The sequence below is a fragment of the Sceloporus occidentalis genome, unplaced genomic scaffold, assembly GCF_023333645.1.
Source record: "Sceloporus occidentalis isolate IW3139 unplaced genomic scaffold, rSceOcc1.0.p SCAF_36, whole genome shotgun sequence".
NCBI classification, from domain to species: domain Eukaryota; kingdom Metazoa; phylum Chordata; class Lepidosauria; order Squamata; family Phrynosomatidae; genus Sceloporus; species Sceloporus occidentalis.
The window spans coordinates 7,223,545-7,339,895 of NW_028317016.1; the positions used below are offsets into that span (position 1 = coordinate 7,223,545).

The 116,351-nt window shown below is 38.6% G+C and overlaps 1 protein-coding gene and 1 pseudogene across 1 annotated transcript; both read right to left on the reverse strand.

Annotated features, from left to right (window-relative positions):
• Positions 1-50,404: 50,404 nt before the first annotated feature.
• LOC149297899 (PRELI domain-containing protein 2-like) lies at positions 50,405-94,227 on the reverse strand. The gene is made up of 6 exons (XM_089488081.1): positions 94,153-94,227; positions 81,120-81,177; positions 80,175-80,248; positions 67,738-67,898; positions 58,828-58,933; positions 50,405-50,503 (listed from the first exon to the last, which is right to left on the reverse strand). The coding sequence occupies exons 1-6, from the start codon at positions 94,225-94,227 to the stop codon at positions 50,405-50,407; spliced, it is 573 nt and encodes a 190-aa protein (XP_089344207.1).
• A 3,676-nt stretch (positions 94,228-97,903) lies between these two features.
• LOC149297900 (glutaredoxin domain-containing cysteine-rich protein 2 pseudogene) lies at positions 97,904-104,022 on the reverse strand (annotated as a pseudogene).
• Between the last annotated feature and the right edge of the window lie 12,329 nt (positions 104,023-116,351).

A 116,351-nucleotide genomic window follows, 5' to 3' on the forward strand; every position in this document is an offset into this window, starting at 1 on the left:
TTGGCATGAAGTTCTTATTGTGGAATGCTGTGTTAGCTTTAGGATGGACATTATATTACCCATGTCTCCCATGGTTCACTGGAGTCGTAGACCCTTAGAAATAGCTTTGTAGCAATTTCTGATTGCTGACTGATAGATGCCAATTCCTTTGTTTCTCATCTTGAATTTCTTTAGATCCCAGCATCTTGTGTTGCTTTTAAAGACCCTTTAGCCTACTTCACATTGCAAGATAGGTTCTGTTTAATTAATGATTCGATTTAACGGGGCTGGAAGTAATCATACCTGGGTGAGTCTAGTGCAATTGAACCCAATTACCAATTACATTTGGTTAATAGGTTGATTTAATAACTAAGAGGGAAATTTGTTTTTCACCTAGACCAGTTAGAGTTGCATAGCTTTTTCATCACTGAAAAAATACCATTCAGTTACTGCGTTACTGACCGTGTTTACTCGGGTTATCTTTGTCTAATAATAAAATCAATTTAATAAGTGTGACAGATATGCAAAAATACTTATTATTTTATATATTACAATAAGTAAAATGTTATTTGTGATATAAAGTTTTGCATCCAAACACGATATAGATAAATTAGCTGTGAATATAAAGAGCTTCTGACAGCCCATGTAGAAGAGTTTAAAGTGACTCAAAAAATAGTGTGGAATAATATAGTGATATTCTAGTTAGTCACGTGACCTGCATCCCTCAAAGCATCGGCCTGGTCTTGTCTTATGTAAGTTAAGTTGAGTAATGACTACATCGTAAGTGCAATGTTTTTCTGTAGACATGTTAATTGGACTTGAACTTTAGTATGCATATGCGGCAACAATAAATTTATTTGATCCAAGGTTATAAGCAATATGTAACTCGGCATTCCATAATGGAAGCCACAATTAACATGAAGTTCATGAAAATGTACATTTGTATTAATATAAACACAGGCTGATGTTTTTCTGTAATTAGCACACAAAAATATAATAGCAGCTTAAATGTGAAGTTATAGCTGTGTGGGTCAAAAGAAATATATTCTAAAGGTTAAGGTCATGCAGACTGTGCCAGCGTTTGGCAACTTTTACAGCTGGTGGTGTCTTGTCCGTATATAGAATAACTTTAAAAGAAGAGAGGCCAGAAAAACGCAGCTAGATCTGAGGAAGTGCGCTGGATAGCCTGCCCAGGGAGTTTTCCAGGTATGAATAATTGTTCATGCAATACAAATACAAAATACCCCTGATAAAAAGTTATGGGATTCATCCCTAGTAAAATATTAATATTTCCCAGTACTGTATGATATATAATACAATAACAGCATATATCTTTCTTTCAAGGCTCATAATACAACTAATACTCACCTTATCTAAAATATAATCTTTTTTTTATTCGATAATGTAGCAGTGTATTTTTCTTCTCAGGATTATTTTTTTGTAAACTACTAGCATTAGAACACTTGCTCTTAGAAAATTATCTTTATCTTATGGGATCTGTGAGGATACGCTACACTAGGATGAATCCTTTCACTATGAAATTGGACTGGAATGGAAAGCCGGACACATGTTCCGTAGGTTCTCAAAATATCCAGAGACAGAAGGATTAACTGTCTCTCTTTTCTTGAAAATATATTTTTTAAGGATTTGTGTAATAATATGCATGTCTAGTTTAGTCAATTATTGACAGTATTATATAATATAAGGGTCCTGTTGTCTACCCTTAATTCTGTCTGTTTCACTTACTTTCCTGAATGAGTTGCAATTTTGGTTGACACAAAATGTGTTAAATTGCAATAGCGCAGTATATTTCTTTTTATTTCTTCTGTTTGAGCTGTTCCAGCACAACAGAGCTACTTTCTCCCCAACGCATATGAATCCATTGTGTGAGCTTCCCAGTCCCAATATCCTATTTAGTGATCTGATTCTACGAATGGTAAACTAGCGAATTTAGCTTAGGGACTATGAGGTATATATATATATATATATATATATATATATATATATATATATATATATATCTGCTTGCAAAAAAGAAAATGTAATGCATTTTTACAGAGACGTTGAGCTCTCATAGAGACCATATTATGCATGAAGAATGCATTGCTTCTGCCATCTGGAGGGTGTTTAGAAAACTCCACAAGATGAGTTAACCTAGAAGTGTCAGGCTCCATTAAATGCAAAGATCTTCCTGCTAGTCAGTGCTTATCATCCGAACATAAAACGCTGTCATGGATACTTCTTACTGGCAGCATCAATTCTTAGATATTGTATATTAAAACAACTTCACTACTTGATGCATTATGTACATAAGCCAACATCATTGAGCCAAACATAAAAGTTTTCATCCAGAGTAAAAAAACAAATAATTCTATGATAAATAAAAGCTTAGTGTCATTGTGACAGCTGGTGATAAATAATAGTTTTGTTTGTTTAGAATCAGAAGTGTATAAACTGAACCTTTGAATGGTCTACTTGCTCCATAATTTTCAATATCTGATTAGAAAATATTTTTGCTGCAGGCGTCAGTCTTTATTACCTCTTTGATGGGAACAGCTTTATGCATAACACAAATCATTTCAATGACTAATTGCAATACCACGAGGTGCAAATCATACGTAGGTCTGATAAAAGTAAAGGACTATTTCACTTTGAGGGTTCTGTATCTTTCTCAAAGGTGGCAAAACTAAAATGTCTAATTGTTTTTATGTTCTAAATTCTTACAGAGGAAGTTATGCTAACCTTAAACCGGAGAAACTTGATAAACACTTGTCATATCCATTTGGACCTTCCAAAAAATATTTTGCAGTATTTTGAGCTTTTGAATCATAGTCATATTCTCATGAACCAGTTTCTGGGATTTCCTTAGGGTAGGCTACACGGGGCACTCCCTCTTCTGGATGGGGCTAGTCACAGGTACCCTTTAGTGTATGGAGAATTGGCCTGGCCAAACACTGCTCCACAGCCCAGGAAAAGGAGAAAGTGACCTGGAGACTCAAGCAGAATAGCAGGGCTTCACACACTTTGACTCTGGGTGAAAGCTGGAGGGTTTGCAGGCATTAACAAGACACAATAATGATATGTCCCTTTTTTTTCATGGTCAGTGGTACTCAACAAATGGTTAACAGTTTCACAATCTGGACATGCATAGCTGGCAACCCTCAGAGTATAACTGCAAGTCTTAGTGTTTATTTACTATTTTGCGGGGCCCAGACTGAACACCCCCAGTATTGTGGGGTTCTGCATCCTCCCCTCCAGACCCATCCGTATAGGCCAAAATATACAATTTCCTGCACTTTGGAGATCTGTGACATTATCAATTTCGTGCTGGTTTTAATTGTGTAAAATTGTGTCAGGAATTACTTGATATCCAGAAACCATGTGGCTGCAGCCTCTGTTTCCTCTCTGACTGCTAGGGAGACTGCACCTGTTGCTTCCTCCTCTAAATAACGTTTGTGACATAATCCGTCTGCGCTATTACCCTGCACACTCCATAACTCATGCCCTTTCATGGTTTACTCCTGAGATTTGATCCAGTTGTGTTCTGTCTAGTTCTCAAGGTTTTGCTTGCCTTGACCTTGTTTGGTCTCTGGTATTCTGACCCGGCTGGCCCTGATCATACTGTTCTTTGGTTCCATTCCTGGTCGGAGTGGTGGAACAAATTGCAAGGCGTGAAAGCAGTATACTCTGTTGCACGTCAATGCACCCAGGTGGTCATGCTTGGGACAATTTTTAGATATGATCGAGATGATCACAAGATGTATAACAGGGTGTTATATTAACACTATGCAAGCAGGATATGTAAAAGTCAATGGACAATGATTCCAACACTGTGTTTAGTGTTTGCCTGCAGATGTTTCTGCACTTGAGCTGCAGAAGAACAAACAGGAAAGAATCTCCTTGTACCTGTGTTTTGAAAAAATCCCTTTAGAGCTGGCAGGTTTTGTAGTTCTTTGTGTCTGATCTTGTTACCCATAGAAAGGTGTATATGAGGAATATGTCTTAGATCTCATAATATAAGAATAATAGATACTGCTTACCGAAATGTAAGAAATTAGAAACATTTCTCTGACTTTGCACAAGAAAAACAGGATTTGCATTATGCTCTAGTTTAAAAGTGGAAATTAAACTGCTTGTCCTGGGAGAAGGAAATTATCTTTGCAGATAATTCAAACCCTTTACTTTGTGTCCCTCTGTAACCCTTGAGTGTAGTGCTTATTTGTATAACCGTAACAAGATCATATCCCAATAAGTGATGACCGCAGAGGGTGGATGCAGGAAACCAAGCAGCTAAAGTATCTGAGATATAGGAAAATATGTGTAAAAAGGACCAGCTCACACGAGCAGAAAATACTCCTGATGAAGCCTGTTATGGCGAAACGCGTTGAGTGACTTTTTTTGGACTTATCTTATCATTTTTCATTTTTTATTTGTACCAGTGCCTTTTTATTATTTTATTGTTTTTATTGATGTTATTTATTTTAGTTGTCTATTTTTTAAGCTGCATCTGTTATAGATCCAGCTCATTGCTACCTTGGAATAAATATATTTTTTACCACACATCTCATGTGGACAGTGGCTGTTTGATGCACCACACGCCCACCAATATTTATCATCGGATTCACCAAACAGAGGAGGATACGCATGTGACCAAAACGTCACCAACTACTACGGGCACCTTGACACTGGTGTTAGTGTAAGTATTACTCCACTCGCCTCTAGCGATATATACAATATACACTATTGGTTCCTCTCTTGTTTCTTTCTCGGATATATACCCCATACGTGGACCCTGAGAGTACACCTGTTTGACGCATTGAACCACATAAACAACGTGAGTGTAAAATCTGCAACACGCAGGGCACATCGTATTTTTGTACACCTGCACTATTTATTTTTGTTTTTCTTTTGTATTTTTTCATTTTATTTATACGGAACGGAATACACGAGCGCCCCCTATCGAACCTTTTGCTGATATAGGAAAATATATAAGGCTTATAACAGCTAGTAGAGAGACAGCAGTGTTTATAAGGCATGTGTGTCGTGGACTGATCTGTCAAAAGACACAGCAGCAGGTGACCAGCGAGTGAGGGCCCCATTCCACCAACGATCCTGTAGAAATTGCTCATTTTGACCTGTTAGTCCTGTCCAAGAAATCTTTACATAGCAAAATCTTGTTACATTTAGGGCAATAAAGGAATATTACCTATATGTAAGAATTGTATTAGGAGCAAAATACACAAATATATATTAGCTTTTAGCATTAAACACATATCTCTTTCCTATAAGCTATATAACTCATAAAACATTTAATTCCACTTCTTATCTAGGAGAAAAACAAAAAATACATTATTTTTATGGGTTCATTATTTTTTTTTATTTGTATGGGTACTGAAGAAATGATTTACCAGCATTGAATAATTCATTTGCTGATGGAGTGTACTGTATGTAGGATTCATCACTGATTACTTTGTAGATGTGGAAGACTGCAGATCACATTAAGAGGATAAAAAAACCTAACAAAACAGGGTGGCTAAAGTCTATATAAATTGTAGCTCCCTCCCATTTTATTATTATGCTTGTAAAAAATGGCATGGTACAATAAGTCATAGGAAAAAAGGATGGTTTCAGGCTAGAGGAAAGAAAAAAATGGATAAAGTGCTTGATATTTGAATAAAGAAAACTCGTTTACAAATAACCCATGAATCTTGAGGTAGTAACACCGACTTTCAGAGTAAATCATAGCCACGTAATGTTTCATTATCAAGAACAGATATACATTTCATAATATTAAAGGGACATTCCAGTCGTCATATGCATTTTAATGGACATGATAGTTGAATCTTCCCTTAAATGATTGTTTTCTCATCCATGTAAGTGCATGGAGTCATTCTAAAGAATCCTTGCCGTGCATATGCATTGTTCATATGCTGATCACATCTCCAAAGCGCTCATACACACCCTATGCTCATTACCATTTACAAATAGTGAAAAAGCATTTCTCATTGGTGCAGCTTCGTGGGACAATATACTGTCTTTTTAAGTATATTAGATGGAATACATGTATTTACAGCTTGGATAATTTAATGATTGATTTGGCTTAACCCCTTGATGACAATGGATGTGTCAGGCACATCATGGGGTTAAGCGGATGTAGAAAGAAATCTAAGATCACTTTCTTCTCCCAAGCGGTGTTGTTGTAATGCCTCAATGTCAACAAAAAACTGTGGCAGGAAGTAGGATTAGTGCTTGTAAAAAGTTAAAATACCAACATTTAAAATACCTTTGGGTGTCTAGTTTTCAAACATATATCTCAAACATTTCATGGAATTGGCCGGCTTTAAAGATGTCCCAAATAGGACATGGGGGCAGTATGAACAGTTTTGAGAAAAATGGTGGGAACTAGCATTATGCTACTTGTTGCCATATAACTTGCAAAAAACATAAAAACATTGGGCATTTCTAAACTCAGGACAAATATTAGAATCTATTTAGCAGATGAGGGAAGATTTTTTAAGGTGGGATTGTCCCTCTCAGAGTTTTCAGGTGTTTTAATCAACCAACTAACACAGCTTTAACCAATGTGTTATGTAATTTTCTATACAAAAAAACCACAAAAGAAAATGGTCTGCTTATGGCCCTTGAAGATTAGAGTCCAAAAGCCCAAAGCGAAAAACAATCCATTACCTTCCTTAACTGTGTTACTTTATTTGCCACCCTCCATGCTTTGTTTCTTGTATTATCCAAGCCCAATTATTTTGTAAGACTGAAATTAACTCAGTGTCTTTGCAACTACTAGCATTATGTTATGAGCACAATCCATTGATCTTTTTTAATTATACAGTTGGAAAGGTATCGTGATTGTGATAGAATTAAAGGGTGTCCTTGAAAACATAGATTAAAACAAAAAAGGGTCATTTGTAGAATCTTCTTTACAAAATGTTTATTACAGTCATTTGCATTCCCTCCTGCTGTTTTAAAGCACAAACTTCTAGGTATGTTCTTATAAAGCAGAAACATAATCACTTTATATATTTCAATGCAATTATAGCAACCAGTAAACTTTTCAAAAATTATACTACTTATACATTGTGCAGGCCATACAATTTTTCTTTAGCAGTTCCTCTAAAGAAACATTACACGTTACACATACCAAGGGACTCGCCACATTTGCCCTAGATTGCCCCATGATGTAATAGAAACTAGCAATGTTTCCAGCAAACAAAAAGGGAGTACAGGCATACCCCACATTAACGTACACAATGGGGTCCAAAGCATACATGTAAAATGAAAATGTACTCAAAGTAAAGCACTACCTTGTTTCACTGCATTGCAATAATCAGGTCGTTTAGTGTCTTGTGGCAGAAATGTTCAGCAAACACAAAAGTCACACAAAAATGAACAGGTGTCATCAGGCCCGGACTGGGACAAAAATAGGCCCGGGCATTTAAGACTGAGCAGCCCGTTTTTATTTATTTATTTATTTTTTGTTAAACCAAATTCTGACAAATTTAATATACCATTTCTTGTTGTCTATTAGTTATATTTCAGCATGCTTTTGTCACTGTAATCAATTAGCATTACATAAATATATAATAAATGAATCATAACGTCATGCAATTTATAAAGCGCTATATCTTTAATGAAAGATTCAAAACAGTAACTAATCTTTGACCCTTTAGTTGGTAATAGTGGCAGTGTGGCACTCCTTGGGCCTTGGCTGGTCAGATCACCCTCATGACGAGTGAGTCTGTCAGTCACAGACTCACAGCACAGCACAGCAGGGAAGAAACTCAGACCTCAGACCACCACAACTGAATTGTGGCGCTCAGCCAATCCTCTAGGCGGAGAAATGTGCCTAAAAAAAGTCATCATACACGGGACCCCTGAAGCCACAATTTAGTGCCACTAATCTGCCACCCAGACACACACAAGGACAGGCTCTGCCACCCAGACACACACAACAGGACGGGCTCTGCCACACCGACACCCAAACACACACACCAGGACAGGCTCTGCCACACCGACATTTCCTTGGGCCCTGCTCCACGCTCCCTAGCATGCTTCCATACCAAAAAAAAAATTGCCACGCTGACTGCAGATAAGAGGAAGACTGTGATAGTCAGTGCAGTCTTCCCCCCCTTCTCACCCTGACCATGACTTTGAGAGGTCCTCTCCCCTGAAATCATTCCAGGTCCCTTTGTCTCTCATTCACTAAGCCATACCTCTTCTTTCCTTCCTCCCTGTGAACTACAGATCAAACACATATAAACAGCACTTGCATGTATAGATCACATACAAACCCTATATTTGCAGGTATGCATAAATGATGTATGGAAACATCTATCCCCTCTCCCCCTTTCTCACTATCTAACCCCTCTCCCCTTCTTACTGCCTCCCCCCTCTGCCCCTTCTCATTATCTACCACCTCTGCCCCTTCTCACTGCCCCCCCTCTGCTCCTTCTCACTGCACCCCGTCCCCCTCTCCCTACTTACCTTGTTGCCGGAGTCCTGCGGTGGGGACGCGAGGCGTCCATCTTCCCACTCTGCCGCGGTGCACGCTTCACAACTGAGAGCCGGAATATGACATCATATTCCGGCGCTCAACATGAAACGCAGGCACCGCGACGATGGCCAGTCCAGGCCTGGGTGTCATGCTGTTATGTATCTGGTCACGGGAAGTGAATTAGCTGCTACACCTTCTGTAAGAAGCCTATTCACTTACACCCCACCTTTTGTTTCGCAATCTGTACTTTTTGTCTACAATACAATGGCCCTCCCCTCAAACCTCTCCAAAAACTAGGAAAATATCTATATATTTTGCCTGGTAAAATATTTCCAAATAAATAAAACACATTTAAAATAATTTGGTGCTGAAGGAAACCCACTGCTCCCTTGTTACATACATGTTCCTATAGCTGGATAAAATAAATGGATATCAATTTTTATCTTCTGAATCTTGCTGTTTTGCATTCTGCAGCATGTGGCATTCGTTTTAATTATATAAATCCGCGTTACTTACGGTTCTGTCCCCAGATTCATACTGACTTTGCCGCTAGCCATTGTGAGTTTTTTCTTTTTCGTTATACTGCCTCATTTGACAAGATGATTTCTCTGTTCACTTGCTTGCTTTCATCCACAAAGCTCTGTAAAGTTGTGACTGACATGCTAAATTTATCAGAAAATGTGGCATTGTTCCTTAAGAACTCTTGTGACCCAACAACAATGATGCCTTTCAACATGGCTCAAAATTAGAATTTGCATAAAAAAGAAAAGATGCAAAGTTGAATGTAAAACACTTGTGTGTGTGTGTGTATATATATTTATTGTATGTGAAATGAATCAAAATGGACAGTTATGTAGAGACCAGAAGATTCTCATGCTAAGAACCCACTGATTTTTTATGATCATGTGTTGTTAATGTTCCACCCAACAGTGCAATCGAACCCATTTTTTCAACTCATGCTAGTACTCACCAAGTCATAATTTGTCAGCACAAAACTATTTAGTGCAAAAGGTATCCAGTACTACAGGAAAAGCTATCTGTGATCATTCCTGGGCCATATGTTTTAAAAATGTAGTGGTAACTTGAAGCCAGCTGAGTTCACACAAGGTTATCAGAAGCTAGTCAAGCAGAATCAAAAATTCAAGAGCGAAGTCGGGAACCAGCCAGAGGGCAAAACCAAATAAGCAGGGTGAACTGGGACATCAATCTCAGGATAGATTCAGTAACAAGTCCAAAGGCAGGGTCAGAGCACCAAGCTTGATGAGCACCTGCTAATAAACCACAAAAAAAAATCAGAATGACACAGAGCGTGCAGTCAACAAAATATTTGGGCACCTAGGGAGTGCACTTGGAGAGGTTTTATACTAAAGCCAAGCATGCACCACCATGGTAGACCACCACTACCAATCACTTAAGCTTGAAATAATGATGATATCAACCACATCTGTTATCTTCTTCGGGTACAGGCCTGACATGCTGGAAACATATACATATTCTATGTTTGTTTAGAGGTCAACAGAACCTGGTCTGTTCAGGAAGAATTTTCATATTTATAATAATAATTACTCCTTATGTAGGTATTAGTACACCTTCTCTAAGGTCTTAGTGTTAGTCCAACAAACGCCCAGAGCAGAAGCTGTTAATCTCATCTCACTAGAGAGTTTGAATGACCAGTTTGGTCCATCTCGGTGGGGAAACTCATGGTAGATCAAACAAGCTCCTGTGGATTTGTTAAGTCCTAACCATATATTTAGCATAAACTGAATTTGTTGTTTAGAATATGAATTCCAATGATACGTTATTTGGAACTGTTCACAGAGATTGTTTATCTATAAAATCAAAGGTTCATGTCTGATGTATTGCACTCATTATTGGTCTTATGCAAGAAAAAGAGTACAACTTTAGGTAAATAACGTTTTTGTTGACACATATGGGGTACAGCAACACAAGGCAGTACAATAAAGATCACTCAGACAATGAGATACATATAAATGTGAAAACTGAGAATGAGCCACTTAAACATGCGTCAGACAATGCAGAGTAAATCACGTTGGCACCCACGCAGGGGCTGCTGCAGTGGCTCGTGTAACAATCAAAGAGAGAAAATAAACAGTGGATTACAGGTGAGTGTAAATGTCTCCAGTATCACAGAGCATAACCTATGGTGCATGGTCAAGTAATCTCACATCATAACTCAGAACATGCTTAAGCATGAGGGGGACAATAAGGGGAAGACAAATGAAAACAGTCAAATCAGACAGAACAGAACAATGGATACACATGAGGGGTTACGGTGGTTCAGGCCACCGAAACACATCGTCCCCAGTGGTATCCGCTACCCGCCCGGGCCACACAACAAACAAACAAAAAAAAAAAGGGGGAGGAGGTGGAGAGAATAATAAAGAAGGAAGGGGAAAGAGAGTGGGGGACAAGGATATTAAGAGGGGAGAGACCAGAGAGTAAGGACGGGATCCGCCAAACCGCATCACCTCAAGAGCGCAGCTAGAACCGGGGATGACAGGAATGAAAACCAGCTTGCCCAGACCCTAGTAAATGCTTCCATCCTGTCAGTGGACAGGTGGACTAATTCCTCCATCTCTTTAATCTCCTCAACCTGAGTAACCCATTGACGAAGGGACGGGGCTTCAGTGCGTTTCCAGTATCGGGGGATCAGGGAACGGGCAGCATTAAGAAGGTGTCTAGAAACAGAACGTTTCATGGAAGTCAGGGATTCACCCGTGTGGGAGATGAGCCAGAGACCAGGGGAATATGGCACCTCATGACCTGACACCTCCTCCACACCACGCAGCACGCCTCTCCAAAAGGATCTGATCCTCTCGCAATCCCACCAAATATGCAAAAATGTACCAATCTCCTCCCCGCACCTCCAGCATGACGGATCACTCCCCGGGCTAATCTTAGCAATGTAGACCGGAGTCCTGTACCACATAGTGAGAATCTTATATGCCGTCTCCTGGTATTTTGAGGCTACAGAACCTTTGTGAGTTAAAACACAAACCTTCTCCCACTGGTTGTCAGTGAGGACGTCCCCTAGGGCTTCCTCCCAAGCACCCATAAATGGGGGGGGGCAGTAGGGGTATCCGTGTTCAAAAGCTGGTATGTGATTGAGACCCCACCCCGAGGTATCTTATCCAATTGAAGGATCCGCTCAAAAGCCGTGAGGTTCCTCGTGAGGTTATGTTTACCAGGAAGTGTGTGGATGTAGTGCGTGATTTGTGAAAAGCGATATCTATGGAGTATACCAGGGCCGGGAGGCGGGAAGACCCTCTCAGCAGACATGGGAGCACCATTGTCCCAGAAGTCAGAAATGCAGGCCTTAGGGTTCAAGGCCATCGAGGAAAGATACCCGTACTCCAGCCCCGGAACAAACGGATTAGTGCAGAGTGGGGTCAACAGGGCTCCCGGGCGAAGCCACATGCAGGAGGAGAGGGGGAAGTGTGCGGTAGATTGCTCCAGAGTGATCCATAATTTCGATGGCGGTTGGAATTTCCACTCGAGAAGGCGCTGTAAGTGGGAGGCACGGTAATAAGCAAGAAAGTCGGGCAATGCCAGGCCTCTCATGTCTTTGGAGCGGGTAAGAACGGTGTACCGCAACCTAGGACTGTGACCCCTCCAAACGTAACGGAGCGTTAGGAAACGGAGTTCACCAAAGAATGACCTTGGAATGGAAATGGGAAGGGTCTGAAAAAGGTACAGAACCCTCGGGAGTATGTTCATTTTGATGACATTGGTTCTGCCATGCCACGACACATGGGGTAGTGACCAGCGTTGTAGATCCCTCTTTAGCTGCGCCAGTAATCTGGGGAAGTTCTCATCATATATCGTCGTGAGGTCCAGCTGTGGTCCTTTGAAATACTGTGATATCCCTCAAGTGCAAGCCATGCTAAGAAAGGGATTCTGACTGTAAATGTTGTGGTCGTAAAAGTAGTGCCACTGACACTGCCAAAAGCTTCAAGAAGCTAATCTATTGATGTCTAAGTGTCTATGCTGAACGCTTTCATAAATGTCTTTTCATTAGCTGCTTTACCATAAGTAGTTAAGCAGGCACACGGCATCAGTACACGAAAGACACATGATCTATCAAATGAACTCCAATTTCCAAATGAGAGCCATACCATAGCAATACACAGATTAAGACCTAGAATAATTTAAAATACCACTGTCTTACAGTAATCATGTATTCACATTACAATGGCTCTTGTATTATCACAGAACCCATATATACCCGTAATGTTTAATAGGGATTAAACTGTCATCATAACAGATAACTAGTACCTATAGCTAAATAGTTTTTTGACTGAGACACAATTGTTCTACTCTACAACTTTTTGAGAGACAAGCAGTGTTACTTAAAGAACGACTTGAGGAAAGAAGGCTATTCCAAAAACATAATAGATAGAGCTTATGCTAAAGTCAAATCATTAAATAGAGTAACCAGTTTGATCAACCTTTGATCAACGTTTAATCAAAGTTTGATCAAAGTCACATTTGTTACCTCTTACAATGTGGAATTTAACCAAATAGTACAAAAATTTTTTTTCAAAAATAATATAGATATAACTGTTTTATGAATGGATAGTAGATTTTAAAAAAGGTACCTGATTTGTTTCCAAAAGAGCTAATGCTATAAGACAGAAAATATCTTCTAGTATGCTTAAGATTAAGCCTACATCTAACAAAATATGCCTGAATAGCCTCATTGATATGTTCCCCTGTGGTTAGTGACTTAGCAAATGTTGTAAATATGTGGTTAAATCTAAAGAGTTTTCTTCTACTGTCACAAGCAATATCTATAACATTACACAATTTATTGTTCTACTTCAAATGTGATATATCCTTTTTTCTGTAAGAAATGTAATATATAATACATAGCTCGTACCACAAAACCACTTAAAGAATGTATACGTAAACATTAGATATTCAGAATCTTTTTAATAAAAGGTTTAGCGATCAAACATGTTTATGACTCAAAAATAAATTTTCTCCTGTTCCTAGGCATTCTTCTGTCAGTTCCAATGGCAATTCAAACTTTTTTCCTTTTAATGTATTGATCAAAATAACTTACCTCAACGAGGAGGAGTAAGACCTTGTGTTAAATGGAAACCTACCGGATCTTTATTTAGAAAAAGAGATGTCCTGATAATCTTAATTATGAATATGATGTCACACACATTTCCTAAAATTATTTATTTCATTTATAATGTTTGTAACATGGAATTTTGTTATGATATAATGATGCGTTATGTAAAGGTTACTTATTATGCCCTACTATGGATTAATTATGTATACCTCTTTAATAAGAACAAATGTCATTTCTTTTTTGGGGTTTTTATTTTAATCACGTCTGAACCATCAATTCTCCTCTGTCCATAAGACGGGGCCAATGTATATTTATTTATATATTTAAGTATTTTTAATATTTTACACAATTTCACACACATTTTATTATCACATTATTTCATATTTATTTGTTTAGTTTTATAACTTGTATGCATGATTTGAATCATATTCACTTTAATATTGTGTGCACCGTTGTCACATGCTATTTATGTTCACTTACTGCCATGTATAATACATTTCATGTTTATATATTATATTTAGGCAGATTTATATACTACATGTATATATAATCATATACAATACACACATAATATATATATATATATAGATACATATATAGATATATCTATATAGATATATATATAGATATATATCTATATAGATATATCTATATAGATATAGATATATATATATATCTATATAGATATAAATATATATCAGTATATAAGTATATATCATATACATAATACATATACATATACCACAGAGCAGAATTTCACAATATACATACTATTAATAATTTGTTTTCATTTTGGGATAATACTCGTATACATTATTCACACATATAACACACATTCTGATTACTCATTTTATTTATTATACTGTTTCCCTTGTGCCCAGTTAGCTACTAGTCTTATGAATTTTACATTTGTTCTTTCTATTAGTACCTTGAAAGGTGATTTTTTAACTGTTTTGATTAGTAGACCATACACTAATAACTCCACTATTTTGGGAGGAGCAATGACTTATGATTATAATTTTACTCTTTAGAGAATGTCTTACAATGTGATGATTAGCTTATGATTAACCCCTTCGCGACCTTTGCCGGTTCAGGACCGTCATGACATGAAGGTCGCTAAATGACCTTTGACGGTCCTGAACCGTCATAAAATAAAATAAGCTTAGAAAGTGATCAACGATCACTTTCTTTGCTTAAACGGCGTTACTGTAATGCCTCGATGTCGTAATGCCTACATGTCTGGCCCCTCCCCGAGGCGTCAACAGCCGCCATACATTGTATGGCGGCGGACGCCCGTTTTAAAAGCGTTTAGGAGGCGATCGACGATCGCCTCCTAAACTTAAATGGTGTCGCTGGAATGCCTCAATCAGGAGGCATCCAGCGACACCAAACACTTACCTCTGGGTGGGCTGTGACCGCTCCGGAGAGCGGTCACAGCCGCCGCTGCCGGTGATCTTCGCCATCAAGCAAGATGGCGGCGGTCCGGGAAAATAAACAATAAAGATGATAGAGTTAGCTAGACGGTCTCCAGACCCTCTAGAGAACTCTGGCTCCACTTGCAGGTTGAATACAGGTACTGCATTCAACCATGCAAGTCAATGGAGCCCAGCTTTCTAATCACTATGTGATTAGTAAAATATTAAAAAAAAAATAAAAAATGGAAAAAAAATAAAAAAAATGTGCTAACATTTAAAAATAATTATGCAGTGATGTCACTAGATGAACCATCCAGTACATTGCAAAATGTGTAAAAAAAATATAAAAAAGTATTAAAAAGATAAAATAAAATAAAAAAATAAAGTTTATTATTTTGAGCAAGTGCTAAAATTTCTCAAAAATCTCAACAAAGAGTTAAAATAAAAGCACTTCAAATACCCAAGGGGTGTCTAATATATAAAAAAATGGCTGATGGGGTAAATTGGAGTGGCCAAGCTCAAAGATAGGGCATAGGTCCAGACTGACCAAAACGGAGAAAAAAAGCGCACTTCCCAAATGTGGCATTTTAAATCTCAAACAACCCGACAAACCCATGCATGTCGGGTATCACTGCACTCAGGAGATGTTCCTGAACACATATTGGGGGGTTGTTTGACAGTGGCATATACCAGAACCTGTATATCTATAACTAAAGTACAATTTGTGTGGAAAAAAAATAAAAAAAAAATACTATTACAAAGTTTGACAAAGTGTAGTTCTATAATTGGTGCATGGAAAGGGTTAAAATAACAGCATTTGGAATACCCTGGGGTGTCTAGTTTTCAAAAATATATGGTTTAAATGGGTTAAATTGAGTTAACCCGCTTCAAAGATATTCCAAAGAGGAGATGGAGGCAGACTGACCAGATTTGTTAAAAAAGATTTGGAAATCATAAAACGCTGCTTGTACTTATTGCCCTATAACTTATAAAAAACAGCAAAAAAACATAAAAACATTGGGTATCTCTAAACTCAGGACAAGTAGTAGAATCTATTTAGCTAGTTTTTTTACTTGCTTTTTTAGGTGAGTAAAAGATTTTTCAAATAAAAGTCATAAAATGTGTTTTTTTTCAATTTTTCACCATGTTTTTTTTATTTTTTTTATAGTAAATAAGATGATACGATCAAAATAATGGTATCTGAAGAAAGCCCATCTTGTCCTGAAAAAAACAATATATAACTTATGTGGGTTCACTAAATGGGTGAGGAGAAAATTACAGCTGAACACAAGCACCACAAAAGTGTCAAAACAGCTGCGGTCCCACAGGGTACAAAACGAAAAATGAGCCTGGTCCTTAAGGGGTTAAGAACGTAAATTCGGAACACGTCCAGCTTTTTATTTGTTCTGCTGTGGTGTGTTTTGCTCCATGTGAATACTATTAAACACTTACAAGCCTTTGATTGACCTTCAGGACGCCATAGTTTTGTTTCCTTATTGTCTTGGTAAGTGGTGCAAACGTGATATTCCTGCAGGAAATTGGCAGACCTAGTGTCAGTCACCCCCAGTTGTCGAGACTGCCGGGATCTCTCCAATGTTGATTTCTTTTGAATGTAGTAACTGTAATGACCATGTTACCATCATTTCTTTATTGACAGAGTTGCCATTGACTAGTTTATTGTGTATATTTGTCATTTCAGTCAACTATTGCACACTTCAGTGATGTATTACTTTTGAGAAACATAGTGTATGAAAGAACAGACTGTCTTTTATATTCATATAAAAAAAATATTTGTCTATCTATGTAGGTGTCTACAGTCGTGTGAAAAAAAGTACATCCTCTTTGAATTCTATAGTTTTACATATCAGGACATAATAACAATAATATGTTCCTTAGCAGGTCTAAAAAGTAGGCAAATGCAACCTCAGATGAACAACAACACATGACATATTACACCATGTCATGTTTATCCACAGCTCAAAACATTACATTAGCTAAAGCACCCTCCAATTCACAATTGATATTTCTTCATTTGCATATTATCATCTCAGTTTTTCTTTTTTAAATTAAAATCTTATGCATGCAACATTTGAAATCATTTGGAAAGGTATTTATTCCCTGGATAACACAAAGAATAAAAGAGTAGTGACAAGGTGGAAAGCATAAATAGAAATCACTAGGCTTGATTTAGAGAACAAACCGATGCTGTCATGTATTGGCCCTAGGGAGTAGGAGCATGGTGCCGAAAGGATGAAACAAATATTTCCTTTGACAGAACACTCGCTGGACCCAAACGTGAAGAGACAATTTAATAGTATTAAAAATACATGGCCTTGGGACAGGGGAGTAAATGTACTACTGCTCAAATCAATGCATGTCATGTTATTGGCTTTATTTAATTAATAAATGTAACTATTTAATTGGGACATGCTTAGCTATATAATATATATATTTATTATATATATATATACACACTGTATATATACACAATCATACTTATAGCTTTCCATTATATGTTCATTACTGTTTTGCATATATACTGTATGGGGTTGTAATTAAACATAAGTATGTGTCTATATATATATATATATATATATATATATATATATATATATATATAATTACTAATTGTTTGGAATAAATGAAAAAATACTTCCCAAAAGGAACAAATAGCATATAAAGGTTATTACATTTACAAGGGCTTCATTTTTTCAGTAACATTTTTGTTTTTCACTTTTCGCCCTCATACTATTTGATACAGATACATTCATGCAAATTACAAGAGGGTTTTTAACAATTATGACTGACAGACTGACAATGGAAAGCTTTTAAGCAATATTAAAAATAAAGTTTTAAAAATAACCCTTAAAATGTAAAACTGACACCTACACAGGGCAGTGGTGGAAGGATTGAAGAGTTATGGGAGGGTGGCTTTTCTGAACTATAATGAGATATGCTGCACAGTTTTTAAGAAATAATTCCCCTGCTTGTCAACCCCTTTCCTCAGAATCTAACTACTAATAAAGGGTAGTATTTTGATGCCCTTTTTTACATTCATATTCTGGTTTAGTGAGTAATCAACGTTATTCAACAATATTAAGGCAACACTTGGAGTTTTGCAATCTAAGCATTTTAAAACTAGGTGCATATTCATGACAAGATGTTCAGGTCAAGACACAAGCCAGATCATATGGGGTTAGTGAGATGAGATTAACATTTTTTAAAATCATTAATATTTATAACAATAATAAAGAAGTTGTCTTTTTTTTTTTTCAGTAAAAAATAATTATTCTTAAGTTTGTGGACTGTGTAGCCTTTCTGTCCAAGGGTTACAAATATTCATATTAAGCTGGGTTTTGTCATGTTCCCATCGAATTTCAGTTTGTTGTTTCCAACGTCTTGATATTACTATTTTCATGGCAGAGGGAGAATATACACTATTAACCCTTGCTTTCATCTAGATGTTTCCTCAAGATCAAGACGTAATAAAGCCCTCTCTGGGCTTTAGGGTATTCTCGGTAATAAATCAAGAAAATCTCTTAGTACTTTGCTCATAATTTGTTTAATTTAAGATTTTAGATAGATAGACAGAACGACATAATTCTAGCTATAAACTGCATTCCAAGTCCTCCAACCCAGATATAGTTGTTTCTATTTTATGCCAATCTTCCTTTTTCTACATATATGTATTCTACATATATGTATTAGGATATTTGCTTGCCAGTAGATAGACATATTAGGGGCTCCAAGCCTTTCCTTTTTTATTTTCCAAGTATAAAGTTTCCCTTCTGATTCTACGTTGTTTTTACCCAACCACACAAACTCCAGAAGTGAGGTAATCCACTCTTTATGAATGGCTTTCGGAATCATCAGGAACCGATTTAGGTGAGATATATGCTATTAGTTGTACCCATCTATGAGATTGTCAGGCCCTTCCATTTGTCCAGTTTAGATTGAGTTTCTTCTAATAAACCTAGGTATTTGACTTCCATCAATTTTGTCATGTCTGGTGGTAACACTCCTAACTATCCTATTAGGGGACTATTGAAATGCAAGAGTGTTTTCCAGTTATTTTTGTTGGTCTCTAAAGGAGGCTAACACATGGTTTGGGATTTTCCTGGATTGAGATTAGAATTAGACATGTCTCCAAATATTTCTATCTATTCTAATTAGGCAATAAAATTCTTTAGGATGAGGTAATATGAGGAAGATATTATCTGCATATATGGGTAATTTATATTAATTATTCCCTATCTGCAGCTCTTTTATCGCTTTGTTGTTTCGGATTCTGGCAGCAAGGGTTCTAAGGTCTGAATGTACAGTTATGGTGCCAAAGGCAATCTCAGCCTCACACCATTCTTAATATGGAACCACTGGGAGTCTATATTTTGTCCCACTACTTTAGCCATTAGATTAGTATAGAGGGCCATTGCTGGAAAGTTTCTTCCAATAAAACCTAGCTGACCTTATCAAATGCGTTCTCTGGATCTAAGAAGTTGCCTAATGTTTTGGTATAAAAATATAGTGAAGCACCTGTCAAATATATATTGTTATGTAGTGATTAGGACTAAATGTATATCTAAAACTCCGATTGCATATTAAAATGTTGTAATTAATGTTATATCCTTAAATAAGATTATAACATTTCCAAAATACATGATACATGATATTCTGCAGTGTCCTCTGCTTATCATGTGATTTTACTTGCACCATATGTTACATTTTATGAATTAACTAATGCTATTTTGAAACTGTTGAGAAAGATCTCACTTTTTATTTTTTCATTGAACATATGGAGAATGGACTGTACTTTTAAGAATTTTTTAGAGGTATTTTTAAAATCATGCTTTCATTTTAGACATTTTAGGAAAGGATAAGGCATAATATGACATCTATGCAATGATTATATGTTAATATTTTGGAACCTTCTATTGATATTTTTTTCTTTCTTTTGATCTTGAGATTTAGTGTTAGTCATATTATTTAACATCATATTTACTTGTCAGATCTCTTTGTTAAGGCAACATATACGATAGACAAGCTTATGGCTTCCAGTAAAGAAGTAGATGTGCCATAATGAAACTTATTTAGCTTTTCCCATATTTAACAGTCCCTGGTTATTCATGTAAATATCCAATTCCAAATAAACTCACTCATTTAACTTACTTTTTACTGGGTAATTTAGAAACATAATTTGATGGCAGATTCATTATTTGACCTATCCATTTTCCTGTTGCACAGACTCTTGGGGAAAAGGTTGGGTCAGGCTGAAAGCAAAGCTGATGCTTAAGGCCTTTTTCTGGGCAACTAGTCTGGCCCAAGAGCTGAGCCGTTGGCATCAGAAGTTATATATATGTATTTATATTATATATGTTGTCAGAAGCCATGGAACAGAAGAAACTAAAATTGAAAAAATAAAATCCAAGTGAAAGGTTCAAAAGATCAAAGTAGCTGGAAACAAACAAAATATAGGTCACTAAAATAGCAGTTTAAAACGATTGTAGCCTCTATGAACATGAAATTGATAACAAGGAACAGCTAAAATGCAAAATCCTTGGACAGTGTAAGTTAAAGACCAAGCATTAGGATACAGGTTCACAAGGCAAAGCTTAATATAGAATAATATAGATATAAAAACTTTTTCTTAGGCCCAGCATCCTGGCTACAGGGCATCCTTGCCTCTCCATAGCTGAGAGCTAGGGTTACTATATTTAGTTTGACAGTGCCTTCATCTAGTAATACTCCAGGGTATTAGAGTATAGTGTACTAGGACAGATATATCACACAGAACACAAAAATCAGACACTATAAAAGAAAGCTTGTTGAGTATAACTTGTATGTATTAGGTTAAGTAAATAAACATTGCACCCATTCAAACTGCCTTCCTCTTTAAATGATCAGAAACCTACCTTGTGTTTTTTCCAGCTCCCCGCGGTAATGGTGGTATACATAAATATCAGCGCTTTTGATGGTTGTAGCACTACTCTTAAGTTAATAGTGGTCTTACTGGTGATTTTAGCTATACTAGATATGCTATACCTGTCTTTGTACACAGGGCCGGCCTGTAGATAACACTTCCACAGAATATGTTCCAAAGACTGTATCTAGTGTAGATTGGTAGCTTTATCTCTTACAAAGTGACTTTATTGCTCTATATAATGCAAGCCTCCTCTTCTTCTCACTAGAATCGAAGAGCAATCCACCTAGGACCACATGGTAATCTCACTGCAGCAGTTATGTTTTGCATCACATCTCTGTTTTTGTTAGATTGGAAAGATTGTGCGAAAAATTCCCCCGGGGCCCCCAACTTCACCAAGAAACATGTCCCACAGTGCCACCTTTGCCCCAAGGAGCTTATCAGTGCCATCCTAAGCTCTAAACAGCTGGTCTGTGCCATCATTTCCCCCAAACATCTAGTCTGTGCCTTCATTGTCCCCCTTCCAATGTACACTCTGGCACACATATGTAAACACACTTACACAAATTACACATTCTCACACACACACTTACTCATGCTAACACACACATACACATTAATTCTAATGCACACACATGCCATCTCACACCACTTACACATACATGCACATCTATGCTCACACACACACGTATACATGCACATCTATGCTCACACACACGTATACATACACACCTAGCTGACACACCTATACATAGACATCCATGATCATACACACCTATACATAGACATCCATGATCATACACACCTATACATAGACATCCATGATCATATACACTTATTTAAATACATTCAGGCACACATAGACTTATGCACGCACCGTCATGCTAACATACATACAAACATATATACCCCTCCCAAACCTGCTTACCTCTTACCACTACTGCATCTTTCTGTCCTGCTGCTTATACACTGTGCAGGCAGCCTCGGTTTCACTGCGGGGTCAATTGGCGTAACATAATGTGACCCCAATACGTTCCTGTATTTTAGAATCACCATTTTAAAGTAACACCAGTAATGTAGCGTAGCACATAAACACCTTGTATTTATTATCCCAATTAACCTTAAAGAGATAGACATTGTAGTAATGGCTCAATTTTTGTACTAAAGTTGTTGATAACTCTTCTACACAGCACAGAAAATCTATTTATATGTTTGCATTGTCGAAGCAATTAGCTTTTCTAAGTGTAATGCCCGTGTTACCAGTTAATTTGATTACTTGAGTAAATGTCAATCAAAGTGATCTCACTCATTACAAAATGTTCATTCATGATTCACTGGGAAGGTAAATTAAGATATGTCACAAGACACCAAGCATTACATTTAGGTATTTTGGCCTTTACTGGGCATAGCTGGACATTTTAATAGCGTGATTGATTAGCTATAAAAGATTATACCAATAATGTTCCACATCAGGTTTAACGTCCTATTTCTCTACGGTGCTCAAAATTAAAAATTATATCTTGTTTGTAATTAAAAATGATATCTTGTTTGTTTAATCAGGGTGATAACACTGGTGTTTTGCGTATCATATCATGATATGAGTAGTTACTGAAAAGAATGGCCAGGGGACTGAAAAGCCTTTTGTCTTAAGTGGTACTGATGAATAATTGTAAAGAAATCTAGAATACATTGTCATTAATGTAGTTTCCCTCATTCCATGATACTTATTCTACTAGTTCTAAAGGCCCAAAACTGTAGAGATTATGCCAAGCCTGTAATAAGTATCATTTTTGTAAATGGCCACAATGACCAAATACTATAGTGTACAATTTGGTTTATGGTACGCAAAAATGGGACCTGCCACATATAATGGTCATGTTGTTATCATACAATTAAGCACATGGACACAACTATAACATTTCTCAAGCCTGACTATTTTCATTGTTAAAGTTTCAGAGTCATGTATCAAATAGGGTAGCCTGGACTAACTATTTAAAAGTACGCTATGTGTTATGAGACTCAGCAGTGTTTTTTCAAAGAATAAGACATATTGTTTTGCTAGATTAACTTTTTTATTATTTTATTCCATTGTCCAATATAGCAATTTGTTTGTCAGGGTTCTAAGTGCTGTCAGTTCTTTAAACCCATGTATTATGTCGTTTAAAAAAGCCTGATGGGAATGCTGGTTTGCACGCATTTTGCTGCGAGCCATACGATAAACTTTTGTCATCTGTTAATGCCAACATTTACCTTGTCAGTAAAACAATATATGTCCTACTGGGCTGTGTCAATAAAACTGGAAATGTAATACAAATAGAACATGAGGTCAACTTAGAGGTGCTTTGGAAAGAAATTTATTATAAATAAAAATCCTTGAAGTTCTAAAATACAGTTTAAATACTTTATTAGCGTTCTCAAACTTTAGATAAATTGAAAGTTTTCTTACCAGTTTTAAACTCCCATTGCCCTTTTCTAATTTGTAATTTAGAATTATTTACATCATTAAAACAACCATAAAAGGAAAATTGGAGAAGCCAAAGCCAGGTAATCAATTTTTCCAAATGTATTTTAGATCTGTGGTTAAATCAGTACTCAAATGATCTAAAGGAACAGTAAATGGAACATTCTCTATTTTGTTCAGGATCAGTTCTCAAGTGGGAGTTAGGTTGGTTTTAACTAATAAGTTTATCAGTCTGTATTTGCTGTGTCACAAAATTTGGCTTCAATCTGTTGCAGCTGACTTATTTTCTTTAGATAATGTGCCTAGTTATACCTAAATAGTATAACACAGTCCAGTGATTTACATTGCCACTCTTACAATTCTTCTAAAGTATATATATATGGAGTAGTCCAAAAGATTTGTAACTATGTTACTTTGGTTTTCTTAGATTCTGTATAAATATTCTACTCCATTGACTTAAATCATCCCTGTTGTTAGGCTGCTGATTATAAGTGTTGTGCACAAACAAATAAATGCAGAATATATTGTTGAATAACTTGTTTATTAATGTGATATGACCCTCTATACAATGCAACACATTAAATGTTTTCCTTAGGGCTTTATCCGCAATGTACACTTAAAGACAAAAAAACCCCAAAAATAGAAGATTATTATTAGTTATGCTGCAGACCCACTGGTATCTATGAGAACTGATAATGGGTTAACCAATTAAAGATTTATCTCCTAAAATGTTAATTACAATCCCAAATTAGCGATTTAGAAAATTATGTGGAAACTGAAACGTGTCAAAAATTAAAAAAAAGGTTTTAGATAACTCAGGTTTAATTATTTCATGAATGGCTTCAGAGATCTTTACAGATGAAATTATATTGCTGCTAAAAATGTCAAAATCTGAATAGTTTTATGAATGTTAACTAAAAAGTAACAACTTGTGGCACATGAACTGGTGGTTTTTACCTGCCTTATGTTAGAAAAATATTTTTCTGCTGTATTTAGCAAAAACAAGAAAAAGACATAAGCAGGTGTTTTGTAATTGAATGGACTGTTAAGTTCAAGACTGTGCTGGTTAACCTTAAAAGTTTGGAAGTAAAAAAAACATCAAATGTAATTAAAATATATTATGTCGTTTTTGTTGTTTTTATTGTTTGGTTACCATTTAACTAGCTAGTTGATCATGTTATTGGATTTAAAGTGTCTTCTTCTTAATGAAAGATCAAATGAAAGGTTTAACCACAGTATCCTTCTTAACAAGATGTCCTTTATCAGAACTTGGATAGCTAAATGCCATCTTATTAAAGTAAATGCATTTAACATACCAGCAATCTTAACTCTTGTAGGGAAGGATCAATGGCCTCTCTAGAAAATAAATCTTAGCAAAGAAGATGACATCACTTTGTTCTGAGTACATATTAAAATTTGATGTACCATATTTCAAGTATGTGATTTTTATGCCTTTTAGAACTACACTAGATAACTTTTTGCGTGCTAGACACATGCTGTAGACAAAGTCTCAAATGCTAACATGCCCTTTAGCCAACCAGAGATGGGTGTACACTAATATCAGTGAATATCCAAGCAGAGAGGTCATCTCCAGTGAAATTTACTTCATGAATGACAACAAAGGGGCTGTGTATCTGCAAGAGGCAAGAATAATAAAGACATTAGTAAGAGTAAGTAATGCCTTTCTGCACCTCTCTTTCTCTATTATTCTCTAGCTGCGTTATTCTGACCTCTTGATGCACTACCACTAAAAGGTAAAGCTACAGGGAAAGCCTCTCCCCTGGTCCTCCAATCAGAAGAGGGGTGTTTGTCCGGAGGCTCTGCCCCTTTTGCAGAAGTGCACTAGGAGGCCTGGTTCACAGAGAAGCTGGCAAAGAAAAGGAAAGACATTGGAAGAAGCAGAGCCACGAGAAAGAAGATAGGGGTACAGAAGCAGTCATTGACATTGAGCAAGAGTGTGAGAGCATGAATGTGAGAGTGAGAGTGCATGAGAGAGTGAATGGAAAAAGCCCTCATAATCTGAACTGAGAGGGCAGGAAATTAAATTTGTCATCCACCAACGAATGATCAAAAAGGAAATGATGGGAGTCTGCAGGTGACCTTAGGTTCTATTAAGATTTTAGATGTTTTTTGAGTAGTATTTAGAATTGCACAGTTATACCTCATGCCATTTACAAATGAAGCCAACTGATGTTTTGACTGACCTCATATTATTAGCAGTTTTATACAGTCTCCTATTAATCATCTTAGAGTCTTCTTAACAAGAGGCTAATCATCACTCTGTATGATTTTCTTTTCTGATGCTTTGTCTCACGTTTGCCTTGTTAGGAAGCACAAAATGTTTTAGGTGGGGGTTATAGGGTTAATGGCCATTTAACATGTTTGATAGGGAATAATCACTCCCCTTCAGGTTCCTTTAGATGTGTATGATATAATTATGTCTTTCGAAGCATATGTGGCTAAGTGTTCTGTTTGTCTCAGCATGCTAAGGATGTAGACTAGATGTTCTGTGGTGTTTTCTTAAGTGAAAATATTTAAAAATAGTAATATTGTAATCTGTTATTCACTAAGTTTACTGACTGTAAACAAATTAAACTTCAAGGAAGAGTATTTAGTAAACAAATAAAGACTTTATAGCCCAGAGAATGAAGAAATAAGAAAAAACAAAGACTGCTTGTCAGCGTTACTCCCTACCAACCTGGACTATGTGATAATCATAACATTGCCATCTCTACCAGCAGCCACTAGTGGCCTCCCTTTCCTCTCAGCAGCACCCCTTTCTAAATTCTTAAGACAGCTGAGCCACGTTACCGGAGTTTAGCCCTGCCCTTGTTCTTCGCAAGGGTTAACCGCTTTCAGTGGTAGACGATACAAAGAGGAAAGGATCAGGAAACGGCTCTGTATCCTTGATGTAGTAGCACCGTAGCATGCCAAGACATAGCCAAATACCGTGCTGTAATTGTCCTAAAAAGGACAATGAGTGATATAGCGAGCCCCTGAAGCATTAGACGAGACTAATGTCCAGGCGAATAACAGTTTAGTGGGAAACAAACAGCCTTATATACACCACTCTAACAATGAAAGGGACATAATCACATTAACATATCAATGCAGACAGCCTGGCACCATACTCAGGACACCAAGTTCAGCAATGTCTGTATAACCCCAAACCGTTGTTTTTGGGGTGATCCGGAGGGTACCGATGGATAGCTCAGGGTCCCTAGAATATTCTGTCAAAAAATCGACATGATCTGCTGAGAAAACAAAGTTGATTCGTTAGAGGAAGGAAAAATGGACAAGCGTGAGGATCTGAGGAACTTTGACACGGGCCAAATTGTGATGGCTAGACAACTGGGTCAGATTATCTCCAAAACTGCAGCTCTTGTGGGGTGTTCCCAGTCTGTGGTGATCAGTACCTATCAAAAGTGGTCCAAGCATAGGATACCTAGGGGCGGTCCGCACCGGGTGCCACTCATCAGGGGGGTGTCAACTTGCCGGCACTGGGCACCCCGCCAGAGACGGACAGTAATAGCCGCCGCTGGAGGAGCAGGTTCGGTTGGGGAGATCAAGGATCTCCCTTTAACCGGCTTAAAATCACGCAAGGGAGCCAGAGGTCTGTTAAAGACCTCCGATACCGCTACCCTTGCTATGCGCGTGGCAACTGCTGCTGTGCGCCGGGGTTGGTTGTCAGATCCCGGCGCACAACACTGAAGCCGCGCCCACCGCCGTCCGTGCCCTCTGAACCGGAAGGAGACAGAAGAAGAAGAGCAAAGAGGAGGAAAAGGAGCTGACTGCTGTAAGGAGAAAAGTGACAGGAAAGGTAGGAAAGCATTCAGTGAGAGTGATAGTGAGAGTGGATTGGTATGTGTGGATTGGTAAATGTGGATTGGTAAGTGTGGATTGGTAAGTGTGGATTGGTAAGTGTGTGAGAGTGATGGGTGTTATGCTGTACCATTTCCAATGTCTTTTTCATTATACAATTATGCTCTAAGGTACATCATGACTCCCATCACTCTATACTGTTCTATACTGCGGCAGAGCTGGGAGACAGAGACCTCACACTCCCACTGCAGGACTCCTGAAAGGTAAGTGAACGTCAAAGTGTGTGGGGGGGTGCCACATACAGGATCCGCTCCAGGTGCCAAATACTCTAGGTACGCCCCTGGGTCCAAGGAAGGAAAAGAGATAAACTAGCAACAGGGTCATGGGCGCCCAAGGTTTATTGACGCATGGGGGGCCAAGGCTGGCCCGTGTGGTCAAATCCAACAGACAAGCTACTATAACTCAAATTGCTGGTTCTCATAGAAAGGTGTCAGAACACACAATGCAACAAAGTTTGTGGCGTATGGGACCGCATAGCTGCAGGCCATGTACACCCTTTCATGGACACGGTATTCCCTGATGGCATTGGTCTCTTTCAACAGGATAAAATGACCTGTCACAAAGCAAAAATGGTTCAGGAATTGTTTGAGGAACATGACAATGAGTTCAAGATGTTGACTCCAAATTCCCCAGATCCCAATCCAATCGAGCAACTGTGGGATGTGCTGGACAAACATGTCTGATACATGGAGGCCCCATCTCACAAGTTACAGGACTTAAAGGATCTGCTTCTAATGTCTTGGTGCCAGATACCATAGCACACCTTCAGAGGTCTGGTAGAGTCCAGGGAAGGGCTGTTTTGATTAGAGAAGTCGACCTACACAATGTTATGCCTGTTCGGTGTATATTTATTTGTCACGAAGGCAAAAGCATAGCAAGGAGCAGGGTCCTTACAGTTTTTACTTCAAACACCTTAGTGAATACCTCAAAATGAAATTTATCATACAATGGCTATTTATGTAAACTCTAATGCACTGAAGGAGCAGGCCCATAGGCATGTGTTTAACCCCTTAATGACAATTGCCGGTCCTGGCACGGCACGGAAAAGCATGTGCTTTACGACAATTGACGTGCCAGGACCGGCACGTCTTTAAACGGGTGCAGAAAGCGATCTACTATCGCTTTCTGCACCCAAAAAGCGTTGCTGAATGCCTCGACCTCGAGGCATTCAGCAACGCCGCGATCGGCACGAAGGGGCCATCTCTGGCCCCTCCACGGGGCGTCAACATCCGCCATACTTTGTATGGCGGCGGACGCCCGTTTTAAAAGCGTTTAGGAGGCGATCGACGATCGCCTCCTAAACTTAAATGGTGTCGCTGGAATGCCTCGATCAGGAGGCATCCAGCGACACCAAACACTAACCTTTTGATGGGCTGTGACCGCTCCGGAGAGCGGTCACAGCCGCAGCTGCCGGCAATCTTCGCCATCAAGGAAGATGGCCGCCGTCCTGTAACAGGAACCACAAATTTTAAAAGTTCGCTAGATGGTCCAGACCATCTAGAGAACTTTGGCTCCACTTGCAGGTTGAATACAGGTACTGCATTCACCATGCAAGTCAATGGAGCCCAGCTTTCTAATCACAGTGTGATTAGTAAAAATAAATTAAAAAATAAAATAAAATTAATAATAATTAGAAAAAAATAGTAAAAAACAGTAAAATTTAAAAATCATTTCCCACTGATGTCACTATCAGGGGAACCTCCAAGTTGAAAAAAAATGTTAAATTTTTTTAAAAAATATATTTTTGTGAGCAAGTCCTAAAATTAGCATATTAGCTTAAAACAATTCTCGCATGGAAAGAGTTAAAATACTGGCATATTAAATGCCCGTGGGGTGTCTACTTTTAAAAAAATGTATGATTTGATGGGGTAAATTGAATGGGCCAGGTTCAACAACGTCCCAATTAACACGGGGGGAAGGATGGCCACACATCTAATTTCCAATTAGAAAAATGCACACGTACCAAATGTGGCCTTTTAGTTCCCCCAAAAAATGACACACCCATGCATGTGGGGTATCACTGCACTCAGGAGATGTTGCTGAACACATTATGGGGTGTCGTGTGACAGCGGCATATACCAGGAGCTGTAAATTCATACATAAAGTAGGTGTGTGTGGGAAAAATACACACACAAAAATATTACTGCAAACTTTGAAAAAATGCTGGTGGTAAAATATGTGCATGCAAAGAGTTAAAATACCAGCATTTAAAATACCCTGTGGTGTCTAGTTTTGAAAAATATATGGTTTTGTTGGGCACACTGAAATGGCCTGGCTCAAAGATGTACCAAATAGGGCATGGGCAGTGGATCCCAAATGCCAAAGTTCAACATTGAAAAAAGCGCATGCCCCAAATGTGGCCCTTTTGCCCCAAAACAGCCAGGCAAAATCATTCATGTGAGGTATCGCTGTACTCAGGAGATGTTGCTGAACACATATTGGGGTGTTTTGTGATAGTGACATATACGAGAACATTTTAATTCATACCTGAATTAAAATGTGTGTGGAAAACCAAATGCAAAAAAATGACTACCACAAAGTTTGACAAAGACTGGTGGTAGATATGGTGCATGGAAAGAGTTAAAATACTAGCATTTGAAATACCCTGGGGTGTCTAGTTTTCAAAAATATATGGGTTTATTGGGCACACTGAAATGGCCCGGCTCAAAGATGTACCAAATAGGGCATGGGCAGTGGATCCCCAAATGCCAAAGTTCAACATTGAAAAATGCGCATGCCCCAAATGTGGCCCTTTTGCCCCCAAACAGCCAGGCAAAATCATTCATGTGGGGTATCGCTGCGCTCAGGAGATGTTGCTGAACACATATTGGGGTGTTTTGTGATAGTGACATAAAATAGAACATTTTAATTCATACCTGAAGTAAAATGTGTATGACAAAACAAATGCAAAAAAATGACTACCATAAAGTTTGACAAAGACTGGTGGTAGATATGGTGCATGGAAAGAGTTAAAATACTAGCATTTGGAATACCCTGGGCTGTCTAGTTTTCAAAAATATATGACTTGATGGGGTAAATTGCATTGGCCGGGTTCAAAGATACCCGAAATGGCACATGGGGGGAAGAATTACCAGATTTGGAAAAAATGGCTTTGAAATAGCAAAACGCTACCTGTACTTATTGCCCCATAATGGGTAGAAAAAAGCAAAAAAACATAAAAACATTGGGTATTTCTAAACTCAGGACAAATAGTAGAATCTATTTAGCAGGTTTTTTCATTACCTTTTATAGATGAGTAAAAGATTTTTCAACTAAAAGTTAGAAACAGTCATTTTTTTCTAAATTTTTCACCATATTTTATAATTTTTTTAATAGTAAATAATATGATACAATCAAAAAAATGTCATCTAAAGAAAGCCCTTCTTGTCCTGAAAAAAACAATATCTAATGTGTGTGGGTTCAGTAAACGGGAAAGAAGAAAATTACAGCTAAACACAAGCAGCGCAGAAATGTTAAAAAGGCCATTGTCACAAAGGGTACAAAAAGTAAAATCAGCCTTTGTCTCGAAGGGGTTAAACCTGCAAGCCGAGAAGGCAAAACAGAGAAATGGGGCTTATAAAAATGCCCTATCCCAAAAATTCTTTCAAGATACTACTTTTGTTGTTCATTTTGGCTTTGTGATTGGCAACTCCAGATGTAAAAATATATTACGTTGAAGGTCAGTCTTCCAGTGCACAGCATTTAGCTTGGGGATTGTGAGAGTTAAAACAGCAAGCCAGGCAACAATGCAGGTCCATAGGCATGTGTTTTAACCTGCAAGCCGAGAAGGCAAAACAGAGAAACACTGCAAAAACTAAATTAAAAGAGCATGGAATTCAAAGAATTGACCATTAACACAAAGAAGCTATATTTCATTTATGGACATGGGTCTTATAAAAATGCCCTGTCCCAATATTTTTCAAACACAGTTGACTTAGAAGCACGTAACCAACATCAATTTAATAGTTTATAAAAGAATCAGTAATTTCAGATGTAATTAACTTTTAATGGGCACAAGATAGAACTGCACATAATGATTTATATTCCCACTATAGAACAAATGCCAAGGTAAGGCCAAGACATTTGTTACAATGGAATAAGATCATTTTTCAACATACTACAGGAGCCGAAAAAGGACTTAATCTGTTCCATATTATGTAGTGCCAATGAAGGAATATCCATTTAGAAATAAAGATCAAGCCATTTCTTTATCTTCATAAATATGTTATTATAATGAAGTAGGCATCACAAGTGAAAAATTCAAAGCCATATAAATAGAATATGAGCTTTATATTACCTCAAGAGAAGATGGACGACTCAGGAAAGTGGCCATTTTATATGTGTCAAGACATCTAAAATGCAGATTACAAATGAAGCTAGATCATTTTAGCACATGGAATGCTTTCAACACGAGCTAAATTAGAGCTCTCTATACATTTAACTACATAATTGAAATATATTAAGTCTATAGGGAATATAATTTGCTATAATTATCTTATTAAACAGAATAGTTTAAATGAGCTGAAGTCCTGTTTTTTCCAAAGACATAATAACTAAAAGAAATCTTTTCACACAAGTGCTTTAAACCATTAATACGATCTTGCAATTTAAAGCAGCAAATCAGTGTTTTTAACCCTTTCTTTTATGTCTTGTAGCAGTAGCGTACCTAGCGGGGGGCGGGGGGGGGCGGTCCGCACCGGGTGCCGCTCATCAGGGGGGTGCCAACTTGCCGGCACCAGGCACCCCTCCAGAGACGGACAGTAATGTCCGCCACCGGAGGAGAAGGCTCGCAAGGGAGCGGTATCGGAGGTCTTTAACAGACCTCCGGCTCCCTTGAGTCACTCAAGGGAGCCGAAGGTCTGTTAAAGACCTCCGATACCGCTCCCTCGCGATCCACGCGGCAACTGCTGCTGTGCGCCAGGGTTTGTTGTCAGATCCCGGCGCACAACACTGAAGCCGCGCCCACCGCCGTCCGTGCCCTCTGAACCGAAAGAAGACAGAAGAAGAGGAGCGAAGAAGACAGAAGAAGAGGAGCGATGAGGAAGAAAAGGAGCTAACTGCTGTAAGAAGAAAAGAGGAAAGGTAGGAAATCATTCAGTGAGAGTGACAGTGAGAGTGGATTGGTATGTGTGGAATCTGTGGATTGGTATGTGTGGAATCTGTGGATTGGTATGTGTGGAATCTGTGGATTGGTAAGTGTGGATAGGTATGTGTGGAATCTGTGGATTGGTATGTGTGGAATCTGTGGATTGGTATGTGTGGATTGGTATGCGTAGAATCTGTGGATTGGTATGTGTGGATTGGAATGCGTGGAATCTGTGGATTGGTATGTACGGATTGGTATGTGTGGATTGGTATGTGTGGAATCTGTGGATTGGTATGTGTGGAATCTGTGGATTGGTAAGTGTGGATTGGTATGTGTGGAATCTGTGGATTGGTATGTGTGGAATCTGTGGATTGGTATGTGTGGATTGGTATGCGTAGAATCTGTGGATTGGTAAGTGTGGATTGGTATGTGTGGAATCTGTGGATTGGTATGTGTGGAATCTGGATTGGTATGTGTGGATTGGTAAATGTGGAATCTGTGGATTGGTATATGTGGATTGGTAAATGTGGATTGGTATGTGTGGAATCTGTGGATTGGTAAGTGTGGATTGGTAAATGTGGATTGGTAAGTGTGGATTGGTATGTGTGGAATCTGTGGATTGGTATGTGTGGAATCTGTGGATTGGTATGTGTGGAATCTGTGGATTGGTAAATGTGTGAGAGTGATGGGTGTTATGCTGTACCATTTCCAATGTCTTTTTCATTATATAATTATGCTCTGAAGTACATCATAACTCCCATCACTCTATACTGTTCCATACAGTGGCAGAGCTGGGAGACAGAGGCCTTGCACCCACACCGCAGGACTCCTGAAAGGTAAGTGAACTTCAAAGGGGGAGAGGGTAGATAGTTAGGAGGGGGTAGATAGGGAGAAGGGAGTGAGACGGGGGGATAGGGGGTAGATAGGGAGAAGGGAGTGAGAAGGGGTAGATAGGGCAGAAGGGGGTGAGAATGGGTAGATAGGGAGAAAGGAGGGTAGCAAGAATATTGAAATAAAGAGTCAGAATGAGAGAGCGAAAATGAATGGATTAATGTGTGGATGAATTGTTTGAATGAGTGAGAGAATTAATGAATTTGTGAGAATGCATCAATGAATATGTGTAAATAATTTGTGTGAAAGAATAAATGATTGTGTGAATGAAAGTGAATTAGTGAGTGACTGTAAAAGTGTTTGTGTTAATCATAGGTGTATAGTTGATTTGTCAAAAAGGCAAAGATGGTATAAGCAGGGTGTTTATGAGACAAAAATGGCACAGGCAGGGTGTTTATGGGACAAAGATGGCACAGGTAGCGTGTTCATGGGACAAAGATGGCGTACACTCGGCTGTTTGGGAACAATGCTGACTCATGCTGGGCTGTTTGGGGGCAAGGATGGCACGTCCTATGTGTGTGTAATTTGGGTGCTGGTCAGGTTCTATGTGGGCAATGTGGACGCTGGTTTTTTGGGAGAGTTATTAAAGAAAGCACTATTATATGTTCAGTAAATGTTATTTAAACGTATTTATTTTACTTATAAGTTATTAATTTATTTTTTCAGATTTCTTGTTGTTTACAGTTGACATACAGTTTACAAATTGGTGCAATAAATATTCTTAACATAATTTTGTAGATGTCTTTACATTTGGTGTGGGGGGGTGCCACTTACAGGATCCGCCCCAGGTGCCAAATACTCTAGGTACGCCCCTGCCTTGTAGTAGTAGATGCTCTTACCACTCCACTATGTATGTATGTAAGGGATATAAATGCATTGTGAGTGAAATGCCCCAGAACACAAACCCTAAGGAGACATCATGTTTTCTTGAACTGGAAATAGCTCTTATTTCAAATACAAAATAAACATGTTCCTCAAATGAATTCCTTTAGGCATAAAAAACAGGGTATTTACTTCATTTGTTTATATACCACTCACCTGACAGCAGTCATACATGCACATACTCAAACATTGTATAGGCAATATGTTTGCCGTTTGGCTTGATCTTGTTTTGAAGTGATCAGTAATTTCCCTGTGTTTTATTCACTAAGCCATGAACTTTGTTGTATATCTTTAGTACGTGTCAACAGGTATTTATGAAGACAAAACAAAGCAAGAATGCAGTGCATACTGAGCGAATACCTATCCAAGGGGGATTCCGTCACCCTATATTGGGATAAATGTCTTTACCCGCCACTATGTGACATAGCCCTATGTTTAGTGTGTCCTAATTTTTCATGGCTATATTGCTTATTAAGTAGCTGAATAAGCGGGACTGCACTGAATTTCAACTCAGTTGAGACTCTCAAGCAATATAAAACCTGCTCTGGATACTATTAACCCCTTAACGACAATTGACGTGCTAGGCACGTCACAGAAAAACATTCTGTTGATGACAATTGACGTGTCTGGCACATCATGAGGTTAAACAGATTAAGAAAGCAAACAAAGATAACTTTATTCTACCAAATGGTGTTGCTGTAATGTTTTTCATTCAGCAACACCAAAAAGCAGGGGACTGTCTGATCCTTCCCAGGAGCGTCCACTTGGGCCATATTAAATATGGTGCTGGCCGTCTACTTTAAAAGAGGTTAGGAAGCAATCAACAAAACCACCCCTCCCAGAAAGCAGTCATGAATGCCATAACAAGAAATTTTGCCTCTCGGGAAGAATATACGAGGGATGTTCCAAAAGTTTCTGCATTTTTTTTGTATAAAATATATATATAAAAGTGCGGAAACTTTTCGAACGTCCCTCGTACATGGATAGAACTAGTTATCCAGACTTTTTTCCCCTTTTGGAACTTGCCTGAGGTTTCTAATTTCTTCTGGACCAGCTGCAGGGTTGAACTTGATGGACTTGTGTCTTTTTTTAAAAAATTTTTACCTAAATTACTATGTAGATAAAAAATAATATATTCATACTGAAACTTTCTAATAAACATTGTGTTAAAGTGAAATAACATAGTTTGTAGAACACTTTGCATCAAAATTGGTCAATTTTGAACCCAATAAATCTCCTTCACTTTATTGTCTTCAGTGAATAGTCACATTATTATTTTCCAAAGTGATCGAAACTGCATGATGGATATATTATTTAGTCAATTCTAATCTAAGGATTCAGTTAGTAAACCTTTTGGTAATATAATAATAAATATTTAAAAAAAACTGTGCATTGTGGGTGAATCTGATAAAAGGATACCTTCAGAGCAAATTTAAGGGCCTCTATAGAAACCATGTTTAATATTCTGAAAGAGCCTTTATTGGTAAAAATATTTGTTTACTAAAAAAAGAAATTTTTTCTGTTCAACATATTTGAGTTTGAAATGATTTTGTAATATTTAAATTCCTGTTTTAAATATTTAACACGAATATGAGGACAATGTCCATCAATGAAAGAAGACTAAAAAATTTAAAGGTGCGAAAAATCACATCATTGAAAATATACGTTACCTCTTTATATACAACGCTTTCTACAAATTCAAGTTTCTAAAGAAGGATTTTTATGAGCGTGACAAAACCTGGATTTTTGCACAAACTGTTTGGATTTGGTGCTCAAGATGAAATGTCACTTCTTCAGAGGAAGTCATTAAAGGCATTGAAAGTTGCAAGGAAGAATTGAAAGAAAATAAAATTCTTTCAAGATACTACTTTTATTGTTCATTTTGGCTTTGTGATTGGCAACTCCAGATGTAAAAATATATTACGTTGAAGGTCAGTCTTCCAGTGCACAGTATATAGCTTGAGGATAGTGAGAGCAAAATTTTAAAAAGTGCATTAAAACAGCAAGCCAGGCAACAATGCTGTACAAATGGTCTTCAAAGGTAAGGTTGGGATACTGACGGGAGAGTGCTGTACTTTATTGATGTACATTTAGCTGGTATTTGGTTATAATAAAAATAACTTTGGGACAATTTAATGACCACGGATTTGTCACTAGAACTTTCTTGTTACATACTGCCTGTAGAGCTTTACAAAAAACATTAATTAACCCACTTCCAAAAATGTATAGAAAGTGGCACTGGAAATCGAGAAAGTAATATTTGTGCCGACCAAGAATTACACAGATTGCTTGCATAGGTACTTTGATGCATACGTGACTTCCCATTTTTTTCATTATGAAAAGCACATAAGACACAAGATAGGACAGACAAAATGAGACATGGCTCAAGTTAGACAGTTATCATCCCTGATGATTCCAGGCATTCTGGTTGCATTCTAGTTCTACTACCAGTCTTTGTCAAACTTTGTGGTAGTAATTCATTTTGGGTTTTTTCACACAAGTTGTATAATTTACAGCTCATGGTATATGTCACTTCAAAACAACACCCCAATATAAAAACATCTCCTGAGTACAATACCACCCATGCATTCAGGTTCATCTGTCAGGTTATTGGGGGGCTAAAAGGCCACATTTGGGACATGTGCAATTCAGTTTCTTTGAATTTTGACATCTGGTCCTTCTGCCTCCATGTCCTACTAGGGATATCCGTGAAGACGGCCAATTCAATTTACCCCAGTCAAACCATACATTTTTGAAAAGTAGACATCCCAGGATATTTCAAATGGTTGTATTTTAACCATTTTTTTTAAACACATTGTAATTCAGGTATGAACTCATAGCTCCTGGTATATGTCACAGACAAACACCATGTTTTCATCAATATCTCCTGAGCACAGCGATACCACTCATGTGTCTGTTGGGTTGTTTCGGGCTAAATGGTCACACTTTGGAGGTGTGCATTTTTGAGTTTACAAATGTACCATCTGGCCATCCTGCCCCCCATGTCCCATTTGGACATATTTGAACCCCGCCAATTCTTCCAGGATTTTGAGGAAGATAAAGCGCTAATTTTAGCCCTTGTTCATTAAAAAGAAACTTTTTTTCACATTTTGTTGAAACTGGATGGTTCTCTCCATGATGACATCACTGGAGATTTTTTTTTACATTACACATTGTGGTTAGACAACTGGGCTCCACGTACTTGCATGGTTAAATGCAGTACCTGTATTCAAACTGCCCACAGTTCTCAAGAGGGTCTAGTTAATGGATGCCCCTAGTTTATGAGAGGCAAAACCTCTTGCAATGGAACCTGTGACTGTTCTGCAGTGTATACAGCAAAACTGATTAAGCAAATTACCTTTGATTGTAATGCAGATTTTCTTCTGTACAGTAGTGCCTTGGCTAGTGGTACTACTACATCCACAAGTCCATACTGCTATTAGAACCACACAGACAAATATAGTCAAAGACAAGAAAGGATGTCTCCATTACTTTGACAGTTCATGTTAGTTGATATTGTTTTAAATATTGAAATCATCATTTATTATCACATACTTATTTTCCATGGACTGACATTAAGATCCTCGTTCTCTGAATTTACAGTTTTTTAAGCAACTATTTTATCCTGCAAATAACTGGTGACATCATGCATTCAAAGCATTTTTTCTCCATATAAATATAAAGTAGCAGTCTTATAAGTAAAAACACATAGTGGTTAGTTTAAACTAATAATCTAAGTAATGCTCTACTAGCAACAATAACCATTTCTTGTATATATATTTGATAAGTAAAGAGTTAACACAGCCTGGGTAATTAAATTGAATAAAATACATTTTAATAGCTTTGAGCTAAAATTGCTTTTATTTTATTATTTTTTTTTTGTTTTAAATAATGCATTAAAAACATCAGGAAACAAATGCCTTTGTAATACTATTCAACTGAATCTCTATTGTGAAATTTCTGACCTTTTATTTCATGTTCTCCTCCTCTTCAACTACAGCTCTTTTGTCAACAGCTTCCCCATGGAACATCTCCGAATTTGTCAGGTTCCCTGCTTTCCCTTGTTCTAGCTTTTGTTAAAGCCCACAGGGCTTTCTTTAGACTCTGACAAGGGCTGTTTTGATTCCCATGTCATTGTGCATGGGGAAAAAATGTTAAATATATCGTCACAAAAGCGACATAATCCAGTTTGGATGTATGTGGTGAATAACAGCCATGAAGTTATAATTATTGCCATTACATGAATTGTAAAGGAGAAAAACACAAAATACATGTAAATTTCAATCATATCTTTGTTTTTTATATTTCATAGACAATCCTATGCGGTTGGCATAATAGATAGCCCTCTCTTTTGTCATTTTGGGAATTAAAAAACACCATAGAAACTGAATTATTCTCTAATAAGATACATTTCCCACAATATTGCTACAAAGCTGTATATGAGTTATGCTAAATAGTAGAATCAACAGAAAAAATTTGGACATTTTGTAGCTGAGAGATTGTCTAAAATTCTTTGTAGATTTATAAATTACTTGATAATACCAAGAGCAAGGGCCATATACAATCTTGGAAAAACTCTTAGTTTGCTTTTTGTGAGCGTCAAGATATAGCGTAGTGACCCCATGAACTTAGAGAGAATTTGAAGAAGAAAGGCTATGAAAATTATTTTCATGAAAAAAGAGCATTTCAGAGAAGATCTTTAGCAGATAAGCACAGCTATGGATAAGCAAAAAGGCAAAAGGTTGGAAGACATACCAATTCTAGTGTGAATCTTTTCAGGTTTCCTGGATAGACAGCCATGGGTAGTAATATGAATCACTATGAAAATTCTATTTAACATCAAAGTTATTTTGAAAATTCTTGTAATCTCTAGGATTTTGCTGTTGTGCTAACTATTAATTTTAATAGGTAGGCCAGCCAGATGAGCTAAGCTAGGGTTTAAAACGACCCTGTTTGCCCGCAGGTTATAGAAATGCCTTTGAACATACATGATATATATATATATATATATATATATATATATATATATATATATATATATACCCACATTCTAGTAATTAATAAAAACAAATTTAATGTAATAAAACATGTTTATTTTGCCCAAATATATAAATCGTATTTTGGCTTTTTGGTGGTATTTATTAGAAACACAAATATATATTCAATTTTAATAATTAAGAATGTTTTCCCCAGTTTTTTGTTTTGATAGTTTGCTCCCTCTCATAGTTCATTAAAAAGCATCACAGCTTTCAGCACAAACACTTTTCGTGACTCGAGGTAATATAAATTGAAGACGAAATAAATGTGTGCACTGAAAGTGGAATGATTGTAGGAATATGGGAGTCTGAATTGCAATAAGTTACTAGGACTTTCACAATGCAGAAGGAGTCAATTCAGAGTGACAGAAAACCATCTAACAATCTGCAGTTACTGATACTGAGACAATTGCATGGATAGGTCAAATAAGAGAAGCTGACAGAAAGTCGTACTTAAGAGTGATAGAACATTGCATATGGTATATCTAAAAGAAAAAAGAAAAAAAAACAATGTAATTTTGAAAGAAGATGTATACTACTTTTACAGCAGACCAGAAACTAGGACTGTAACATTGAAAATGAATACTGAAACCAAAATAACCACTCATAAAAAGTTTTCTAACGCTCTGTGATTTTGGATTATTTCATTTGACTATTATTTTGCAGAAGTACAGCAAATCAAATATCGGACATTTTGACATATTTTTATTGGATATACTTGCAGATTAGACTCTTTTGATGATAGCAGAAATTGGGTAAGTTTCCACTGTCTGCATAAGCAATAGTAAGGTCTCTGTCATCAATGTGTGATACATACTTGCTATTCTTCCCACATTTACTTGGCAAATATGGCATGAGCAATACTGCCTGAATGGTGAGCAGTAAGTTCTGAAATGGTTACATATAAGCATGCTGCAGGCAGAAATGGAATAGGGTACCAACATAGGACTCACTTCTATTAAGAGTTATCAAAGAATTTTTAAATGGAGCATTAGATCTGCGTATCCACAACAATAACTCTCTTTCTACCCCACTGTCATTCTCTGTGACCTTAGAGGAACTGGTATGACATCATAACCACATATCATGTCTCAATACACTGAAGTGAGAGGGAGCGCTTAGAGAGATCTGTTCCTTCTCTCTATTGGGTTGGTTCTCTGATAAATCTTGTTACATTTCTGTGGCAACACCTCCCAGGCCCTAGTATTTGAAATCTAAAATTAAATTAGGGTTTAAACAGATATTTAAGAAACAACAATGAAAAACGCCAGCTCAAACTCCAGAATGAGGAGATGAAACAATGTCCATGTAAAAGCAAACATTTTTTATTCATTCCATTGACTAGACACTGACATAGAGCACTACAGGAAACCCCTGGCCTGGACGCGACACAAGCTTGACACGTTTCACACCAAAAGTGCTTATTAAAATAGAACTCTTTCAAATGTGAATTTTAATGAGAATCATTGTGTTGGATTTCCTACTACACATTATCATATAACTTGCATTTATTGTAAGAAGTGCATTAAATATATGTCAGACCTGCTCCTTACATTCTAAATTTACTAATCCAAGAAACATCTGGCTCAGCAGGTTAATGTGTGAGTAGTTATTGATGGCACTTGACCCTCAGAAAAATTCAGTTTGGACAGACATTGGCCGGTTCTTAGGTCCGACCAACACTTCAGAAAGTTATTCAAGGGATACTAACAGTTACGTAACATAATATCAGTGTTTCATTGGTACACTTTTTTCAGAGCCTAAAACTATAAAATCATTGCTACCAGTAAAAACAAAAGAGACTGTTAAACTTGTAGAGTAATTAAACCAACCAAATCATTTTTAAGTACATCTACAAAGGGAATACACAATTAACTATTTTGCTTCACTTATGGTGTGGTATACTTAATTACATATAAATGCCAAAAACAGTATGCGGGCAAGAGTATTAGGCCCCTGAGGAGATGTTTAGTAGAACATACAGGTTCCATCAGGAACCAAGAAGATATCCCAGGGGCAAGGCATGTGAGAGAGTTTCATGGGAATTATTTCACTTTATTAACATTTACTGTTATTAAAGTAGTGACTGTCAGTCCTTGAGAAGGAAACTGGCGGGTGAGACTCCTGCAATGTGACTTATATTGGGTATATACTCTTAAAGTTTTACCACCCCTGCTATACCATTTTTTTTGTTCTAATGAAGAATGGATTTTCTTTAAAAGATTACTCTGTGGCTTGTTTTGAAAAAGTATATGGACACCCAGCCTAATTAAGATGTTTCAGCCACATCCAACAGGTGTATAAATTCAATCACAAAGGCAGCCAATCATAGACAAATATTGGCAATAGAATGGATCATACTGAAGAGCTCAGTGACTATGGCATAGGATTCCAACTGTGCCACAAGTCATAAAATGTCTGTCCTGCTACATCTGCCCTGGCTCACTGGAAGTGCTATTAAATCAAAATAATTAAATTGATTGACAGGCAAAAAAAGTGTTACAAGGGCATAACGTTATTGTGTATGTCACGTACCTGGCAGGGAGATCCTCCGGGTCCCCTGATCGGCAACCGCAGCCACTGCGAAGAAGGGGGGGACCCCCCGCTTCTGACCAGCAGCCGCAGCCGCCGCGAAGAAGGGGGAGACCCCCGCCTCTGCACGGCAGCCACAGCCGCCGCGAAGAAGAGGGAGAGCCCCTGCCTCTGCACGGCAGCAGCCGCCGCGAGGGCGAGGGAGACCTCCCGCCTCCACGCTGGGATCACGGCAGCCGCAGCCATAACACAGGTTAATCTCCAGGGTCCTGACTCAATCCTCTTCACGCCACCTAGTGGCGCCACCGGAAACTGCATCACCTTATACTGGGAGGCTACGAATACGCCACACACAAGATGGCCGCACAGGAAGTGACTTAACGGGACTTTGAATATTTGGTGGGAGATTCCTATTTAGTGCCAAACTCCTGTGCCTCTGAAACCTACAGCCATTACCTTCTGATGGTCGTGCCTATCTCGGTAGCGCCTATTCCTCAGTACGCGTTCCATTTGCTTTCCTGTTGCTTACCTGGCTTGTTGCCGTTTACTCTGTCTGCTGGTATCCTGACCTCGGCTTATCCCACGACGTTCCTGTTCTCTGGTATCCTGACCTCGGCTTGCATTTTGACGTTCCTGATCTCTGGCTCCCTGACCTCGGCTTCCTGGACTATCACTTATCAGTCCTACCTGACTTCGGTGTCTCCTTCCAACACTGTGTCGTGACAGTGTAGTTTTAATAAATAGTCCATTTAAGTATGATGGCTGAATAAACATGTATATTGTAAATCCAAATAAAGTATCTACATATTTTATTCAAAAACATGGTGCAAGATATATACAGTTATGGAAACTAATTGTAAAATGTATAAATACTATTTTTGATATTAATGAATATTACGCATTTAAAATAAAATGCTACATGCTTATAAATAGGGAATGTTATTTTATTGTATCCCAGTTTCTCTTTGGATGAAACTGAAAAACACCCTGTATGTCATCTAAGTGGAAAAAATGGTTTCACTTGAATTTCCAATTCAGTAAAGATTTGGAAACACTGAGCAGAAAAATGGAAATATGGAGGGGGAACCAAACAAAAGTATTGTTTCTGCTACCTACAAGGATAAACATAAACACAAGGCTTAAATCACATGTCACAGCTTGTAAATTAAAACAGCTGTATGGTGCATAATACTGTAATAATACTGACTGAAAGATGCTATAATATGTCACCGGGGAGTTGTTTAAAGTATCAACATTTTATAATACTCTTCTTCAATTCCATTTTTAATGTAATCTCTGGCTTGCATTTCGTGCTGGTCAATCACAGTGATAAGTCACAAGATTTTCTGTGTTGAATACACAACTGCCATATGTAAAAACATCAGAGAGTGAAGGTAGAACTTTTCTTTGTCACAGATAATTGCTAAACTAACTGCTGTCTTTACACAGAACAAAACTAAATTATTATGATTTAATTTATGTGTAAGTTAATGCAAATGCCAGAAAATGGGCACAACAATACTAAGGAACCAATGAAGTGTACCTGATAATTGTTGGCATTGCTGCCAGAAATGTTCTGCTTATATTTCCTTTTTTATTTCTTTTAAAGTACAAATAATATTGAATTAAAACTCACGCATACTTTTTTTTTTAGTATAGGGCAGATATGTCATGATCATTAGTTTGACCTAACCAAGCCTTATTTTGATTACATTTCTTAAGAATATGCTCCTGCAAAAATAATCTTGAATGCTGATCTCTCGTGAAGGAACTGAACATTTTGCACAGGTGTATATTTATATAGTTTTATGATGATTTGATGGGATAAATCAAATTGGCCAGGTTCAATGATGGCCCAAAATAGGACATGGGCACATGCTGACCATATGTCTAAATTTCCCAAAAATGCACATCTTGCAAAGGTGGCCTTTACCTCCCAAAGAAACCAACAAACCCGTGTATGGGGGGGGGTTCACTGTACTCAGGAGAGGTTGCTTAACACATTTTGGGGTGTTTGACAGTGACATATACCAGGGGTGGTAAATTGATATCTAAATTTTGTGTGTAAAAAAAACCACACCAAAAATACTCCCCCTTCTGCCCAGGTGGAAGAGGATATGGTCATGACTATGTTAATGAGACAATGACCTGGATTTAGCAATACATCTTCCAATTTCTCTGTTGGATGTGTTCCTCCTTCCACTGTGCATAAGCAGCAGCAAACCTATGCAACAGCTCCCCTTTCTTGCATTGGCACCACCACCACAATAATGAATTCAATTATTGAAAAGAAAAGAACAAAAGAACACTAATGCCAAAAACTCTTGTATGGTGGGCAACATTGTAGTAAAGTGTGGGAGCATTTTAAGCTGCACTGTGGTGGGTACATAGGTGTTGATTCATCCCAGAATTGGTGAAATGTCTTTTCACCTTACCCCTGCTCACTGCCTTATGACACAACTTGCACTGCACCCATCTCTCATAGTGAGACTGTTAGTGTAATGGTCAGGTATCCCAATACTTTGTCCATATCATATAGTATATATAATTTGAGAGTGTGTAAGAGAGAGAGGGGTGGGAGAGAAACATGCACAAATTGGCATGATTTCTAAAATGCTTTTAAACTGCAGTTCTTCTTTAGCTACACTAATAGCATTAAGCCCATTGAGATTTTCTAAAATCCCAAGCAGTTCATCATCAGGAACTACTGTTGCATATAAAATTAATAATTCATATTAGATAATGTTCAGAGAGTATATGTAGTGGAACACACTCAACATACTTCACCAATTATCATTTTCTTAAGTATAAACTATCCCCACACACACGCTAAAGTTATTTTAATTTAAACATCTCCCACAGGACATCTGCCTTCACAAAACAAAGAATGGCAGGTATTATAAAACCAGTTATCTTACAAATTAAAGTAAGTTAGACACTTTTTAAAACGACCTACATGTAAACAAATACAATTAGTTTATAAGCACCAAAGGAAATACCCAACTGGATTGATATTTGTCAGCCTGACAAAAAGTGTAAATTACCGTATTTGCCTGAATATAGGCTGCACCCCCCACACTTTGTCTTTAAAGTGGGGGTGCAGTCTATATTCAGGGTTTAGCGCAGGGATGCACAATTCATATCGCCCGACGCCCGGGACATGCTGTTGGAAAGCAGCAGGGTTAGGATCCAGATCCCCCACAGTGCTGCAGGGTATCTGGATCCTCGTCTCCGGGAGCCAGTGGACGTCTGTACAATGCGGTTAGACAACCTCCACTGGGGCTTCTATGGTGGAGTTCGCTTCCATTGTTCCACCATAGAAGCCCCAGCAGAAGTGCCGGCAGCGGAGGCGGTCTACGCGCATTGTGCAGACACTCACCGGCTGGCCCTGCTAGACACCAGGGAGTCTGGGGGTGCATTGGTAAGTCGGGGGAGCAGAGTGGCATTTCTAGGGGGCATAAAGTATATCTAGGGGCAGAGGGGCATATCTATAAGTAAGGTGCATTATGAATTAAGGGGGGACCTTAAAATGGGTATTGGTTTTTCAAATTTCTATTTATATATAACATATGCTGACTAACCGCATAATAGATTACAAAAATGTTAAAATACATGTATTCCTGTGTATTAGGTAAAATACTGTTTTATCATTTCACTGTGTATTTATTCATTAAAGGAAGTGTTTTCTTTTAAATAGCACCAAACTTTTGGAGTGCGGCCTATAATCGAACCAATATGGTATTTAGTCTTGCTTAAATAAATGTAACTAAAATGAAAGGCAAAATTTTACTATGCTTAATTTAGACACTTCTACAAGGGTGTTCAAATGCAGGAGCCCCGCACCAAGACATTGTGGTGTCCAAGAAGGTAATTGGGGTCTCATAATGCCACGTTACTTGATCCCCTCATTAGTAGCTTTGTAAATAATGAGCTGTTCCGAAGATAAAAACCTCTAACATAATATGACCCTAATGTGTGTTTCCATTAGGTGTTAGAGTGAGTGTAAAACTTCACTATAAAATATAAAACAACACTTATAATCTTCAAGAGCACCTTCAAGACCTAACATGTTTTCACCAGAATTGGTAATATGACTATTGAATTAAACAATAACATTTTGAAGGGGGTCTCCAGTTTGCTAATGTAGAAGTATTTACATGACAACAAACTCCCTACACATACACATACATTATTCTTAGGTGCGCTAAGTTTTGGGATGCTTTCACCTGAGTGAGAAAAGTTCATAAAAGACACAATGCACATGGAAGGAGATTTACAACATTTTGCAAGACTGGAGAGAAAACTGTGATATGGGGCCTAAGTGAAAACAGTTTGATTATCCATCATTTTATCTCCTTGGTAAATCTACCCACTGTCTGGAACCCTTTAAATCATTTAGTTCAAGGGTTCCTGTTACTTCATATGAAATATAATTGGGCTTATCAGTGTAATATTATTATTATAAATCAGGTACGTCACATTGTTACTGTTAAAAAGTGTTGAGCTACCCACCGGTGCAAGAAAATTCAACTCAATAACAAATAATTGGAACTTATAAGCAAAGTTTTTTTTAATGATCATACAAAAAAGGAAAAGTATTTATTTTTAAATCTGCAATTATATAATGAAATGTTACAGAAAAAAATACAGAGATTTAAAAGAATCATTCGTGTACGTTTTCTGTTTCTCGGACCACATTCCTGTTCATGTGCGCTTATTTAAAAACCTTAATACCAAGTTTCAGTTGGCAAAACAAAATTGTGGCTAAAAGTGGCTAAATCGTCATTCTACAGATTAATCTGTTAGCGTCGTGATATATGGTTATGTATGTGGTTATGTATAAATCGAATACACGATAAATAATAGAAATGTCTACAAGATAGAGAAGGTAAACTGGGTCCTGGAACTTTCGGGCTCGCGTTGCATGGAAAGGTAGGAGAAAGGCTCTGTTGGACAGTGGTCCACCACAGGTGTGCCCAATAACCAACCAGACCTGAACATGCATCTATACAACACTCAATTTACTGGTATTGCTTATAAAGTCTCATATCAATACCCCTGAGATTAATGTTAAGTGTTTTACAAAAAATAGTACTACCTGTTGTCTTTCAGAAATGCAAGATGGATGTGCCCTAGTAGTAAATATGTTCAACTATCCACTATATGTGGAAAAAACAAAATGGAATTATAAAACCCTGAGTATTAATTGATTGATTGATTAATTGATTAGTTGATGTGAAAGAGGTCTAGTGATTAGCTTTATAAACATAAAAGAATCACTGGCTTAAAAATATTAATTGACCTGAACGATTGCTGAGAACCAGATATAAGGAATATGAGTAGTATCCCAGTCTTCCATGGAGATCACAACTATTTCAGATCATAAATCCTCACAGAAGTGTCTTATTAAAATAAATGAAACAGATGCTACAGTTTTGTTATCTCTGGAGATCTGCCCTCAGGATTCCACAGGGAGAACACTAGTTTAGTACAACACCAAGCGTGACACAATTGTTAAAATACTAGGATAACACTGCTTACATCTTACAATATTCGGTAGGTTAACAGGCATTTAAAACGTATATGAAAAATCATGATTTTGGCAATATATCCACATATATTACAGTAAGATATATGTGAAGGTTAGGTATTTTGGTATATATAAAAGATTGTTGAATAAATCACACATGAATGAAATAAAACAAGAACAAGCCAAGAGTGATTATTATTTCAGATGTAAGGTGGAAAACAGGACTTGATCTATACAGTGACAAAAAAAAAAATGGAACTGCCCATTTCAAATTAGTTTCCTGTAAACTTTGTAACCATGTTTAATTTTCACCTGCATTAACCTGATTAAAATGTTTCACATTAGCAGAGACTGTGAATATAATGTGCTTTTTCATTAATACAAACTCAATTGGCTGTGCTTCATCATTACTTCAGAGCAGTGATAACAAGAAATGGTCTAATCAGTATATTTCATATGCGATGGCCAGTGATTAGAGAGAAGACAATTGTTGTTTCGATTTAGAATAACCTTGAGCTCATTTAGGCCATGCAAGGGGAACATAAAGAGACCATTATCTTTAAATGCACACCATTTTCTGGCCTATAATAACGGCAACACTGATTGCAGTACACAACACTGAAAAACGTTTATTGATGCAATGCAAGTTTTACTTTGATTCTTTGTGTGAGTACATGTATAAAGAATTATAGAGAAGTGTTGTGTTGCTCATAATTTAGCCCCTAAAAACATGATTCTTGATGATTAGGTTATGTTGACTAACTGGTTAAGAGGTTTTTTTAGTTTTTGTTTTTTTTACACTATTCTTTAGTACAAAAATTATAAAAGAAAGCCAAAAGCACATTTAACAGATGGAGAAATGTATACTACTAAGAACCATATTTTTTATTATTATTTTGACTACCATTAATTTTTTTATTTTACTTAAGATTTTTAAATTATGTAAATTAACTCAAGAAAACAGACATTTTTTAAGTGCTTTAGTTTCCTAATTTTCTTTCTTTCATATGTTAAGGACAGTCTTACTGTAAAATGCTTGTGTCTCTTGTGACAAATCACACATAATGATTGTCCTGAGACATTTCAACAGTCACCAAAATTATAGGATGAATTAATAAGGCATGACCATTATCCAAATCTTGTTGGGGTGTACCTCCCAGTGAGGAAAATCTTTGACAAATTCATTAAATAAAAACTTGACTTTGTAAATCTGTAATGCATGCTTTAGGACACCATGTTCTCCTAGCAGGTATCCAAAGGCCCCAATAATTCATTAGATCATCAATTTGGCGGAATATTAATTTAAATATTGCCCTATAATTTTTTCTTTAAAAAAAAACAAATTACAGTGACAAGAAAAAGTAAGTTAACAGTTTGGAATTACTGGTACATAATTTTATGTATACACACACAAATTATTGTATTGTTCTTAAATACATCATTTAAAGATTAACAATGTGGGTTGGAAAAAGTATGTGATCCCCTAATCACTTCAACAAGTGGAATTAATAGGATTCCAGCAAAAGTGGTAGATGTTAATACAGTGAAGGCATTTAAGCAAGCATGGGATAGGCAAAAGGCGAAGCTCGATTTAAGATGAGGCCAGGGACGAAGGAAAGTATTCAGAGGTTAGGCAGACTGGATGGGCTGAATGGTTCTTATCTGCCGTCACTTTCTATGTTTCTATATAACAAAAGCTAATTGGAGTCAGGCGTTAGCAAACCTGGAATCCAGTTAATGAAAAAGGATTGGAAGTGTGTTTTTATTTATAGGAAGAATGCAGAAGTCACTTGAAATACATAGTTAAAATGTATGTCCCTTGATTAATTATGTTGGGAATGTTAGTAAACATATTTGTGAATGCACCATTAGCCATGGTAGGGTTGTTTAATAAGAAAATAACTTAATTTTCAACCTTAAAGTAATATTTAACATCCAATGTCAACTTCTATTTGGTTACTTTACACATATCACAAGACAATTGCAAGCCAGTAAAATACATTCATACTGGTATTGCCATGAGGTTTATTTGCTTAATGGGGACCTGGCAGAATGGCTTGCAAGAGAGCCGTGGTTTGCCACACTGGCAAGTTCCTCTAGCAAGGAAGTATAAACTGGCCTTGTATACTGCAGAATCCAATGGGAAAAGATATGTTAAAGAAATCTTGCTGATTTAACTGTATATTATACAGGGCCAGGCAAAGTCTTCCTGCAGTGAGAAGTTCAATGGAGTTGAATGCATAGTGAAGTTAAGGGGTTCAAACCACAACTCTCCTGCAAACTTGCCCCCCTTAGTGATTAGACATTTATGTTTTTGAGAGAATACATAACCTTCATTGTTTTCATTAATACATGCAGGGTATCGACCCTAGAACAGTCAGGGTGTATGCTATCACTATATTCTTAGGTGTGGGTAAACTACCCACTGTGCATGGAAGTAACAATCACTCCCCAGTACATACTTCCTTGACAATTACAACTACATACTCCTTAATTTCACATGAGACATTGGGTTTTTTAGAGGCTTAAATACAACATTCAGTTGGCTTCCATGGTGATAGCTCTAAGCGTATAACTTAGATATCCCACATTTCAAAGCTGTACTTGAGGGCTGAACATTGGATTAAATAACCTATTTCACATTAAAATATAGATTTAACTTGTGTTTAGATTGAATGTTTTAGTTTAATACTAATATCTTTACCAAAATAACGGGGATGCAGAAGATAATGTGCAGAGCTTTTGAATATTTAAGTTAAAAGCCATTAATATGTTAACTATAGTTTAAAACAATGCATTATATAAATTACAATTGATGGGCTTACTTTAGAACCAAATTAGATAAATCATCTGACATATTCACGGACAATATAAGCAATCACTGCTATGTAAGCATTTGACCTGAGATGAACTGTAACAATATTATAATTGTTATAATGTATCAGCTGAGTCAGTTTGCGCAAGAAAACACTTTTCCTTTGCGTTCAGCTCTTTGCCTCCCTTCCTCCAAATTAAAACACTTAAGATGTGTGAAGGACATATTCTGTTTCTTTAAGTAATCATACATTGTTTGGTCTAATGGGGTTCTCCAGCATAATGAGGTTATACAGTATACTTGTATCTTCAGCCCTTTAGATAAACTTTAGGAAAGAACAAAGACAGCACATATAACCAATATCACAAGAGTTATGCGGGATGTTGAGTTTTCTCATCATCAACTGGTCTTGGTGAAGAGAAAGGGCTTCCACAGCGCTCCTGAAGGATGGTTTCCATGATTGAAATACTCTGTGAAAACATTAAATAAAAGGCATATTAGTACTAAAGAGAACTAGCACTAAACATGGAATTCTTCAAGATGGTTTGTTAAGATAAACACATTTGACTGGTCTATAGATGTTGCATGGTTCTAAACACTGAGGCCACTTTGATAAATTTTAGGCCCACATCAAATGTCCCGTACATAGATCCTATTCTGGAAACCTGAAACTTGCTCCTACACACACTATATCATGTTGACTCAATGTCACCTTATGTTAACTGCATCTTGTCATTTTGCAGTCACTTGATTTATGTGCTGCCATGAAGTGACAATTTGGTATTGGAAAAAGACCAATAAAGTGAGGAACAATATTATAATATTGTATGAGATATCAAATCTATGTTTTTATAGCTTGCCCAAGTATTGCCATAAAATATAATCTTTCACTTCAGATAATGTATAAATCACGTGTAAACATGCAGTACAGAAAAATGTACGCATATCAGGAAAGTAACAGTATCATTTTACTTAAGCTGCTGGACATAGATGGTCTATTTTTTGATGTTAGATCAATGTTTGTTTTAATAATACATAGCACCAGGACATGTGTTAAACTCTTGCACACATTCTAGGACTGCATGTGCTAATCCCATATAGTAACACACAAAACCACCATATGCCCAAGCACGTTAGCGCATATATATATATTTTATATATAGTTAGTAAGTGCGTGTATTTTTTATTTATATGTAGAGTCAGGGTGTATATAGCATTGCTGATACTGTTCAGTGACAACTGAAGAAGTGGGCTTAGGAGTAAGTATTTTGATGACTTTAAGGTAAGCAGACAATGCAATAAAGTGTCGGAAAAGCAGGTTAGGTGCTGGATTGTATAGTAAGGGCAAAAGTAGCAGGAAGCAGGGGCATATGCCACTTTACAGATCTCTGGTCAGGCCTCATCTAGAAATCTCATCTCCAGAAGGATATTGGCACATTGGAGAGAGTTCAGAGGAGAGCTACAAAAATGGAAAGTGGTTTGCAGGATTCAAATTGTTGAGAAAGAGTAATCTTAATATATATAGTTTGGAGGAAAGAAGAGAGAGAGTAGAAGTAACTGAAACATTTTAAAGTACAATAGGCAAGCTTATTTGAAAGAAGTAGAAATGTTAGAACAAGAGTACTGCCGGCACTGGGGAGCTACAGTTCATTGAGGGTAACACGAATGCCAACATGTACTGTGACATACTGAAGCAGAGCATGATCCCCTCCCTTCAGAGACTGGGCCACAGGGCAGTATTCCAACATGATAACGACCCCAAACACACCTCCAAGATGACCACTGCCTTGCTAAAGAAGTCGAGTTTAAAGGTGATGGACTGGCCAAGCATGTCTCCAGACCTAAACCCTATTGAGCATCTGTGGGGCATCCTCAAACGGAAAGTGGGGGAGCACAAGGTCTCTAGCATCCACCAGCTCTGTGATATCATCATGGAGGAGTGGAACAGGACTCCAATGGCAACCTGTGAAACTCTGGTGAATTCCATGCCCAAGAAGGTTAAGGCAGTGCTGGAAAATAATGGTGGCCACAGAAAATATTGACAGTTTGGGCCCAATTTGGACATTTCCACTTAGGGGTGTACTCACTTTTGTTGCCAGGGTGTTAGACATTAATGGCTGTGTGTTGAGTTATTTTGAGGGGACAGCACATTTACACTGTTATACAGGCTGTACACTCACTACTTTACATTGTAGCAGAGTGTCATTCCTTCAACGTTATCACATGAAAAGATATAATAAAATATTTACAAAAATGTGAGGGTTGTACTCGCTTTTGTGAGATACTGTCACGGACAGGGTGAGCAGGTCTGATAGGAACCCAGGTGCAGGGGATACGAGGGGCTCTGTCTGTACCCCACGATGCATGATGGCTTGGGGTTGGTACAGACAGGCGCAGGAAATAAATCACAGACAGAAGATGCTGATAATAGTTGTATTGCAGATGATGCTACAACAACATATAAACAAGAAAAGTCTCTTGGCTAGAAGCCCTCTGGATGGGGCACACACGGCAGGAAGCCCTCTGGATGGGGCACACACGGCAGGAAGCCCTCTGGATGGGGCACACACGGCAGGAAGCCCACTTGCAGGGCACACGGCAGGTTGCCCACTTGCAGGGCACTCGACTTGGGAGTCCACTAGTGGGGCGCTGGCCGCAACTCAGGAACAATACAGGAACCAAAACAGGAGCAGATCAGGAACCAAACAGGTAGTCCTTAAATGTCAATGTCAAGCAGCACAGAGTGAAGATAATTCCTATCAGCAAATGGTGGACGTTACAGATACTGTACATAAAGATTTAAATCTAGAACTCATTTGGTTTAAACTGTCTATAAACCCAAAAGCTAAGTGTGTATTTTACCTTTCTAATGTGTGAAACTAGTTTGAACCCATTTAAAAATGTATTCCCATACTTTTTGATAGTCTAGAAATTCAGACTAAAATGTATCCAATTAAATCACCCTAACCCTCTGCACACCCAAAGGATTTGCTTAGGTGACATTTGTTAAGTAGCCTTTTCCAGTAAATGCATTCTAAACGTAACAGCAGCAAAACATGTACTTAAATTGCAACCCATGCTTTTTTCACCAGCATTAACACTAATCAGTGTTTCTGTCGAATTGAGTCCCACGTTGCTATTTTCTTCTTGTTTCCTTGGAATGGGTATTGAATATCTTTTTGTTAAGTTGACACAAGTTTTCAGGGGTGGTAGTGTAAAGCATTTGGGTTAGGTGTCTATTGCTCTGAAAGGAGAGTTTCATGGTAGCTTAGAAGATAAATTTAACTCCTGGACGCAACGAGTGACACATATAGCCAGTCATTAACGATCATCTTCTAATTGCCAAGTCAGTTAATCTTTTTTTTTTTATTAAGTTGGTATTCTTTATTTTTGCTTTATGAACTGTTTTATAACTGTGTTTTATTACCTCTTATGTGTATCTTGTTTGATGAATAAAACAATGGAAAAATTTTTATAGCAACTAATTAAGGAGAGAGAGAGAAAATGCATATTTTAACTTTGCCTTTTAATAAATTAGACACTGTACTAACAGAAATATGTAATTAATTTAAAGTGCATAGTGGTTTACACTTTTAATTAGAACCTACATGAGGTACCTTACATTTATTCTAATATAAATAAATGTATTCCCTAAGAATCGTCTGTTAATGACATGCTACCTTCTCTGCTTGTAAATAATGGGCACATTCAAATAATTACAAACACATTTAAAATGAAAACAGACTTCTGGGGAGATGGGTCGCTAAGACTGCCGCTTTTTAGGTGTGCTCCAAACCATCACACGGTGGATCACAGTTTGTTGCATATTGGGCTGAGTAGCCAGAGACCAGTCAGGGTGCCCATGTTGACTCCTGTCCACTGCCGATAGAGCCCACAATGGGCACGAGCATAAGAACTGGTCCATGGAGCAATGGAAGAAGATGGCCTGGCCCGATGAATCATGTTTCCTTTTACATCATGTGGATGGCCTGGTGTGTTGCTTACCTGGAGAACACGTGGCACCAGGATGCACTATGGGAAGAAGGCAAGCTGGATGAGGCAGTGTGATGCTAAGAGCAATGTTCTGCTGAGAAACTTTGGGTCCCGCCAATTATGTGGATGTTACCTCGACACGTACCACCTACCTAAGCATTATTGCAGACCACGTACATGGTTTTCCCTGATGGCACTGGCCACTTTCATGAGGATACTGCGTCTTGCAGATCTCAATCTAATCGCACATCTGTGGGATGTGCTGGACAAACAAGTTCAGTCCATGGTGGCCCTTCCTCGCAACTTACACGACTTAAAGGATCTGCTGCTTATGTCTTGGTGCCAGATACCACAGCACACCTTCAGGGGTCTAGTGGAGCCTTGACGGGTCAGGGCTGTTTCGGCAGCAAAAAAAGGACCTACACAATAATTAGGCAGATGGTCATCATGTAATGCTTATCAGTGTAGATATTAGTAGTCTACATCTATTATACAAAATGTCAGCATCACCTGGTATATACTGAGCCTCTATGACTAATGCAAAAATTTGGTTTTTTTTATGTGTTTTTATGCTTCAATTTTAATGCACAAACCGTAATGGTAGCCTTTTCCTAAATCAAGTATGTCTGTAATTGTGTATTTTGGGTTGTTTGATAAAAGTTGGGAGATTGCTTGTTAAGTTTAAAAGTTGAAAATAACACTGTACAAGGTAGCTAGCTCCTTATAAAAAATATTTTTTATACATCATATAGAACCCTATACCTTAGCTTAAGGATCTAGTGGGAAAAATGGAAAATATAAGGGCAACAGATACCCTCTATGTAACATTCCTTTAGAGACTGCACCTTTCTACTATCATAATGCTTTCCTTTTTCATTATCCATCTTCTTTTTTGTTCTTCTTGCTCTCACTATATATCTCTGCCCTCTCTCTCCATATCCGACATCATATCCTTGTGCTTGGCCTCAACAGCCGGCACGCGAAACAGAGGTCTGTATGAACCGTCTGTACAGAGGTCTGATGGTCTGAGGTACAGATGAACCGTCTGTACAGAGGTGTGTATGAATTTGGGCCGTTAAAGGGAGATGATCTCCCCAATTAGCCTTGCTCCTCCAGTGACAGGCAGCCCAGTCCTCTGGAGAGACCTGGTAGAGTGGCAGACAACAGTCGGACACTTTGCCGACCCCTATGCTTAAGTGGCAGCTGCTTTGGGCCCCCAGGAATGACTGGACCTGGGACAGCTGCACTTTGACGGGTGTTAAGGATCTAGTGGAAAAAAAACCGAAAAATATATGGCCCTGTGGGCTTTTCACACAAAGCTAGGGGCATGTGGATGGTGACTGGGTGTCCAAGCCAGGTGGATCGATGGCAAGCTAACTTCCCTCTTCCTTTTGATATAGAAGGATGATGGTGGCATAATCTTTTCATCTCAAAACTTGACATTGAGGTTGTATGTTTCTTCTATTTCAAATATTTAACATGTTTGCACTCATATTCCATGCATGAGTGGTTTCTTCGGTCAGGGATGAAGTGGAGGGACGAGATGAGCTTTTCCTACTTCATTGCGCCTCGTACCTCCGATCATATTACACATAGTGTAGTGGTGCCTGACTATATTGCACCATTATTGTTTATTTTTCTCCCCTATGTACATGCGCCCTATTGTTCGTTGATTGGCATTTTAACACCCCGAGGAGTGTTTTTCGGGCAGCTGCAGTACTTTCGGGAAGTAATTTATTAATTTGTATTACGTTTTTTTCACTTCACATGACTGGAGGAAATGCCTTGATGCTTCCCATAATGCCTGCATGGGCATCAATACAGATGATAGCTTGCCCTCAAGAAAAGGTACTTTTAGCAAACACACTGATATTAAAAACTTTGTGGGTTAAGGTCCACATTAAATATTTCTGCCTCCGTAGAAGCTACAGAATGTACCACTCAATGGGAACTGAGAAAGTGTGTTCTAAAGGTAAGCAGATATATTTACTGTTTAAAAAAAAAAAACAAGACAGGTTTGTGCATTACCATTGTCCTCAACATCTATGACATGAGGCTATATTCATATGATTTCCAGTGCGCCAACAAAATCAAACTCCTGTTTTCATAACCCTCTACATTTTCTTTTTAACTTAGTATTCTGGCGTCAACTCAGGGAGTCACAGCACAGATCTTATAGTTGACAGTTATACACTCTGTCAAACATGACAGCTTTCACAGAATAGATTTAAAGGCGTTGCTATCAGTTGCTAAATAGGAAAAGCAGATATTATTAAAGAAAAGCAATCTCTACAGTGAACAATATGGGATAATGAGCCAAGAGGGCATATTACAACTGTATTTTCAGAGAATACCTACATTCAAACAATCAATAGCTATTCCTTACACTCAAGTTCAAATCAACCATTCTAATCTTCTGGACATTAAGGGTTTACATTTTAACCACTTATAGTGTATAGAAGTGTGGGCACAATATTATAGTCTATCCAGATTTTAGAACACGTAGAAGCTTATCCCATGATTGACAGCCTACATATCCATATTTTTTTTTTGCTATACAGGAACTTGTATTTCACAGAAGACTGGTAGCAAGTTCAAAGTTGTTATCTTTTATACTGAAGTAAATTTACTAAAGAGGGAGTTAGCAGTGTATAAGAGCTTGGATAGTCCTATACAATGCAAATTTAACTTGTGAGATTTCTTGAACATCGCCTCACTGATTGAGCTATCCATTATGCAGGATTAACACTAAACTGCCCTGTTGACCCCATCTTGTCTGCTAATTTTTTTTCTGATAGAAGGACTCAGACAATAATCAGTCCCTGGTCATGTCTTAGATTCAGGTTAGAGTATTTAGTCAGCCACCAATTGTGCAAGTTCTCCCACTTAAAAAGATGAGAGGCGCCTGTAATTTTCACCATAGGTACACTTCAACTATGAGAGACAGAATGGGGGGGAAAGAATACAGGAAATCACATTGTAGGATTTCTAATGAATTCATTGGTAAATTCCTCGGTAAAATAAGTATTTGGTCACCTACAAACAAGCAAGCAAGATATCTGGCTCTCACAGACCTATAACATCTTCTTTAAGAGTCTCCTCTGTCCTCCACTCGTTACCTGTATTAATGGCACCTGTTTGAACTTGGTGTTTGACACCTGTCCACAACCTCAAACAGTCACACTCCAAACCCCACTATGGCCAAGACCAAAGAGCTGTCGAAGGACACCAGAAACAAAATTGTAGACCTGCACCAGGCTGGGAAGACTGAATCTGCAATAGGCAAGCAGCTTGGTGTGAAGAAATCAACTGTGGGAGCAGTTATTCGAAATCACTGATAATCTCCCTCGATCTGGGGCTCCATGCAAGATCTCACCCAGGAACGGTGAGCAAAAATCCCAGAACCACACGGGGGGACTTATTGAATGACCTGCAGAGAGCTGGGACCAAAGTAACAAAGGCTACCATCAGTAACACACTACGCCGCCAGGGACTCAAATCATGCAGTGCCAGACGTGTCCCCCTGCTTAAGCCAGTACATGTCCGGGCCCGTCTGAAGTTTGCTAGAGAGCATTTGGATGATCCAGAAGAGGATTGGGCGATGGTCAGATGAAACCAAGGTAGAACTTTTTGGTAGAAACTCAACTCGTCGTGTTTGGAGGAGAAAGAATGCTGAGTTGCATCCAAAGAACACCATACCTACGGTGAAGCATGGGGGTGGAAACATCATGCTTTGGGGCTGTTTTTCTGCAAAGGGACCAGGACGACTGATCCGTGTAAAGGAAAGAATGAATGGGGCCATGTATCGTGAGATTTTGAGTGAAAACCTCCTTCCATCAGCAAGGGCATTGAAGATGAAACGTGTCTGGGTCTTTCAGCATGACAATGATCCCAAACACACCGCCCGGGCAACGAAGGAGTGGCTTCGTAAGAAGCATGTCAAGGTCCTGGATCCAGATCTCAACCCCATAGAAAACCTTTGGAGGGAGTTGAAAGTCCGTGTTGCCCAGTGACAGCCCCAAAACATCACTGCTCTAGAGGAGATCTGCATGGAGGAATGGTCCAAAATACCAGCAACAGTGTGTAAAAACCTTGTGAAGACATATAGAAAACGTTTGACCTCTGTCATTGCCAACAAAGGGTATATAACAAAGTATTGATATGAACTTTTGTTATTGACCAAATACTTATTTTCCACCATAATTTGCAAATAAATTCTTTAAAAATCAGACAATGTGATTTATGGACTTTGTTGTCTCATTGTCTCTCATAGTTGAAGTGTACCTATGGTGAAAATTACAGGCCTCTCTCATCTTTGTAAGTGGGAGAACTTGCACAATTGGTGGCTGACTAAATACTTTTTGCCCCACTGTATCTACCACCTTCTTAGGGAAGTAAAACTTCTTTGGACATTTCCACTTAGGGGGTGTACTCACTTCCGTTGCCAAGGTTTAGACATTAATGGCTGTGTGTTGAGTTAATTTGAGGGGGCATCAAATTTACACTGTTATACAGACTGTACACTCACTACTTTACATTGTAGCAGAGTGTCATTTCTGCAGTGTTGTCACATGAAAAGATATAATAAAATATTTACAAAAATGTGAGGGGTGTACTCACTTTTGTGAGATAATAAATATATATAAAGAGAGGTTTGTCTTAGTCTGAATTCTCGTCTTGTCATACCCCTTGAATATATGTATTGTATTAAGCGCTGCGTAAATTGTTGGCGCTATATAAATAAAAAATAATAATAATATTATATACATATATGATAAAAAAAAAGGTTTTCTGGACCTACTTTTTTGGCTCCTTGTTTCAAGAAAGCTTGTGCAAATGTTTCCAGGACACAGTTCAGTAAGCCGGCACCCGTGATTGAAATAAATCCCTTTTGAGTAAACTCTGTCCTGAAGGTGAAAATAAACATGACAAAAACGTTACAAAAAAGGCTACAAATAAACATATTTCCCCTGTGATTATTTCCATCAGTCCGATTCCCTGGTCCACTGCATACATTACAGTCCAGCTTATTCATGGGATGTGTTTTCATTTGTCATATATCTATATCACTATATATATATATATATATATATATATATATATATCTATATCACTATATATATATATATATATATATATATATATATATATATATATATATAAATCAAGCACTTTTTTTTCTTTTCATATTCGTACAGGTTGTCAGACATGCTATACAAGATGCAGACAAAAGCCAACCAATGCAAAGCTAATACAAGAACATTTGCCATGTATGTGTTTCCTGCAATAAGGGCATAATTTTTTTTTGGGGGGGGGGTTACTCACTTATTTGATAGTTAGCCCTAGTTTAGGTTAATATGGCATAATTTAGGCCAAGTATTACCTTGGGTATTTACATTTCTTCTGGTCAAATGCTGGTAAACGGTGAAACTAGACCTAGCAAGGTTCACTGGCATTTGGGAACACCTTGCTTAGAAAGTTAGGACAAATTTTAACTAATGTCAATGGGGACTCAATATAGGCTGCTTTGTATAATGCTCCATACACATGGTGTATTTTTTGACAGAGTATTCGAAGCAGGAAATGGAATCTGTAAAGATACAAGTTTGCCACATAAGTATTTTACCTACTTATTCTTTTTATTTTTCCCATTTATTGTTGCTATCTTGATCTGGTTTGGATACAAATATACATGTTTGCACTGGGTACCAATCATAACTCTTTGGTTTACTGATAGTTTGTTTCAGTTACGAAAACTTCTTCTAGGAATTACTTTTATTTGCATGTACATCGGAAGTTGATCTGTTCTGTGTTTTAAATTTTTGACACAATGAAGTCATAAATCAAAATAGGACTTTATAACTCATGATGTTTTAAATGTTAATGCTCAGTTCAAACTTCTTTTTTAATTAACTCAGCAAAACAAATCCTGTGCCAGATTCTGGCCGAAGGATTTTTAGCTGCTTTTTAGTGGGGGTTTTTTTGGGGGGGGGTTATTGAGGGGGTTGTCACGGAGCTGGCTAGTCCGACCGACTACCTCCGCTGTCTTGTGCTCCCTTAGCCTGGGACAACACACTTTCCCCGGTTCCCCAGTCACTAGCCGAAACTCAGTGTAGGGTAAAACCAAACGAAAACTGATTTATTTTGGACACACAGGACTGGATATATCCAGCAAAACACACATTAACATAAAACAAGATATTGGGACACAAACCGCCCCCTTAATCTGCCAGAGACAACAGGGGCAGTAACGGGATTAACAATACAATAGGTGTGTGTGGGGGGGGAGACTGATTTATACAACATTAAACATCAAAGAATGGTGGTCACTCCCTGGTGGCAGATCCTGGCTGTCTGCTGGAGATAATCCCCTCAGTGATGAGAAGATACTGCTGGGGTAGCCACAGAAGTCTCTACAAACCCAGGGCCCATAGTCAATAGGGAGGAGGCTGGCAGTCAGGCTTCTCCAGTGGCCCCAGTGATGGAGGCTTCCGTCACAGGGGTGAAGAGTACCGTCACTTAATATTCAAAATTAAAATACAATACAAAATACAAAAATTGACTATATTATATTTGATGGCATCAGAAGTTGAAATTTCCCAGTTTTGTTTTTTTGTTTAGATAAAAAACATAATTACATCCCCACATGGAATAGAATAAAAGCAAACTGTACTTAACTAATCTATAATTCAATAGAATGGATCTTGTTAATAGACTTCCCTTCATGACTGTGTCACCGTAATGGTGCTTCCTAGATGGGTTTAACTACACAATCAATGTGTAATCAATATTCTCCTGTAGTATTCTAGTATTGTTAAATGTCTTTGTATGGTGTAGCCTTAACAGTACCCTTTGTTGAAACTAAGGGGAATACAGAAAAACGCTAAAAAAAACCCACAAACAACCAGCCCCAGACCATTATTCCCAGATAATCCATCAGGCAAGAATTACAGAACAGTCATAGTGTTCCTTGGCAACTGTAGCAAGGCAGAAATTTCACAAACTGACTTGTGGCAAAGGTGGCATCCTGTAACAGTCACTACAACCCATTTTCCCAGTTTTTGTCTATGGAGACAGCTTGCCTATGTGCTTGATTTTATACACCTGTTAGCAATGTCCACATAATGTTGGTCATGCTGTATAATGCATGTCCGTGTGTACAAACGTATACAGCTTCTCAGCTCACGTCTTTCTACATTTCATCTACATTTCCCAATGCCTTTCTACTCGTTTTACTGCTCATTTTACCTACACGCTGCCTCACTGGCTTCCCCACTTCTCCAAACTTCCCTACTAAAAAGGGACACCGACCAACTTCAAAGCAAACTAAAGGAACATATTCTTACTTTTCTATGACAGTAACATACAAGCATGAATTTAACACGCGCTCTTGTAAACTGCACTTACTTCTTCCCAATGTATTTGTAAGTCCACCCACTCCTTATTGCTATTTAGGCTATTAGCTCTAGAGGACAGGGGCCTTGTTTACCAATGTATGCATAATTATTGTACACCAATCATAAAGTCTGTGTTACACCAGCCATTCGCGGGCGCCGGTCGCGATGACGTCATCGCGCATCCATTGGCCGTTTTTTCTGTTTTCCCCGCCTCTAGTCCTATTTAAACCCCGTGCAAAGAGTCTTTATTACTCTGGGTGTGTGTTCGTGTTACGTTTGTGACTCCTGTACCTACGCTACCTGATTTCTGTGTACCAGACCTCGGCTATTGTTCCTGCCATTGGCTCCTACGCTGCCTGCCCGGACCTCGGCTTTGTTTACTTATTTTGAACCTGTGCTGCCTGCCCAGACCTCGGATTGTTTAGTTCTTGTGTCTCTGGTCCTGATTTGTCCTGTTACCTTGGAGTACGTACCATTCATCTGCGTGTACGCCGCCACTCCTGCTTAGTGGGTTCGTTATCCTGTGGTGCCAAGGCCTGCAGTCTGCATGGACTACTGTACTACTTATACAATTGTACTTATTATGACTCCTCTTTATCATGCTTATAAGCGCATCTGTTAGTGCTATATAAATATACATGTATGAAGAGCAGAGCCAGTTGAAGGGTAATCAACTGCCAAATGTTTCATTGCTGAAATCCTAGGTATTTTCATATCGGCAATATATACCCAAGGACTGCACTGTATCTGTACAAACCAAAAGGTTGGCAGAGAGTATATGCAATTTCAAAGGCAAATAAAGCATTTTATCTTACTAACATGGGCACAAAACACAAGCATAACATTTTATTTTATAAATTAAAACAGGAAGACAAAACAAATGTTACTACATCTGTCAAGTCAGGTTTTCTGCAAGCTTCTTTATATTTGAACACAAGGGGATTAAATAGAGTATCGATTCTAGTGAAAAAATAAAAACAAAGCAAAAACTACTTATAGAAAAAAGGAATAATAAAAAAAGAAAACAGAACAAAGGGATAGCCTGTGCCAAAAGAAACAGTGTCTTGATGTTTAACCATGTGCTGTCCTTGATAAGAACAACTCAATTCTGATTTTGATCAGAACCCCTGTCTGCATCCTTCTCTATAGCACTAAATTAATAACCATTGAGCAAAACATAAATACTAGCAATAAAGATACACCTGCAAATTAATCTTAAAATTGAAACCATTTTGAGGGCGGCATATAATGTCCTTTGCCACAAACTGGATAAAGATCATGAACGAGCCAAAATGCAACAGACAGGAAATATACATGGAAACAAAGGTTTTAATCAAGGGAGTTTTCCTGCCTGCAATAACTAAAACAGTACAGATTGCTCCCCTATACATTGCCTTCCAAACGTATTCACAACCTGGAACTAAAATGGATTTTTATTTGGATTTCATGTAATGTACATACGCAAAATAACATTAAAAAAAAACCAAACAGAAAAAACAAAAATGGAAAAGTGGTACCTGCATATGTATTCACCACCTTTGCTATGAAGCCCCTAAAGTAGATCTGGTGTAACCAATTACCTTCAGAAGTCACATAATTAGTTAAAAAATAAATAAAAAAGTCCACCGGTACGCAATCTAAGTGTCACATGATCTCTGTATAATTATATAGACTAGGGCTGAAACAACGAATCAATAAAATCGATAATAATCGATAACGGAAATCGTTGTCAACGATTTCCGTTATCGATTAATCGAGTGATCGATTAGTTGTTGGAGAACTCGGCTCGTTTTACCTCCTCCGCAAGCGTTTCCCGGCTTCTGCTACGCGCGCTGCAGTCTCCGCCTTCTTTGAGCTACGTGACGCGCTTCAATGTTGGTCTGCCGTTCGAATAAAGTTTTCAACTTCTTGAAGCTTGGAAGTGGAACCAGTCCATAGCTGAGGTAAGTGATTCTCTATGTGTGAATGTCTATGTGTGAGAGTGTCAGAGTGGGAGACTGGGTGCAGGGCAGAGTGTGAGTGGGGATGCAGGGCAGAGTGTGAGTGGGGATGCAGGGCAGGGCAGAGTGTGAGTGGGGATGCAGGGCAGGGCAGAGTGTGAGTGGGGATGCAGGGCAGGGCAGAGTGTGAGTGTGGGTGCAGCGCAGAGTGGGAGACTGGGTTCAGGGCAGAGTGGGAGACTGGGTGCAGGGTGGGGGTGTGGGTGGAGGGCAGGGTGTGAGTGTGGGTGCAGGGCAGAGTGGGGGTGGAGGGCAGAGTGTGAGACTGGGTGCAAAGTGCTGGGTGCAAAGTGTTGGGTGCAGGGTGCAAAGTGCTGGGTGCAAAGTGTTGGGTGCAGGGTGCAAAGTGCTGGGTGCAAAGTGCTGGGTGCAAAGTGCTGGGTGCAGGGTGCAAAGTGGGTGCAGGGGGCAAAGTGAGTGCTGGGGCAAATGGAAGGGGTTTAGGTATTAAAACTAGTTTGATAAATATTGTGTTTGGGTTCTCGTACTTACAATATTATTACATCGTAACAAAATAAGAATGTTAATGTAAATTTTAAGTTGTTTTTTTTAACATCCAGTTCATTAAATTTTAAATAAACGAAAAGTTTGCATATTTTTTTTTTTAATCCGATTAATGGAAAAAATAATCGGCCAACTAATCGATTATTAAAATAATCGTTAGTTGCAGCCCTAATATAGACCCATTCTGAAAATCCCCACAGTTTGCAACACCACTGAGCAAGTGGCACCACTAAGCAAGTGGCACCATGAAGACCAAGGAGCTCTCCAAACAGGTCAGGGACAAAATTGTGGAGAAGTACAGATCAGGGTTGGGTTATAGAAAATATCCAAAAAACTTTGAACATCCCACAGAGCAACATTAAATCCATTATTAAGAAATGTAATGAATATGGCAACACAACAAACCTCCCAAGAGAGGGCTGCCCACCTAAACTTACAGACCAGGCAAGAAGGGCATTAATCAGAGAAGCAACAAAGAGACCAAAGATAACTCTGAAGGAGCTGCATCGGACCACTGTAAGTCATACACTCCACAGAGATAGGCTTTACAGAAGAGTGTCCAGAAAAAAAAGCAAACATTAGCTGTTCACCAAAAGGCTTGTGGGAGACTCCCCAAGTATATTGAAAAAGGTACTCTGGTTAGATGAGACTAAAATTGAGCTTTTTGGCCATTAAGGAAAACACTAGGTCTGGTACAAACCCAACACTGCTCATCACCCTGAGAACACCACCCCCACATTGAAGCATGGTGGTGGCAGCATCATGCTGTGGTGACATTTTTTCATTCGTAAAGTCTAGGAAACTGGTCAGGATTGAAGGAATGATGGATGGCGCTTAATACAGGAAAATTCTTGAGGGAAACCAGTTTCAGTTTTGAGACTGGGATGGAGGTTCACCTTCCAGCAGGACAATGACCCTAAGCAAGGAAAACATTTAAATGTCTTGGAATGGCCTAGTCAAAGCCTGGACCTCAATCAAATTGAGAATCTGTAGTATGACTTACAGATTGCAGTACACCAGCGAAACACATCAAACTTGAGGGAGCTGGAGCAGTTTTGCCTTGAAAATTCCCAGTGGCTAGATGTGCCAAGCTTATAGAGATGTAGCCCAAGAGACTTGCAGCTGTAGTTGCTGCAAAAGGTGGCTTTAAAATATAGATTGGGGAGGGTGAAAAGTTATGCATGCTCAAGTTATGTTTTTTTTGGTATTTTTTCTTGTTTATGTCACAATAAAAAATATTTAGCATCTTCAAACTGGTAGACCTGTGTTAATGGGACCAGCAGTTAACCCCTTAGTCACTGGGATAAACCACTCTTTCCAATCTCTTGCTGACATAGAAGCCATCTTTCACCCTGTCACAAATGCTAATCCCTTCACTATAAACTCACTTATTTTAAATAATATAGGTTTTGTATTCCAAAAAGTCCAATGCAAGGCCTATTTTAATTTTTTGTTGTATTTCTCTCAGACTTCAGTTTAGTTGTAATAAATATATGAAAATATAGTATCAACAGGTTAAAGCTAGCTCCTAGACTTAGGCATATGCAGTAATTGTATGGTACAGGCAAAGGAGAAACCAAAGTGATTAGTGAAGGTAATATGAAATCACACTGGGCCAAGTAGTGATTTTCTTGCATTATTCTGTGTGCCATCAACAAGAAATCTCAAGCAGTTCTATCCAACTGTATGTATTTTCACAGACTACTAAAACAAAACCCAATCTTATAATTCTATGCAGAACTGTCAAAAGCTATAATTCTAGGGATCAGGGGTATAATTCTGCAATCAATAACAAACTGCTAGGAACTGACAACTAGCATATTGACTTCTCATCAAAGCGAGTACAATTTTTTTTTTTTACATGGAAACAGAATATTATTCATAATCCATACAATCTTCTTGTATTTCACAGAAACATAATAGACGTTGACATATGTATGTTGCAAAGGCTGTCAAAAAGAAAGTTTATTTCTGGAAAGAGGTGAATACTATATGCTGTCATTAAGAGTCTTTTATGTCATCCATGGCAGGTTTGCTTTATTATTTTGCTTTAAAATCTCAAAGACCTACAGGGTATACAATAAAAAAATACATACGGAGAAAATAGAGATGTTAGGGTCCCTACTTGCTGGTGCTTCTCTAAAAGCAATGTAGGGAAACATAAATAAGAAGCAAGAACCTACTGTTCAGGGATCTGTGGCATCCTTGGAACTTGAAAGGAACTAGAGAGTGGTTGCTGTGAACCCAGCAGTGAACGGATACCGACACCTCACTATTACTTGTTTGGGAGAATTAGAGATTAGTTTCCTTAATCTCCGTACCCGGTAGACGATTAAATGTCATGTTTACTTTCAGAGACTGGTTGGCTATCATTTCAACAGCTGGTGGCACATGTTGATGACTGGGATATCTTGCCAACACCTGGTGAGCCAGTGGCCAATAGCACCAAACACCTACTGAGACTTCCGCTCCTTTGGTAAATAGGGTTCCGCGGTACGCTGCCGCAAGATGCGAGAGCATAAAAACGTAAACATGCTGGCTTCGGAGTCCCAGTACCAATTACTCATCCCCAGTCCAGCCCTGTTGATGAGTCATATCATTGGTAAAACATGCTGGATGTAAGGTACTCAATGGGCTGCTGACTAGCCTTTCAAGATTGTTGGTGAATCTGACACCTTTGTCTCATTATGTTGACTTAACATTCATTTTGACAGACAGTAGTGATAACCAGTAAATTTTTATAGTTCATTAAAATCACAAACTGGAACTAATAACCCCCCCAAAAATACACAACCTGGTTTGTACTGTCTGATGAGTGGATGGAGGAAAAAAAGTTTAAGACTTGTCCTGGTTGTGATTATTTTCTAACAGAAGTAAGTGAAATACACGTGCATTGATAATAAAACATTTATGACCCACACTGGCCTTTTCTGGTACATCAATAGAAATTCAGAACAAAGGCTTCACAAAGTAAAACCTGACTTATACATGTTCAGTAACAATACCTCATAATAACCACTTTTGGACAGTGCATTCTGCTTTTTAATCAATAAAAGAAAAATGGAAAAAAACATGCAGACTAAAGCCAATCTAGTCTAAAAGGTAGTACAAAAAGCACAATGTAACATCTGTTTTTCAAGCTATTTATGGACATATGGTTAATCATTTTACATTGCAATTTCTTACTTTTTATGGAGAACACAAAACATGTTCACCTTCACCAATTTTACTTTAAATGTAGAATACCTGCTCATCATAAGTTAATAGGCTGTAATGCATGCTATATTGCAACCATTATCATGTAACTGTGATACAGATATCACACATATACCACTACAAAGGACTTGACTAAAAAGCATTATGAGACAACTGAAAATATTGTAAATTTGTTAAATGATGTTTCTCAACCTCTGGTGGAAATACTTTTGTTGTTGGCTTCTGTTGGACAGTTGAAATAGACATATAGTCAAACATATAACCCAGGGCTGCACATCTCCAGCACTGGAAGACTGAACAGACGCAAGAATTTTTAGATATCCCAGCTTGAGCACAGGCGCTACTCCAGTACTGCAGTTACGCAACTGTGGTTTAAATAAAAGTCCATGAAGTAACCTTCGTCTATTACTGTTCTACAAGTTGAAGTACAACTTGGATATGCTTCAGAATTTCCCAGCCAAAGCCATGCCTCGGGTGCACGGTTTTCATAAAGTAAATGTTGGCAGTTATGTAAACCATGACTGGAAACTCTTATGTTGACATTGTTTCAAATGGGCAACCAGTTTATCCATTAAATAATTACATGGGCCTTACCAGTTGGAGTTTTCTGTACTTTCCCTGTACATAGACTCCTCCTTCAAGGAGGCATACTGTGCCCACGTTAGGCAGCGGGTTTTTAGCATCATGACACGTTTCTTCATATCGAGCCAAGATTCTTCTTCCAAGTAAACATTTGATATTTTCAGAATACTGAACTGTGAAACAAAACATGAAGTTAACTTAATGAACGTAGAAATGACAGGTAAGAGCCAGTCATACTTTTCAGTCTGCTCATTTTTCCTTCCTTCTCTGCATTAACCTCTACCACTTCTTCCGGAAGGCTTATCTACCATTTTGTCCGTAAAATATACAATTTCCACATTACATTTAAGCCGCTAACCCTTTAGTTTTCAACAGTGAATATTATTTCTCTTCCTTGTGCTTGAGTAATGTACTTCTACTAAATCCTCTCACGTTTCTCCACTCTGAGCTACTCATGAAAACTTTTTTTTGGTCTTATCATGCAAACCATTTAGATAAGGTTATATGTTGTTAAGATCATTTTATTTACCTCTGAACTCTCTCCAAAATTGGAGATGGGTTCTCTGGAACTACACACAATAGTCTAGGTGAGGTCTGACCAGGGATCTATAAAGTGACAAAAGACATCTCCATGGTTCTACTCCTAATGCTACTAGCTAACCCAGAACCCAGCTTGCACTTTCCACATAATTTTATAACATTACATCCCTCTCTTTAAATCTTTAACCCCTTCGAGACAAAGGCTGATTTTACTTTTTGTACCCTTTGTGACAATGGCCTTTTTAACATTTCTGCGCTGCTTGTGTTTAGCTGTAATTTTCTTCTTTCCCGTTTACTGAACCCACACACATTAGATATTGTTTTTTTCAGGACAAGAAGGGCTTTCTTTAGATGACATTGTTTTGATTGTATCATATTATTTACTATTAAAAAAATTATAAAATATGGTGAAAAATTTAGAAAAAAATGACTGTTTCTAACTTTTAGTTGAAAAATCTTTTACTCATCTATAAAAGGTAATGAAAAAACCTGCTAAATAGATTCTACTATTTGTCCTGAGTTTAGAAATACCCAATGTTTTTATGTTTTTTTGCTTTTTTCTACCCATTATGGGGCAATAAGTACAGGTAGCGTTTTGCTATTTCAAAGCCATTTTTTCCAAATCTGGTAATTCTTCCCCCCATGTGCCATTTCGGGTATCTTTGAACCCGGCCAATGCAATTTACCCCATCAAGTCATATATTTTTGAAAACTAGACAGCCCAGGGTATTCCAAATGCTAGTATTTTAACTCTGTCCATGCACCATATCTACCACCAGTCTTTGTCAAACTTTATGGTAGTCATTTTTTTGCATTTGTTTTGTCATACACATTTTACTTCAGGTATGAATTAAAATGTTCTAGTTTATGTCACTATCACAAAACACCCCAATATGTGTTCAGCAACATCTCCTGAGCGCAGCGATACCCCACATGAATGATTTTGCCTGGCTGTTTGGGGGCAAAAGGGCCACATTTGGGGCATGCGCATTTTTCAATGTTGAACTTTGGCATTTGGGGATCCACTGCCCATGCCCTATTTGGTACATCTTTGAGCCGAGCCATTTCAGTGTGCCCAATAAACCCATATATTTTTGAAAACTAGACACCCCAGGGTATTTCAAATGCTAGTATTTTAACTCTTTCCATGCACCATATCTACCACCAGTCTTTGTCAAACTTTGTGGTAGTCATTTTTTTGCATTTGGTTTTCCACACACATTTTAATTCAGGTATGAATTAAAATGTTCTCGTATATGTCACTATCACAAAACACCCCAATATGTGTTCAGCAACATCTCCTGAGTACAGCGATACCTCACATGAATGATTTTGCCTGGCTGTTTTGGGGCAAAAGGGCCACATTTGGGGCATGCGCTTTTTTCAATGTTGAACTTTGGCATTTGGGATCCACTGCCCATGCCCTATTTGGTACATCTTTGAGCCAGGCCATTTCAGTGTGCCCAACAAAACCATATATTTTTCAAAACTAGACACCACAGGGTATTTTAAATGCTGGTATTTTAACTCTTTGCATGCACATATTTTACCACCAGCATTTTTTCAAAGTTTGCAGTAATATTTTTGTGTGTGTATTTTTCCCACACACACCTACTTTATGTATGAATTTACAGCTCCTGGTATATGCCGCTGTCACACGACACCCCATAATGTGTTCAGCAACATCTCCTGAGTGCAGTGATATCCCACATGCATGGGTGTGTCATTTTTTGGGGGAACTAAAAGGCCACATTTGGTACGTGTGCATTTTTCTAATTGGAAATTAGATGTGTGGCCATCCTTCCCCCCGTGTTAATTGGGACGTTGTTGAACCTGGCCCATTCAATTTACCCCATCAAATCATAAATTTTTTAAAAGTAGACACCCCACGGGCATTTAATATGCCAGTATTTTAACTCTTTCCATGCGAGAATTGTTTTAAGCTAATATGCTAATTTTAGGACTTGCTCACAAAAATATATTTTTTATATATATATATATATATATATATATATATATATATATTTTTTTTTAATTATTTTTTTTTAAAAAAAATTTAAAATTTTTTTGCAACTTGGAGGTTCCCCTGATAGTGACATCAGTGGGAAATGATTTTTACATTTTACTGTTTTTTACTATTTTTTTCTAATTATTATTAATTTTATTTTATTTTTTAATTTATTTTTACTAATCACACTGTGATTAGAAAGCTGGGCTCCATTGACTTGCATGGTGAATGCAGTACCTGTATTCAACCTGCAAGTGGAGCCAAAGTTCTCTAGATGGTCTGGACCATCTAGCGAACTTTTAAAATTTGTGGTTCCTGTTACAGGACGGCGGCCATCTTCCTTGATGGCGAAGATTGCCGGCAGCTGCGGCTGTGACCGCTCTCCGGAGCGGTCACAGCCCATCAAAAGGTTAGTGTTTGGTGTCGCTGGATGCCTCCTGATCGAGGCATTCCAGCGACACCATTTAAGTTTAGGAGGCGATCGTCGATCGCCTCCTAAACGCTTTTAAAACGGGCGTCCGCCGCCATACAAAGTATGGCGGATGTTGACGCCCCGTGGAGGGGCCAGAGATGGCCCCTTCGTGCCGATCGCGGCGTTGCTGAATGCCTCGAGGTCGAGGCATTCAGCAACACTTTTTGGGTGCAGAAAGCGATAGTAGATCGCTTTCTGCACCCGTTTAAAGACGTGCCGGTCCTGGCACGTCAATTGTCGTAAAGCACATGCTTTTCCGTGCCGTGCCAGGACCGGCAATTGTCATTAAGGGGTTAAACTACTCCAAATCCCTTTCATCTTTAGTCATCAACAGTACAAATAAGTCAAACGGCAACCTCCCATTTCTTTTCGTAGAGTGTTGAGGATGGGGGAAAAATCATTATCTTACCTGGTTCCCTCATAAACAAACATATTAAAGAGAGGTTTTTATTCATACTAAAAAGCACAAGCATATTTTATTATATTTATATACGACACTGTGGAAAAGTTTTTGCCAGGTGTGACTAATGCTATTAAGTAAGAACGCTTACAAAAACAGACATGCTAATAGTTCACTTTTATCATTTAAACAAAACGCGAAGTGAGTGAACAGAAGAAAAAACATCTAACTCAAATCAATATTTGGCATGACCAGCCAAGTTTCCTTGGTTATCCACTGTGCCTATGTTCCTCAACATTGCCTGTTTCTTTGTGCTTCTTCAAGAGCTTGGACAGCACGTTTCAAAACCAGTCTGCCTTGAAATTCTGCCTGTGAAAGAGCTTGCTGATGCAGTTTAACTACTTTGTCTTGCTGCTGTGTTCAGTCTCGCCATGGTATAGGACTTTAGCAACCTCACCTTGTTAGTGAGTTTGGCTGTTCCTCCCCCATTTTATTCATCCTACACAGCTATTTCTGTTTCAGTTAGTGATTGCGTTTTAACCTACATATTAAATTGATGATCATCTATTTGGTATAATTGTTTACAACTATATGCCTACAACATTCCATTCTGTGTACAAGTGTACCTAGAAGAATTGTTACACTTGAAGGCAAAGGCTGTTCACACCAAATATTGATTTGATTTCAATTTTTATTCTGTTCACTCACTTTGCAATTTGGTACCTTATAAAAATAAACTATTAGGATGTCTATTTTTTAAAGTATTCTTACTTCACAGCATTTTTTCACACACATGCCATTTGCACATTACTGTATAATATCTTTATTCATTATTTTCAATAAAAATATATTGTAGCAGTATAGCATTATGATGAATCTAGGTAACCACCATTCATCCTGTAAGTGGCCAAACTATGTACCAAATGGTACTCAGCATCTGGTTCATTTGCTTATATAGCAGCTGGACCATTTTCTATTTCGTTTCCATAATGTGCATTCAATCACATGTAAATGGATTAAATTTTTTAATGTGTCGATCTACAAATATCTGTGTCTCCCTTCTATAAGATAGACACCTTCCTGTAGAAATACCAGGTAAATTCCAACTTCTATAAATAAATTATGTATATACATTTCATTACGTATGCCAGAGATGTTAAATGTCCCAGGGAACATTCCGTTATCTTAAATAAGGCCTAGCAGTGGTCCTTAAATGACTCTTGCAGATCTGTGTTTTCTTTCCAATAAAAGGTTTAATCACATAAAAAATAAAAGTACAGAAATGTTTAAAAAGTTGGGGGTTTTTTTCAGTTTCTGTGGCAACATCCTATCGGTAGCTGCACTTGTGTCACAACTGTTCTTGGCAGAAATGATTTAATTAACATGTTTTGACAATTAAATATTTTTGGAATAAATGTTTCTAATGTTGCATTTAGATTAGGCATAACAGCACCAAATGCAGTTGAGACGAGAGGAAAAAAAAATAAAAAAAAAAATCACAAGTAGAAACCCCAGTAGCCTAGATATTATGTGCATCCTATAATTCTGCTTAAATGGAAACTGTCATTGTAACAGCTTGTGCATTTGGCTGTTCAATGCAAATGCTTTGGAGATATTCACATTTCCTTAAGTCCTCCTCCTCCACCCTTATAAAAGCTGAGTGGAGGGATCCAAAGAAGGCATAGCCAAGTTGTTTGGGGACAATGATGGCATAGACCCCAGGGCCTGGTGGTTTCTAATTACGTCCCTGTCGAGTACATTTAAGTTTTGCAACGAGGATGAACAGATGTCGGGGTCAGACTTTAAGTAAGGTTGGAATATATTTGTCCTAGGGCTGCAACAACTAATCGATAAAATCGATAATAATCGATAATGAAAATCGTTGCCAACGAATTTCATTATCGATTAGTTGAATCGATTTTTATCAATTATAAAATGAGGGTTTTTTCAGAGCAAACACTCTGAAAAATACCCCTCATTATATAAACCGTTTCAGTGACTCACAGCAGCAGCTCCTACTTACCAGCCCCTCCCTGTAATCACTGTGACAACTGGCCCCGCCCCCTTCCTTCTCCCAGAAGGCCAGAGCCACATGGCTGTGACACTCATCTAACTGTAAGTATAAAATTAATATTTGGGCTGCTGAAAGTTAAGGGAAGTTGGGGTTTAATTGGGGAAATTGGAGCCTGGACGTGTTTCTTGAAAGCAATAATATTACAAGTTATGGATATTAGATTAATAGGGACAGAACGTTGATCCAGGGATTTATTCTGATTGCCATATTTGGAGTCGGGAAGGAATTTTCCCCCTGGTATGGGGCAATTGGCATCTGCTTCATAAGGGTTTTTTTGCCTTCCTCTGGATCAACACAGTAGGGACACAATATGTATATAGGTTGAACTTGATGGACTTTGGTCTTTTTTCAACCTTATGAACTATGTTACTATGTAATTTAGGGGCAGTTATGGTTAATGGGGTGTTTAGGGTTAATTTAGGGGAAGTTATGGTTAATGGGGTGTTTAGGGGCAGCTATGGTTAATGGGGTGTTTAGGGTTAATATAGGAGCAGCTGTGGTTAATGGGGTGTTTGGGGTTATATAGGGGCAGTTGTGGTTAATGGGGTGTTTAGGGTTAATTTAGGGGCTGTTGTGGTTGATGGGGGTCTTTAGGGTTAATTTAGGGGATGCTGTGGTTAATGGGGTGTTTAGGGTTAATTTAGGGTAGTTGTGTTTGATGGGGTATTTAGAGTTAATTTAGGGGCAGTTATGGTTAATGGGGTGTTTAGTGTTAATTTAATGATGAGGACTGAGGGTTAATTTAATAAAGTTAACTTAAGGCGCAGTTAGAGGTAAAGGGGGGCAGACTAAGGGGAATCTAAATCCTGGGGGCAGTGAAGATTAACCCAGTACTTATTTATAAAAGTATGGTGTCAGTGTGATGCGAACAGGTCTGTGACTCTGAGGGGACTATGAGATATCTGGGGGTATAAGGCATATACGATATATAAGGCATATGTGGGGAGGGCAGCGTGGCATGTCTGGGAGGCAGTGTGGCATGTCTGGGGAGGATGGAGTGGTGTATCAGGGGGTATAAGGCGTATCAGGCACAGTGGCATATGTGGGAGGCAGCGTGGCATATGTGGGAGGCAGCGTGGTATATGTGGGAAGCAGTGTGGAGTGGCACATGTGGGAGGCAGCGTGGAGTGGTATATGTGGGAGGCAGCGTGGCATATGTGGGAGGCAGCGTGGCATATGTGGGAGGCAGCGTGGAGTGGGATATGTGAGAGGCAGCGTGGCATATGTGGGAGGCAGCGTGGAGTGGTATATGTGCGAGGCAGCGTGGAGTGGTATATGTGGGAGGCAGTGTGGAGTGGAATATGTGGGAGGCAGCGTGGAGTGGCATATGTGGGAGGCAGCGTGGCAAGCCTGGGCTCAAATGTGCATAAATTGGGGGGGCTGGTTGGGAAATAAAGACAAGAAATGCATTTTATCAGTTTTTTTTTATTATTCTGCGTTTGTATTTAACATCATTTGTTTATTAAATTATTTTAAATAAATGAAAAATGTACATTCATTTTTTTATCCGATTAATCGAAAAAAATAATCGGCCAACTAATCGATTATGAAAATAATCGTTAGTTGCAGCCCTAATTTGTCCCAACCAGTATATAGTCATGGACAATTGTATGACAGATTTTCTAGAGCTACAGCTGAAGAGAGAGTCAAGTTGAAAAATGTTCATACTCTCAAATGTTTTTGATATGTAAGAATTATCATCCCACTCAAAATTTCATGTTTGGTTTGTTTAGTACCTCTGTAGGCAGTATTTAGCGTTATGACCCACCGTCATTGGAGTACTTTGGCGTAGTGGTGGGCTAAGCATACTATGGCCATAAGATGTGACGGAATCTCCAATAGTTATCATTTAGTCTTAAGCTAGTTCCTGTATGTGTGTGTGTGTCAGTCTGTGATGTAACCTGTATCCCCGGAAGAGGGGTGTCCTGTCCTAAATACCCGGTAGAGGGGTGTCTTGTCCTGTTCATGTCAGATCTTGAATATTCCTTGTCTTGTTCCCTGTGGTAGCCTGTATTATGTATATCTTGTCTGGTTATGTTTCTTGCTTGGTCTCCCTTTCCCTTGCTCCTTGCTCTGTCCCCCTTGCTTGCTATGTTTCTCCTGTACTCTGCTTAGCTTTCCATACTCCCAGCCTGCAGCATCATGCACATGATTCTACTGCTATGTCTCGTGCCTGCTCCAGGGTGCCTGCAGGATATCTCCAAGTTCTGGTTAACATCAGCTGCAATATCAGGGCGCTGGTATGTGGCTGCACAACCCTAGATGTCCACCTGGGAGAGTTCAGTCACTCTGCATAAGGCCCTGTCCTACTCCGCTACTGCTCAATAACTCCTGCACTCCATCTTTGGGCGCTCTGGGTCATTACAGTCGTCTGTTCCTGACATGACCCCAAACACACCTCCAAGACGACCATTGCCTTACTAAAGAAGCCGAGGGTAAAGGTGATGGACTGGCCAAGCATGTCTCCAGACTTAAACCCTATTGAGCATCTGTGGGGCATCCTCAAACAGAAGGTGGGGGAGCGCAAGGTCTCTAACATCCACCAGCTCTCTGATGTCGTCATGGAAGAGGACTCCATTTGCAACCTGTGAAGCTCTGGGGAACTTCATGCCCAAGAGGGTTACAGCAATACTGGAAAGTAATGGTGGCCACACAAAATAGACACTTTGGGCCCAATTTGGACATTTCCACTTAGGGGTTACTCACTTTTGTTGCCAAGGTGTTAGACATTAATGGCTGTGTGTTGAGTTATTTTGAGGGGACAGCAAATTTACTCGGTTATTCAGGCTGTACACTCACTACTTTACATTGTAGCAGAGTGTCATTTCTTCAGTGTTGTCACTCTGGCATATGTTGTCACATCATGAAAAGATATAATAAAATATTTACAAAAATGTAAGGGATGTACTCACTCTTGTAAGCTACTGTACATCATTTTACCCCATATATTTAATTTCATGGATTTATGTAGGGATGTGAACTGCAAGATGCAGGATACCAAAAAGCAATAAAATTGACCTAAACACAATTTAATCTGTTCCCATTGTCCACTATGAGCATACAAATTTATTTAGTCTTATACCCCCCCCCCCCTGTGTTCCACTCCTTTTATCTTCTTGGGCATCACCATTTAAGGCCCTGTGAGTTGCGGTCTAAAAATAACTATTACTTGATAATTTTGTCCCAAAATGTCTATACTGATAGCATTACTATTACATTTGCCCTTTACTACATGGAGTTAATTACAGCATATGTCTTGATCTCACATTAAAGGATCATTACATATTACGGTACAAAGGCAGCTATGAAATTCATTTCAGAAGTCAAGCTTTTACCAAAGTGTATAAATTATGAATAAAACAAAAGAAAATGTACAAAAAGACAATATAAGCAATGCATTCAAAAGCTATTGATGTGTATATAGGACAATAAACTGTATGCAATAATACCATGCCTATAATGAATACTATGCTTTCGTTTGTTAAGTTATCTTTACATGATATTTATGAAAATAAGAGCATGGTAATTTCAAATGCTCTTATGCATTAACTGAAAGAATGCTGTACACTAGTTCTTAGGTCATGATTTGTAAGAAATAGCACATACAAAGGAGTAGTCATACTGAGAGGGGGGGGGGGGGGGACTAAAGTCCATAGCAGATTTGATAACAGCGAAGTCTGCTTTGGGAGTAGTCGCTCCACAAACTGTGGATTAATGTTCACACGCTTTCTGAGTAGCCTCACGTTTAACCGTAGGGTCAGGTAACACACAGAGTATGAGCAACCAAGAAAATCTGTTCTTGCTTTCCCAACCGGTCCATAACTTCGAATGGGGACTTTGGGGCTACAGTATGCTTTAGTAGATGATCCACGAGTTCCTGTTAACAATTGGTCAAAATGACTTCACAAGCAGTAAGCCAAGCCTTGTATTCTATGTTGCGGGGAACCATCATAAATACATAGGGCACTGCATCTCTTCTCTCACACGCAGAATAAGAAGTGTTTGTTCAGAGGAAATAACATTTTAGAATGGTTAGATTCCTACAATCAAATCAGCAACCACCGCCTTCTACCCCATAAGTGAAAGTTGATTTTGAATTTCATGTTTGCAGGTCTAACTTAAAGGTTTTGCTGCGTTGCAAAAATATCATACAGAAGGAAAAGGCAGAGGCAAGAACGTCCAAATGAGCAAACAGGGGTAAAGAGGGTGATCCAAAGAAAGATGAAATGTTAAGATCTATGACAAGAAGAAGAATGAGCTGGAGGAAGGTAGAATGGATCAGTAACCAATAGGATTGTTGCATGTGAGCCAGTGGCTCACGGTGACCCCACTACATCTGGGAAATCTATAGTTCGACAAATAAAAAATGCTGATGTGCAGCTCCCTGCTTGACCATGTGTGATACAAGCCTACCCATACAGAGACAGTTCTAACATCTGCTAAAACCTCTACGAAGCTCGCACTTTGTTTTCAAGGTGTATGTATCTATTAACAGCTGCTCTGCCATCAGATGATAGCATTCCCCATCAACTTAGATACATTCCAAATATCATAATCAACTGCTTTGTAACAGTGTTTAGATGAAAGACTCTCTCTAAATGCAAATTATTTCTGTGTGTGACCTGGAGATATATGGGATGTGGAAAAAGAATCTGTATTCATCCTTGTAATTAGACTCAAGGATTAATAGTTAAGCAATGATGAAAGCTGACCGACTGCTGTTAGCGCTTGGTATTCATATGTACTCAATGACCTTAACAAATAATGGCGAGGTCATGCAAATGTTTAAAGATTTATGCAAACTGCTTAGTCCCCAGTCTGATTCCCTTTACTGCTAAAAGCTAAGTAAATTATCTGCCAATTCCATGATTCATTTCAAGCTCCTTCCAGCTGGTTACAGCCTATTTAAACTGATGGATTTCAACAGGCCCTGTTTGCCAACTGTTGCATGCAAGACATCGAGAGGCAAAACACTCCGATTAGATCGCACAGGCATCCCATACCTTCAGAATGGTCTTTTCCATGGCTTTTAAGGCACGGAGAAAAAAAAAAATGCAAACACAGAAACAGAGATGGGATGGCTGCAGTAGGTTACATTATTTAAAAAATATATATATTTTTTAAATATAAAACAATAATCAGCTAGTTTGAGATCATAAGCCATATAACAGACATGTATATACTGATTAAGGGAGAACAGCATAAAACTGGCCAAAGCTCCCTCAGCATACAATATGAAGGGCAAGTGTGTCATGAAAATACTCCTTCCTTTAAAGAGAACAAAGTTTGGGTATGATTGCTACAGTAACAAAAATGGGAATTCCACTATATTGAACCTTTATACTCCGTACAAGCTGTTTAACTATATAAATGAGATGAAATATAGCATAACATTGGGACAACTCAGTCCTCCTTGGGGGAGATCCCCCCCGATCAATACCCATTATTTAATGAATCAACCCCATATACAACAGCATAGCTATATACTATATATAAATCATAGTTGTATACTAGCATCTCCATAAGAAAACCAACATTTATATTTACACTCGCCTGTTACTTTATTAACCCTCTCCATTTTGAAAAATGCTGTTTCTTCAGAATACAGACCGGGGCGATTCTTTTCAGTGGAGAGTCTTATTTCAGCGTTTCTAGCCCATGCTCAAAAATGTACAACATTCTATCTTTCACAAGTGCTTCAGTTTCAAAGAATTTTTGTCTGCAAATTATTTCTAATAATTTTAATAGTTTCATTGTTTTCAGGGAACGTATAGGCTGAATAGTGGTACACACAATAAATCTTTAAGTACTTTCTAATCCCAAAAGATACTCTATGGCAGGTGTGGCAAGTTTTTTTCCCGCAGTGGGCCAATTGATCAGAAATGTATGCGTACATGGGCCGCACTCATTTTTCACTGAGAGAAAATACGGCCTTTTAGCTTTATAATGGATATTAATACAGGGTTAATATGGCAATAATGAAAAAAGCAGTGGACAAAAAGTTTTTTGATCAACCTTTATGAACCAGGACAGGCTCTGCCATGACGACACCCAAACACACACACACACCAGGACAGGCTCTGCCACACTGACACACACCAGGGCAGGCTCTGCCACACCAACACCCAAACACACCAGGGCAGGCTCTGCAACACCGACACCCAGACACACACACCAGGACAGTCTCTGCCACACCCAAACACACCAGGACAGACTCTGCCACACTGACACCCATCAGGAAGTTGTTTGTGTGCTTGCCCCCTTGTGTATTGAAGCCCCAGCCAAGACCTCCTTTAGTATTGATGTAATCCCCCCACACGCTTCTATATTGCCCCATGTGTATTTGTGCCCCGAGCCAGCCCCCTTTGTGCATTTATGCCCCCACACCCTTGTTTATTGATTTTTATGTAGTGCCCCAGCCATCCTCCGTCCCTTGTGTATTGATACCCCCACACTCTTTTGTACTGGTTAATGTAATGCCCCCATACCCATGTGTAAACAGCCACCCACCCCTTTTTGTATTGATTTATGCGATACCCCGACCACCCTTTTGTGTGCTTATAACCCTCAGCTGCCCCCTTTTTGTATTATTTGTCGCCTCAAGGCGGCCCTCCTTTGAATATGGGTCACCTTCCATCCATCACCCTAAGTATTTTTATTTTTTTTAAACACTTATTTTCTAAGTTGGCTTCCTTCCCCTGCAGACTGCTCTTCTCCCCATCACGAGGAACTCTTCCGCCCCCTTGAGTGTCACGTCGCATCCTTAAAGGGACAGGGCGAAGAGCCTCACCGGGGGGGGCATGGTGCCTGCATGCCGGCCGCTTCAAAATCATTAAGCAGTCGGCGGAGGAGGTTGGCCCACCGGGAAATCCAGCAGGCCACACGTTGGACGCCCCTGCTCTATGGGGAATACATCTACTGAGATAATCCTAAGAGACAACAAAGTTTAGCTTACCTTCCGTAAGAAGGACGGGATCACATTGTTACACGTTGCGATTCGCTTCCTGTAAACAATGCCTGTTGATGGGTCTATTTTAACAGAGAACAAAAAAAGATTGGGTTAAGAACGACATAGATTTGAAAGTTAGTTTTTAGAACTGACTAGGAAGGCACTAGAGGTTTAAAATATCCAAAGCGTTACAAAAAGCAGAAAGTGTGATGAACAATTAGTATAAATAATCAAATAAGAGAGATCAGTTGTGAGGGGTGTTTTTTTCTTGGACTTGCCTCCAAATTGTCCGACATAGAGGTTCACTAAGGGCGGCATTTACTTTTGGGGCTGCCTTAGTTCCCCCCTCTGCGGTCTCCGATACAATAAAATGTGCTAGAATATGACATCAGATCCAGGCACTTGAAGGGGTGCAAGCCGGCACAGCATCCACAGCATAAATATGCCAGTCGGGGAGTTTAAATCTCTCCCTTGTACCCAGCCCACTCTGCAGCGTGACACTGGGGGGGGTTTAATTACCTGATAGGGAGATCTGTGCCCTGGTTTGTACCAGGGGAACTGTTTCTACCCTAGACTGTATTCACTTACTAAGGACTACACTATACTTTTTTATACTTGCTTGGGGCAAACCAAGCATAACTTAGCAAATGAACACAGTCTAGCACCCTGGCACCTCAAGACCCGTCTAAATTGCATGCCAAAATAATGGAAAACGCCCAGCACTTTATGCTTCAAAAGCCTTTTGCTATACTAGTATCTTTATTGTATTTTCCACGGTTTTGCTCCTTACATAAAACGCCATGGACTGGCTGCACAGAATTGACTTGAGCATCTTTGAATCAAAGAAAACGTACTTTTTAAAATCTAGTTATTCAATTATAAAACATAATGTTCCAAATAAATGTATCTAAAGTCTAAATGAACCGCTGCATATTAAAAGAGGTTTCTTACCATTTTTCTCTTCCACTGTTTTGACGTCCGTGACATGTTTCTCCAGAGGAGTTGGATACTAAAGAAAAATTCAAAATTACTTTTCACCTTGCTGCTTTTAGTACAAGAACTGCCGAATTAGCAATAAATAGTTTTACAGATTCCTAACACTTTCAGGTGTCCAATCACTTTCAATGTACCACTTTTGTGAATGGAAACTAAAAATAATGTTTATTAAGATGGTACTCGCACGAGAACAAATATTTCTCCATTTCCTTGAGGTCACAAAATATATTTAGTTTAAAAACAATGTATTAGTGGGGTATGTTATTACTCTGTGGTAAAAGTTAAGCCATCTTATCTCGTAAAATTTAGAAAATGATAAAAAAAAAAAAAAAGAAAATCATGAAATTATACAGACAACCAAAATTATGTGATGTTAACCAAAGGAGGTCCCACAATATTTAATATAGATCAACCTGTAAAAGATGTAAAAAAGCCCCACAAATTTACCTTTAGAGGAAGCTGCAGCATCAGAGATGCAGTGCACCAATCCCTCTGTGGTTCCTACTGTTGGCTATTTGAAGCAGCCAATCGGTGGTAAGAAGGCACTACCACTAAAATCGATGGGACCACTTTCTGCATATGCAGGGGGTGTAACGCTTGCTCAAACCAGAGCTTGAGCTGGGCGGTGGTGAACAAAGTACACATACATGCACTTTAGAGGACAGAAGACATGTTTGGCCAAACACATCACCTGAAACCCTAGGAGCTGAGTGGCGGAGAAAAAGGCAAATGCACAAAGGGGGGATTCTGCAGAATCTCTACGTATTTGCAAAGGGGGTCAAAAAAGTAATTGGCCCACTGAACTAGCATTAAAGCGCACATAATGGCTGGAACGTGCAACAAACAGTCCATCTGAACATTTCAGTGGGTAAGTCCCTACTAGGTTTTTTAAGCCAAAGGAAATGTCCAAAAGGACGGCAGTTGGGTAGTTGCCTCATTTTTCCCCCCAAATCTGAGCATTTCTTGTAGTAAGCAGAACTATTTTTATCTATCACTTTATTACATATCATGGCATACAACATAGCAGCTGGCATAAGATAAAGAACTCTGCAGTCTACGCATGAAATTGAGAGGGTTTTATCCATTAACATTCTATAAAGGTGCTTGAGTTTATATTACAACAGGTTCTTTTCAGCAAAATCACACATGTATGGCATTTACATATTATCATGTAGATTGTGATGTTGAATGAAACCAGGATGCAATAACATACAGAAAATCCATGTAAAATAATAGAGTGAGATTCAGATTCTTTGTATCACACCAGGATGACACAGAGGACCAATCTAGGGTATATAACAAACTTGGGGTGGGTATTCAACATTAAAAATGTATATTGTATATGCATAAAACACACATATCTTTACTTAGACTTAAATATCTATATATTTTTATAGATTTTTGTCGATGTTGATGTGGATCCGGTTTTGTTTATGGACGCTACCCCAGTCAGTTGGTTGACATTGTTTAAGGTAGACCCAACTGATTAAGTGGGAAGCTTCCCAAATGTAAAAAGGCTGTTTGATAGGGATGAGATAGTGTGTGATATATTATCGTGGAACCTTACATTCTAAAAAAAACCAAAAAAAACCTGACACCCCATTTAGCAACAACAAGTTGTACGACTGGACTGTACATTGCAACTTTCAAACATCTTAAACGATGACATCTGTAATCATCATCTTGTTAAAGATCTCTGGATGGACTATTCCCTTAGATCAGGGGTGCTCAAACTGCGGCCCTCCAGCTGCTGCAGGACTACATCTCCCATACTCCTCAGCCAGCCCCTTAGCTGAAGGAGCATTATGGGAGATGTAGTCCTGCAGCAGCTGGAGGGCCGCAGTTTGAGCATCCCTGCCTTAGATGTTATGGTCAAAATCCCTGTGTCCCTCTTTTTCAGAACCTAAACATGTTTTTGGTATATGAGCGCTAAAACAATGGTCCACAACAATAAAAGTCAAAATAAAATGAAAAAAATTGCTTCTCCTGCCATTCGCTCAATTACATGATGTGCACCAAATGAGTGTATATGCTCCTGATAAACGTGTGTGTGTTTGTGTATATCATTTATTTGAGATAGATATCTATTATTAAAAAAACTCGTATAAATAAAATATAAGGGTTAAAGTTCACTTTAAAATACGAACAATATCAGGACTTGATGATTTGAACTGAAGGATCCATAGCTCATCCTGGCATCAGAGCAAATGTCATGCGGACACACACCTTGTCATAGAGAAAAGAACAACGGAATGATTCCCTGACTTTGTCAGCCTGCATTACCGTTACAGTTATATCTGACTAGAGTTTTGAAAAGGTCATGCGCTCATCCCCGACTAAGCAGCACATCATCCCTCTATGATACGCAACTTTATTCTTTGTTTTGGACCTCAGATGAAAATGACAAAACCAAATGTATCAGCCATGTTGGGCTGGTAACGATCAATGATGGCTACTGCATTGTAGAACTAACACGTCACTACCGGAATTTATGTACATATGACTTCTGGATGCCTTCCAACTTTCAATCCTGGAAACTGATGAATTTGTTAAATTTGAGTCCCGCGATGTAGGATAAAGTTATTTTAAAGATTTCAGTAATCTTAGCCAAAGGGCTTCAATTTGCACAGCAAACATGATTAACACGGTGGAAATCACATTTATATGCAAACATACTCTGTTAAAACGCAGAATGGAACCCTCGCGCTTTTCTTTAGAATTATTTTCATGGAAATATTTCTGGGCCTCATTTCATCAACGGATATACTGCCACCTAATGGCCACTTCCAAAATTATCTACTAATAAGTAACCAATTCACACAGCCAGCTAAGGGCAGCGAATGTGGCCAGAGGTGGTGGAAGCAGAAGGATTTGCTTTGTATATTAATAAAATGGATTACTGTCCATTTTGCGTTAGCTATGTGACTAAATAAACAGTGTACTATGACATACAAATCCTGGTCCAAACTCTAAACACGCCATTTAAGAGTGGCCAGATGGCAGGTTTGTAGCTGGATAGCGTATACTCTATATGTTTATTGGCCTAGACACCTGGCATATAGTAGATAGACATGTCCTCTCAGACAGAAGGGCTCCTACAATGAAATAAAGGTGACTGTTCAGGAAGTAACATCTCAGTCCAACTATTTATTGAATGCAAGACGTAAGTCAGTGATTGGTTTTAATTTATAATCAATTATGTCGACAGCTACGATGGGTTTAGGAGTCAGGTCTCCAGATCTGATACTTAACAGAACACCAAACCTTTAGTCACCTAGAAATTACTAATCTGACAGCACTATCCACATCCCTACTCCTACCCACTCACTGTACAGCGGGAAATATGTTCATCTCCTGATCTTGCTCCAAAGAAATAAAATTATCGGGGGACCGGACAGGTGTTAAGTTTCCTTTTAGCTGTAAGTAAAGAGCCAGTGGGGGTTAAGCGTAAAAAGTGATTCAGATGAAAAGTGGTCTTACTACCATAGCCAGGGCCAGTAGGTGCCCAACGGCGCTTTAAGACTAGGGGCCACTGATTGCATACATGCGACTGGCGGCTAGATACTCACTGCCGTATCTTATGGTTTTATGTAGCGTGTTGCCGCATATGTGTAGCCAGTGGCCACAAGCCACACAACCAGATCTGCTGTTGACGTTGTATTGGTAAAACATGCAGCCCTACTGGTCACCACCACCATATGGCCAGTCCGGGCCTAAACATAACTAATGGAACTGTCCGTACAGTAGGAAAAACAGACTCGTTGCTAAGGTGATAACACTATTAACTTACATATTAAGGGTCGTCTTTACACATAAAGGGGCCCAGACCAACTTCCCTGTGCCCACTCCTCAGGCCAATTAACTGAGTGGAGGTGCTAGACATCGGGTTAAGCAACAGGGGTGCATTGGATAAAAGAAAGCATTAGAGGTCTAGAAGGCAACAGTACAGACCTCCACCAGACTATGGCAGCGTACGATGAGGCCCCAAAGCCCAGAGCTGTGGACCCTATTGCCCCACAATCAAATAGCCCTGAATATAACCCTGGGTGTATCTTTGTGATGCTTGAAACATATTTCCTCATTAAAAGTATTCAAAATTAGCCAGCCTTCAAACCTGTAAGAATGCGCAAACTTGCAAAAAAGAGATCGATGCTTGTAACTATGCTACTGCGAGCTAACAAAATAAATAGAAGGGAAAAAAAAATTAAAAAAAAAAGATTTTTTTGTTATATGATCTTGACAAATTCATTTTGTCTTTCAAAATTATGTTTTAAGACCCGACTCTAAACCTTCTTTAGTAAATTTGAGATTTACTAAAGGGTAGGAGACAAGAACTCTTTAAATAAATAAAAAAGAAAAAAACACACACAGTTTGCTTTAATTGCCACACTTGCACGATTCTATACGTGGTGCATTTGCCATAGCAACCAATGCTGTTATTGCCATTTAGCACACTCATTTGTCTTAACAGAGATGTTAGCATATGCATTAGCTACCGCTTATGCTTTGAAGATATAAGACTTGCTGAGGTAAAGAGGTCTCTTAATTTTAAGAGCGTTCAGTAGCCTAAGGTGACAAAGTTTGCATTATTTTCCAAATCACGAATTCCCTATACTCAACTCGCCTTCTTTGTCCTTACTGTGCCTTCTAAGGCTGACATAAAACAACTGAATTTGATGCAGAATCCATATTTATTGTTAATCCTGATAATTCTGGTCTTCGGTGAAGAATTTTATATATAAAAAAGGTTTTGTTTTCGTGTCTAAATGATGTCGAATTTTAGCTTTGGTGATGTAGGTGGTACTTTAGAAGCGGAATCTAATCTGAGCGAATATGTTTTTGTAACCATATGAGTTGGACAGGACTTTGAGCGCTGGCACAAAGAGGGGTTACTGGCAATAAAGGAATTATGTTTTCGGGAAGTATGTCAGGTTTTAGTTATATGCGAGCAGCTAGCCCCACGCAGAGGAAATGAAGCACTTCATAGCCGACAGCATGGAGAGAGGGGATAATGCGATTCAGCGTGAGAACACAGTTAAGTTACTGCTGTTATTTTAAAGCCTAAAATGTCTATAATAATTATCCTCTTGCATTTGTTATGTACTTAGAAAGAAAAAAAAGACCTAAAACAGATTGTACTGTCACCAAGGTTTTTTCTTACAGAGTAGCTATCCAAATCATGCAAATCAATGATTAGAGATACTGCAAAGTGTGCCCCTACTACAACATTCATAATTTAGAGCCTAAAGTATTTCCTATGAATTTCTTTGTCTGACATAGACAGGGAAGGGCTGGCAATATTGAGCCAGAAGGACAGGTCTAGTTAAGTTGTCCAAAACAATCTGCGAGCCAATACCAGTCACGTAGCTAGGGGGCTACTGGAGCTGAAGCCTAGAATCTGGAGACTTTGGAGCTTAAGCAAGGGTCTCCAAACTACGGCCCATGGGTCTTTGATCGAGGCAAAGATCTTCCATCCACCATGCTTCTGCCTGTCGGTGTCACACCTGATATGACATCATATCTAGCACTGCTCCGACGGGCAGACACACACAGAGCAAGACCACACCGCAGACCTGGAGGCATGCTGCAAAAACTCAGAGGCTGGAGTCAGCAAGATAAAGTCAAAAATATGAATCAGGCATGCTGGTGGAGGATATGAAGCGGGAAAAAAGGCAGGCTATAGAGGTCGAGGGGGATGATTTTTGTGCAATGCTGGTTAATAATGATACAGACACATAAATACACTGTTTCTAATTGTACTGGTAGGTGCTGAGGTATGGGTACCAGCTGTACTCTCGTGTCCACAGGTATCTGGAGTCACACAGTTTCCATACCAGGGATAAACCTTTGAATGGTTTACAGGATTAAAAAATATCAGGAAAGACTACAGGGATTAGATGCATACATATAATTTAAGGAAGCTTTCGGTTACCGAGAGGGTGGTAGATAAGTGGAACAGCCTCCCAGTGGAAGTAACAGAGGCTAATATAGTGAGGGAATTTAGACAGGCACAGGATAGGGATAAAGCTATTCTGAACCCAACTGAAGACAAGACCAAGGAATGATTAAGGTCAGAGTCATTAGATCAGTAAAAATTGACCGACCAAATGGTTATTAATGGTTCTTATTTGTCATTAAATACTAGGTTTCTGTGTATCATTATAGATTGTCACAGTGTGTATGGAAATACATGTACATCCCCAGAAGGAACTACCGTATTTGCTCGATTATAACACGAGGTTTTTTTCAGAGCAAATGCTCTGAAAAAATACCCCTCGTCTTCTAATCGGGGTCGTCTTATAATCAGACCTCAAATTGGAAGCACCGGTAAGTGTGTGTGTGTGTGTGTGTTAAATGGGGGCATAGTGCATTTCTGGAATGCCTTATACCCCTATATGCCACTCTGGCACTTAGGGGGTTAAAAGGCATATTATGGGGCAGAGTGGCATATAGGGAGGTATAAGGCATTTCAGGAGGCAGAGTGGCGTTAAGGGGGCATTTAATAGAGCACTCTGCCTCCTGAAATGCCTTATACCTCCCTATATGCCACTCTGCCCCATAATATGCCTTTTAACCCCTTAAATGCCAGAGTGGCATATAGGGGTATAAGGCATTTGTGGAGGCAGAGTGCTCTATACAATGCCTTTTAACTCCCTTAATGCCACTCTGCCTCCTGGAATGCCTTATACCTCCCTATATGCCACTCTGCCCCATAATATGCATTTTAACCCCCTAAATGCCAGAATGGGATATAGGGGTATAAGGCATTTCTGGAGGCAGAGTGGCACATAGGGGGTTAAAAGGCATATTATGGGCCACAGTGCCATATTGGTGTCGCAAGCCTGGGGGCAGATGTGCGTAACTGGGGGACAGGTTGGAAAATACAAGGAAATAAAAACCAAAAAAATATTTTTCTCAATCATAGATTTTATTTAAAAAAATAGTTTACATGAATTAACATTTACTGGTAAAACTTTTTTCCTTTATCATAGATTACAATTGGCAACTAAACTGTGCCAATGACTTCAATGTTTGACGCATGACTCAAATGCTGCACTGATCACAGTGATCTCTTGTGAGTCCCTTCTTTCTAATGGCAGAAACACACACATATAATGCCAAGAGCTGAAAACAGCCAACAGCAAAGACAAATAACCTCCTCTAAGCCAACTACAACTAGCAAAGAACAGCCCAGCCACCTCCCAGCCATCTGCAGCCTTGTGTATGTCATGTACAGTGACACTGTATTAATTGTTACTTTTAGTAAATTGACTTATTTCAATCAAGACTGTATTGGTTTCCCCAACACAGAGGCTCTTAGAACAGCATTCTCTTTTTTTTTTTTTTTGCAAACTGACAGAGTTTTAACCTTTTCTGGAAACATTATATATTATAGGTAGACACATTTGTGCCTGAGAACTCTCTCCAGGTTTCACATGGAGGCTGTGAATCTCCAGCACAAAATCTTGGGACCATGCTTGCCCCCAGCCCTATTCCCATAAAAATTGGGGGGGGGGGTGTATTAAAACCCCACTTTTTAGAGAGAGTGGTAGATAAATAGAACCTCCCATCAAAAGCCATTGAGGCCAACATTATGAGGGAATTTAAATATGCACAAGATGGACATCTAAATATCTAAGACAGGACCAAGGACTGATTAAGGTTTGAGTCTTTACATTAGGAAAAACAGGCAGGTTAAATGGACCAAATGATTGGACCAAGTGGAAACATATGCACATATACACTTTCTCTCTCCTTCCACCTCCTATAATCCACGTAGGTTACATGGCTCTCCTTACCTGTCCTTTCCACATCCGCCCTGCCTTGCACAGGGCCCTGTCTACACTTCACCTCATACAATCTCTTCAAGCTGCCACTGTGCCACTGCCCTACTACTATGAGGTAACGCAATGCTCAAAATGTGCCACGCATCCAAATTAGCATACCTCTGTGGATTTTCAGAAAAAGTTTAACTTCTTAAGCTCACTAACTTTACTATACATTAAAAAGGGCCAGCTTTGGTTATTCATGTGAAAAGGGATGAGCTACTCATGAAAAACACAGATTTAATCATTTCAGGTATCCACAGTGGGACATCCACAGTTGAGGTGTAGCTGGAGTTGGGGAGGGTCAGGACTGCTGATTACCCGATCCAAAGATCCACCTTGTAACATTTACTCTCATAGAATCGTGAGGTGGATCAATGGGAGCTGTGAGACCACAGACCTCCATTAATCCTACAGGTCCATGGTTAGGTCAGGGTAGATCAGAGGTTGTCCCTAAGTGGCCCATGATCTCCACTACCGGCAGAAGTGACACAGTGGGGCAGCTTGGCAGGGCAGTAGTACAGTGCCTAAAAACTGTTAGATTCCTGGAAAAAAAATCAATTTCTTTGGCAGCTACGACTTATAACTGTGATGCAAATGCATTATCATACCTGGGTGTTTCTTATGAATTGGTCAGAACCAATGGGCATCAGCAAAAAGAAATACAATGTCAATAATATGCATCTGATTAAAGTTCTGTCCCACCTAGTCTGCTGAACCAAATGCAGCATTGAAAACATAGTGTATCTACTGAGATACACCTTATTTTCAGTAGTCATCTGATGAAGTCTGCATGTGTTATTTTTGCTGGAACACTTGTCATGTGATAAAAATGCTGACAGGTTTTAGCCACAAGCAAAAAAGTGTTATTAAACTTATCTGAGCATGTTTTTGCAGCTAGAAAAAATATGATTATAAAATGACAGATCTGCTAAGGTTCCTTTACTTAGCTTCCTAGAAAGTAACACCACCTTTTCAAGCTCATGAATATAAAAGAATTATAAAATGATAGATACAGTATGTTTCTTTAAAGTAGCAGTTTTGTGTCCTACCAATGATGGATCCATATTTAAGTAATTTGAATACTTTAATACACATTTCCTAATCTAAAAGAAAAAGAGCCTTGCCCTCCTTCACCACCTGTGTTTCACGTAAGTTTTAGATGTTTAAAGCAGTCTCTAGAGGGAAGTGCTTACATTTAAATTAATGGGAGCGCATTTTGGGTCCTATAAAAATCCCTGCAACTCTTGTACAAGCTAGCACTGGGGCTGCTGGGGCATACCCCACATGTGAATTACTGAGCAAGAGATGGGATGGGACGAGATGGGATGGGATGCATTATCTGCTCCAACTTCTCCAGGTCACTGCGGGTCGTGGGAGCAACATTGCAGAGCGTCCCACTCCCTGCCAAAAATTGTGTGTGTCCCGTGAGGTCGGTGGGACCTCCTATAAGGGGAGCTCTGGGTAGCCGAAGCCAGATAGTTCCCAGGTATCTCTTCAAGGAAAATAGCTTAGAGGGAAAGGAGAAGAGAATATATGCATAGAGCTTATTCTCATGAATCCTTCTATGTAAAACAAAAACAAATAACCAAACTCCTAGATTCTAGCAGCAGCTTCCTATTTGGTGAAGTGAAGACGCTGTCAACCCCCAATGAACTGAATTTATCTCCTAGCTTTATTGTCTTTTATGGACTGTAACATGACACACGCATCTATGCATTGATTGAAGAGATATTTTCACAGTCAGATACCCTTAGCACAATTCCAGAAAAAAAAAAAATTTTTACCAAGAGGATATAATATCATAGGTAACAATCGCTTGCCAATGAATCCTTCCTACATCCTCTTGGCATCTTTGCAATGTAAGCCAGTAAAATAATTATTTCTGAATGTAATATAATCCGATCTCAAATTTAAAATGAAAAAAAAATCTTAAGAATGAAGTTTCAATTAAAATAACTTCATAGCCATATGTTTCTACATGGTCTTTCATAAATTCTACGCTCTTGGATGCTACCAGTGTTACCAATGACCATTTCTCTTAACACAATAATCAGCTGTCTGATAAAAAATGAATAGGTAATAGTTTAGAGGGCCACCAGGATTCATTAAATTCGTTTTTATTAGGGATACACCGAAATGAAAATTCTGGACTGAAATTCAGCATTCACTTGGCCGAAATCGAAAACGACCCCCCCCACCTTTAAAATATAACCACACTTTTATTAAAAGTAACACACCAAAATAGGACAAAGAAAAATCAATAACACACACTAATATATATATATATATATATATATATATATATATATATATAAACAGCAATCACACTCCTATCATGCCCAGATTCAAGCATGTACTGGTTGCCTGGACATGATGTTCTCATTGTGTGTTTACAAGTTCCACAGGGGCCCTGCTGCTTCCCTCTGTGTTGCTTGCACTCTGTGTGAACAACTTCTCTTGTTCCCTTCCTTTGCCGATAAAGCCCTTTTGGGCATATATGTTTCGGCCACCGATATATCAGTGCATCCCTACAGTCAATTTATTACCCAGATGCACCTCTGCGTAATGACATGACTGCATTCTGAAATTCTTTGAAAGATCCCTTTGGTTCCACTGCAGTCCGATAAGTTGCACTTTCTGCAAAAAATCTAGTGCATTCTGTGGTATATAGGGCGACACAGCTCTCGAGATTGGTAAATTAGGAGAATGTCTAGGGGCATGCATAGGTTTAGGTGCATGACCAAGAACATGTTATATAGTGTAACAACAACTTGTAAACACGCAATTAGAATATTGGATATGAGAATGAGAAGAGGTGAGGAAGAAGAAAGAGAAACATGGAACGTGGAAACATGGATTTTGTCTGTCTTTGTAGTATAATCTGCATTCACAACCACAGGAGCACTCAGTTTTACAGTGTTTCCCCAGAGGCACACAATACAAATATCAAACCCTGTTCCCAAAAGGTTCATGACGATCTATCATTCTGTCTTGCTCCATATAGCTGCATCATCCCCTATAGCCCTTGTTTTCTGTCCTGAGAGAGTGAACTGCTCATAGGAGACACATTTTGATGCCCAGTACCACTACTGAAAGGTTGGAAATGGCCACCAGCAAAAATACATTTTGCACAACTGTCTTTGCTACGTATCCCTCTGCGTCCACTGAAACTTTCTGAACAAAAGCTTTTGTTGTTTCCTTTGTAAAATGTTAAAGGTAACCTCTCAAGGCAAGATTATTTAAGTCTTCACTGTGCTCAAGCCTCACCCAACCAGACCACAGACCAAACAAGGAAGTGACATGCTCTGAAATATGCTGTGTTTCTTCTATTCTCCCGACATTCCTACATATTATATACTGTACACTATCATCACACTCAGACACCCATTCTCTAACATGCTTAATCTTTTCAACTGTCTTTCTACATTCTTATAAACATGCATACATCTTTATTTTTGTGTCTCTTATTGTTGTTATTGGCGTTTGTGTCAGGCACAGTTACCTTTACTGTTGGGTTGCTGGCTTTTTCTGATTTTATACACACAGCTGGATGTATGGAGTTACAATGTTAAAGAGTTATGAGTTTGAAACTATACTCAGACAATATACCGTATTTGATATGCCTTTTAACCCCCCTATATGCCACTCTGGTATATAAGGTATTTCTGGAGGCAGAGTCGCATATAAGGGGTTAAAAGGCATATCATGGGGCACAGTGGCATATAGGAGGGTATAAGGCATTTCTGGAGGGAGAGTAGCATATAGTGGGTTAAAAGGCATATCATGGGGCACAGTGGCATATAGGAGGGTATAAGGCATTTCTGGAGGCAGAGTAGCATATAGTGGGTTAAAAGGCATATCATGGGGCAGAGTAGCATATAGGATGGTATCAGGCATATCAGGGAGGCAGAGTGGCATTTAGGGGGGTATAGGGCATTTCTGGGGGCAGAGTGGCAAGCCATAGGGCAGATGTGCATAACTGGAGGGCAGGTTGGCAAACAAAAGGAAATAAAACCAAAATTTTTTTTCTCAATCATAGCTTTTATAAAATATGAAAAAATAATTTACATTAATTTTTACTAGTAAAACTTTTTTCCTATAGGGTAGTATTATATTCAGGCTTTTTCTTTTTTCCCTAAATGAATATTCAGATTTTGGGGGGTCATCTTATAAATCGAGAAAATACGGTATTAAATCTGAAGAAGGGAACAATGCTATTTGATCGCTTATGACATTCTGCATCTTACATGAATACTCTTCTGCGTAACTATTTTGGCCCACTAAAAAGGTGTAATCGGATGGAAACCCTTCCCAGAAGAGTAGAGGCTGTAATATCCGCAAAGTGGGTTGGGGGGCAACTTCATATTAATGCCCATGGGTGTCTAACAAATCAACGTATGTGTGATGGTCAGGTGTCCACATACTTCTGATCATATAGTGTATATAAGTGATATGTGAGCATATATATTTAAGCATAGCAGGTAGCTATCCCACCTTGGTGATGTAATCTGGCCAGAGCATAACATGATCATGTTGCTGACCACTTTTTGGAAACTATTCTAAATTAGGTATATATTTTCACTAAGAAAAGCCTCTATACTTAATCTTAAAAATACTTTAAACTTTTTTTTAAAAAATTAAAATATTGGAAATGGGGTAAATTGTAACCCCCAAAAATAATAATGGATGGATAACTAAAATAAACTTTAGACTATTGCTAAACAAAAATCACACACACTAAAACATATTATAAAGTGATCAATACAATCATATAGTGATTCAAGGTACATGAAGCGAGTGTGTCATTGTTTTCTAACTGCTTAGCTGTTTTGGGATATAAACACCCCACATATTATGTATTCAGGCATTTTAGTGGGATCTCCTCTAAATCATTGCTCTGTGCCAGATTCTTAGAAAGGGACAGATGCAGTAAGTAATTAAATGCATGAATGAGCATAAACAGCGTGTCTTTTGAATAAAAGGGGGTGTGACCGAATGTGACAGGGCAGCGTGGGTTTTAAACAAAGAAAGCAGATCGTATTGGCAGTGTGGGGGTGGGAACAGATCACAGATTAGTAGAGAGTGGGTTATGATAACTAAAGCATAATAAATAACTCCGGACCACCCACATGGACACTTCCTTTAACCCCATCACTCACCTTATTAAGGTAGCTGGTCACTACCTGCTGGAATGGGTAGGGATAAACCTTCCTGACCTCGACAGCGACCCCCATCCTTCTGCATCCAAGCAACTACAGCTGCCCCCAGAGACCCCCTTCTTTCCTCTCCGCACACCCACTGTCCTTTCACTCCTTCTGCTATACACTTACGGTGCCATGTTTTTTGAAGCCCTTCCTTTGAATAACTTTATTAGTCAAACGCTTGAACATACACGTATACTGAAAGCAACCCAGCGGCTGAGATTAAGTGGCAGGCAGATGTGTCTGTGTTGGAACATTAGTGTTATAAATAAAACGGTGTGTTTATTCAATAGATTTTCTGCAGAGGAAAATATTTGGGTTGTAAATGTATACAATGTGTATTCCTTGGCTTTAAATCAGTGGCTACAGTGCCTCACGAGGAATGTTACAATGTCCTTGAGATCACAAGGGTGCTCGAGATAAAAGCAAGAGGTTTATATATATATATATATATATATATATATATATATATGCTATATATCTATCTATCATATATACATAAAGGTTAGTATGCTGTTTGTCATGGACTCTTGTGTCTAACTGTGGCCTTTTAACCTCTAGTTCTCTAACACCAGTTAGTCACCCAGTTCTGGCCTGAAAACCAGCAGCTAATAAATCACAGGCAGTGATGTATACAGGCGTAGGTCGACTTGGCCTATGCCTAGGCCGGCAGGTCCAAAGGGGTGACAGCCTCAAAGCCAACGGCAGATAGCCCTCTTGGGAGATAGGGCCTCCCCTGGTGTCCCGCTGCTTAATGGGCCAGTTACACTGCAGAGGTCAGCACAGCCTTCATAGTCTCCATTAGAAGATGCTGTCATATAATGTCATATCCCAGCGCTCCGTGTCTTAAGGGCATGGTCCGCCTTTTAATCCAAGGAAGGTGCTGAGGGGCGCTGTTCTAGGTAGTGCCTAAGGCAGCACAGAAGGAAAATACACTTCTAATCACAGGTCTGCAGCCACGCACATCTAGTAGGCAGTAACAAGCTAAAGCATACGTCAGTCGCCCGCAAATAAAAACCAAGTTTGGGGCACTGCTGGGCACAGACACACCAGGCATTTGCATGGCGTTCCAGTTGACCAGTCTGGGCCTGCACTCTGATTTAATGTCTGCTGTGTGCCGAGGAGCATAGGTAAGCCCTTCCAGAGACTAAGAGAATTGAAAGCGCAAGCTGCCTAAGCGGCGCGCTAATTGTCCATTGCTGGACATTAGTTATATAATAAGGGTCACTAAAAGGTCAGGATAGTTAAGGCATAAAGTTTTGGTGGGCTAGGCTAGCTAAATCTAATTCTAGGTTACTGGGCAGGCAGTTTATTTAGCGCAGCTGATTGGTTTATCAGCTGTGCTGCAGCACGAGGTTTGATTGGGCTTTCTGTGCGGCGGGAAAAATAAGCACAGCTGATTGGTACAGTCAGCTGTGCTTACAGCGTGAGGCAACTGTAAAATAAATAAATAGCTGCTCGCAGGGTGATTAAATTCACCTCAAGAAAAATCTTCAAGGAGCTGTTGCTGAGCAAGCGTCCCACCCCCCCTCCCTTTTGTTTTAAATGTAAGGTATGTAATATGTTATATTGTCGTAGTTTTATAAGGGGTAAAGGTCGCCTCTGTGTTGAGGTGGACAGAGGCTTGGTGTTACACAATCTGGCTGAGAAAAGGGGCGGATTGTATTTGGTGTATTATTTATAAGAAGTTATTTGGTTATTACGTTAAATTGTTTGTGTTGTTAATGCCTCTTATACCCTTTTAAATAAAGCTACGGCCAATTTTATCCAATTTACAATTCTGTGTCTGTGGTTATTTTATTGATTTGTTAGGTCTTAATATGTACATGCAATGGACAATGTAATTCAACAATAACTCTTGTGAGGTTGTCCCTATATGCCATCAGGCTTTGCTTGAAGGTACAGGTTAACATCTCGTACACCCTCACCAACAAAGAATGTATATTTTAAAAGTACTTTGTAAGCATTCTTTAACTGTAAGAAAAAAGGCTATTCCCCCCATCTCTGTCTCATTAGACCCCTGGAAAGATCATTCAAAGCACTGAACTGGCTGGCAGTCGGTATACCACACGTGCACTTTTAAGCAGGAGGTCGGTGGTGGAAACAAAGTATGATGAATCCCTCCATACATTTGCAGTGGGGAAAAAAGTTAAAAGTGACCCCAGCTATCATACAAAAATATTTTTGGGATAATTATTATGTTTTAAGACTATCTACTGCAGAAATGTTCAAATACCAGGAACCAGAAAGCCTTGGCTCCAAGGTTCTTAGATCCGACTCCTACCGTTTTGCTCTCTGTAGTTGGACCTCTTTCCACCAGCTAAGAAATTATGTAGCTGGATTTTGGATTGTTATGTTTGGCTCCTAACCTCTGCACAAGGTTTTTCAACACTGATCTACTGGCAAAATTAAAGTAAAGTACCTGTTTTGGTTTTTTTTACATCGGAGGGAGAGACAATTGTATTTGTGTTAGCGTTTCATTTGAGTAGATGGAAGCTGACATATAAATCAATAGACAAAACCATAATTTTGTTTTCAGGTGGCAGTGAAAGATATCATGTTTGTACTGCTGTCCCTGTCTTTCAACAATCCAACAAGTATGTCACTGAGAAATGCTACACAGTTTACTTGCGACTTCCTCTTATCAGCTCCAATTGCATAACAATGAATGTGCTGGAATGCCGACAACATTTGCTCTCCCTGCTTTTCTATGGAACTGGCTTAAGTGACATTGTAACTAAACAGCAAAATACGGAGCGCATATATATGAGGGAAAGAAAAATAAAACACAATAGTGTAATATGTAAAAATCACAATATAAAATATGATATTATTATTAAATAACAATATTATATTGTGATTTTTATTTTATATTGTGATTTTTACATATTACACTATTGTGTTTTATTTTTCTTTCCCTCATATATATGCGCTCCGTATTTTGCTGTTTGGTTGTATATACACTTTGAGGAAGAGTGGTTTTGGAAGCTGCTATTTTGAGGGAAGTATTTATTTATTTTGTTATTATTACACACGTGAGATTTTTGTTTTTTTCTTCTTTTAAGTGACATTGTACACTTTGGTGTTGGAAAAAGTGACGTATCCTGGCCTAGGCCGGCTAGTCATATGGGCAATAGGTTCTGGGTGGGGTGCTCCCCCTCCACCTCATAACAAGGAACCAGAGGCTGCTATATGGTCCGATTAAAAGGGAAGTCACTGATCTCCCAACCTGGCACACTCCCCCATAATTTACTTCTGCCTGGTGACACCTAACCATAAAAGGTAGAGCACTGTGGTAGAGAACTGCATTTCACAGTTCTATAACTAAATAAACCTATATAATAACGTTTTTATTTCCCTTTTCTCACAATTTCTAGTAAAAATACCTCATATACATGCTTGAAATATCGATATTTCTGATATGACCTTCATGATGAAAGCCATTACTAAGCCCACCTCATAATGGGTCTTTCAAAAGCTTGGCACAAAATATAATCGAACTGCTCTTCATCTAGCTAGCTGCTAAAATGGGATGATGGTAATGACATAGCAACAATCAAAGAAACTCAAGTTGGCTGTAATGGAAGATTTACATGATATGCTGGAGAATCAATGCTAATTTGTTTAATTATTTATTAACACCAAGATATGAATCACAGCACAGAATGGGGCCTCTTTGGTAGTCTGGTAGACAATGGACAACCTCTTGTTAATGGGTACAGGTCTGGCAAGGCTGCAGGCCTTTTTCATCACAAGCTGGACACCGCAAGGAACGGTAAGACTCTTTGAATCGGTTAGCCAACATGGAAAATTTGCTTCCGTGACACAGAGTACATGGAGCACTTCCTGATCCTTTGCACTGTGGACACTGATGGATTGCACCATCCTGAAACACACAAAGAGGAGTATCATAATTATTACCTTTTGTTTATTAAGCGCAAACACATTATTTTACAAACTAATTGGGTAAGTTAACACATACATAACAAATATAGATTAATACATACAGATACATCAGGAGCTGATAACTACTCAGAAGGTGATGAGGCATACCTTAGTTGATTACCTGGTTGCCTGACGAATGTGTTTTTGATGTAAAATAAGAATTGATTAATGTATAGGTACTACCACATTTAGGCACACTTTGCAATTTTGTGAAAGTACAAGGAAGTTGCCAAACATTTATATTACAAAAAATAATAGCTAATGAGGGCTCTTATCATGACAGCTCACATGTTAAAGTGAGGTGAGTGCAGCACAAGAAAAGCTATGGCACTAAGAAAAAAGTGTTGAAGGGATGTGCAAAGAAAGAATGGTCAGTATGAATGTATTTCATTATGATGAACCTGCACAGTTGGTCACTGAGGCTGGAGAAGTGGATATGTCCAGGATGGATGTTATTGATGGATTGGTTGGCTAAGGAAATTTATAATGCTTCAAGTCACAAGTCACATTTTGAACATGTAAGATTTGTCTCAATGCATAATGTTTTAACATGATATTCTATCACTATAGGGTATGCAAAGTGTGTATTAATAGTAAGTATTTTGCAATCACCAGTTCATCAGTGTGAAAACTAAACCTGTCCTTTTATGGGAGCTTCATATAGAAAACCTTTTGTGATTCAAGATTATGGCCAGAGTATAAAATATCACTATAGTCACTAAGATCAGCACTCTGACAGTCTGTATTAATGGGGACTTGTGGCTCGGTTCCTTGCTCACTTATTTTGGAGAGGAGGCTCGATGCTAAACACTCCATAGGTAGAGTTGCCCCCCTGTGATCTTCTTATTAAACCCACCTGATTATTAGTTTATAAGGTCATGCGTGGATTAAAGTGTTATGTGCTTGTAGTTAATATTGGATTATACTTCTCACATTCACATTTTCATTCTCCTTAATACCTAAACAAACACAAAACTGTTTTGTTTTGTTTAATAAATTCAGTTTAAAAAACATTACAGAGATTAATATTAATATTGTAAATAACCATAAAAAAATGAAACATTAGCTACAGATGCATAGTAATCCAAAGACATGATAAACTACATTGCTTAGAATAAAAAAATGTGATGTAATTGTTGGTTAATTGCTATAGTCAGATACAAAAGCGGAATATAGCAAGATGGCCACATATCACTATTATTGTCATAGTAAAAAGTCTGCAATTATTTGTTTAACAGGAAACATAAATATAACTTAGTGCAGAAAGCACACTATTTGTTCCCTCGTTAAAGAAGAACGTGTACATTAAAACATTTATGTGGTTTACCTGTGCATTCTGCATATAGGCTGGAGAGATTGTGCATTCATCATCCGTTGTTAAACATAATTCTCTTTCTCTTATGGTTCTCTTTCCTTCAATGTGGGGGTATTTGGAGTTTTCAGAAATATCTGTTTTGTTTATTGGGGTTCTTATAATCTTTAAATTACTGGTGTAGATTATAATTTTGTTAAAATCGATAATGCTGGAGCTCTGGAAAATAAAGAAGTGAGTACATATTTCAGGTACATACAGCTATAAAATAGTTTAATATGTGTTTATCCGCTTCTGCAAGAACAGCAGTGATTTCACACATGCCTGAAATAGATGTTGTACTTATGTTGTCCTATTAACTATCTCAATACCAAACTGAATATGCGATTATGATGCATATGAAATTAAATGATGCATAATTTATTGATTTCTGTGCCAGGAGGATGAACCCACTTGATTCCCCCCTACCTTTGAGATATTAGGTCACTGACATCTCCACATGACCCTTGCCACAAAGCAGTCCCTGAGCTTCTGCCTCATTGCCCCAAAACATAGAGCGTAAAGTCAAAAGAGGAGAGCCCTTTTGAGAATGGGAAAGAGAAAAGAAAGAGAGGTGGAAAAGAAAACCCTAAAAAGCAACAACTTTGGCAAATATACTAAGGAAATAATAATGATAAGAATCTTAGGCGTCCAGAGCGGTGGGGGCAAGAGGGGACACTTGCATTCCCCCCTGAAAATTCAAAGAGGCTTACTGGAGCAGCAGCAAGGGAGGGAGTAATAGTAGGCCATTAAGAGTATGTTAAAAAGAAATAGAAAGCAGATAAAACACCCAGTAGTCAGGGGAGTGCAGCAACAAAAGCTTTTTATTTAATTCTGTACATCCCATGCCGTCAGAGTGGTTGCAGATGCAAGGTCGTTTATTTAAAATATATATTACTAGAGCTTGTTAATACTCCAGCTGTTAAAGACTACATTTCCCATGACTCTCAGCCAGTCTAGTATGTTAAGCATCATGAGAAAGTGAGTACTCAATAACTTGAGTGCAAAAGGTAAGCTTTTTATATCATGGTTTGGTACTGCAGTATCTGTGGAATGCACATCTCATGATCCTCAGCTATCCAATTGGTTGGCTGAACATCATGAGAAATGTAATAACAGCACTTTGAGTGCCAAATGTTACCGCAACTGTCTAATTTTGGTTCCAAGCCTTTATGTCCCTTTATATCTACCTATAACTACCATTTTTTTGTAACACTCAAGAGTATTAGCTGAGCTATACTACATAACATTAAGTTTTTTTGACTGCAACATCCAGTCAAGAAAAGCCGATTGCTATCGGTATACTAGCTAGTTACTATAGATTGAGCTGGGGGGTACACTAAGTCTACAGTACTAACAGGGCCAGGCTGGAAATGAAAAACAGCACAGGAAATGCTTGGACACCAGCCATATACTGTATATTATATCGCATGGTCAAGCTCATGTGCCCACATGCTACACCAGGAGCATAACTATAAGCCACATATCTCACAGTGCCACCTTTGCACCCAAACAGCTTGTCTGTGCCACCTTTGCACCCAGTTTCTGTGCCACCTGTTCTCCTAAAAATGTCTGTGCCATCATTTCCCCTAAAGCAGCTTATCAGTGCCCCCTATTTGTCTCCTAAACAGTTTGCCTGTGCCATTTCTGTCCTCTAAATAACAGCCTGCCTGTGCCATATTTGCCCTTAAACAGCCTGCCTGTGCCACCTCTGCACCTGAAACAGCTTGTCTGTGCTGTCTCTGCCTGTGAAACAGCCTTCTTGTGCCAACTCTGCTTCACAATCTCTACCCCTGAAACATCCTGCCTGTGCCACCTCTGCTACTGAAACAGCCTGCCTGTGTGTCAGGTTCCACCCTCCTCAGCCGGGAGTATTCAAAACTTTGCTATGTTCAGGTTGTTCTACAACCACTAGTGGCTGCCCTTCTCTCTCTGGAGCACCCAGACCTCATTATCACTAGCAGCTGGTCCTTGTTACATGGATTACCCTGCCTATATAAACCTGCCCTTCAGTCAGGGCTTTGGCATTATCATGTGAGGACCACTTTGCTCTGGCCCTGTACCTGTACCCCTGCAATTAGGCTTCCTGCCGTGTGCCCAGCCATTGGGCTTCCTGCCGTGTGCCCAGCCATTGGGCTTCCTGTCGTGTGCCCCTCCAGAGGGCTTCCTGCCGTGCGCCCCTCCAGTGGGCTTCCTGCCGTGCGCCCCTCCATTGGGCTTCCTGTCAAGAGACTTCTTATCTATACTTGTTTGTCCTGTCATCTTCCTCAATACAGACTGTATCATAATATTTTGCCTGTGGTGTCTTTCTTTGCACCTGGCTGTGTCATCCCTCAGCTAAAATGCATCTTGGGATACAGACCGAACCCCAAGTATCCCCTGCGACTGGGCTCCTACCCGACCTGCTTACCCGGTTCCTCACACTGTGCCACCTCTGCCCCTTAACAGCCTGCCTGTGCCATCTCTGCCCTTAAGCAGTCTGGATATGCCACCTCTGCCACTAAAATAACCTGCTTGTGCCACTTCTGCCTCTGAAACAACTGCCTGTGCCACCTCTACCCATGAAATAGCCTGCCTGTGCCACCCAGGCCTCTGAAACAACCGCCTGTGCCACCTCTACCCATGAAATAGCCTACCTGTGCCACATCAGCCCCTGATTCAGCCTGCCTGCGCCACCCCTGCCCCTTAAGCAGCCTTCTTGTGCCACCTCCGTCCCCTGTAACAGCCTGTCTGTTCTATTTTAGCCCCTAATCACTTATACATTCATTCACTCACTGATTTATTCACATGTTCAACTTCCCTTACCCCCTTACCTTGCCTGCAGATATCTCTGGGGCCGGCTGAGTGGACCTGGGGCCGCGCTGATACGGGCCGAAAGCAACCTTATGTAGTCCCACAGTTTACCACTGTGGCGCCCACACACTGCATGAGGACAATTTATTTTCCCGACCAGGGGAAACAGGAAACTGGGTAGGAAAAGAGAATGTCCACCCACAATGTGCAAGCTCCACAGAGGTTAGTTGACATCAGTGCATCTGCTTCCACTACACCATAACTTTTTTGTTGTTGACTGCAGCTCCCATGATATACAGTTAGCCAGTACTGACTGAACACTATGAATTGTAGACCGGGGTAGTTGTGGCTGATCTTTACCATCCTAGCTATTCTAAACTAAATTTGTCATGTTGCACAGATGCATGCTGGTCTGATGGCTACTACCGCCATGGCCATATAATTTTTCCTATTAATGGCTAACATTTACCTCTCACCAGGAAACCCCTCTACTGAGCCAACAAAGGTAGGCAATGACGAGGAGGTAAAAAGGTATTGGGGTTGGAGAGGGAAAGTAGGGAGGATACTTTGGGTGGCAATTTTGTGTCATGTAGGTCAGCAAAAACTCTGACACAAGAACAAAGATTTTACCAAATAACGTCACTAGAACTGCAGCTTGATAAGTAATAATCCATATGCTTTAGTGGATCAGAATGAATTGTATTCAATCAAAGGAGTAATTCATGTGACAATAATATATTACTTATCTTGAGTAAATATTTCTGCCTTGATCTTTGAAGTAAGCAAAATCTATTGCAAAGCCTAATGTAGCCCACCATTCTATCAAGTTTACCTTACCCACTACCACATTGTTATGGTAAACTTGATGCATGTACTTTCTACATTTCTACTTTTTGAAAACCTCTTTATAAATATTATAGTTGGTATATTATGGGTCAATATATCTACCTCTCTTACTGTAAAAGCAGGGAGATTATGTGTTGTGACTAACCCAATTAACAAGCAGTACAATAAAAATTTTAAAAACACTGCAATTCAAAGTCACCCACATAATGTGATTAAGATGTTGCAGACATAATGTAAATGATTTGTAATGGCATGCGCTGAATTTTTTTTTTATATTTTGCTAATTGTCCTGTTGTGTGTTACAGTCGTGTATTTGCCTAAAAGTGCACAGATACATGCAAGAATTAGAGCAAAGAAGTACTCTTGAAAATATTTTTTTAAATGAATGAAATATTTTGGTAAATTTTAGAAATACTGATCTATCTTTATACATTTTACAAAATAATCATTCATATACAATAACTTATTATTTAATGTAAAGTATCAACATGATTTTTAATAAAATTAGGATAGTGGTTAACCCTGCCATGGCATGTATATTTTTCATTACTCACGTTCTTGTCAATCCCGTGGCAGTCAGTGAACAGTGGATCACTAGCCAGTCTATAGGAGGTACCATCTCTAAACACACTTATTCTGTGTGCTGTCAGATGAGTGGTTGGATAGAATGGATGATGGACTTCTCCTTGGCTGTAGCAATGTTCCGATGTTCTGGCCTCAAAACTGTCATGTAAGAAACTATGGGGATATTCCTCTTCTGGTAACTCTAGTTCATGCCCGTCTTCAAAGACCTGTTTTAGAACTCGACCGCTGTACGCAGATGATATTTTGAATCTCACTTTCCTTGGTCTTTCCTCATGTCTTTGGCTTAACTTTCTCTGAAGTTCCTCCATAGAAAAAAGGTTATATGTGGTTCTTGTAGGTTAAATTTGTTATACTATACATACATATATATTTCTTTGCAGCTACAGCAGAGTATGAGGTTCTCCTGTACTCTGTCTTCATTTGTCCCTGTAAGTGATAAATAATTCAGAAAAGCCTTAGGATCCTCTCATATAACAGCAGAATCAACACCACCTTATTAAGTATTAATCAATACTTCTGAAAGAAGTAATGGAATATATCTGATGACTAGAACAGCACCTATACCTCCGTTTCCTTTAGACAGAGAATGTCTCAGTTTACACACAATACAAAACCAACAGGGCAAAGATAAAATTAAACTAAAAATGTGTTAACCCTTTTTCCAAAAAGTCCTAATCCAAAATCACATAATTTGATTACTTGCAAATGCGTGTTTGGGACATCAACACATCCCTATGAAATGTGTTACTATACCACTTATTTTAGTTTATTTTTTTAAACTAGTTTTATTTAGGACAGTGTTTTTACACACAAAACAGGAAAAGAAATACATTCAAGATATCTCCTAGGTATAAAGTATGATTTAAGTCTTAAGCCTCTTTAAACCACCATGTCACATAAGGAAAAGGGGCATGTTGCGACCTACAGTTTGTTCAATAGTCCCATAACATTTACTGTCCCTTTCTTTTCACTTGCAGATCTTCTTCAATCCAATTGTAGATGTATAGGCCAGTTATGTGTGGATGAAACACACCATCCTCCTTTTAGCTGATGTCTTCAGTGGTAGAAACCTTTTAACATTCAATACAATAAACACAATAAAGCAAGAACCAAAAAAAAATCCTTAGTCTTATTAATGCAGTGTTTCCTGTCTTTTGTCATGCCATACCGTCTCATGCTTTGTGTCTCCTAACCATATATTATGAATGTGGATGGGTCCTATGTCTCGCCGGAGGGTTATTCATTATTGCTTGCTGAAAATACCATTCTGTGTACTGAAACGCGTTTCTGATTTGTATTCTGAGCTTGTCGGGGAGTAAGTTAATAAACCCTAACCAGACTTTTCTTTCCTTTTTTCTTTATCTAGACTGCCCTCCAGCCAATCCTTCCCCAATAGTCACATTCATTTTGATTTCAGGAGATCTAATGTCGGTGGCAGTTCCTCAAACCACTGATGCTATTACGGTTTTCTAGCTGCCGCCATACGTATCCTAAAAACGATCTTGTTACCCAATATTGCCAAACCTGGAGTGATGGTCTGTAGTGGCAAACCCAATTGGCAACAGAAATAGTAGATGACACAAAAGCACTGAAGTAAATCTGCACCTTCTTCCCTACACTTAAGACACCAGACAGTTTTATGTAAACAGACCAGGGAAAAATAAGCATGATGTACAATTTTAATTGCCATGTCTATATTCATGGCAACTGCTATACATTTATAAGTTGCCATATTAGCTACAGGGCCGCCATCAGTGGGGTACAGCCAGTGCAAGTTTACCAGGCCAGATCGGGTTAAGAGGCCTGGCTACCTTGCTCTCTTATCTGAGAGAACAGTGAGACCAGGCCCCCTGCTTGGCCACAATGACCTCCACTACTGCGGGATCAATTTCAATAATAATATCATACCAGGCGAAAGACAAGGGGTTATTATCTGACAGCAAGAGTCCATTTGGGGTGAGTGGACTCTTATTCATAAGCTACAACCTCCTCAAACATCAATGCCCTCTTATTTTGGTGATCCAAAAAAGGATCAAGCGTAGTAATCCCTTGTGTTCAACAGGTGTTGTAAGGTCTGCCCCCCACACCATTATGGAAGTTTATGGAAACATTATGGAAGTTTACAAGGCAGAGCTGAAAAGGTACTATATCACTTATTTAAATATGGACCTAATTGAAGGGGAATCCTAGAAGGTCCATCCCTCCTTTAGGCCTCCTGCTTTGAGGGAAGGAATGGGTGTTGTGGCCCCAGTAAAGGAAGACTGGGGATCTTATCACTTTTAGAGCACCTATCCACAGATGTAAACATGGTGAATGGAGAAGCACGAGTACCTTGGGCATCAAAAAAGATTTTAAAAAATGTTAATTTAAAGGTGACAGTCAGCTACCATTTGCATTAAAGTGCATATGATGGTTGGGTTGACTCTTTAACAAGGTGATAGGGCATTTGTTCAAATAACCCTTGGTCAGAGAGTGGAGACACATAGGCTTTAAGACTGGGAATCCGGTTCGCACTACTATTTGCATCATAGACACTAATCTTCACTCAATGAGAGGGAAACACAAGTTACCTTGGGATTCAAAAAAGTAGCATCCTACTCTTACAAAACCACACAACACTTATAACTGTTTGTTATAGATAGCGAATGTTTATGTTTTGCAATGATTTCATGTATCCCTAAAACCTGATCGCCACTGTCATGCCAAGCTTGTTTTTTTATTTATTTATTTGTGAAGTCTGGATCTTTCAAAGACTTTTAGATTATCCTGACAAAGTGAGACATATGGCCGGAGGTAAAAGGTCAGTTTATCATCGTCAGTAATTTCTAGAAATCACAATATGCTATCACACTGCCGAAATTCCTCTGTCCCATATATGTTCAGTCACCTTTTAGACTGTGAGCTCTTCTAAATGTGGCCTTTTTGCCTTTTATCTCATACAGTAGAATGTTTCATTGGTACTTTATAAATAGTACCGTAATACAATTATAAAATAGCCAATCAGAAATCATTTACTAAGTACTTTATACTGTATATGTCTGAATCAATCTACTCTATTTGTAAACTTGAATAACCAAATAATAATAATAAAGATAATGCCCCATTAATTATATGTACTCTTTTACCGAAACATTAAGAGTTGCATGAAATAATTTACCAAATGTCAACTGAGAAATGTAATGAGTATTCACAGTTCATCTAATCAGTGATGTGTTATCCTAGTGATTACTTAGTATATAAGAATAATTCATCACACTTCATTTAGCAGGAAGTCACCTTAATAAATCAATCTCATTGGGGTTTGCAGGGATTAAATATTTGAGCCAAAATATAATAATTAGAATGTTTTTTTTCCCATCATGTGTTAGACTATTTAAACATATTTATATTTACTTCACAGAAAAAAAAAAAATATGAATCCAGGCTGAAGATTAAAATATCTGTACAATGACTAAAATGAATAAAAAATCTTCTAATGACTATGTGTTTTAAATTAAGCTTGACTTACTATTGAAGAACTAAAATATAAAATGTATTTTACGCCTATGATAATTACAACTTCAAGGTAGCTCTGCAAATAGTCATAGACTGCATCTTGTAATCTAGTCACGGTTTTGCCTTTTTCTTCTCAGTGTTAAGTCACATGACAGGAAACTGAACTAGAATGGGATATTTCTTTCCACTTGAGGCGAGGCTGTGGGCAAAATGAGGAAGCATGTACTATTGACCAATAATATTGTTCATATTGGGAATGGTCTGCAAAGGCTTTGTCGGCGTAAGGGTTTTCTGTATCATTTGTATCTAATGGTACCTAGTCTATAAGTCCTTCCTATAAGTCCTTCCATCTAAGAAATAGAAAGAGGTTGGCACAGGGAAATAAGAGATTGAGTTGTCAGATGTCAGATGTGGCATGATGGCCAGGTCATAGTTTGCTATTCATCTTTTATATTTAACCGTACTCTGTAGGTTCCCAACAAGAAACTTAAAGCTCTCCACTGATCCCCATCATGTTTGATAGATAAGAGCGCATCACAGTGTTCTACAGCCCTACAGCTCACAATAATGCTTATATAGTCTACATAACAATTTGTGCTTGGGAATTAAATTGTGTAAATAAAATCAACAGTCTTCATTCTAAATAGCAAAAACATTTTAAACCTTTTTTCGGTATTAAAGGTTCTCAAAGTAACAAAAAGCCTCAGTTCCTTTTGGCAGCTATGGTAGTGCAACATGTTAGTAAACATTTTGCCAACCAGACATGTTCTTTCACAAACCCTTGTTATTTACGGGTTAAATGGAGAAAAAAAAAAAGAAATCTACCCATTCGATGACTATTCTGAATTCAACCTACTTTCTCCTGTCTCATGTATTGCGACTTGTTTCTCAACAGAATAATGATTAAAGTTAGGGATCCCGTAGGACAAAATAAATGACTACAGGCAAGATAACACACTTATTTAAGGTAAATAATCCTTTATTAATTTTTTGGTTAGAGTTTCCCAAAAGCATCCCGCATTGTTCTGCAGCCTGTAGCACTGACGCATAACTTCTACACTTGCTATCTAATTGCGAAGCCTGAGGCATAGACAAAGTGACTGCTTCAGTCTCGCTAAGTTAATTCCCTTTACTAATTAAGAAGAGAACGCTTACCAGAACATGTTGTACAGTAAGGCCATTAGCTGGAATTAGCACACATTCCTTAAAATATGTTTTTGTGTAGTTAATCCGTCTGAATATTTCTGGCGATGCCAGGTTCATTTTCAAAATAATGGTTCCTGGGAATTCTGATTCATACCTAGTTGTGAATTCACCTCACCCATGGGCAATCCCTCTCCAAAAGGCAGTCAGTATATCCTGTTTTTGAGAACACACATGCCAACTGGGTACTGAAATGTGTACTAAACTATCTGCAAACAGCAGAAGAATACAAACACAAGAGAAGAATTTAATAAGAATATGCTACAGTACGCCATGTATATATCCTGACCTTGAACAGCCTACGTTTAGCTAATTTCAAATTGTATTATACTTATTATATATTTTAATAAAGTTTAAATACATACATCAACAAGTAAACTGAATTATTTCTGAAGCTCCGTTATAGGCAGCTCAAAGTTTCACTTGAACAGCGCCTGGGATGCTTTGATTTTAAGATTTAGCTGGCTGGCCAAAGTTCCTTTTCTTCACAATTTCTTTTTCCTTCTTTTGCATTCAACAAAGCCACCAGAGTAATACTAACACGTTCTTACAACACCATCTCTGTGCCTTTTCTGTGCTCAGATGTGACTTTTCCTTGGTTGGGGCTCTATAGAGGCACACAAAATCTGATTCCTGGGTAGCTGCTAAAATAATAATGACCAACAAGTATATAAAACAAACCAAGAATCCAGCGCATGCCCAGAGTACAAGCAATATAAGCTTGGTAAGCAATATAGCCATGAAACATTAGAGAGGACTCAACAACCTTGGGTTACTTTGACGTAATGGCGGTCCAAGCAATATATGACCATATAGTGTGAAGGAATCCCCAAAATGTATGCCTTAAATGTTTTTCGAATACAGTATTATGAACCTATATTTTGAGCCTATATTACTGGATCTTTTCCTGGGCTTGCCTCTGATGGGAATAATAAATGCATATACATATTCCCTTATTGCTCAAGCTGGGATATTAATACAACAAATACAAAAGTACAGCTGCTTATATGGCTGTACCAATGCTAGCAAACTTTGTGTTTATTGACAAGGATACATATTTCAATATATGATTTTTCATTCAGATAAAAGAATTGAAAGTGCAAGCTGCCTAAGCGGCACGCTAATTGTCCATTGCTGGACATTAGTCAGATATAGGGGTCATTCAAACGTCAGGGAGGTTAGGGCATTCAGGTTTTGGCGGGCTGGGTTAGCTAAATCCAGTTTCATGTTGTCAGGCAGATAGGCCAGGTAGCGCGGCTGATTGGTTGAGCAGCGGTGCTGTGGTGCGAGCGTTCTTTGCGGTGGGAAAATGAGCGCAGCTGATTGGTGTAATCAGCTGGGTTCGCAGCGCGAGACAATTTTGAATCGAACAAATAAGCAGTGTGCAGGGCGGTTATCTTACCTCACTTAACATTTTCGGAAAGCTGCTGCTAAACGAGTATCCCCCCCTCCCCCCCTTATAAATACAAATATATGTTATATTGTCGTAGTGTTATAGGGGTAAAGGTCGCCTCTGTTTTGTGGTGGACAGAGGTTTGGTGGTTACACAATCTGACTAAGGAAGGGCGGATTGTATCTGGTGTTATATATAGATATTTAATTGTACGTTAAATGGTAAATGTTTTGTTAAAGCCTCTTATACCCTCTAAATAAAGCTACGGCCATTTATATCCAATTTATAAAAACTGTGTATGTAGTTTCTTTATTTATTGGTTAAAGGTTAATATGTACATGCAAGGGACAATGATTTACCCAGACAAAGTAGAATATGATTCACACATTGACAATATGGGTTGTATATGAGAAGTGATTCTGATTGAAAGTTTTAAAAGGTTGTCTTATCCCCATGGTAACCAATGCAATGGCTGAACTACTTCTTTACACATAAAAAGTGTGACGGAAGCCTCCATCACTGGGACCACTGGAGAAGCCTGACTGCCAGCCTCCTCCCTATTGACTATGAGCCCTGGGTTTGTAAAGACTTCTGTGGCTACCCCCAGCAGTATCATCTCATCACTGGCTGAGGGGATTATCTCCAGCAGACAGCCAGGATCTGCCACCAGGGAGTGACCACCATTGTTTCAGTTTAATGTTATATAAATCAGTCTCCCCCCCCTATTGTATTGTTAATCCCGTTACTGCCCCTGTTGTCTCTGGGAGGCAGATTAAGGGGCGGTTTGTGTCCCAATATCTTGTTTTATGTTAATGTGTGTTTTTCTGGATATATCCAGTCCTGTGTGTGAGAAATAAATCAGTCTTCGTTTGGTTTTACCCTACACTGAGTCTCGGCTAGTGACTGGGGAACCGGGGAAAGTGTGTTGTCCCAGGCTAAGGGAGCACAAGACAGCGGAGGTAGTCGGTCGGACAAGCCAGCTCCGTGACAAAAAGATATATTATTTCAATTAGGGTCAAGTGGGTGTCATTTAAAACAAGAACTAGAAGGTGGGGGAGAAGGAACTTGAGATGTGTGATAGGGGTATTGAAAACAAAGGATTAATATATTTTAGTTATAGATTTTATACTTTAAATTAGAGCATGATTACAATTGTACATATGTGTATTGGAAACAAAATCAGATTTTGTTAGGCTCGCATATAACTGGTTATTGATTGCATTTATTTATTAGTAATGTTATTGTGCAACATTTTAATTCAAGTTGGAGGCGGTGGTAGGTATGTAATGCCTAGACTTGCCATTTACGTATTATAAAGCCAGACAAGCAAAAACATATTTCAGTAACGATAAACAACAGTTTTCACGAATCTGCCAGGAACAACACCAAACCAAAAACAATATGCTATCTGTACGAAAACAACTAGAGATGTCGCCTTCTACACCCAGACTATAGGATTGTATAACAGGATTTTTAAACTCATTTTAAGAAACTTTTTTCGGTGAGAAAGTATGCACCATAAATATATATATATATATATATATATATATGAACAATGAATCAACATTCCAATTATTTTTTTCACCATTCTATTATTGCTGATATCACACTGTTTTCATTATGATATTTCACTTTGTTAAAGCATTGTTAAGCTTTAGTTTATGGTACCTCAAGAAACCCAACACTTGCTGGTTATATATATATCACTTCTGAAATCCAAATTAGTACAGTTGGTGATACCGTATCCATTTCTTGAGAAACAGGTACATGATGCTATTCTTCTGAATTCCAGCCTCCAGTATATCTAGTTGGTCATGTGTTTAAGGATATTATATTGAAAACTTAGAAGATCTTGGTGTCATTCAGTTCCTTTAATGACACATGCTTAGCCAGTTAGAGCCTTGAAACCTGGCTGGCTAGGAGAACAGGGTGGAGAAGCCAAGCAAATATCTCAGAGGTGTGGTATGTGAAGTACTTGAGCCAGGAGCTGCTGTATGTTTGCTTATTGAAAAGAAAAATCAAAGAGGTGCCAAAAATGCTAAAGGAAAGATATTTATCTTTAGTCTATCTCCAAATAAACAGTAGTATATGTTGTATAATTGCAGTATGTATTATGATATTTCTTTAAAAATGAATACCATAATGTCCTGTTCTGTGTATATGTAATATGTGAATTGACACTGGAAGCATGATACATTTGTAACACCTGTTTCACTGCATTACAGGTGACAGTATCATTGAAGTTCTGGGGATTTATAGACCTATTGACTGACTGACTATGTTGTGACTTCTTCAGGTTGATTAAAGGTGATGCTCTGGCTTCGGTAACTGATTTGATGCCCTCTGAGAAAGGTAATTGTATTTAGTCTTCTAATTACTTAGGATGGGAATAAGCACACAGCAGATCAGAACAGTGGCGTTGGTGGGGGCAGAGGGGGCCCCCCTACATCATGCTGTGAATAAGTTTTCAGCAACCGTTCGGCGCCTCTGCCTTGGTCGCGGTGCCGGCATTTCATGCTGAGCACCAGAATATGACGTCATATTCCGGGGCTCAGCAGTGAAGCCGCGCGCACTGCGGCAGAACAGGGAGACAGAGGCCTTGCGATCCCACCGCTGGACTTCTACAAGGTAAGTGAACTTCAAAGGGGGGATGGTTGAAGGGAGTGAGAAGGGGTAGATGGGGAGTGAGAAACTTTGTTTTCAGATGATTTTAGACAGCAGCATATTAGTCATCCTTATGTATTTCTGTTATCTTAGTCAAGTCTACTGGACAAACACACTTATCATGCTGTCTTGCAGTAAATAGAATGTCTCCATCTTAATGTGACTCATGAAAGTCTGTGGAGAAAATTACTTTCAGGACTTCATTTGGTACTTGCATAAAAAATCAGCTCAGAGTGTGTGTGAACAGGGAAAGTAACTCAAACTAGCACAACTACAGTGGTAACAAACAGGTTAGCAGCTAAAGGCCACTGGCCACACTTATGTTCAATGTTCTACTACATCATTATATGGAGAAAGAAAAATAATTATTTTTACATGGAACATCCTATTTAACAAGGACTTCATTAAAACTGAAGTGATCTGAAATTTGGGGCTATCCCTAGTGACGATTGGGCAGATCACTTAGGCACTGTCCATTCTCAGCTGTGTTGGTGTCACCCTTTAATATTGATTCATCCAAACCTTATTCTCTTATTCTGTTCTAAAGTTGGACAGCACTGTACCAGATAAATAAGATTATGCATGCTCCAATATACAGATTACTATAGAAAAAAATCATTACCCCTCAGCACATCTCCTCTAATGCTCACCTGTTTAATCATAATATATGACTCTGCAAGCAATGGAATCCAATATACAAGTATGTACTTTATTCTTGTGATAAAACTGTTAGCAAATACCCCTATATTATCTCAGCTTTGTCTTTATGGCAATTTTTTTGTGGTAATTTCCATACCACATAAATACTTAAATCTCCTATGTGATGGATATTGTCAGACTTTTTATTCATATCCTAAAGGCATTTCCTTTCTGCTTGCTTGTCTGAGGTGTTTAGCTTTGGAGTTGGTTTTGACCTTTTGTCTATGCCCAGTATTTCACTTCTTACTTACCAATCATAACAAAAATGTTTAATTCCAATTGGCAAAATGAAATGTATCACTGTTTCTTGTAGCCTCAAACTCTTATTATAGTCTCATGTGCCGCAGTGGGACTATATGCCATAATATTAACAATCTACAGAATTACTGCTTCAGGCTGTGGTTAGAAGTTTTGATATCTCAATAAAATATCTCAGATGCACAAGTTATTCTAGATGTTAGTGCCAAATGAACTACCTTTATAATGCCTATGGGAAAGTACTGCGTTTAAACTACTTTCTTTCTGCAATAGGAAATGTCCATGTCATAGCTTCTGTGGGACAATATCTCTTTCTCATTTTTCATTTTCAATCGTTTAATTTTATTTATTTAAAATTACAGGGAGGAATTCAGTCTACCAATAACTGAATAGACTTCCATTGGCTCTAGAGTAAATATATATGTAGTGAAACTGCAGCACAAACAGTAAACCATTAATCCTTATGTATCTGTATCTGCTTGTTTGTTACTCAGTGCTTGAGAGTTCTGGTTGTACTATTGAGTTCCGTGATCGTTAAGAATTTACCTGTACTTGAGTACAATATTATACCCGGAAGATTCAAGATATATTACAACTTTGTTTTTTTGTGGTTAAGAAGCAAAGCAGTTTCTATTTTAAACTGTATAGACATTAATTATGTAAATTGTTTCAAATGCATGTTTGTGTATAATTTTATAAAGCCATTAGATTCTATACTCATTGTTGAACATAAACTGCAACTGTTCTTCGCATTTATCTAGTTGCCATGGTAACCAGATGTTGGCTTGAATTATACACTGCTGTACTAGCTGACATCCCAACAACATTTCATGTTTTAGTCCTCTTATCCTCTAATTGGATCTATTATTTTTGGGGCTTGTGAGAGACACAAACAATAAATAATAATAATACATTTTGCCCATTGTGTTTTTTAGAAAGTCTCTTGATAGATGACCTATATACGTACAGTCGTGTGAAGAAGAAAGTTCACCCTCTTTGAATTCTATGGTTTTACATATTAGGACATAACAACAATCATCTGTTGCTTAGCAGGTCTAAAAATTAGGTAAGTGCAACCTCAGATGAACAACAACACGTGACATATTACACTGTGTCATGATTTATTCAACAAAAATTAAGCCAAAATGGAGAAGCCATGCATGAAAAACTAAGTACACTATATGATTCAATAGCTCGTAGAACCACATTTAGCAACAAAACCTGAAGTAATTGTTTTCTGCTTGACTTTATCAATCTCTCACAACGCTGCTTCGGTTCATTGAGGTTTGCGGGCATTTGTTTATGCAATGTTCTTTTAAGGTCCCACCACAGCATTTCAATCGAGTTGAGGTCTGGACTTTAACTGGGCCATTGCAACACCTTGATTATTTTCTTTTTCAGCCATTCTGTTGAAGATTTACTGGTGTGTTTGGGATCATTGTCCTGTTAACCCCTTAAGGACAATAGGGGTTATTACTCGTAGTATACTGCGGGACAATGGCTCTTTTAACGTTTTTCAGTGTTACTGTTTAGCTGTGATTTTCTTTTTTCTCTTTTCGTGTCCCCACACATATTATATATTGTTTTTCTCAGGACAAACAGGGCTTTCTTTAGATACCATTAATTTTATCATATCATCTAATTTACTATAGAAAATATGGGGATTTTTTGTTAAAAAATTACTTTTTCTCACTTTTTAGACAAAAAACTTTTACTCATCTGCAAAAACGAATGAAAAAACCTGCTAAATAGATTCTACTATTTGTCCTGAGTTTAGTAATAGCCAATGTTTTTATGTTTTTTGGGTTTTTTTTCTGCATGTTATGGGGCAATAAATACAGGTAGTGTTTTGCTATTTCAAAACCTTTTTTCCAAATCTGGTAATTCTTCCCCCCATGTGCCATTTCGGGTATCTTTGAAGCCGGCCAATGCAATTTACCCCATCAAATCATGGGGTATTTTAAAAAATTAGACACCCCAAGGTATTTGAAATGCTGGTATTTTAACCCTTTCAATGGACTAATTTTACCACCAGCCTTTGTGAAACTTTATGGTAGTACATTTTTTTTGTATTTTTTTCACACATGTTCAGGTATAGATTTATCGCTCCTGGTATATGTCCGTGTCAAACAACACCCCAATATGTGTTTAGTAACATCTCCTGAGCGCAGTGATACCCCACATGCATGGGTTTGTAGGGTTATTTGGGAGGTAAAAGGCCGCCTTTGTGAGGTGTGTATTTTTATGCCATTTAGACATCTGATCCTACTGCCCCCATGTCCCATATTTGGGACATCTTTGAACCCGGCCAATTCAATTTACCTCATCCACTCATACATTTTTTAATATGAGACACCCTATGGGCATTTGTAATGCCAATATTTTAACTCTTTCCATGCTGGAATTTTTGTAAAGATAAAGAATTTTAGGACTTAATTATTAAAAACTTTTTTTTTTTTTGGTGACAGTGGGGATTTTTACATGTTACCATATTTTTTTTATTTTTTTTTAAACATTTTTGAACAATAGTTTTTTAAAATGTATTTATTTATTTTTTTTACTAATCACTCTCATTAGTGAGCTGGGCTCCTTTGACCTTGCATGGTTGGATGCAGTACCTGCATTCAACCTGCAGGAGGAGCTCGAGAGTTCTCAAGAGGGTCTGGATAGACCCTCTGTGAACTAATTTTCTATTGTTAATGCCATCCTGTGAATGACGGCAATGTAATTTACAGGATGGCACTGGTGGTTGCTCCTCAGAGCAATCACAAGGCTATCGGGGTAGGGGGGTAGTGTTACTGACATGCCTCGATATTGAGGCATGTCAGCAACACCGTTTATGCTCAGGAAGCAATTCCGATCGCTTCCTAAGCTGCTTTAGCCGGGCGCCTCCCCGATCTTTGATGATCGGTGCGGCAGCGGCCA

Bases quoted from the DNA above. Each gene is read 5' to 3' on its own strand.
- LOC149297899 (XM_089488081.1), bottom strand. From the start codon at position 94,227: ATGGGGGTCGCTGTCGAGGTCAGGAAGGTTTATCCCTACCCATTCCAG. The intron at 67,899-80,174 runs GTAAGCTAAACT...TTTGTTTCACAG, and splicing joins TCCCGTCCTTCTTACGGAAG to TTCAGTATTCTGAAAATATC. The intron at 58,934-67,737 runs GTAAGGCCCATG...TTTCACCTTCAG, and splicing joins AGTACAGAAAACTCCAACTG to GACAGAGTTTACTCAAAAGG.